General features: G+C 39.1%; 1 protein-coding gene across 1 annotated transcript; it reads left to right on the top strand.

Moving 5' to 3' along the window:
• Window positions 1-3,337: 3,337 nt before the first annotated feature.
• Window positions 3,338-118,790, top strand: LOC112445816 (proto-oncogene DBL-like). Its single transcript, XM_059884534.1, is given in 32 exon segments — window positions 3,338-3,749; window positions 4,339-4,433; window positions 4,610-4,771; window positions 41,637-41,862; window positions 46,599-46,713; window positions 48,878-48,968; window positions 62,101-62,220; window positions 63,058-63,174; window positions 64,621-64,770; window positions 65,561-65,694; window positions 66,006-66,120; window positions 69,087-69,206; window positions 71,485-71,676; window positions 72,968-73,159; window positions 77,384-77,554; window positions 78,888-78,942; window positions 79,043-79,090; window positions 82,135-82,172; window positions 84,210-84,298; window positions 85,618-85,699; window positions 86,805-86,920; window positions 87,034-87,103; window positions 89,143-89,235; window positions 100,016-100,108; window positions 100,820-100,945; window positions 101,632-101,853; window positions 108,410-108,502; window positions 111,437-111,515; window positions 112,064-112,130; window positions 115,622-115,734; window positions 117,297-117,406; window positions 118,758-118,790. Coding segments are annotated over 32 exon segments (3,939 nt in total).
• Window positions 118,791-135,140: the final 16,350 nt, after the last annotated feature.

Below are 135,140 nucleotides of genomic sequence, written 5' to 3' on the forward strand. Positions count from 1 at the left end.
TACAGTGTATATGATTTGACTTATATACATCATGAAATGATGACCACAATGAGTTTAGTGAATATTCATCTCATATAGATACAAAATTTAAAAACAGAGAAAAATATTTTTCCTGTGATGAGAACTGTTAGAATTTACTCTTTTAACAACTTTTTATGCAACATATAGCAGTGTACTACCTATGTTTTCTGTAGGAGGTCAGGTCTTACATTAAGTCTTTAGTCCCATTTTGAGTTTATTTTTGATATTGGTGTGAGAAAGTGGTCCAGGTTTCCCAGCACCATTTACTGAAGTGAAGTGAAGTGAAAGTTGCTCAGTCATGTCCGACTCTTTGCAAGCCCATGGACTATACAGTCCATGGGATTCTCCAGGCTAGACTACTGGTGCAGGTAGCCTTTTTCCTTCTCCAGGGGATCTTCCTAACCCAGGGATCGAACCCAGGTCTCCTGCATTGTAGGCAGATTGTTTCCCAGATGAGCCACAAGGGAAGCCCACCATTTACTGAAGAGGCTCTTTTCTCCATTGTATATTTTGCCTCCCTGTGTCATAGATTAATTGCCTATATAAGTATGGATTCACTTCTGGGCTCTATTCTGTTCCATTGATCTATGTGTCTGTTTTTGCATTAGTACCATAGTGTTTGATTACTATTGCTTTGTAGCATAATGTGAAATCAGGGCATCTATTCCTTTTATAATTAGAAAGTTCTTTTTCATGTAATTTTCTAATACCCTTCAGAACCTAAATTTATTTTTTGTTTCCTTCTTTATTTAGAAAATGTGTTACAAAAAAAAATTGCCCATTGTGAAAATTTAATATAATTACCTATGAAGCAAAAAGTGATAGCTCCCCGTAATTAGTTGATTCCTAATTTTACCCTCCGGAGATAACTGCTGTTAGCAATTTGTATCCTTCCTAACCACTTTCTAAGCATAAACATAGGTATAGTGTTTAAGAAGTGGGATCAAACTATAAATATCTTTTTGCATCTTTCTTCACTTGACAGTTACAGCAAGGCATCTTTCCATATGTGGATCAATCTCATACTTTTTTTGTTATGCTAAGTAAAGCCTTCTCCACCCTATGATTATAAAAAATATCCTCCTATATAGTCATTTTTAGTAGTTTTAGAAACTGCTATTTTTATTTATCTTTAACTTAGTTATTAAAATAAAGTTGTTGTAAAAGAACAACTGTCGGTGTCAGTGTAATTCTTATGTCATCTTGTCCACAGTGTAGAGGGGGACGTCTCCACACATTTCAAGAGAGGGGCTGGAAAACATTGTGCCTGTTAACTTGACACATTTAGATAGAACTTAAACTGCCTAGAGGAAGAGGGTGTGTGTGTGTGTGTGGTGTGCTGTGTGTGTGTGTGTGTGTGGTGTGTGAATGTGTGTATATTGCCTTCCTTCGAACTCTGCCTTGTATTTGGCTGCACGCATTCTCAAGAGGTTGTAGATCAGTGATTTCCATAAGCCTTTTAAAAGATGGACCAGGAATAATTGGGCCTATGTAATATCAGACCACTCTCTTGCCAGAACATTTTGAGAAGAATAAGGATTCACAAGAAAAGAAATGGCAGTTGCCAATTCCCATAAAGACTTGTAGCGCTGAAGCAAACTCGTGGTGAATTCCAATGGCACTAACTCAGTTTCAGACTTGCAATTTTTATGCTGACATCCCCAGGCCTCTCCCCAGTGGCCACAGCTTTCTGAGGCAGCAACCGCCCCCACCCCCGCCCACCCGCCACCCCCCACCCCCACCACGGCTCTGCGGAGTCCGGTAGTTCATCGACCCCATCTCCGGGGCTTTGGACAAGGAAAGAGGTCGACTCCTTTCCTTCCCACTTTCTTGCTTCTTTAAGGGGTCGCCTCCTCTTGCCTTCCGGTTTTCTTCTGGGTTCCGGAGCCCTCTAGGACACGCCAAGATTCCAAAGCCAGAGAGGGATGGCAGCCCAGGTATCTCTACAGGGCGCTTCCTGAGACCCCAGCGTTTGAGAATCAGGGACTCAGGACTTAGCACCCCCCAAGGGGGCGGGATGTGTGGGTGTGGGTGTTTGCGTTGGGGGTGGGGGGGAGGGCACAGACCCGTTCAGACCCTCCAGGGCTATACCACACTCTTGGCTCCGGCAAGGGTAGGCAATCTTGCAGGGCCACGAGCAAGCTTTCTCATTGAGCCACTCCCGCGCGTGGCGAATCTGTCTTGGCCAGGGCTAGCCGGATGGGATGCTAGAGTTTCAAGAGTTACCCTGGGAGTGCAAGGCCGGGCCGTCTCCTCCCACCACTTGTGCTCGCCCCGGCCGCCTCCCCTCCCCGACAATGGGCGTCTCTGCAGGGGTTCTCCCTTTGGGCTACCGGAGTCCCTCCTCCACATCCCGCCCCCCATCCTTCGGGAAGCTAAAAGGGGGCGTGTGTGCGTTCCCGGGGAGGAGTCGCCCTCTGCGGCCACGGCCAGAAAGCGCCCCGCTGGAGCCCCAAAGTCCGAGCAAGTTCCCGGCCTCCGGGCGCGCCGCGCTCTCAGCCTCTGGCGCCCACGTCCCCACGAGAGGGCTCGGGGTCGTCGGGCTGTGGTGGCGTCGGCAACGAGCCGGCGGGCAGCTGAAACGCCCCCGCCGGAGCCCGGACCAGCGGGGCCGGACGCACGGTGGAGGTCGGCGGCGGCGGTGGCGGGCCGGGCCAGCTGTCCCAGTCGAGCTCCCCGCTGAGGATGGCGGCAGCGGCGGGATCCCGGTACCACCTGGGCACGGCCCCCCGGGCACGCGCTGGGGATACCGGAGCCCCGGACCCTGGCGCCGAGTGGCAGTACCTGGGGAAACTGCCCCGGAACCGGGACGGCGGCGTGTTAGTGCATGCTACCCAGGACATCCCTCTGCAGGTGGACATGTCCATGGGCTCTGCGGCGCGTGCGGATTTCAGATAAGTACAGCAAGAGCTACTTCAGCCTGCTGCAAGCAGCTTCCGTCCGCAAGTAAGTTCCCCCCTAGCGCCCGCGCCCCCCGCCCGGCTCGCGCGCCCCTCTCCTCGCGCGCTCCAGCCCGGCCGCCGGGCTGCCGGGCGCACTTTGTCCTTCCTCCACTGGCGCCCGATCGCTCGCCCTCCCCTGCCGCCCGCGCCCTTGGCTTGGCCCGCCGTTTTTCCTCCGGCCCGGGGCTGCGCTGCCGCGGGACCGTGAGAAGGTCCGGGTGGTGCGAGGACGTCTCCGGGGCGGGCGAGGAGCGGAGAAGGGACCTGAACCAGCCCGCCGCGGGGAGGTGGGGCTGCGCGGTATCTTCCAACTCCGCATCCCGCCGACCAGATGCTCCCCGCCCCCCGCCTCCCCGAAAGTGCATTTCCTTTGTATGAATGCTGGAAAAGCGGGGCTGGGGTTGATCTCACGTTTGGGGAAAGCAAATCCAAAAAAAAAAAAAAAAAAAAACCTCGGATTCGGAGACCTTTGCACCCGCGCTGGGAGGGGCGTTGTAGAGAAAGCGTGCGCCGGGTGCCTTGGCTTTCTCACTCGGACTAGTGCGTCCTTACAGCTGGTCCACGAGTTTCCTGGTCTCCCCGGGGTCCTCACTATAAAGGCAGAAGTTTTCGTCTGCCACTTCCGCGTGTGGGTGAGGGATGAGAGCGGCGATTGGGGGACGTGGACGCGGTCACTTGGCGGCCGTGGTGCACACACCGATGCACACGCGTTATTACCCCCGCCAGAGGGCCCTGCGATGGGGAGGGTGCAGCTCTGCTATCTTACGTTCAGCCAGGGCTTTTCAGGCAAGTTTTGAGGTACTGCAATTCAACGATGTGTCTTCCTCGCAGCCCGTGGTGCTTTTGCCTTAGCAGGTGCTCCAGCCCTGGCCCAGGAAGTTTTGGCATTCCCCAGAAATAGACTTGGAGACAATTTTCTGAAAAATCAGATAGCCGCCACACATGGTTCAGAATACTCTGCCTCCTTCTTCTAGGCCAACCCCTGTAGTTAGACTGCAGTAAGCCCAAAGGGCAGCAGCTTATTCTCTTTCAGAAGCCCTCCACGTTTGATTTTTGGGGGTGGGCACTATTGGTTTCCGAGTCTTTCCAGGTGGCACTAGTGGTAAACGAACCTGCCTGTCATTGCAAGAGGTGTGAGAAACGCAGGTTCCATCCCTGGGTCTGGAAGATCCTTGGAGGAGGGCATGGCAAACCCACTTCAGTATTCTTGCCCGGAGAATCCCTATGGACAGAGGAACCTGGCGGGCTGCAGCCCTTGGGGTCGCACAGAGTCCGGCGTGATTGAAGCAACTTAGCATACATACGTACTATGGGTTTCCAGGTGTGATCAAGCAGTAAGGGGAGTGTCGGTAATGGGGCACGTGCTCCTTTTCAGGTGTTGAGCGTCTGAAATGGCTTGAAATGCTTACACCAGACCCTCACTGGAACCTGGGCAGCTCAGGAAAGTGTGGGGAGTCCTTTGTGTCTTGTGTTTGCCTCTTGCATCTTCCTGAGAGTGAAAAAAAATCTCCATAGGAAGAAATGTTATGCTTTCTTAACAAACATCAAATTAGCTGTGCTATGAACTCGAAGTTGACATTTCATACTCCAAGTGATTTCTCTGTTTCTATAGTTGGGTGCGGTGTTTCATCCTCCTTACTCTGTAGGCTCTAGCAATGTTTGGCAGGCTTCTGTCGCCTCAGCATTATAAGTCACAGCACCTGAATGACACCGGTTTGCTGTGCTGTGTTTTTACCACGGCAAACGGTGCTGTTTTGCCTTTCAGCATTTTTAGTAGCTGGCTGGACCAACAGAACATCCTGGGAGTGGTCTGTAGCTAGCTTGGCTGTTAAGACATACACCCTAGGATGATAGTTTATGTGTGGAAAGGATTTCATCTATTTAAAAATTATTCATCCATTTAAAACATATATTTACAAGGCTTTTCATCGCAGGACAGAACTTTTCCAAAGAGATCATTTCAAGGATGATCATTTAAGCCTGCTCGCTACCAGATGTGCCAAGGTGTAATACAACAAATTCCACCTGTTTGTGCAGGATCCGTTGTGGGGTAGCCAAGAAAAGGCTCTGCTGACTCGACAGAGGAAGTAAGGGAAGACTTGTCAGGGAGAGGGTGAAGAAGGGATCTGCAACTTTTAAGGATGCAGCCAAATGTCCCAGGTGGATCGGAGACTGAGCACGGAATGTGGTGGGGGAAAGGTAGGGAGAGGTCATCTAGGCAAAGGGAGGAAATAAGATGTAGGCAAGGAGGAATAAGATGTGGCCAAAAGAGTAGAAAGGGGCACAGCATCGTAGGTTGGGGGAGTCTTTTTTGTAATGAGGGGAGTGGAAAGTGTGGGAAAACACAGGAGATCAATTGAGGAGTAGCAGAGGCTGGATCAGGCATGTTAAAGGGGCCTTACTTTGTAGGGCAGTGGGGAGCCGTCAGAGCATTGTGAATAGAGGAATAGAGCAAGGCTGCTGCATAGGGTTGTACGGGCGCACAGGGCGCACAGTAGTGGGGCTGTATTAGTGTGTGGTAGAGCTTCTTACTTTTTGCAAATATGACTCTGGAGGTTGTAGGGAGGACCCAGTGTGTGGCATATGGAGCAGAGGAGGAAGTACAAAAATAGGGCTGCCAGTTAGAGGGCAGTTGAACAAGCTGGGCGAGAGTGGACGAAGGCATGGACTGAGTCAGTTCAGGGAATGGGGAGAAGGAGAGAAGCTCTAGTTCAGTTTAGTCAGTCGCTCAGTCGTGTCTGACTCTTTGCGACCCCAATGAATCGCAGCAGACCAGGCCTCCCTGTCCCATCACCAACTCCCGGAGTTCACTCAAACTCATGTCCATCGAGTTGGTGATGCCATCCAGCATCTTATCCTCTGTCGTCCCTTCTCCTCCTGCCCCCAATCCCTCCCCAGCATCAGAGTCTTTTCCAATGAGTCAACTCTTTGCATGAGGTGGCCAAAGTACTTGGAGTTTCAGCTTTAACATCATTCCTTCCCAAAGAACAACCCCAGGGTGGATCTCCTTTAGAATGGACTGGTTGGATTCTCCTTGCAGTCCAAAGGGACTCTCAAGAGTCTTCCTCCACACCACAGTTCAAAAGTATCATTCTTCGGCGCTCAGCTTTCCTCACAGTCCAACTCTCACATCCATACATGACCACAGGAAAAACCATAGCCTTGACTAGAAGGACCTTTGATGGCAAAGTAATGTCTCTACTTTTAATATGCTCTCTAGGTTGGTTCATAACTTTCTTCCAGGAGCAAGCATCTTTTAAATTTTCATGCTGCAGTCACATCTGCAGTGATTTTGGAGCCCCAAAAATAAAGTCTGCCACTGTTTACCCATCTATTTCCCATGAAGTGATGGGAACCAGATGCCATGATCTTCGTTTTCTGAATGTTGAGCTTTTAAGCCAACTTTTTCACTCTCCTCTTCACTTTCATCAAGAGGCTTTGAGTTCCTCTTCACTTTCCTGCCAGAAGGGTGGTGTCATCTGCATATCTGAGGTTATTGATATTTCTCCCAGCAATCTTGATTCCAGCTTGTGCTTCTCCCAGCCCAGCATTTCTCATGATGTACTCTGCATATAAGTTAAATAAGCAGGGTGACAATATACAGCTTGACCATACTCCTTTTTGGGAATTGAAAGAGTAGAATTGATTTTGACTTGGTGGCTAGTTGTGAGGTTTGAGGAACAGTGCAGGAGATTAGGTCGTCTGCAGGTTTCTCATTAAACGTGATGAGGCAGGGAGAGAGAAAAGACCAGGAATGGAGGAGGGAGAGGAAATTTGGGGTTCAGTTTTGGATATGTGGTTTCTTCATTCAGGGCAGAGTGAACCCATAGGTCTAGAGCTGGGAAGAAGTGAAATTCATTTCTTATAGTCATCCGTGGCACCCATCAAACAATTCCTGGCATGCAAGTTCTTTCCTTAAATGACTTCTTTGGGTTATCTTCATCACTCAGAAAATCTAGCCTAGATGGAGCCCATACTTAGTATAAAATTACCTTTTGAACTTGCCCTTGAATAGAGGTGTCTTCCCCCCTCACACTTTCCTTACCCGATGACGGAGAAAAAAAAGAAAAAAAAGAAAGAAATGTTTTTCGTTCCTTGTAGTCCAAAAGAAGGCAAACTGTCTCTGTAACAGAGAAGTAGTTGTGAAACTTGTTCACTGCAAATTTGATTTTGTCAGAGTTTAGCTGTGTAAATCACAACAACAAAAAAGATCTGTAAATCACAACAAAAGTTAATTATTTAAATATACGTTGCAATATGGTATAAAATGGATTCCAAATGATAATGGGTTACTTACTGCTACTGCTACTGCTAAGTCAATTCAGTCGTGTCCGACTCTGTGCGACCCCATAGGCGGCAGCCCCCCAGGTCCCCCCTGTCCCCGGATTCTTCAGGCAAGAACACTGGAGTGGGTTGCCATTTCCTTCTCCAATGCATGAAAGTGAAAAGTGAAAGTGAAGTCACTCAGTCGTATCCGACTCCTTAGTGACCCGCATGGACTGCAGCCTCCAAGGCTGCCTCCGCCCCATGGGATTTTCCAAGGGCAAAGAGTCAACTCGGAGGTGGGGAGCCATTGCCTTCTCCAGGGTCCACTTACTGGGTAACACTAATTTTCTCAGTGATTCCACATAAATGATTTTCTGGGTAACTGAATGTTTCAGCACTTTTAGAGGCTTGATTTGTTATCCCTCTTTCGCAATCTAACCATTTTAGATGGAAAGCTTTTCAAAAAGATTATTTACCTTCCTGACTCCTGAACCTGGAAATAATTGCATCTTTTCCCTGATGTTTCAAGATTATCCTTATAATGCATTAGTTATTTTAATTTGTTCTATATAGTGTTGCCTCAAGGGCTCCTAAACCGTGATGGTGGTCTGTTTGGTCCTCATATTAAATGTGGCCACAGATTGTTCTGCCTCTTAATTTGCAATGCCTGGTTTTCTAATCTTTCCATATATCCCCTCTCTGTTAGCTGCCGTTTCTTTTTCCTTCTTTTGTTTTTTTTTTTTGAGGCGTAGTTGCCTTACAATGTTTGTGTTAGTTTTCTGCGCTACCAACAAAGTGCATCAGCTATATGGTATAGCTATATCCCCTCCCTCTTGTGCCTTCCTCCCACCCTCATAAGCTGCCATTTCTTGCTGCTGTTATTTTAACTGTTCTACCAGCCAGCAGTTACTGCCTGATCCCTCTAATCTCCCCTCCTTCATTGCCATTCTGTGTGTTATGAAGCTAAGAAAACGAGAGAACCACACCTGTTAGTGTTTGTTTGCAAAATATGAGTAAATAGACTATGAGTACGGTTTGTGGGGATTCTGCTTCTATTAATAGTAATGTATATGAAACTTTGTATGATCTCTTCAGGTTGCATAAAAGCTTTTTTTTTTTAAGATTGAAGTATACTTGACTTATCCAATATTACTGTTAGTTTGATAGTACAACATAGTGATTCAGTATTTTTATAAATTATTCTGCAAATTAAAGTTATTACAAAATATTGGTTGTGTTCCCCCGTACTGTACTTCTTTTATACCTAGTACTTTGCACCTCTCAATCCCCTTCCCCATCTTGCTCCTCCTCTCTTCCCACTCCCCCTGGTAACCACTAGTTACCCTAGTATCTATATCTGTGGTGTCTATTTCTTGTTCCTAAAGCTGTTTGTTTTTTCCCTAGTTCTTAGTTGTGTCCTGAGGGTTGAGGCTGTTAAATCAGTTATGACTGAAAACCTGTGTTCTCTTACAATTTGAACTATTACAATTTGTGAAATTGTAAGTTTACTTTCTTATAAAGGAAAACAGATAAACATATTAAAATCCATCAGAAAATTGAGATTCATTTTATTCATTGCATTCTTGGGCATGCCTGCAAATGCTTGGCACTAGGAGGCATTTCAGTCTTAGGAGTTGCTCCCAAGGATTGAAAGCAAAAGTCCCTCTATGGTATCTTCTCAACCAAGCACTCTCTGAAGGCTCAATAAAAAACCTGCTCCTCACCTGCTCCAGCACAGAAGCAGAGGTCGGCCCCCTAAGAGAGATACCTCCTTTCTGATCCAGGTCTTATTCCGAACCCAGCAAGAGGGCCGTCCTCTCATTTCTTTTTCACCCAAAGCCCACCCTCAACTGTGTATGTATGGCGAATGTAAGGCTTTGACTGGCTTCTTGTTCATTTCAGCACTGGCAGGTGACAGTGAACAAAGACCTAAGAGAGGGTAGGATGTCACCAGAGGGGTCTGAGGGAGTGTTCTAGGCAGAAGGGACAATAAGTATAAAAGCCTTGAGATGGAAAAATACTGACAAATTCAAGGAATGGGAAGAGAACCAGTGTGGCAGAAGTTACGTGTGTGCGTGTGTGTGAGAGAGAGAGACAGAGACAGAGACAGACAGAGATGAAGCCAGAGAAGTAACAGGTCTGAATCATAAAGGGCATGGTAAGGACCTTGGCTTTTACTCTGAGTCACATGAGGAGCCATAGGCAGGTTCTGAGCAAAGGAGAGACAAACTTACCTCACATCCAGAACAAGTTCACCAATTTGGAGGCTGCAAAGATTGATGATGGTGGGTTGAACCAGAGAGGGTAATGATGGAAGTGGTGAGCGTCTGGGTATATTTTGAAAGTAGACCCAAAATTATTTGCTCATGGTTTGGATGTGGGCCCTGAGAGCAAGGCTGCATCAAGGATGACTTGAAAATTGGGCCTGAGCAAGCGGATGGAAGGAATTGTCATCGATGGAGATGCCTGCAGGTGGAGCAGGGTGTGGCGAAATCATGAGGATTAGAAGTTTGCTTTGAGGGGGAATTCCCTGGTGGTCCAGTGGTTAGGACTCAATGCTTTCACTGCTATAGGTCCAGGTTCAATCCCATGAGCCATGTGGCACAGCCCAAAAAAGAGTTTGGTTTAGGACCTAATAATTTTGAGGTGTCTATTCAGTGTCCGTGCAGAGTTGTTGAGTTGGCAAATGGATATAGAAATCTGGTCTTCAGGGAAGGGATCTGGCTTGGGGATATCAACTTGGGAGTCATCAGCCTCGTAGGTGGTATTTAAAGCCTGGATGAATGAGTCTAGAGATCAGTGAGAAGGGACAGTTGTTTGTTTCCCTCAATAAAGACTTGGGGATAACCTTTTCCCCAGATCTTATTTAATAGAGCACAAGTGGAAGCCATGCTCCAAAGAGTCAAATCATTTCTGTGGTTTGTTGTTCAAATGTTTGCACTGTCTGATTTGCTCACAGGTCATTTGACTCACGTTCCTTTGCTCAGAATCTGGAACCAGAATAATCTATTCTGGAGGTAAAGAAGTCTGAAGGCAAAAGGAGAAGGGGGCGACAGAGGATGAGATGGTTAGATAGTATTACCAACTCAATGGACATGAATTTGAGCAAACTTTGGTAGACAGTGGAGGACAGAGGAGCCTGGCATGCTACAGTCCATGGGATCGCAACTCTACAGTTCTAAGAGTCAGACATGACTTAGTGACTTGACAACAACAAAGAAGAGGTCTAGGAGAGCTCTCCAAAGAGAAACTACAATTTCAGTGCTGCTGCTGCTGCTACTAACTCACTTCGGTCGTGTCTGACTCTGTGCGACCCCATAGACGGCAGCCCACCAGGCTCCCTGTCCTGGGATTCTCCAGGCAAGAACACTGGATTGGGTTGCCATTTCCTTCTCCAATGCCATGAAAGTGAAAGTGAAAGTGAAGTCGCTCAGTCGTGTCTGACTCTTAGCGACCCCATGGGCTGCAGCCTACCAGGCTCCTCTGTCCATGGGATTTTCCAGGCAAGAGTACTGGAGTGGGGTGCCATCGCCTTAATATTTATGGGCATAAGAAATCTTCAGTTTAGTCATTCGTGACTTAAATTCCTGAGGCAGATGAATTCCTTCCCATATTATTCTTTCTTCAGCAGAAATACCAAGGGAGCCACTATTGCTTTCCAATTGAGAAGACCTTTATCAGTTACTTCCTATCATTTCAATTCATGGTATAATTTTTTAAAAAACAATCATATGTTAATGGAAGGGGCTTCCTGTTAGCTCAGATGGTAAAGTATCCACGTGCAATGCAGGAGACCTGGGTTCAATCCCTGGTTTGGGAAGATCCCGTGGAGTAGGGCATGGCAACTCACTCCAGTATTCTGCCTGGAGAATCCCATGGACAGAGGAGCCTGGCAGGCTACAGTCTATCGGGCTGAAAGGAGTCGAACACGAATTGAGGGACTAAGCACATGTACATGCACGTGTTAATGAAAAAATAAAAAGCTCATGGCATATTAGAAAGAAGGAACAGTTTATACTTACAATAAAGTTTGGGGCTTTATAAAATAGTTGAATTAGCAAATATAGTGACATTTTAATATGCTGAAATGTACTTCGAAAAGTAATTATCTCCTTTCTGACTTTCAAATATTTACCAGTGATATTGCTGCCTTTGCCAGGAAGAAGTTAAGTTGTCTGGTTCACCCCGCAGATACTGGGAAACCAGACTTATTAACAGCACTTATAATTTACATTTGTGTATTCATCTCTGGAAAATTATGAGCCAGCAACTTAATGGAGATTTGTCTGCTCCGTTTTCAGATAATTTTGCATTAATCTGAAAAGGGAAGGTGGAAAAAGTTTTGTCAGCAAGAGGCAGATGGGAAAAATAGGATCCCTTCTAGTTTTTTTTTTAAACAGCGTTAAGAAGATAGTGCTAAGTCGTGTCCAACTCTTGTGATCCCATGAACTGTAGCCTGCCAGGCTCCTCTGTCCATGGGATTCTCCAGGCAAGAATACTTGAGTGGGTTGCCATTTCCTGCTCCGGGAGAACTTACCGACCCAGGAATTGAAACCCAGGTCTCCCTCATTGCAGGCAGATGCTTTACCAACTGAACTATGTGAAGAAGCCCACATGCCATACAATTAACCCACTGAAAGTATACATTTCAGTAGGTTTTAGTATAGTCACAGTCGTGCATTCATTACCACAAGTTTAGAACATTCCCATCACCCCCAAAAGAAACCTTCATGCCCATTAGCCATGACCCTCATTTCTCCCTCGGCCCTTCCCACCAGCCCCTGGCAGCCACTCATATCCTTTCTATCTTTAAAGATGTGCCTATTCTGGACATTTCAGATAAATAGAATATATGATCTTTTGTGTCTGGCTTCTTTCACTTAACATAATGTTCTCAAGTTTCATCCGTATTGTAGCATGTGCCAGTATTCATTCTTCTGTCTGACTGCATATTTTAATTATCGGTTCTTCAGTTGATGGACATTTGAATTATTTCCATCTTTATCTGTTATGAATAATGTTACTATGAATATTTTTATACAAGTTCTGTGTGGACATGTTTTCACTTCTCTTGAGTATATATGGAGGAGTGGATTTGCTAGGTCATAGAGTCACTGTTGAGTTTTATCATTGAGGAACTCCCTGACTTCCAAAGCAGCTGTAACATTTCATTCGTATCATCATTGGTAGGAGGGTTCCATTTTCTCCACATCTTCTGAGGACTTGTTTGATTCCAGCCATTCTAGTGGGTGTGAAGTGGTTTCACATTGTGGGTTTTGATTTGCATTTCCCGAATGGCTAGTGAAACTGAGGACATTTTCATGTGTTTATTGGCCACTTGTATGCTGTATCTTTTTTGGATAAATGTGCAGATTCTCGGCCCATTTTTAAATTGGGCTATTTCTCTTTTTACTGTTTAGTTGTAAGAGTTCTTTATGTAGTCTGGATTCAAAGGATCCTTATAAAATATTAATTTGCCAAATATTTCTCCTGTTCTGTGAATTATCTTTCATTTAATTGATGGTTTCATTTGAAGCACAAGCCTTTTTAACTTAGGAGTCAAATTTACCTATTTCTCTCTTTTTTTTGAGTTTCTGTTTTCAATTCTCTTTTAAAATTGAGATATAATCGACATATTAGTTTCAGGTATATGATATAATGATTCAGTAGTTGTATATTTGGAAATGATTACCTAAATAAGCCTAATTAACGTCTATCACCACACTTTGATTTGCTCTGTTAGCAACTTTCAAGTGTGCAGTAAAATGTTTTTAACTATAGTCACTCTGCTGTACATTACACCCCCATGACTTATTTATTTCATAACTTACAATTTGTACCTTTTTACTTCCTTCACCCACGTCTCCCACCCACATTCCATCTCCCACCTCTGGCAACCATCAGTCTGTTCGCTTTGGTTTTTTTTTTTAAGATTCCACATATAAGTGGAATCATTATATGATATTTGTCTTTCTCTGTCTAACTTACTTCACTTAGCATAATACCCTCAAATCCATCTATGTTGTCTCAAATGGCAAGATTTCCTTCTTTTCTATGGCTGAATAATATTCCATTGTACATATATACCATAGCTTCTTTATCTGTTTATCCATTGATGGACACTTAGGTTTTTCTGTCTTGGCTATTTGTAAATAATGTTGCAATGAACATGAGGGTGCATATATCTTTTTGAGTTGTTGTTTTCATTTTCTTTGGATAAATATCCAGAATTTATCCAGAAATAAAAAATCCAGAATTGCTGGATCATATGGCAATTTCATTTTTAATTAATTTTAAAAATTTTTGGTTGCACTGGATCTTCATTGCTGCGAGAGGGCTTTCTCTGTTTGTAGAGAGTGGGGGTTACTCTGTAGTTGTGGTGTACGGGCTTAGTTGCTCCTCAGCATGTGGAATCTTCCTCTACCAGGGATCAAACCTATATACCCTACATTGGCACATGGATTCCTATCCACTGTACCACCAGGGAAATCTTCATTTTTAATTTTTTGAGGAACATCCATCCTGTTTTCCATAGTGACTGCACCAGTTTACATTAACACAAGGGTTCCTTTTTCTCCTCATCCTCTCCAACATTTGTTATTTCTTCTCTTTTTGATAATAGCTATTCTTACAAAGTGTGAGGTTATATCTCACTGTGGTTTTGATTTACATTTTCCTTGTGCCTAGTGATGTTAAACATCTTTTCTTGTGTGTACCTGTTGGCTTGTTTTTTTCTCTTGTTTTTTGTGCTTTGGGTGTCATATATAGTATTACCTAATCATTGTGCTGTGTTACTTGCTCAGTTGTGTCTGACTCTTTGCGACCCAGGCTCCTCTGTCTATGGGATTCTTCAGGGAAGAATACTGGAGTCGGTTGCCAGGGGATCTTCCCAACCCAGAGATTGAATCCAGGTCTCCTGCATTGTAGGCAGATTCTTTACCGTCTGAACACCCGGGAAGCCCCACCTAATCCTAGATCACAAAGAACTCCACTTATATTTTCATCTGAGTTTTATAGTTCTAGGTCTTACATTTTGGTCTTTGATAGATTTTTTTAGTTGATTTTTGTATACGATGTGAGCTATGGGGTTCAATTTCATCCTTTTAACCATGTGGCCTATACACAGGTGTTCCTAGCACCATTTATTGAAAAAAACATTATTTCCCCGCTAAAATGTCTTGGTACCTTGGTTTAAAATGAGTTGACCATAGATGTAAGGGTTTATTTCTGGACAATTCCATTCCACTGATCTATCTGTAAGTCTGTCATTATACTTGTATCATACTGTCTTGATTATTGTAACTGTGTACTCAATTTTGAAATCAGAAACTGTGAGTTTTCCCACTTTGTTCTTTTTCAAGATTGTTTTGGCTATCTTGGGACACTGGCATTTCCATATTAATTTTAAGATTAGCTTGTCATTTTCTGCATAAAAAAACTAGCTAGAATTTTAGTAGGGATTGCATTGACTCTATAGATCAATTTAGGGAATGTCTGAATCTCATTTTTGTGTTGTGCAAATTGAGGTTTCCCCCAATGTAGTGCATTCATACTTAAGATATTTGATAATTATGTACTCTAATGCTTTTCTGGCCTATCAGTGCTCACATTAGATGGTTATTCATGTGTAGATTTTCAAGAATTTAGTTAGAGTTATGATATATTAATATGATTATTAATATGATATATTAATTCATTCTTATTATGGTAATTCTAGAGATCTTGCTAACAGTTTAAGGAGCAAAAAAAGAAAAAAAACATAAATATCCACAGGAGTTCTCCTGAAGAAAAAAAAAATCACAATGAAAACAAAAGCAACAACAAAATATAATCACAAACTCAGTTGCCTTAGTGTTTGTGATTCAGCATTTGATGTGTGCGTTTGTGTGTGACTGGAGTGGGTTAACATAGGGAAATGAGAAGCATGTGTTTTTATACCATATTGACCAGGAATCTGCAAAAGACCTTCTCATGCTGGACAATACCATTTGTCCATCAAATGTATAATCCACTTCCCTTGGCAGCAGATATCTTTTAGGAAAATAGATTGCAGTGGCTGGACAGTTAAGCTTGTGCCAACTCTGCCATGGATTTGCTGATGCTTTAAGCAGGAAAAACATTTACTTATCATATTTTTACATATAGTTCTCTTTATGGTAAGATTCAGTCCCTCTCAAAAATTTACCTATATGTATTGGGTTCCCAAGTAATGAATTGACTAGGCCTTGATCCTTAGGCAGGTTCCCCAGACAATCACAGCTCCAGCTGTTGTACTAGGAAAATGAGCAGTCTCTGTTGTCAAAGTGGGCTTCCTTGGGTGGCTCTGTGGTGAAGAATCTGCCTGCCAATGCAGGAGACATGGGTTCGATCCCCAATCTGGGAAGATCCCACATACCATGGAACAACGAAGCCTGAGTACCATAACTATTGAGCCTGTGCTCTAGAGCCTGGGAGCCTCAACTACTCAGCCCGTGTGCCACAACTGTTGAAGTTGGCACACCCTGGAGCCCCATGCTCTGAAACAAGAGAAGCCATTGCAATGAGAAGCCTGGGCACTGTAACTAGAGAGTAACCCCTGCTTACCACAGCTAGACAAAAAGCCTACCCAGCAATGAAGACACAGCAAAAATAAATAAATAAAATTATAAGAATAAGAATTATAAATTATAATTATATAATATCATGATTCACAATTTTTAAAAATATTTTAAAAATGAAAGTTATTATAGAATACGGACTCTATTCCTGTGTTGTACGATATATCCTTGTTGCTTATCTTATCCATAATAGTTTGTTCCTCTTGATCCCCTAAGCCTATATTGCCCCTCCCCCTTTCTTTCTCCCCACTGGTAACCATTAGTTGGTTCTCTGTATCTGTGGGTCTGTTTCTTTTATTATATTCACTAGTTTGTCTATTTTTAGATTCTACCTATAAGCAATACCATACAGTATGGTACTGACACAAAAAAAGACACATAGATCAATGGAACAGAATTCAGAGCCCAGAAATAAGCTCATGCACCTATGATCAATGAATCTACAACAAAGGAGACAATAATATACAATGGAGAAAAGACAATCTCTTCAATAAGTGGTGCTAAGAAACTGGACAGCTACCTATAAAAGAATGAAATCAGAATATTCTCTAACACTATAGACAAAAATAAACTCAAAATGGATTAAAGACCTAAATGTAAGAGGAAAACCATAAGACTCCTAGAGGAAAACGTAGGCAGAACACTCTTTGACATAAATCATAGCAATATTTTTTTGGATGTCTCCTAAAGTAAAGGAAATAAAAGTAAAAATAAACAAACGGGACCTAATTAAACTTAAAAGCTTTTGCACAGCAAATCAAGAAGGCAACCTACAGAATAGGGGAAAACATTTGCAAATCATATAACCAATAAGGGGTTAATATCCAAAATATATTGAGTTGGTCAAAAGGTTCATTTGAGTTTTTCCATAGCATCTTATGGAAAACCCAAATGAACCTTTTGGCCAACCTAATGTAAATAGCTCATACAACTCAACATCAAAAAAAAGAACAACCCAACAATCCCATTACTGGGCATATACCCTGAGGAAGCCATAATTGAGAAAGACGCATGTACCCAATGTTCATTGTTCCACTGTTTACAATAGCTAGGACATGGAAGCAACTTAGATGTCTATCAAGAGATGAATAGATAAAGAAGTTGTGGTATATATGCACAAGGGAATATTACTCAGCTATAAAAAGGAATGCATTTGAGTCTGTTCTAATGAGGTGGATGAGCCTAGAGCCTATTATACAGAGTGAAGTAAGTCAGAAAGAGAAAGACAAATATCATATATTAATGCATATATATGGAATCTAGAAGGATGGTGCTGATGAGCCTGTCTGCAGGGCAGCAATGGAGATGCAGACATAGAGAACAGACTTGTGGACACAGTGGGGGTGGAGGGGGTGGAACGAATTGAGAGAGTAACTTTGAAACATATACTTTACCATGTGCAAAATTAGATAGCCAGTGGAAATTTGCTGTATGACTCAGGGAACTCAAACTGGGGCTCTGTAACAACCTGGAGGAGTGGGGTGGGGAGGGAGATGGGAGGGAGGTTCAAGAGGGAGGGGACATATGTATACCTATGACTGATTCATGTTAATGTATAGCAGAAACCAACACAATATTGTAAAGCAGTTATCCTCCAGTTAAAAATAAATAATAAAAAAAGTGAACAACCTGATTAAAGAGTGGGCAGAAGACTTGAATAGACATTTTTAAAAGAGGATGTGCAGATGGACGACAGGAACATAAACAGATGCTCAACATTGCTAATCATCAGAGAAATTCAAATCAAAACAACAATGAGGTATCACGTCACTCCTGTCGAAGTGGCTATTGTCAAAAAGACCATGAATAACAAATGTTAGTGAGGATGTGGGGTACTGAGGAAAACGGTATGGAGGTTTCTTGAAAAACTAAAAAAAAAAAAAAAAGAATTACCATATGACCTAGCAATTCAACCCCTGGGTGTATATCCAAAGGAAACAAAAATACTAATTAGAAAATATACATGCACCCTCAGTGTTCATAGCAGCATTATTTACAATAGCCAAGACATGGAAGCAACCTAAGTGTCAACAGATGAATGGATAAAGAATATGTGATACACACACACAGACATACACACACTGGAGTATTACTCAGTCATAAAAAAGAATGAAATTTTGCTATTTGCAGCAAAGTGGATGGACCTGAAGGGTATTATGCTAAGTGAAATAAGAGAAAGAAATTGTCTTTGGTTTTTAAGTTATTTATAAGCAGTCAGTTTGGATGTGTGGACATTTTTTGTGGATGTAGATACATAAATTCAACATGAGTAGATCACCTCCTGTGTGCTAGGTACTGTTGGGGTATTTCAGTGAACAAAACACAAAAATCCCTGCCCACAAAGAGCTTATTTCTAAATAAATGATGAGAAAAACAAGAATCCATGTATGGGTCTTCCCTGGTAGTCCAGTGGCTAAGACTCTGTGCTCTCAATGCAAGGGCGTGGGTTTGATCCCTAGTCAGGGAACTAGATCCCTCTTGCTGCAACTAAAAAAGATCTCACATGCCGCAACCAAGACCTTGTTCAGCCAAATAAATAAGTAAATAGTTGTTTTTTTTTAGAAGAGCTAACTTAAAAAAAATAGAATCCATGTATATCTGAGCATTTTACCAAATTGTAATCGTCCCCCTTATGTTGAACTGTGACTTGAGTTTGAATGGGTTTACTTAGAAGTGATTTCATTATAAAATGTGTGATACACACAGGAGTACAGGAAATATAAGATATATAAAATCCTGTTGTTATTTTTTTTCCTTTCATAGAAGACAGGCTTCTACACATTCAAGGCAGTGGGTTCTCTGTTCATCAACCTTCACTTGTACTCCTGTGCCACTGTTAGTGAAGTTGAAGAATTAGCTGCTCAATATGCAGCCTGAAGACAAGAAAAACCATAGGAAGTTAGTCTTTGATGACACTGAAAAGTAATGTGTGTATTTGCAGGACTTCTTTGTGTTTGTACGTGCCAGCCTGATCATGTGATTAGTCACAGCGCAAAAAGCAGCCGCCCCTGGTTTTCTTTGCCATTTTGTACTTGTCAGTTTCCAAAAAAGGGTCAATTTTACTTCCTTCCTTTTACACTTTCCAAGGACCATTGACAGATGTTGTGTGTTTTTTTTTGCATGCCTTATAAGCTAAAATAAGTAATCGTAATTGGATTTACCATTGCAGATGCCTATGTATTTCAAAATTAGATTTTCTGAACCTAAGAAGAGATGAATAGCCATGGAATAGGAGATCTGGCACTTAGTCATATGCCTACATGGATATTGTGAGTTTTGACATTAGTGGGTTGTCTTGTCTTATTTTATAGCTTGTGCTTTAAATAGCTGCTTTCGAAAGGCCTGATGTTATAATACAAATTTTAAAAAGAGGCTAATTTAATATTTACCTGTTACTAAGCCACTGTGTTTAGAATTATCTAGTGGTGGCAGTGACTGTGGTGGTTGGGGACTGTGATTTGATTTTAAGCTCATGTTCTAACCTGTCCCTGATCATTTGCACTGTGGGTACTTGAATGAATATGATTTAGATGAATAAAGTGATGGCCCTTTGATTTACATGCTTTTTTTCCCCCAAAATTTCTCTTGCTAAGAAATAATCTGGAACATTAAAATTGTGTGATGAAGAGGTTTTTAAAATTTTTTTTAAATTTAAATTTATTTATTTTAATTAGAGGCTAATTATTACAATATTATATTGGTTTTGCCATACATCAATATGAATCTGCCACGAGTGTACATGTGTTCCCAATCCTGAACCCCCTCCCACTTCCCTCCCCATACCATCCCTCTGGGTCATCCCAGTGCACCAGCCCCGAGCATCCTGTATCCTGCATCGAACCTGGACTGGCGATTGGTTTCTTATATGATATTATACATGTTTCAGTGCCATTCTCCCAAATCATCCCCCCCCCCCCCACAGAGTGCAAACTAGGACAACTATGGAGAACAGTGTGGAGATTCCTTAAAAACTGGAAATAGAACTGCCATACGACCCAGCAATCCCACTGCTGGGCATACACACCAAGGAAACCAGAACTGAAAGAGACACGTGTACCCCAATGTTCATCGCAGCACTGTTTATAATAGCCAGGACATGGAAACAACCTAGATGTCCATCAGCAGATGAATGGATAAGAAAGCTATGGTACATATACACAATGGAGTATTACTTAGCCATTAAAAGGAATACATTTGAATCAGTTCTAATGAGTGGATGAAACTGGAGCCGATTATACAGAGTGAAGTAAGCCAGAAAGAAAAACACCAATACAGTATACTAACGCATATGTATGGAATTTAGAAAGATGGTAACGATAACCCTGTATGTGAGATAGCAAAAGAGACACAGATGTATAGAAGAGGTTTTTTTAAACCTGTGCTTTCCAAAGTACTCATGGAAGCTAATTCTTAAAGACATTTATTTTCATGACAGGTAATGTATAGTTTTGAAGATGATGTAGAATTGTATAAAACATATATGAAAAATGTATATAATATATATACCCATGGCCAATTTAAAGAGCCCTTTACTAGAGTTCTGACATTTAGCAAAGATCTTGTCAATTTTTATGGAGTGTAAATTTTAAAAGGCACATGATCAAGTCACAAAAGAGCTTTCACAGTGGAGAAGAGTAAATAAAGGCTCTACGCTGCAGTTTTTAACATTTTCTTATCAGTGTAAGCCTCTTCATATTGCCTATCGACTTTACAAGTGATTTGGTTTTTTTTTAAATTGGAGTATAATTGCTTTACAATGTTGTGTTAGTTTCTGCTATACAACAAAGTGAATAAGATACACACACACACACACACACACACACACACATTCTCCTCGCTCTTGAGCCTCCCTCCCGACAAGTTATTTGAAAGATGCTAGAATGACCTTTCAAAATCAGCCATTTTAATTGCATACTTATTATTTCCAGTTCTGTGGACTAGACGCATGTGCAGAAACATGTAAATATTGGTGTTGACAAAAAGTTACAGAAATGAATGGCTCCCCTTCATTTATCTTATCCATGACAGGATGAGGGAGCTTGCCACCACTTACTCTCCTCCTTGGAAGCAGGTCAGAGACCATCGACCTTGGTATAATGTTGAGTCATGACTGCAAACTGAACATGCTGAAAATGAACGCCAGGAGGTATTCAGCATAGGTTAGGCCACAAAACGTTTTTTTTTCCTCTCCCATTTTTCAGACACGATCTATTTCATCAGTTTAGTACTCCATGTCATTTCTCTGTGTGCTCACGGCTGTCCTGGGCTCCACGCTATTGTAACACTTAGTACTCTGAGCTGTCACTGCATTCTCGCAGATGACGAGGGCCCGAGGCAGGGCCAGTGGAGTCACTGATTTTGTGTGTCCCCCATCGCTGCACAGGGCCTGGCAACAGATGGGAGTCTAACAAAAGTTTGTTGAAGAGAAATACACAGATGATGAGAGTGGCTGGTGCCTAAATGAAGAAGGCACTTAAGTGGTTTTGCAATGTGGATTCCTCATTATATCCCCGTTTTCTCCTTCCAGCCTCTCATTTCTTCCTTCCCTTTCCTGGCTTCCCTTAAGAAATCCACTTTGTGTTACTAGGGGTTGGTATAACCCAACGATCTGTACTTTTCTGGGTGTGATAGCTTAGGAGTGAATATGATTTGAACTTAATGCCTTTTTACAGAGTGTCAAATTCAGAACCAGACAGACCCATCTCCTGACCCTAAATGTGGTCCTAAGTGAATTGCTTGAGGAAATTGGGATCCCAAAGATTATAGGTGGGGAATTTTGAAGTGTGTCTATTTCCATTGGAGCATCAGAGAAGCCCAACTAAAAGAATTGTGGACTAATTGACATGACAGCTGTGGACTGAGCAAGACTTCTTTTTGAAAGGACTGTCTTATCTTGTTTTTGACATTGGAGGAATTAAGGTGATTGGCAATGAGAACATGTGCAATTCCTTAAAGTTTATTGACTTAAATAATTTTGCCTATGTTACATATAATTTAAAAAGCCCCTATACTTTATGCTAAAATAAAATTTTTGTTTAAGCATTGGGGTATAAAAGATTATCTTACTGTCTTGAAATTTGTATTTCACACTTTACAAATGTTTTGGAAGATCTTTTCAAATGTTTATTGACCATTCCTCTTTCGTTTTCTGTGAAATGCTTGTTCCTGTTATTTTGTTTCCATTTTTCTGTCATGTTGTTTGTCTCTTTTTAAAATTGACTTACAATCTTTTATATATCCTTGATATTATTTGTCACATATGTATTGAAGTGTCTGCTTGTAATTGTCTTGTCATCACTTTCGTTTGTGATGTCTTTGATGAAAGAAATTTTACCTTTAGTATAGCCTAAAATATCAGTCTTTTCCTTTAAGCTCTGTGCTTCTTGTATCCTGTTTAGAAACCTCTATCCTACCCATAGATTATTACACATTTTCTCTGATCTGATTCCCAATGCTGAAGGCTTTGACTCTCCATCAATGCATGACCATTAAAACCAGGTTTTAAGTCACCTGTGGTTTAGCAGCTGCCCTGGGGCAACTACTATTCTCTGTTAGATTCTCTCAGGATATTTTGCCCTCATATATGGTTTTGGCCTTTGAAGATTTCCTTGTCTTTCCTGCCAACTGAGCAGAAAAATAAATTAGGAATAATTCTACTTTTGTTTTTTCCACTATGTTTTTATGTTTTGTAGCAAGAAAGATTTTTTTAGGATTTTTTAGTCCCCCATGAGACCCAATAAGGGAAAACTCCTCCCTGTTTTTCAAACTCGAAAGTTCCAATTTTTAATATTCAAAGATGATACCATCTCAGAGTTTTCCTTGTATACAAAACCCTAGATATGGATAAGGAACCGTGACCTACTCCCCTATTTGCAGATGAACTGAAAGATGGAAGTGGTATTCTGGGCCAGGAACAGCTGTGGCTATTTGGGGAGGGGTGGGAATGAAGCTCTTTTGCAGAACCATAATGCTAACCTAGTTATTATCTACCACTGCCTTGAATGCTCACTTGTACAGTAAAACTTTTAAATTGTAATCTTATTTTTTTCCTCTGTAACAATGGCCAGCATGTATTGAGTAATTACCATATATTGACACTACTCCAAGACTTTGCATATTAACAACTTTTACTTATTACAATAACACAATGAAATGTTACCTGTCATTTTTCTCCATTTTACCATAAAGGAAATTGAGACACTGAGAGTATAAGCAGCTTGTCCTTGGTGATACAGCTTGTAAGTGGTAGAGCTGGAATTGGAATATAACAGTCTGCCTTTGAAGCATGCACTCAAAAGTACTGTGCTATATTAACTCTATAAGAATATTTGTGTGTATGAAAGTATCAGAATTTTATATTTCTTATCACCCAAGATAATCATGAAATATAAGCACTGTGTGAACTACTGATTGTGTGAGTCCATTGTGGTTTAACCTTTATGCACAACCTTAACTTTTGTAAAAAAAATCCCCTTTATTGTTATTATTATTTTGCTTAGTTGCTTAGTGGTGTCTGACCTCTCTGCGATCCCGTGGACTATAGCCCTCCAGTCTCTTCTGTCCATGAATTCTCCAGGCAAGAATACTAGAGTGGATTGCCACTTGCTTCTCCAGGGGATCTTCCCCACCCAGGGATCAAACCCAGGTCTCCTGCATTGCAGGCGGATTCTTTACCATCTGAGCCACCAGGGAGGCCCCACAGCCTTCATCTTTTTTCCTTAACACACGTTTTCAAAGTTGAACCCACTTTCTATTTGTTTTTTCCATGTTCAAATTCCTTTGGAAGGAGAGGTAGAAAACAGGCATCCTTTACTCAGATGATTCAAATGAACATTTTTCTTACAAACAATGATTCTTTCCTTGATTTATTATTTTTTAACAACTTTATTACAATACACTTAACATACCATGGCTTCCCTGGTGGCTCAGCTGTAAAGAATCTGCATGCAATGTGGGAGACCTGGGTTTGATCCCTGATTTGGGAAGATCCCCTGGAGAAGGGAACGGCTACCCACTCCAGTAATCTGGCCTGGAGAATTCCATGGACTTTATAGTCCATGGGGTTGCAAAGAACACGACTAAGTGACTTTCACGTTCACTGACATACCATACATGTAATGTACCCATTTAAAGTGTTAAATTCAATGTTTTTAGCACATTCAGATTTGTGTCACCATCACTGAAACAATGCTGGGGCACTTCATTATAGAAGAAACCCTATACCCTTTGGCTAGGATCCTCCAGTTTCTCCATTCCCCAGCCCTAAGCAACCACTTTAAGAAACCAGGATTTCAAATCCTGAAGATGATGCTGTTGAAAGTGCTGCACTCAATTGCCCAGCAAATTGAAAACTCAGCAGTGGCCACAGGAAAAGGTCAGTTTTCATTTCAATCCCAAAGACAGGCAATGCCAAAGAATGCTCAAACTACTGCACAATTGCACTCATCTCACACGCTAGTAAAATAATGCTTAAAATTCTCCAAGTCAGGGCTTTCAGCAATACGTGAACGGTGAATCCAGATGTTCAAGCTGGTTTAGAAAAGGCAGAGGAACTAGAGATGAAATTGCCACATTGCTGGATCATCAAAAAAGCAAGAGAGTTCCAGAAAAACATCTACTTCTGCTTTATTGACTAGGCCCAAAGCCTTTGACTGTGTGGATCACAATAAACTGTGGAAAAATTCTGAAGAGATGGAATACCACACCACTTGACCTGCCTCTTGAGAAATCTGTATGCAGGTCAGGAAGCAACAGTTAGAACTGGGACATGGAACATCAGACGGTTCCAAATAGGAAAAGGAGTTCATCAAGGCTGTATATGGTCACCCTGCTTATTTAACTTAAATTGCAGAGTACATCATGAGAAACCACTGGGCTGGAGGGAAGCACAAGGTTGGAATCAGGATTGCCTAGAGAAATATCAGTAACCTCAGATATGCAGATGACACCACCCTTATGGCAGAAAGTGAAGAACTAAGAGAAAGAGGAGAGTGAAAAAGTTGCGTTAAAGCTCAACATCAGAAAACTAAGATCGTGGCATCTGTCCCCAATCAATTTCATAGATGGGGAATAGTGGGGAAACAGTGGAAACAGTGTCAGACTTTATCTTTTGGCCTCCAAAATCACTGTAGATGGTGATTGCAGCCCATGAAATTTAAAGACAACTTGCTCCTTGGAAGGAAAGTTATGACCAACCTAGACAGCATATTCGGGAGAAGGGCAATGGCAACCCACTCCAGTGTTCTTGCCTGGAGAGTCCCAGGCACGGGGGAGCCTGGTGGGCTGCCCTCTATTGGTGTTGCACAGAGTCAGATGTTGACTGAAGTGATTAGCACAGCAGCAGCAGCAGCAGACAGCATATTGTAAAGCAGAGACATTCTTTGTCAACAAAGGTTCCGTCTAGTCAAGGCTATGTTTTTCCAGTGGTCATGTATGGATGTGAGAGTTGACTATAAAGAAAGCTGAGCACTGAGGAATGTATGCTTTTGGAGAAGACTCTTGAAGAGTCCCTTGGACTGCAAGAGATCCAACCAGTCCACCCTAAAGGAGATCAGTCCTGCGTGTTCATTGGAGGGACTGATGTTGAAGCTGAAACTCCAATTTTTGGCCACCTTGATGCGAAGAGCTGACTCATTTGAGAAGACCCGTGGTGCTGGGAAAGGTTGAGGGCAGGAGATAAGAAAGGGGACGGACAGAGGGGATGAGATGGTTGGATGGCATAACAACTAACAAATGACATGGGTTTGGGTGAACTCTGGGTGGTTCTGATGGACAGGGAGGCCCTGGGGCTGTGCTGCCAGTTCATGGGGGTCACAAAGAGTCGGACACGACCGAGCCATCTGAACAGAACTGAACTGAAGCAAGCACTAGTCTACTTACTATTCTCTCTCTCAATGCCTATTCAGGATATTTCATAAATGAGAATCTTTAGAATTTGTTGGCTTTCTTTCACTTAGCAAAATGTTTCAAATCCATTCATGTTGCTAGCATGTATCAGTCCTTTACTACTTTATTGTTGAATAATATTCCATTCCACATGGATTATATCACATTTGTTTACCCATCTTCAGTTGATAGACATTTCTGTTTCTACTTTTGGTTTTATGAATAATGCTATTGAGATTTCTGTACATGTTTTGTGTAGATGTTTTCATTTCCTTCAGGTATATACTTAGGAGTAAAGTTGCTAGGTCATATGGTTTAACTTTTTGAGAAATTGCTCAACTGTTTTGCACAGGGGCTCAACCATTTTACATTCTCTTGAACACTATTAGGGTTTCTAATTTGTCCACATACTTGCTAACTTGGCTTCCCGGTAGCTCAGCTGGTAAAAAATCTCCTGCAGTGCAGGAGACCCTGGTTCGATCCTGGGTCAGGAAGATCCACTGGAGAAGGGATTGGCTACCCACTCCAGTGTTCTTGGGCTTCCTGGTGGCTGAGCTGGAAAGAATCCGCCCTGCAATGTGGGAGACCTGGTTCGATCCCTGGGTTGGGAAGATCCCCTGGAGAAGGGAACAGCTACCCACTCCAGTATTCTGGCCTGGAGAATTCCATGGACTGTATAGTCCATGGGGTTGCAAAGAGTCAGACACTACTGAGTGACTTTTACTTGCTAATACTTGTTATTGTCCATCTTTTTTCATTATTGCCATTCCTGTGGGAGTGAAGTGTTATCTGATTGTAGTCTTGATATGTATTTCCATAATGAATAAATGATGTTGAGCATCTTTGCATGTGCTTATTGGTCAGTTTTATACCTTCTTTGGAGATGTGTCTATTCAAATCCACTTTGCCCACTTTTAATTGTATTTGCCTTTTTATTATTGATTACTAAATGTTCTTTATGGTTAGCTTTCTGAGATTTTGGTTTTTGTTCTGGAGGCTGTGAGATTGTAGTTCTTGCCTCTTCTGTCTGCCCGCTCGTGGGTAAGGATAAGAGGCTTGTGCAAGCTTCCTGATGGGAGGGACTGGCTGTGGGGAAAACTGGGTCTTGCTTTGGTGGGCAGGGCCAGGCTCAGTAAATCTTCAGCCCAGGTTTCTACTAATGGGTGGGGCTGTGCTCCCTCCTGTTAGTTGTTTGGCCTGAGGCAACCCAGTCCTGAGTCTATAGGCCTCTTTGTTGTTTTTTCAGTCACTAAGTTGTATCCAACTCTTTGAGACCCCATGGACTTGTAGAATTCCAGGCTTCCCTGTCCTTCACTATCTCTTGGAGTTTTGCTCAAATTCATGTCCATTGAGTCATTGATGCATCCAACCATCTCATCCTCTGTCACTCCTCTCTCCTCCTGCCCTCAATCTTTCCCAGCATCAGTGTCTTTTCCAATGAGTCGGCTCTTCTTATAAGGTGACCAAAGTATTAGGGCTTTAGCTTCAGCATCAGCATCAGTCCTTCCAGTGAATATTCAGGGTTGATTTCCTTTACGATTGACTGGTTTGATCTCCTTGCTGTCCAAGGGACTCTGAAGAGTCTTCTTCAGCACCACAATTCAAAAGCATCAATTCTTCATCACTCAGCCTTCTTTATGGTTCAACTCTCACATCCATACGTGGCTACTGGAAAACCAAAGCTTTGACTAGACAGACCTTTGTCAGCAAAGTGATATCTCTGCTTTTAATGTGCTGTCTAGGTTTGTCATAGCTTTTCTTACAAAGGACAAGCATCTTTAATTTCATGGCTGCAGTCATTTTGGAGCCCAAGAAAATAAAATCTGTCGCTGCTTCCACTTTTTCTCTATTTGCCGTGAAGTGATGGACCAGATGCCTTGGTCTTAGTTTTTTGAATGTTGAATTTTAAGCCAGCTTTTTCACTCTCCTCTTTCACATTCATCAATAGGCTCTTTAGTTCTCTTTGCTTTCTGTTATTAGGGTGGTTTCATATGCAAATCTGAGGTTGTTGATATTTCTCCTGGCAATTTTGATTCCAGCTTGTGACTCTTCCAGCACGGCATTTCACATAACTCTGCATCGACGTTAAACAATATACAGCCTTGATGTACTCCTTCCCCAATTTTGAACCAGTCAATTGTTCCCTGTCCAGTTCTAACTGTTGCTTCTTGACCTGCATACAGATTTCTCAGGAGGCAGGTAAGTTGGCCTGGTATTCCCATCTCTTTAAGAATTTTCACAGTTTGTTGTGATCCACACAGTCAAAGGCTTTAGTGTAATCAGTGAAGCAGATGTTTTTCTGGAATTCCCTTGCTTTTTATATGATCCAACGGATGTTGGCAGTTTGATCTCTGGTTCCTTTGCCTTTTCTAAATCTAGCTTGAACATCTGAAACTCCTCAGTTCACATAGTGTTGAAGCCTAGCTTGAAGGATTTTGAGCATTACCTAGCTAGCATGTGAAATGAGTACAGTTGTACAGTAATTTGAACATTCTTTGGCATTCCCCTTCTTTGGGATTGGAAGGAAAACTGATCTTTTCCCAGTCCTGTGGCCATTGCTGAGTTTTCCAAATTTGCTGGCATATTGAGTTCAGCACTTTAACAGCATCATCTTTTAGGATTTTAAGTAGCTCAGCTAGAATATACTATAATAATATACTATACTCTTGTTGAACTTGCTTATTAATACTAAAATGCTTTATTGTTTTTGTGTCTGTGTATGTTAATTTCTTATTATTTTCTACATTCAAGTCATTTGCAAATAGAGATAGTTTTACTTCTTCCTTTGGGGAAATGACTGTGTGTTGGGTATCACCAAGACCACTCCAGGTTTAATCACTTTCTAGGCAGAATCACAGGACTCAAGCTTATTTTGTGCTCATAGCTGGTGTTTATTACAACAAACAGATACAAAGCAAATCAGCAAGAGGCAAGGCACACAATATAAAGTCTGGAGAAAACCAGGCACAAGCTTTCAAGGGTCTCTTCCAAGTGGAGTCACAAAGAATGTGCTTAAATAGTTCCTCCAGCAACAAGTTGTGACACATATGAAATGTTGCCCATCAGGGACTCTTCAGAGGCTCCTTGCAGGGTTGGTAGTGGTGGGTAGTCACATAGGCACTCTATCACTAGCAGGTACCAACATTTCCTTTGCTCCCTAAAGGAAAGCAGGTGTTTAGCATAATCCGCATTGTTTACTTCCTGAATCAAAGTTCCCAGATGCCAGCCAAAGGCTTACTTTGCAATTCTGCCTTTTCTAAGGATAAGCAGTGGAGGCCTGCTATGTTAACTCTTTCTGTACTGGCTTTCTAATGCTACAGGGATTCTTTTTTTTTTCCCAGAAAGTTTTAAAAAATTATTTTGAAAATTTGATACAATTTTTCTATTTACACCTATTACAAAATACTGGATATATTCTCCATGCTGTACAGTACATCCTTGAGCCTATCCTACAACCAATAGTTTGTACCTCCAACTTCCCCACCCCTGTATTGCCTCTCTCCCCAATAGCCACTAGTTTCTTCTCAAGGTATGTATTTCTGCTTTTTTTTTGTTTTAGACACTAGTTCATTGTATTTTTAAATTTTTATTTTTTCTTGTATTTTCTAGATTCCACATATAAGTAATATCATATAGCATATGTCTTTGTCTGACTTATTTCACTTAGCATTACCCTCCAAGTCTATCCATGTTGCTGCAAATGGCAAAAATCTCATTTTTTTAATGGATGATTAATATTTCATTTATTTCATTATATATATATATATATATATATATCATATATATATGCTGCTAAGTCACTTCAGTTGTGTCTGACTCTGTGCAACCCCATAGATGGCAGCCCACCAGGCTCCCCCATCCCTGGGATTCTCCAGGCAACAACACTGGAGTGGGTTGCCATTTCCTTCTCCAGTGCTTGAAAGTGAAAAGTGAAAGTGAAGTCAGTCAGTCATGTCCCACTCTTCGCGACCCATAGACTGCAGCCTACCAGGCTCCTCCATCCATGGGATTTTCCAGGCAAGAACACCGGAGTGGGTTGCCGTTGCCTTCTCCGATATATATACACACATACAAATCACATCTTCTTTATCCATTCATCTGTTGATGGACATTTAGGTTGCTTCCATACCTTGGCAATTGTAAATAAGGCTGCTGTGATCTTTGGGGCTTCCAAGGTGGCACTAGTGGTAAAGAACCCACCTGCCAATGCAGGAAACATAAGAGACTTGGGTTCGATCCCTGGATCGGGAAGATCCCCTGGAGGAGGAAATGGCAACCCACTCCAGTATTCTTCCTGGAGAATTCCGTGGCCAGAGGAGCCTGGTGGACTATGGTCTGTAGGGTCACAAAGAATCAGGCACAACCGAAGTGACTTAACACATACACATGAACATTGGGGGTACATGTATGTTTTCTAATTAGTGTTTTAGTTTCTTTTGGATATACACCTTGGAGTGGAATTGCTGGGTCACCATGGTAGTCCTTTTTTTTTACATTTTCATTTTTTGAGAAACCTCCATACAGTTTTTCCACAGTGGCTGCACCAATTTACCTTCTTACCAATAGTGCTTGAGGGTTCCCATTTTTCCACATCCTCACCAACATTTGTTATTGGTTGTTCTTTTGATTATGGCCATTTTGACAGGTGTAGGTGGTATCTCACTGTGGTTTTGTTTGCATTTTACAGGATTCCGTTTTGAAACGATGAAAATGTTCTGGAGTTAAATTGAGGTGATGACACAATGGGGGAAAGTGAGCGTGGGATGAACTGAGAGAGTAGCACTGACATATATACACTACCATGTGTAAAGTAGATAGCTAGTGGGAAGCTGCTATACAGCACAGGGAGCTCAGCTTGGTGCTCTGTGATGACATAGAGGGGTGGGATGGGGGGTGCTAGGAGGGAGGCTCAAGAGGGAAGTGATATATGTATACTTATAAGTGATTCATGTTGTTGTACAGCAGAAACCAACACAGCATTGTTAAAGCAATTATTCTCCAATTAAAAAAAATAAAAATAGCAGTGACGGTTTCAACATTTTTTAAATATACTAAAATATACCGAATTTGTACACTTTAAAAGGATGAATTTTTGGTATGTGATTTATAGTTCAATAAATATAAATAAATATATAATTAAAAAGTGATTCTTTTCAGGCTCATAGGGAATATTGACCACAATTACCACCTTAACACATTTAAAAGAGTATAAATCAAATAATGGCTGTTCTTAGACCACAGTGGAATTAAACTAGAAACCAATGTCAGAAAGATAACTGGAAAATTCTAAAATACATGGATATTAAGAAAATACCTCTAAATAACACATGGTCAATGAAGAAATCTCAAAGCAATTTAGAAAAATATTTTGAATTAAATGAAAATGAAAACACAACTTATCAAAAAAGGAAAAATAGAATGGATTAAATAAAAAGTGGTTACAGCCAGGGAATGGAATATTATTCAGTGCTAAAAGAAATTAGCTAGCAAGCCATTGAAAAGACTTAGAGGAACCTAAAATGCATATTGCTAAGTGAAAGAAACCAATCTGAAAGGGCTACATACTGTATGATTCCAACAATAAGACATTCTGGAAAAGGCAAAACTATGTAGACAATTTAAAAAACCCACTGATTGCCCACGGGTTGTGTGTGGGAGAGATGAATAGGGTGGACACAGAGGAATTTTAGGGCAGTTGAAAATACTCTGCATGACACCATAATGATGGATACATGTCATTATACTTTTGTCTAAACTTATAGAATTTACATCACCAAAAGTGAATCCTAATGTAAACTATGGACTTTGGGTGACAATGATGTGTCAGTGAAGGTTCATGAGTTGTAACAAATGTACTTTTCTGATGAGTGATGTTGATTTAGGGGGCTATGCATATGTAGGGGCAGAGCGTATATAGGAGATTGCTGTACTTACCCTTCAATTATGCTGTTAACCTTAAAACTGCTCTTAAAAAGTGAACATGATCATTACCCCAAAAAGTGAAAAATATACCAAAAAAATTTTATGGCCCAGAAGAAAAGCCCTGTTACATTGAAGTTAGTTTTTTTATTTATTTTTTTGTTAATTATATAGATGACATCATACTGGATAAACAGTTTTTGTTAAAAATTGCAGTATAATTGATTTACAATGTTCTGTTGGTTTCTGGTGTAAGGCAAAGTGATTCAGATATACAAATATGTACATACTTTTTTTCATATTCTTTTCTATTTAGTTATCACAAGATATGAAATGTAGTTCCCTGTACTATACAGTGGGTCCTTGTTTTTGTATTTTTTTATAGATTCTTTTTAAAAAATTGATTAATTTTTGATTTATTTTTTGGCTGTACTTCGTTTTCATTACTGTGCGTGAGCTTTCTCTAATTTCATCCAGTGGGGGCTGTTCTCTAGTTGGCCGTATGCAGGCTTCTCATTGTGGTGGCTTCACTGGTCGCAGAGCACGGTCTCTAGGTGCATGGGCTCAGCAGTCACGGTGAACAGGCTTGTTGCCCTGCAGCCTGTGTGATCTTCTCGGACCAAGTCCAAGTCATATCTCCTGCATTGGCAGGCAGATTCTTAACCACTGGACCACCAGGGAAGCCTCCTCTTGTTTTTTAAAATCTATTTTATATGTAGTAGTTTGTGTCCAAACTCCCAATCCAGCCCTCCCCCATCCCCCTTGGCAACCACAAGTCTGTTCCTGTTTTATAAATAAGTTCATTTGTATCTTTTTTTTTTTTAGATTACACATATAAGTGACAACATATGATACTTGTCTTTCTCTGGCAAACCTCACTCAGTATGATAATCTCTAGGTCCATCCATGTCGCTGCAAATGGCATGATTTCATTCTTTTTTTGTGGCTGAGTAATATTCCATTGTGTGTGTATTTATATATGTGTGTGTATATATAAATATATATATATATATATATATATAATATATATATATAAATACATATATAATACACACACTACATATATACACACACATATATAAATATATATATATATATCTCTATATCTCCTGCAACATCACAGCCTGCATATGACATTACACACCCTGTGTGCATGCATGCTAAGTCACTTCAGTCATGTCTGACTCTGTGTGACCCTATGGACTGTAGCCCACCAGACTCCTCTGTCCATGGGATTCTCCAGGCAGAAATACTGGAATGGGTTGCCATGCCTTCCTCCAGGGGATCTTCCCAATCCAGGGATTGAACCTGCATCTCTTTTGTCTCCTGGATTTGCAGGCAGGTTCTTTACCTCTAACGCCACCTGGGAAGCCCATCTTGGACTATATGACATCTAAAATGACAATTGTGAAATCTAATGATGTATATATGTCTATACCAGCTACAAAGAGTTTTGGAATTAATTTTTAAAATTTTATTTCTTCATTTTATTATTTATTTATTTTTGGCTGTGCTGGGTCTTTGTTGCTTTGCATGGGCTTTTTCTAGGTGGGGTGAGGGGGTCTATTCTCTTTAGTTGCCATGCACGGGCTTCTCATTGTGGTGGCTTCTCTTGTGGAACACGGCCTCTAGAGCGCAGGCTCAATAGTTGTGGTGCACTTGCCTCACAGCATGTGGAATCTTCCGGAGATCAAAGCCATGTCCCTTCCATCAGCAGGTGGATTCTTATCCACTGCGCCACCAGGGAAGTCTGGGAATTAATTTTTTTAATTTCCTGTTTTTCCTTTTACGACTTTAATTAATTTGTTCTAAGGTGCTTAAGATTGGGTTTGGGGTAGAAGAATGAAAAAGAGTCAAATGTGAGATTTCAAAATGTTAACTTTTGAAAAAAAATGGGCATCTTAGTACTCAGGCCAAGTTTTCTTTGGAGTTTATACTACAGGAGAGCGGGCCTTGGACTTCCCTTTCCCTTTTCCTTCCTGCACGTTTTGTTGCACACACGCTTATCAACAACCTGAGTCTTGGGGCATCTTGAGGTTATACCCAGACTTGGTAGTTGACTCGAGACTCTGCCAGTTTCTCCAGCCCCACCACTGTGTTGTAGGTGTTGCCTGCTTGGAAAATACCTTTGTGCTACGGCAGAGATCCTGGATCAGAGGCATTCCAGAAGCTTGCTCTCCACTGGAGGCTTGGAAAAGTTCTCCACTTTTTGTTTCCAGTCTTGCTGTCTGGCTTTAGTTAGATTATCCCATTCTCTGAACTCAACCCATATCAAGACATATACAGTCCATGATGCCTTCACCTACTCCTGTGTTGGTGCCTCATTTCTATGTCATTTTTTATTCCCCTGTCTGTGTATTTGAATCCCACCCAGTTTTCCAAGCTCAGCTCAGATGTCACCTCATCTATGAAATCCTCGTTTTTCTTTTTTTTTCTTCCTTTTTCTTAATCTCTCAATTTCAATGCAATAATTTCTCCCTTCCTTTACTCTATATTGTGTATTTCTATTATAGCACATACTGTACTACATATTATGGCCAGTTGTTTAGATGTTGTATCTTCTGTTAATTTTTAAGCTTGTGGTGAGACACTCTTTCATATTCCAGTGGGCCACAGCACCTAGCAGGAGGAACAAATAAAAACCCAGTAGATGTTTGGTGAGTTGAATAAAATAGATTGGAGAATGTTGTGAGCAGAGGGGTTTAGCAAGAATCTTGGTTTTCCTTCGTTAGTGCAGGATTATGTGAGTCTTTTATACTGTACCTTTATGGCAGAAATGGACTTCCCTGGCTCAGAGGTTAAAGCATCTGCCTACAATGCTGGAGACCCAGGTCCGATCCCTGGGTCGGGAAGATCCCCTAGAGAAGGAAATGGCAACCCACTCCAGTACTCTTGCCTGGAGAATCCCATGGACGGAGAAGCCTGGTAGGCTACAGTCTGTGGAGTCACAGAGAGTCGGACACGACTGAGTGACTTCACTTTCACTTTATGAAACAACAAAGTACTGCATAGTTTGTTCTACTGTAGTCTAATGGGAATTCATTTTGTGATGGTTTCAGAATTACCCTTTTATTTGTTCCACCTTTTAAAGCATAACACTTGTCAAGACAGCACTTGAATTTGTTGCATGTCAGAGTCATTACATTTACAGATGGTACAGTATATCTGATGTTCATATTGAAAGGAAAGAATTACACACATAGACTCCCATCTGCCTTGCAACAGGATTTAGGACTCAAAACAAAACCAAGTTTTATTTGAGTCGTGAAACCAGCAATAGTGAACCTTCAAAAAGAATTTCAGTCTGTAAGAATAATGGCATTTCTGGCAAAAGATTGTGTTATAAACATTCCTGATATGGTTTGGGATGAAACTCTTCCTGGAAGAAAATGTGAGGTTAATAAACCATATCTAGTTAGTAATTTGCATTAGAGCTGATTGTATTCTTCTGCCTGTCTGAAGGTTAGGGAACCAAATGGATGACACTGTGAAAACTTCTTCTGAATCTTCTACTAGGGTCTGAACAGTGCCTGTGCCTAGCAATTGTTCTGTGTGAATTTCTTAAATAAATAAGTGATGAATGGGAGCCTCTCGGAGCCTGTTACTTCATCTGTAAGGTGATGGTTTTAATATCCATCTTGGAGGACTGTTGTAAGATCAGAGAAAATGCATACAAAGTACTTTATGCATACTTCGCAAGTACTGTGTATTAGTCCCTCAGTCGTGTTAGGCGCTTTGCGATCCTATTGACTGTAACCTGTCAGGCTTCCTCTGTCCATGTGGTTCCTGGTGTCTCAGATGATAAAGAATCTGCCTGTCAAGCAGGAGATGTGGGTTTGATCCCTGGATTGGGAAGATCCTCTGGAGAAGGAAATAGCAAGCCATTCCATTATTCTTGCCTGGGAAATCCCATGAAACCTAGCAAGTACTAGGTGCTCAGTAAGTAGCTACTTCTAATCATTCACAGCACTTTTTCCCTCTATTTTCATATTGGTGGTGGCAAAGAGATTATAACTTTCTGGTTGACATTTCCTTTATTTCCTTTTCTATTTTAATTTGTTTCCCATTTTAAAACATTTTTTATTGAAGTATATTTGCTTTACAATGTTGTGTTACTTTCTGCTATACAGCAAAGTGAATCAGCTCTCAGTCAGTTAGTTCAGTTGCTCAGTCATGTCCAACTCTTTGTGACCCCATGGACTGCAGCACTCCAGGCTTCCCTGTCCATCACCAACTCCCAGAGGTTGCTCAAACTTATGTCCATTGAGTTGGTGATGCCATCCAACCATCTCATCTTCTGTCGTCCCCTTCTCCTCCAGCCTTCAATCTTTCCCAGCATCAGGGTCTTTTCAAATGAGTTGGTTCTTCGCATCAGGTGGCCAAAGTATTGGAGTTTCAGCTTCAGTATCAGTCCTTCCAATGAATATTCATGACTGATTTCCTTTAGGATTCACTGGTTTGATCTACTTGCAGTCCAAGGTACTCTCAAGAGTCTTCTCCAGCACCACAATTCAAAAGCATCAATTCTTTGGCACTCAGCTTTCTTTATAGTCCAACTCTCACATCCATACATGACTACTAGACATATATGCCCTCTCTTTTGGATCTTATTTTTCAGAAAAGATGAAAGCAGAGGTATCTGCTGTTTTAAGCAGTTAATATTTGCCCTGGTTCTCTGGTGCTTGGACAGAATGGCATATTATGCAGCATGGTTCAGAACTCATATTCTTCTATGGGATAGGAACAGAACCCCCAGGGAAGGGATAAATGTACATGAGAGGATGTCACCAGGAAGTAAAGCTCAATGGCTGGAATTATTGCTGTTATACACCAGAATCTGGAGTAAAAACGCTTTCTATCAAATGAGAATGCTTGTAGATATCAAATAAACCATCATTTTTCCTGTAAGAGTCAATAATAAACTCAGTAGAATTTAAATGCCTTGGAATGGTGGCACACATTCAGTTCATGGAGGCATAGACTCTTGGAGAAGTATGACACGAAAGATCATTTACTCAAATCCACCTATATGCTCCACTGTTCTCTCTAGTCTCCTTTCTACAGAGTTGCTTGGCCCTTGTTTCAATGCTCTTAGTGATGGGAAAGGGCTTCTCTAGCTACCATGGCAGTCGTTTCGTCTATGGAGTGTTCTGACTTTTAAAACAAGTGCTTTACATGGAGTCGGTGTAGCTCTCTGTTGCTTTCTGTTTGTCTTCTCTTTTACTCTGAAGGGAAAAAACTAACCAACTAACCAATCAACCAACCAACTATCCAACCAACCAACGAAAGAAATACCTGAACGAATAGGTTTGGGAAACACTGCACACATAGCCCATACCCAAGGAGGAGTTGCATGCAGTGTGTTTGTGTTTCCTGGGGGATGTTGCAGTATGCTTAAACCCCAGTAGTTCACAACATTTTTTAATTGTAAATCTTTACTGTTACCCAGAACATCTGTCCACAGTTTAGAATAGAATCTGGCACTTAGTAAGTGCTCAAGAAATATTTGTTTTTAAAAAATAAATGGATGCAAAAGAAATCTTTAAAAACTATAAAGGGCACCCTGTATTAAGGTGACAAGTTTTTTTTTTTTTTTTTTTTAATGCAAGTGACACCACCAAAATGAATCAACTAATTGGATGGGTTTACCTTCCTCCTCTGCAAACCATCCTAAATATATTATTTATTTCCACACCTTTTAGGGCTTCTAAAATTCTTCATATTTGAATTCTGAGCTTGTATTCTCATTTGCACAACTACCTTTTATATTATAAAAGAAATATTAGAGATTGAGTTTGCACTTGATAGCCAAGGCAATAAAAGCTTGCTCCTGTTGCTTCCTGATCAAATGTGTGGAATGAACGAGATGACAAGCACTCTCTTTGTCTTGTCTTCAATTTGTCCTTGATTGTGTTTGACTTTGCAATTACATGGTTCTTCAGCAGAGCTTTTCAAGGAAGACTGTTCCACGAGGGTGTTTTTGAGGGTGTTTGTCAAATTACCTATTGAGTTAAAGTTAAGTGAAGTCGCTCAGTCGTGTCCAACTCTTTGAGACCCCATGGACTATAGCCTATCAGGCTCCTCCATCCATGGAATTTTCCAGGCAAGAGTACTGGAGTGGGTTGCCATTTCCTTCTCTAGGGGATCTTCCCGACCCAGGGATTGAACCCAGGTCTCCTGCATTGCAGGCAGATGCTTTACTGTCTGAGCCACCAGGGAAGCCTGTTGAGTTAGTGCCCTTTTAAAAAAAGTTTTTTATTGGAGTGTAGTTGCTTTGCAGTGTTGTATTGGTTTCTACTATACAGCAAAGTGAATCAGCTATAAGTAAATATACATCCCCTCTTTTTTAGATTTCCTTCCCACTTAGGTCACTACAGAGCATTGAGTAGAGTTCCCTGAGCTATACAGTAGGTTCTCATTAGTTATCTTTTTTATACATGTGCTGCTATGCTAAGTAGCTTCGGTTGTGTCTGACTCTTTGCGACCCCATGGACTGTAGCCCTCCAGACTCCTCTGTCCATGGGATTCTCCAGGCTCCTCTGTCCATGGGATTCTCCAGGCAAGAATACTGGAGTGGGTTGCCATGCCCTCCTCCAGGATTTTATACATAGTAGTGTATATATCGGAGAAGGCAATGGCACCCCACTCCAGTACTCTTGCCTGGAAAATCCCACAGATGGAGGAGCCTGGTGGGCTATAGTCTATGGGGTCGAGAAGAGTCAGACACGACTGAGTGACTTCACTTTCACTTTTCACTTTCATGCATTGGAGAAGGAAATGGCAACCCGCTCCAGTATTCTTGCCTAGAGAATCCCAGGGACAGGGGAGCCTGGTGGGCTGCCGTCTATGGGGTTGCTCAGAGTCGGACACGACTGAAGCGACTTAGCAGCAGCAGCAGCAGTGTATATATGTCAATCCCAATCTCCCAGGTTATCCTGTTAGTGCCTTTTTGTTTTGTTTTCCCAACCAGTCCTTTTGGGGTTTCATAACTAGTCCAAAGTAAGGAGAATGCACGCCTTTCATTTTTGAGCAATTGAATTTTCCACATGGGGCAGCTCTGCAAGTTTTATATCAAATATAAATCTGGTCAACAAGGAACACGCTGTAATGTGGATCTGATCCAGCTTTAGTGACCTAGGCTTTTTATTTCTCATGCTCTGGAGTAAGAGTTTAAAGGGTCATCAAGAAGAACATCCTAAACCATCTGTTCTCATTTTTACATTTCTGAGGGAAATCTGTGTGGAAATTCAAGAGGTTAGATGCAAAGTTGGGTTTAACTCAGTGTCGGCTTTCTCTGAACTCTATTTCTTTGTTCTTACCAATAAGCCCACCGTGTCTTTTGTGGCTGCTCAGTGATAACCTCGTGGCTTCTCTTTCGTTTTCCTGCTATCTCCTCTCCCTTCACCCTGTTTTCAACCGAGAATGTGATCATTCCCTAAAATGTTGGGGTTGGCTAAAAAGTTTCTTTGGGTTTTTCTGTAAGATGCCATGGAAAAACCCAAACGAACTTTTTGACCAGCCCAATAGTACCATCTTCTCTTTTAACCATTTTTTTTTATTGAGGTGTAGTTGATTTATAATACAAGTTTCAGGTGAAAAATATAGTGATTCACAAATTTTAAAGGGTATACTGGGTATACTGCATTTAAAGTTATTATAAAATATTGGCTGCATTTCCTGTGCTAATTATTTATTATATACATACTGGTTTTTACCTCTTAATCCCCTCCCCCTCTGTTGCCCCTCCCTCTTCCTCCTCCCCACTGGTAACAACTAGTTTGTTCTCTATCCCTGTGAGTCTGTTTCTTTTAACTATTATTTTGTCCTTTTGTGTTAGTGTTGAAATGTGATTTTGTCGGCACAGTTGTGGAAGACATTTTATGATAGAAACATCAGGGTGTTTTCCTTCTGTCTATGGATTTTACCTGTTGTTGAATCTCAGGATGTCTGGGGCCTTGGAGTACTTGTTGTATTGCCTGTGGTGGGTAATGAGTGAGGGGTGGAGGTAACTTGCCCCAGACTCTAGAGCTGCTCAGTGCCCGAGCCAGCATCAGGTCCAATCCTCCCACTCCCAGCCCTCAGCCTTTTATTTTATGCCCTGATGCCTCTCTTACTACATGAATGGATTTTTTAAAAATGTAGAGTAAATAGACATAGTTTCTGTAACTATGCAACAGCCTGAATGATATGGGAGGAATCAGGTTGTAGATATTAGTGTTTCCAGATCTGCCACCTGACATCAAATTTATCCATTTATCTTGATAGTTATTTCTACTGATCAGAGCAGGGAGGAAATTGGGTCTTATTATGTAGGAATATTTTAATGCCTAATCAGTTCAGTTCAGTTCAGTCTCTCAGTCGTGTCCGACTCTTTGCAACCCCATGAATTGCTGCACGCCAGGCCTCCCTGTCCATTACCAACTCCCGGAGTTCACTCCAACTCACGTCCATCGAGTCGGTGGTGCCATCCAGCCACCTCATCCTTTGTCGTCCCCTTCTCCTCCTGTCCCCAATCCCTCCCAGCATTTGAGTCTTTTCCAATGAGTCAGTTCTCATCTAAATGATAGAACATTGCCACTTGTGCAGGCCTCTGAGAGCAGAGAAAGTTCTAGTCCTCTTGCACTATCTCCCATCTCATCCTTCATTGGAAGGACTGATGTTGAAGCTGAAGCTCCAATACTTTGGCCACCTGATGTGAAGAACTGACTCCTTGGAAAAGACCCTGATGCTGGGAAAGATTGAAGGCAGGAGGAGAAGGGGACAACAGAGGATGAGATGGTTGGATGGCATCACCGACTAGATGGACATGAGTTTGAGCAAGCTCTGGGAGTTGGTGATGGACAGGAAAGCCTGGCGTGCTGCAGTCCATGGGGTCACAAAGATTCAGACATGACTGAGCAACTGAACTGATCTTATGAAAATAAATTGGTCAATGCATTTCTTTATGTTTCAAATTTTGTATGTGTGTGTATGGCTCTGTAACAGAGCCCCTGTTCCATTTTCTAGTGTGGGTCATTTGAGAACTTGTGTGTGCGATGCCCTTGAGCAGGATGGGCCTGGATACAAGCCCTCCATATGCTATGATCTGAAGAGCACCAAGAAGGGGAATGTGTCATCAGCCTGACACCATCAGAGACCAGGTCTTTAAAGGCCCTCTGTATCAGTGAGCAAGGGGGAAAACATGGTTTCTCTGAGAAATGTGGAACCACAGGCATTAAAACCAACGATCCAGAATAGCTGAGTTTGATGGCCCGTTTTCTTTGAAAAAGTTATCCTGGCTCATGGACCAGAGGCAGGTAGTAGACTTTGATCTGGGGCCCCTGTGTAGTTCACTAGAATTGAACATTACAAATTAGCACTTAAGATCTGGGACAACTAAAATATATTGAAGATCACATGGATGTGTCCCACCTCTAATGGTCAAAGATGAGTTAATAGGCTGCTGTTCAAGAAACATTGACTCTTATGCCAGTTATTTTGCATTTGGTTCGCACAGCACCCTGTGAGGTATATATTATTATGGCCAGTTTACAGGTAAGGAAACTTGAGACTCTAAGAGGCTAAGTAACTTGTACATGTTTTTATAGCCAGTATATGCAGCAGGCTGGGGTTGGAATTCAGGTCTCTTGGACTCAAAAGCTGTATGTTTAACCACTGCTTTATACTCGATCTCTGACACTTTTCCTGACCTTTAAGATGGGAAAATAATAGCTTTCTCCAGGGTTTTTCAAGGATCCAATGAGATAAAGGACCCAAAAAATGCTTTGTAATCACTCATAAAGCTTTGCAGAGAGAAGGGTACTATCAGAAGAGGAAGACACTATGCTACAATGTCTCTTCATGACTCTCTACCCTTTAGATAAATCCGGATGTACTAAAGTTTGGACTTTTGCCCCTGGCTTTTTGGTCACTGAGAGTAGTTTATGTCCCAGGCTAGATTCTGAGAATGAGGATAACTGGTCTTATTTATACAATGACACTGTCCAGAGTGTGATTTCCTTCTTAGGTGGATGAGAGGAGTAAAGATAAGGTCGGCCTTGCACCTGCGGAGGCAGATCTTCGGAACCCCCAGAGTTCTTTTCTGCATGCTAAGAAATACCCTGTGCGTTTCTGGCTGTTCTTTAATGTGACTATTGTTTCTCTCCCTTTCTCATTCTCAATAGAAGACGAAGTGCTTCTCTGTGTAAAGGACGTCAGCCACTTCTTAATGCAAGACATTGCCTTCCTGTCTGGTAAGCAGACATTTTCATATATTAAGATCAGACAAATGTTTGAATCCATTAGCAAAGTTAATTTGGTCCTTCTTATAGGTGGCTATATAATTTTTATATTTCAGTAAACTACATGTAGTTGCTAAAAAATTGGACATTTAGAGAATAACTAGAGGTTTTAAATATGTTTAGATATGTGATTAAAACCAGGCTTACCAGCCTTGTACACTGGACATTCGGAAACATCTTTAGCAATCCATGATGAGTGAAAGTGGGATCCATCTCCTAGGTGGGAGCAGGCTGAGTGAGAGGGCAGCCACAGACTTCTCTGAGGTTTTCGCTGCCACCATAGCTCTGATGACTTAAATGTTCATTAAAAATGCTGTGAGTCACCCTAATTAAGCAGTGTACACACTATAAAAATTTGACTTTTCAAAAATGTATATGCATTTGTATATTATTTCTAAAATTTGTGAATAATGTATTATGAAATACATCTAACATAAAATTTACCTTCTCAACTATTTTTAAGTGTATAGTTCATTGGTGTTAAATACATTCACATTGTTATATAGCCATCCATCCACCATCCATTTCTAGAACTCTTCTTGTCTTGTAAAACTGAAACTCTCTGCTGCCGCTGCTGCTGCTAAGTTGCTTCAGTCCCGACTCTGTGCGACCCCGTAGACAGCAGCCCACCAGGCTCCCCCGTCCCTGGGGTTCTCCAGGCAAGAACACTGGATTGGGTTGCCATTTCCTTCTCCAATGCGTGAAAGTGAAAAGTGAAAGTGAAGTCGCTCAGTCGTGTCTGACTCTTTGCGACCCCATGGACTGCAGCCTACAAGGCTCCTCTGCCCATGGGATTTTCCAGGCAAGAGTACTGGAGTGGGTTGCCATTGCCTTCTCCATGAACTGGTTAAAAAATAACCCCTCATTCCCTCCTCCCTATAACACCTAGCAATTACCATTATATTGATACTTTCTGTATCTTCATATTTGACTATTTTTGGTGACTCATATGAGTGGACTCATGCTATATTTGTCTTTTTGTGACTAGCTTTTTTTATTTCGCATAATGTCCTCCAGGTCTTTCTATGTTGTAGCATATATCAGAATTTCCTTCCTTTTTTAAGGCTGAAGAATATGCCATTGTATGATGAGTTAATTTGTTTACCCATTCATCCATTGGTGGACATTTGGGTTGCTTGCACCTTTTGGCTCTTGTGAATAAAGCTGCTCAATAGCATTACATATTTTTAGAGATACAGCAATAGGAAACCATCCCTCTTGTTTTAATCTGGCCAGATATCTGGGGGAAACTTTGCTTAAAGACAAGCAAATTCCTTTCAGGTGTTAGAGTAACTTGAACTATGCCATTAAACATTATAGTTATTGTATTAAATGGATAAGAACAGTTTACAAGTATATGTGTTGTTTGTATGAAAATCCTTCTTAGGTGTTGAGAGTACAAGAGACAATCTTATTCCTTTTAAGTAGTTAAGTTATTTCTCCTAAAGTGATACCTACATGCTTGGTTTACCAAATGAGCATTTACTTTATAGATGATCCTAATTGGACACTTCAATCTGGCTTCTGCTTTAATGATTAGAATTAGCAGTAATTGTGAATTAGTGGTGACTTAATGAGGTTTTATGTTTTTATTTTATAAGTGGTATAAATGTGCGATAGGCTTTCACTATTGAGATTAAGGGATGTTACTACTGAGATTAAGGGATTTTACTGAAGCTCCTCAGTGTTTTTAAAATTATGTTCAAATAGAAACACCCTTGGGACCTGTTTCCCGATCTAGATCACTCTCCATAATTTCCTTTCTTATCTGATCTTTGTAGTTTTCAAAATACGTCTTGCCTATCATTTCTTTTGAAGAAAGGGTTCCCAATGTTAAAAATAACAAAAACCTTCCTATTTAGAATATCAATATCTCCTTTCTTTTCTCACATGTTTACTACCTAGTACATACAGCACTTGTGCTTCCCTGATGGGTCAGTGGTAAAGAACCTGCCTGCCAATGAAGGAGATGTGGGTTCGATCCCTGATCTGGGAAGACCCCCTGGAGGAGGAAATGGCAACCCACTCCAGTGTTCTTGCCCGGGAAGTCCCACGGACAGAGGAGCCTGGTGGGCTGTGGTCTATGGGGTCGCAAAGACTCAGACATGACTTAGCGACTAAACAACAACAGCAACACTCGTGGGTACTCAGTGGTGATAACAGTTTATTGATTAGTTGATGAGAATCTACCCTTATAAGAACCAACATTCTCTCCTTTGATAGGTATGACAGTGAAAGTGAAAGTGAAGTGGATCAGTCGTGTCTGACTCTTTTCAACCCCATAGACTGTAGCCTACCAGGCTCCTCTGTCCATGGGATTTTCCAGGCAATAGTACTGGAGTGGATTGCCATTTCCTTCTCCAGGGGATCTTTGCCTAAATACTGCCCGGCAAGTCTAACTTATATATATGTTGCATTATATGTTATATATTACTTATATTCCTAATTCTACACCATACCCTATCTATAGAGGCCCCTTGTTTCATGCTTGGCTAAATCTCTTGGTTCAGAGTTGTACAGTTTCTACTTTGAGTTCCTTTAAAATTCTTGGGTGGATGCCATCATTTTCCATGATTATCTTTCTTCATCTTGCTCTTTACGTCTAGAATGTTATAAAGATTTATCATCATTTGATTTATTATTTTGGTCTAGTTTGATTCATTACTTTGGCCTAGTCTGATTAAAAAAGTATTATGGGAATGGGGACCCTCCCTTAAGTTTCTGTTGAGAAAGATTAAGGCAAGGAATGAATTTGACCTTTTCCCAAGTGCTCTAGTGGAGAGTGTGTGTTCTGCTTTTGTTGGATAGAGTATTCTAGAAACATTACTTAAGTCACTGTCGTGAAATTGTTGTTCAGGTGTACTGTTTCCTAGTGAATTTCCCAGCTACTTCTTCTATCAGTAATGCAGAGGAGTGGTGAAATTTCTAACTAAAATTGTGAATTTGTTTATTTCTCCTTGGAGCTCTATCCATTTTGTTTCTTTTTTTAAAATATAAATTTATTTTAATTGGAGGCTAATTACTTTACAATATTGTATTTGTTTTGCCATACATCAACATGAATCCGCCACGGGTGTACATGTGTTCCCCATCCTGAACCCCCCTCCCACCTCCCTCCCCATACCATCCATCTTTCTTGTATTTTGAAGCTCTGTTATCAGATACATAAGCACTTAGGAATGTTATGTCCTCTTAATGAATTTACCACCGTTTGATTATCAAATGATCTCCTAATTTTGACAAATCTATTTGGTCTGATATTAGACAGTCTCCTTTGAACTAATTAGCATGATATATCTTTTTTCATCTTTTTCCTTTTAATGCATTGTGCCTTTATATTTAAAGTCTGTTTCTCGTAGACAGTATATAGTTGGGTCTTGATTGTTTTATTCAATTAGACTATCTCTAACTTTTAATTGAAGTGTCAAAATCATTTACACTTCACATTTACAATCACATTATAATGTGATTATGCATATGGCTTGGTTTAAATCTATCATTTTACTATTTGTTTTCTATTTGTCCTGTTCTTTGTTTTTTCCTTCCATTTTTGCTTTCTTTTGGAATTAGTTGTTTTATCATTCTACTTTATCTCCTTTGCCTTTGTCATAGTTTTATTGCATATTGAATTTTTTTATATCTTATATCTCTATTCACTTAAATTCAGCCAAATAAGAATTACAACAAAATCTCTCAGAAATTTTCTTTTAGCAAGCCAGATTCAAAGGCCACCCTGCAACTTGCCGCCTAAAATAATCCTTCAACTTCCATTTAACACTAAATATGTATTGAGCACCTACTCTGTGCCCAGGTGTTAGGCTGACTATAGAGTGGGACCTTAGGCACATGGAATTTTCACCCCTGCACTTAAGTGGCTTTCATTCTCAATCCTCCAGGCTGTGTAGAGGACTGTAGAGTGGGATGAACACTGAATTTTATACTTTGTGGTCTTTCTTTCTTTGCATTAGTAAGATTCCTATACCATTGTCGCTATTATTCCTTATGTTGTTTCTTCCACCAATCTATTAGAACATTACTTATTACCTGTAGTTTGTATACTATATTCTTCCATGTTCACCATGACTCTAAGTGGTCAATTTTTTCAAGGTTTCCACTTGTTATCAAGCTGTCAGTGACTCACTTTGAATTTAAACTCATAGTATTGGTATAGAAACATTTATTTCCCAATACCCATGGTTGTCCAATATGAGGGAACAGTGATATTTTCAACTATGTTTATTACACACATTCCGTGACATTTTTTGCTCATTTTGCTCTTATTCCTTCCTCCTTCCCCTCTTCCTTTCTTTCTTCTGTCTTTCCCCCCTCTCTCTTTTTCTTTCTTTCTTCTTTTCAATTTCAAAACCACCCTGTTGCATTTTTAAAAGATGTTTTGGCCATGCCACATGGCACATGGGATATTAGTTCCCCGACCAGAGATTGAACTCTCACCCTCTGCGTCGGAAACGTGGAGTCTTAATCATTGGCCCCCGGGTAAGTGCCCCACCCTGCCACTTTTTGCACTTAAGCAGGAGCATGGTGCCATTTTGGTTTCTGTGGAGGTCATCATCCTTATAAAAGTTGCATTGGCCCCAACCTGTCTTCTTTATCACCTCTCTCAAATCTAAAATCTTCTTTTTTACATTGTTATGACATAAATGTTAATGTGGTTTTTTATACTGTTTTAGGTGGCCGGGGAAAGGATGATGCTTGGATCATTACGTTTCCAGAAAATTGTAATTTCAAATGCATACCAGAAGAAGTTATAGCAAAAGTACTGACTTACTTGACATCTGTTGCAAGGTACAGCATTTCATTACACTGTTTTCTTCAATTTGGTTTCTTTTTTGGATACCTATTTGAATGTAATAACAAGAAAATGATGTTTTAGTGTGGCTATTATTATTGTAAATGATTTGTAAGACTCACTTTCAAATAGATAAGAAATAACTTAGAAGCTGAAGCTGACTCAACTTAAATTGCTATAAAAATTATACTGAGGATCTATGAAAACAAAATTGGGGGCCAAGAAGTATTTGTCCCCATGCAGAAGAACATAGGTTGAAACTGATGATCATACTTTAAAGTCTAAAAGAAACTGTCACTAGCTAATAGCTAGACAGATATTCTTCATTTCTTCCAAGGATAAAATAAGAAGACAAAGTTAAATAGACTCAAAAGTGATATTGAAATGGATTAGGAGTAACTTCTTGATATTAGAAATCATTTGAGATGAGAATGCTTTAAGGGGAAAGTTTCCAAAGCTCCCTTAAAGATTTTATTTAGTTTGCAAACAAGTTTTCTAAAGGAAATGTTTTCTGTTATTAATCCTGAAAACTAAGAAGGCATTAATCTAAAATGGTAATATTATGAAGAGTCTCATGAACAAAGTGGAGAAGGAAATGGCAACCCACTCTAGTACTCTTGCCTGGAAAATCCCATGGACAGAGGAGCCTGGTAGGATACAGTCCATGGGGTCGCAAAGAGTCGGACACGACTGAGTGACGTTACTTCACTCACTTCATACTTTATCATTGGAGAAGGAAATGGCAACCCGCTCCAGTATTCTTGCCTGGAGAATCCCATGGACAGAGGAGCCTGGCGGGCCATGGTCCACGCGGTCACAGAGAGTTGGACACGACTGATGTGACTAAGCATGCATGAACAAAAATCAAATCTCAGAAAACAAAATTTACACTGTACCTCTTAAAGCTTGAAAGTGGTCGCTTTAGGGCAAATAAAAGTTTTATTATCCATTACACTGCCTTCCCTCAAGGAACAGGTAAGAGATGTAACAGTGTTTTTCTGAATGAATTAATGGATCATTGACTTATGATGGATTGCCGTGAAGTTAAATCTGATGTCATGAAGGAGAGCTGTCTACAATGTTGACCCATGCCCCAAATCACAGTATTCCAAATCCATTTTAGTGGCATTTGCCTGTTTAAAAGATTGACGTAAGTGGCAAAAAGAAATTTTAAAATGTAGTAGAATATCAATATATCAATCATATCAATAACTTCAGATATGCAGATGACACCACCCTTATGGCAGAAAGTGAAGAGGAACTAAAAAGCCTCTTGATGAAAGTGAAAGAGGAGAGTGAAAAAGTTGGCTTAAAGCTCAACATTCAGAAAACGAAGATCATGGCATCTGGTCCCATCACTTCATGGGAAATAGATGGGGAAACAGTGGAAACAGTGTCAGACTTTATTTTTCTGGGCTTCAAAATCACTGCAGATGGTGATTGCAGCCATGAAATTAAAAGACACTTACTCCTTGGAAGGAAAGGTATGGCCAACCTAGATAGCATATTAAAAAGCAGAGATATTACTTTGCCAACAAAGGTCCTTCTAGTCAGGGCTATGGTTTTTCCAGTGGTTATGTATAGATGTGAGAGTTGGACTGTGAAGAAAGCTGAGCGCCATATAATTGATGCTTTTGAACTGTGTTGGAGAAGATTCTTGAGAGTCCCTTGGACTGCAAGGAGATCCAACCAGTCCATCCTAAAGGAGATCAATCCTGGGTGTTCTTTGGAAGGACTGATGCTAAAGCTGAAACTCTAATACTTTGGCCACCTCATGTGAAGAGTTGACTCATTGGAAAAGATTCTGATGCTGGGAGGGATTGAGGGCAGGAGAAGAAGGGGATGACCGAGGATGAGATGGCTGGATGGCATCACCGACTTGATGGACATGAGTTTGAGTGAACTCCAGGAATTGGTGATGGACAGGGAGGCCTGGCATGCTCTAATTCATGGGGTCGCAAAGAATCGGACATGGCTGAGTGACTGAACTGAACTGGTCTGATGGAATTAAATTGATTTTCCATTGTAGCACACTGTGATAGCTTTCCAAATCTGTCTTCGGGCCAGATATCACATGTAAATGTAAATCAGAAGTAAGGACATATTTAGCAAAGTTGGATTACTATTAAGAAAAACATATTACTTCCTCTTATCTTCTAGGCAAAATGGATCTGACTCCCGATTTACCATTATTCTTGATCGAAGATTGGATACCTGGTCTTCTCTCAAAATGTCTCTCCAAAAAATCTCAGTAAGTACCAATTTATTCTATAATAACTTCTTATTTTTGTTTTGCATTTTACTTTCTGTTTGTGAGGGTACAGATTATTTTTATTCTGATGGAGGCTAAAAAAATAGATGGAACAGAGAGGTGGGAAACTAGAGAGAAGAATTGGTAAAGGAGATTGAGCTGAACAACTCTACTCAATAGAAAACCTTATAGGAAAGAATGAGTAGTTAATGGTTCAAGTTGAGTGAGAAGAGATTCATAGTCTCCTATGCCTTTCAAAGGAAGGCAGTTTTTTATGGGAACTTTTTATAAAACAGCAATAGCCTTGTTGTATACACATTGTATATTGAAAAGTATAAAGAAGGAGGTTTAAAACAATAGTTAATAATCTAACCATCCAGAAATAAGCATTTTTTAACATTTTGGTGCGTATCTTTCTAGATTTTTCTTTCCCCTGGGATAGAGAGGGTAGGGAGTCACCTGCAAAATGACATATCTCCCTGATAAGAGTCTAGTCCCTAGCTCCCCAAGACCCAGAGAGTCTCTAAAGGAGAAGTATGAGAGATGTGGTCTTGCCCACAGCTGAGATGATCTTTTTACATTATTAGGCTCATCTGGATATTGTCTGATAGTTCTTTCATAGAAAAGAGGGAGGTGAGGAACCCATAGGCTGTTCCTGAGCTGGTAAGAGTGGGGCTGTCTGTGGAAGTGCCATGTGGTCAACTTGCTCTATCAGACCAGAGAAGCTGGGAATCAATCCATGTTTTTCTTTGAGAGTTCAGTATCATCAACCAATGAAATTCTTCCTTCATCTCACAACCGACACGGAGGCCACACCCACCAGAGGCAGTTGGTTTAGTTGTGAAAGCAAGACAGAAATCTAAGTTGTTGGACTTCTGAACCAGTGTTCTTTTTTGTTCTACTAACTTGCTGACGAGTATAAGAAATACACTGACACTCACACGGTATCATGAATGAGATCATTATTGTTTTCATACCCATTATGAATTATTCCTCATCTTGGGCAAGTCAGTATGGTAGTTTTTCTGTTTATTTCTTAAAACAGAGGTGTTTAATCATAAGCAATGGAGAGAAGAATTAATACCAGATTCATGAAAATCACCAAAATAGTAAAACGTCGACTTTAATATAATATATTTTTGCTTTTTCAAACACTTTCACATTTATTAAGTAATGTTGATTCTCTTTGTTTCCTGATTAAGTCCTGTGGGTGGATGTCTTTATAAATTGTCCTATAGATGAGGGAATTATATTGATATGCGATATGCATTTTGGAAAGGTTATGTGATGAATCCAAGGTCAGATAGCTACGTAACCAAAAGAGTGGGAGCAAGAATTGAATTTTCATGAATTCCAGTTGGTGACCTTTCCACTTGCTGCTTCCTATCATTTTCCAAAGGACTTGTGGATAGACAAATACATTAATAATTTTTTTTAGAAAAAGGTAAAATTCCTTTGGAGAGAATACATCTGCCCTCTATGTACTGAAGACTCCTATCAGTGGGGCTGAATGATACTTATCCAGGTATTTATCATGCCCTGGCCTTTAGTATCAGTCCTTAGGCTTGTTGAACAAACTTTAGTTCATGATAAGAATCAAATATTTAACACTAAATATAGCACTTGTTATAATAAGGCATTTTTAAAATCCCCCAGCCCAGCTTTTTTTTTTTTTCTTTTTGGCCAAAACTACCAGTTTGATGAAATTAATTTTCATTGAGTGACTGGTTGGCATATGGCATCAGTTTTGGAATTGGGTCTTGATACTGCTTCGCTCGTGGCTCAGATGGTAAAGAATCTGCCTGCAATGCTGGAGACCTGGGTTCAATCCCTGGGTTGGGAGGATCCCCTGGAGAAGGGAACGGCTACCCACTCCAGTATTCTTGCCTGGAGAATCCCCATGGACAGAGGAGCCTAGAGGGCTACAGTGCATAAGGTCACAAAGAGTCGGCCACGACTGAGTGACTAAGTACAGTACAGCACAGCACTACTGATTTGGGGTCAATAAAGGAATAATGACTTGTTTCTTGGGAGGTGAAGCTCCCCTTTCTGTTTCCTAGGGATGCTGTCTCAGTGGGGAATTGAGAAGTCTGCCCAGCAAAGAGCTCTGCATCCAAGGTCCCTTTATTTGCATAATTGCCAGGCAGGAGTGGGGGTGCAGGTGATGAGGACATCTGACTGGCTATAGATTAGTTTCAGCATTGTTTTATTTAAATATTTTAAATGTTTCTGCTTATGGTATAGTTTCTATACCCATACTCAAAAGCACATCAATTATATCTCAACCATTAATAGCCCATTGGACACTGTTTGCAATAGAGGTAAATATCGAATACAAGCTAATTTCAAGAGTAAAAGTTGACATTCAGAAAGACTTTCTGGTGAAAACAGCCATTGTATAAATAGATCTAATTGTCTTCATATATTATTTTAAACTAGTGTCTGTGAAGTAATTATATAATTTGATTTGAAGACCTTAATTTCTAGATTTTTAAAGAAACTATGCAGTTAGGCTATACTTCATAATGATAGGAGACTATATATATATATATATATATTTTTTTTTTTTTTAGTTACACGTTTTGGGGAAATGTTCCTTCGGGAAAGAATCCTACCCGTCTCAGAAAGTTTGCATGTTCTGTTCTTTTTAGATTATCATCAGGACAAAATCCCACAAACTATTAACCTTTCCCAGGCTTAAACCCAGAATAGAATTTAATAATAATAATAAAAAACAGAATTGAATTTCAAGTTACATAGCGGGGTAGGGCAAGAATAAAGATATCAGTTAATACTACCTTCACAAAGATTCTTAGCATTCCACCTTAAAAATCAAATTGCGCAGAGAAAGCCAGCCCCATCTAGCCCCTAGGAGGAGAGTTTTTTTTTTTTTTCTTCCTCCACTCTTAGGAAAAGCCTGATCTTCCTGAGAAGTCCAGCACCAGCTAATCCATGAGGTTCAATCAGGCTAAGTAATTGGGGGAATGTGTGGACTCTGAATTACAATGAGCAGTAGGAAGGGATCTGTCAGCTGACTAATCAGAGACAGTGGGTTTTTTTTTTTTGCAGCGCTGCCAGGGTGGTAATGGAAGCAGCCACAGTAGCTTTGTTTGATAGAGATTTTTGGCTGCCGCTTTTAAATACTACCTAAGACGCAGCTCATATTTCATCAATGTTGCATTGACAATTGGAAAAGAAGCCTGTTATTGTGTATAGGCGAGATGGCAGAAGCAACTCCCCCGAGAGGCAAGATGAGGTTCAGAAGGAATGCGGTAAGGGCTCTGCCTGCAGTCCTGGAAAGCCTGTTCCCAAGTTGAAGTGCAGGAATGCTGCAGCATGGTGCTATAGCACAAACTGCTGAATGGGGCTTTTCAGGACGGAGGGCGAAAATGGAGACTTGGATTTACGTGGATTTTATTGATGTGATTACTGTGATATGGACATAGGGCACTGTGATCTTAACAGTGATCACATAAATGTGATCAAATTTATGAGGAAGCATCCTTCGTCATGGTATTTATTTAAGAGTGTATGAACAATATTGACTCACTTGGCAGAGTAGCTTAAAGTCACTAGTTATCAATTAAATAATATTGAACAAAAGGATTCATCCTTCTTTTTACCATGGACAAGTAGATTATGGTATCATGGACAGATCTGCAGATGACTTTATCAGTGTTTAAAAAGGCTACGTGTTACTGGATAAGTGAAAAAATGTTAAGTGTGATGATTTGAATTCTTTCTGATTTCAGTTTTTCCTCAAATTAAAAAAAAATATTTCCCCAAATTCAAATGTTAAAGATGCAGAATTGTAGCCCGTTGACTACCTTTTTTTAAAGGAAAAAAAGAGTGACTCACTGTTATTTATAAGCTAGAATTTAGAAATCTCTTCTTTCAGATACATTTTCAATTTTTCCCATCATTGGTTCACTTATATACCAAATTCCCAGCAAATTTCAGAAGGGCTATTTAGATGTCGTTTGGAGAAATGTGAAATAACACTAGCTAATTTAATAATTAACTGGTCATCAGTCCAGTTTTCGGTGCTGCTCTTTTTCTTTCAAAACTTAAGATAATGTTATTGATGCTATGATTTAAAAGCTTGTTTAAATAATCAAGACAACACACACAAAAAATGTGAGAGTGACAATCAGTCATAGAACAGAATGACATTTGGAATCAAAAGTAAGATCAGGGAAATAAACCAGTAGGAATTTTATTCTTGTTGAATGTCAGTGAACATCCATGGGTGAGTAACTGGTTTATTTTCTAATAAAGCTCTTAGCACAAGATAGTATTTTTAAAATTACAGTTTAGGATATGAATCTTTTTATTTTGAAAAAATTGTATCTCCAGCTCTACACATGATTTTGTATTATGGGAATAATAACTTCAGATTTTTAAACAGAGAGTTTATGGTGCACAAGAGATACCTGTGTGCACCTCACACAATACAATATTGGGTGCAACTGACATTAGTACTTTTGTTATGAAAAGTAATTGACTTAAGTGTTAAGAAGATTCCTAATTCCTTTATATGCATAGATGTTTTCTCAGTTCTGAACTTCGTTTCCTATATATGCATGCATACATGCTCAGTCACTTTAGTCCTGTCCGACTGTTTGTGACCCCATGGATTGTAGCCTGCCAGGCTCCTCTGTCCATGGGGTTCTCTAGGCAGGAATACTGGAGTGAGTTACCATATCCTCTCTAGGGGATCTTCCCGACCCAGGGATTGAAGCTTCATCTCATATGTCTCCTGCATTGTCACACAGGCTCTTTACCACTAGTGCCACCTGGGAAGCCCTTTCTGTTTATACACATACCTTAATATACACAAAAATTAATGCAACACACAAGTACTTAATGAGTAGGTATATCTAGTATTGTGCTACAGACAATATGGGTTACACAGGTAAACATGGAATGGCTACAGAGCTGAAAGAGCTGTCAATCTAGTAGAGAAGGCGGAACATGTTCATAAATAACTATTAAATAACTATTATGAAAGAACTTCTAGCTGGTGGGGAAGGCCTCGCAAAGGAGATGACATTTGTTTCGACCTTAAGGAATAGCATGCTGCTGCTGCTGCTGTTGCTAAGTCGCTTCAGTTGTGTCCCACTCTGTGCGACCCCATAGACGGCAGCCCACCAGGCTCCCCCGTCCCTGGGATTCTCCAGGCAAGAATACTGGAGTGGGTTGCCATTTCCTTCTCCAGTGCATGAAAGTGAAAAGTGAAAGTGAAGTCGCTCAGTTGTGTCCGACTCTTAGCGACCCCATGGACTGCAGCCTACCAGCCTCCTCCGTCCATGGGATTTTCCAGGCAAGAATACTGGAGTGGGGTGCCATGGCCTTCTCCAAGGCATAGCATATGTGTCTGTTATCTTTCTTGGTGTCTTTCCTCTCTTTTTCTCTCAAATTAATTACTTGAAGTTGTTCGTAGGAACAGCTAGCTTGAAATGAAATTGATTGGATTAAGTCTAAAGCCTAGAACTATAGTGGAAGACAGATTTGTTCTGCTTGCATGGATACAACTTGACCAGAGTGAAAATTTGCAACTCAGCTGGTGACTCCATGGTTTGACTTGGAAGAATCTCTGGTGTTGGGCTGATTCTGGAGGCTACGATAGGTGGCACCTGGGAGGATGGTAAAGTGGCCTTAGAGACCACAGATAGGCTTCAGCTGGCTACTTGATGGCAATTGCAATGACTGTGAACAAGTGAGGGAGGTTGTTGAGAATGGATATGGGACAAGAAGGGTGAGCCACAAGGAAAGAGCATTGCTGGGGAGTATCCTACGCCTGAGGTCACTTGGCAAGGGATTTGGTGATCCGTGGAGTAACTCTTCCTTTCTGTACCCTTTCAGTGTGGGAAGAATGAGTACAGAAGTAGCTCACAGCATTGGAAACTCTTCTCTATAGCTTGAGGTCATAAGATTTTTCTCAGCATATTCTAAAGTGATAGTTCCCACCTTACTGAGGTCAATCACATGCTAGCAACTCAGTATTAATACTCTGTAATGATATGAAATTGTAATGGTTTTGTTCAGTAGGCTCCGTGATGCTAAATTGTTTCAAACATTTGTTTTGACTGTTAGTTTTTGTCCCATTTTGTAGGTGTCAAGGTCAAGTTATTCCTAAAGGTAAGGCAGCCAGTCTGAGCATGCAGTCAGAGTGTGCGTTGTGAAGGACGTGTCTGAAAAGGGTTAAGTGTCCTGAAAAGAGCTTGGCTTTAGGATTCAGATTGGCCTGTGTCCTCCTGCTCCTTAGCAGGTAGCTGTAGCAAGTAGTTAGTGTACCATGCTGTGCTTCAGTTTGCCCATCTGTGGAAAGGCCATAACACCTACTTCACTGCAATGTTACAAAGGCTACATAGGATAATATACATAACAAGCCTGGAGCATATGTCCTAGGCTTTCAGTAAAGGGTTCCTTTCTTATTGTGACCCCATTTCTTTGCCCTAAAGATGCTCTAGGAGTATAAATTGTTTTTATAGTAAAATAATCAAACTTTTATGTGGTATCAGCCACTTGTAAAAGTTTTTGAAGAAGTAGCTAGGATAACTGAAAAGGGGGCAGAGAGTGTGTGAATTGCCTGTTTTAGATTCTGCATAAAATAACATTAAACAAGGTTAGTTTCCAGGCTTCAGCAGTGAAATGTATCAAGTGATGCCTTCGGTCCTTGTTATTGCTGTGCTAACTGTCGTGAGGCCATATAGTCGGGTGATCTGAAGGCAGGCATGAGGAGAAGGGATTCAGTGTCTTCTCTGGGAGGAGAAGAGGAGAGAAAGCGAATTATCTGCCCCTGAATTTGAAGAACCAGTAGGAGCTGCTTGCCAGGGCTGGGGTGGGGCTGGGCTCAGAGATGGAGAAATGGCTCTGAGCCCTGTGAAGATGGGCAACATGTTCATTTTTACCAAGGCGCCTTTAAGCAGTCACATGTTGGAACTACAAAAAAGAAAAAAAAATCTCCTTCAACCAGTGCCTAAAACCAATGTCGTTTCCTCTCTCATGCTGCATGCTTTTTTTTCTGTAAAGAAAAAAGCAATCAAAGAAAACAAGGCTGACCCTTGCTCACATCCTTTTGCTTTTTTGACAAGCTCTCGAAACGATTTATAGTTTTAAAATCTAGGGTTTATTTGGGCGAAAATAGAAACTGTGCCTTTTCATGTTTATATAACCAACCAGATTAGAGGTCTGTAAGGCAGCATGCTAGAGAATGTAGAACATCATTTCCCCAAACCGAATGGGAAAGCTCAAAGGTCTGGAGCTGTATTTGCTGTAAGCTAGAATTTCTTGAAGAATTACTTAGCATCACAAAAACTTAGCATATTAGTTCCCAGTTGCTACTGTAACTAACTACAAACTCAGTAGCTCAAAATAACCCAAATGTATTACAGTTCTGGAGGTCAGAAGTCCAACTGAGTCTCACTGGGCTAAGACCAAGATATCAACCGGGCTTCTGAGGCTTTAGAGGATAATCAATTTTCTTGACATTCTAGTTTCTAGAAGCTGCCCACATTTCTTAGCTCATGGCCCTGTATCACTCTGACCTCTGCTTCTGTTGTTATATCTTCTCTGATTCTCGTCCCTCCCTCTGTTTAATAACTCTACTTGTGATTGCATTGTTCCCACCCAATAATCCAGGATTATTTCCCCATCAGAAGGTGAGGTGAGGTGTTAGTCGCTCAGTCATGTCCAACTCTTTGCGACTCCATGGACTGTAGCCCTCCAGGCTCCTCTGTCCATGGAGTTCTCCAGGCAGGAATACTGGAGTGGGTTGCCATGCCCTTCTCCAGGGGATCTTCCCAACACAGGGATCAAAACTGGGTCTCCTGCATTGCAGGTAGTTTCTTTACCACTTGAACTACCAGGGAAGCTCTGAAGATTCTTAACTTGATCACATTTACAGAGTCCCTTTTGCCTTGTAACATATTCACAGGTTCCAGGGATTAGGATGTAGACATCTTTGGGGAACCTTTATTCTGCCTACTACACTCAATTCCTCCAGTTGTGAAATGAGGGTAAAAACAGAATCTACTGCAGATAAAATACTTAGCATAATGTCAGAGTAATGTTCACAATGAGGAAAATTCTCATAGTAGTCACTCAATAAAAAGCAACACTCCAACCCATGGCCATCAAGCCAATCTCCTGTTCCTACCATAAGGTTTTGAGAGGCCCTGAAGACATAAAAATGTATGTACATGTGTGTATATATATATATATGTGTGTGTGTGTGTGTGTGTATGTTTGCTGGAGAGAAGCTATGAAAAGTCATTCATATGAAGTTGTGGATTTACTGCAATTAGTTTGGCAGTCACATATTTAAATCTGGGATAAGTGAGTGGGACTGGGATTAAAAAGTCAAGTGTATCTGATTCATACGTGGGATCTAATGGACATGAGGGATAGAAACAGTATACTTGGTGTGAACTGTATAATTTAGTTTTCTAAAAAATGTAACTCTGACAAATCAAATGAATTGTTTGAGTGCCACCCAGTTGTTTAGTAGTTTTGCCTACTAAATAATAGCTGTTGCCTACAAGTTATTTGTTCCTTCAAATGGCTTAGATTTGAGAGTAGCTATCAGTTTAATGGATCCGTGTATTCAAGGAAGATTTGCATGGTGGCTCAATAAAATTATCCTATAATGAACAACATTGCAAATGTGATTATACAGGCAATAAATGAAGTGTTCATCCTTGATAGTGCTTTTTCTTTAGAAATGCAAATTTGGTAGGCTTTTTGTGATAAGCAAATCACTGAACATTTTGAAGGAATTAAGGGAGGAGAAGGTATGATAAAATAATCAGGAAGTTTTACTTAAGAATGATCTGATTAGAATGTAGAAATATTTTTAGAAGCATTTTATTCAGCTTTGAATGTTTATAACTATTTTATCAAATAGACAGAATAACTGATTTAATAAAACAACCAACATGAAACCTCTGACTTAGGAGCAGCTGAACACCCCCAAACCCTGCCTGAACTCTCTTTCCCATGGATTCTGTGGACAGTGATTCTGCGTCTCTCTCTTTTCTGCTTTGTCCCCTATTGTGTCATCAGAGGCCTGACTACTGGGACAGCCTTGTTCTCCTAGGAGTGGCAGGGTAGAGACCAGGGCCTGACCTCGGGCAGAGAGTCACCACATGGTTTTCTCTATTCCTGTAGTATCCTCCCCTACCCCCACCCCCAGTTTTGGATGGGGGCGAGTATACCAGGCTTTAAGTTGGTCATCCCTGGGGTCGGTCGCACATCTAGAGATTTCTAATGCAATACCAGAAAATATGACATTAAGGAAAGTCAGAAAAAGACAATGAAGCCATATCAACCTAGAGTCCATGAAAGAATAAAAATAAGAGTACTTTAAGCGCTTTAAGTGTTGGCAAAAGTAGGATGCTTTCCATTTCATTTATTTATTTTTCATTGCACTGGGTCTTTATTGCTGCTTGGGCTACTCTCTAGTTGCAGTGAGTGAGGCCTACTCTTCACTGACGTGTGTGGGCTTCTCATTGCAGGGGCGTGTCTTGTTGCAGAGCACAGGTTCTAGGTGCTTCACAGCCGAGCACAGGCATGGGCTTCAGTAGTTGCAACACATGAGTTCAGTAGTTGTGCCTCCCGGGTTCTAGAGCAAAGGCTCAACAGTTGTGGCACACGACATGTGGGATCTTCCTGGACCAGGGATTGAATCCGTGTCTCCTGCATTGGCAGACAGATTCTTCACCACTGAGCCACTAGGATAGCCCCTTGATTCCATTTAAAAGTGAAAAAATAAGCTGAGTCAAGGCAGTTAAGTATAATACTAATACTGGTAATTTGCCCATGTGAAGAAGGAAAGACTTAACTCCTAAAATGAATTCTATTTCAGGGTAGAAGTAGAATTAGTGCTCTCAGTCTAGAAATAGGTCCAGAGTTCTCACAAGTCCCTGTCTGAGTTTCCCTTAAGCAAGCCTTTATCCATAGCCTGAAAAACCTTTTGTCTAAGTCTACTTGTGCATAAGTCCAAGAACCCTAAGTAAATTAAAAAAAAAAAAAAAACTATCTTATTAGTTTTTTCTAGGGTTGACAAAGTAGCTTTATATTTATTATTTCTTTTAATTTTTATAACAACTATGGGAGATATTATACCATTCTTAGCATAAACTAAAGTATACATTTGTACATAATAGACAGTGAAGAACAGGGAAGCCTGGTGTGCTGCAGTCCATGAGGTCACAAAGGGTTAGACATGACTTAGCAACTGAAAAACAACATAATAGACAGTAGGATATACAGTATCATTGGGACTCTCTGTTTCTGTTTCCAGTTCTCTATACTTGTTTGCTTTGTTCTTTGAAATAAGCTTCCTCTGGCTGTAGGGGTCATGGCTAACCAGTGGCCCTGGAACTGCACCCTCTAAGTTTCCTTCCCTTAGTGCTAGTTCAAAAAATGCTAGTGTGAGACTTGGATTCTGCTTACATCAAATTTTCATCCCATGACAAATCATTGTGTGTTAGGAGGGCAAGGTCATGTAGAAAGATAACAGTTCTCATTAGGAACCAATATTAAGATTAATAAGAGACTGTCTTAGTCTTTATGGGCTGCTATAACAGAATACCATAGACTGTGTGACTTATAAACAACAGAATTTACTTCTCACAGTTCTAGAGTCTGAAGTCCAAGGTCAGGTTGCTGGCAAATTCTGTATCTGGTGAGAGCTCATAGATGGCCTGCTTCCTTCCTGCTTCATAGATGGCCATCTTTTCTGTGTCCTCACATGGCTGAAGGAGTGAAGGAGCTCTCTGGGGTCTCTTTCTTAAGGGCACTAATCCCATTCATGAGGGCTCCATCCTCATGACCTCGTCATCTCCTGAACACTCCACCACCAAATACCTTCACATTGTGGCTTAAGTTTCAACATAGGAATTTGGTGGGGAGAGGATGTAGAATCTCATGGGAGGGGAGGGTAGTGCAGACATGGCCCCCTTGGGGAGTGATCAGTTGGATAGACATCCCAATTTGTGTCTGTTTGTAATCATTGTTTAATTTACTGATTTAAGCTTGTGCTCCTTTCTTTTCCCTATTTGTGTCACATTCAGTTCTCTTTCCCTCACTTTAGTTGTCATTGCTACTTGTTTATGGTTTTATCACCATCTCGAATTAAATTTTAAAAATTTCCACTTTTGAATGTCATTTCAGAGTCTAGGTCTTATCCCTCTATGAAAGTTATTCTTTTTTTAAAAATAGACTGTATTGTTTAGTGCAGATTTAGGTTCACAGTAGAAAGTACAGACTTTCCATATATACCTGCCCCCACAGTATCTTATTAATTTTTCTTTTATAGTTTTTCTCAATTATTAGTATTTCAGCATTCCTGAAAGATGACTGTATTTAAAGCATTTTGAGCATATTTTGCTTTATTATGCTTCACTCTGCTCTTTTGAGGCTGATGACTCCCAATTCTAGAAGAAGTCTAGGCTTCTTTCCCTCCTTCCTTGTACATCCATTTGTCTGATGGACATCATCTGGTTGTCCTGCTGACCCTTCCAACCCAATAGGTCCAGGAATAAGAATCAGTATCTTATCCCCCTCCTGAAAGCCTGCTTCTCTTGTGTTCCCATGTCAATGAGGGTTGTACCATTCACCCAGTTAATTACTCAAGCCAGAAATCTGGAAATTGACTGTCATAGTCATTCTTTTCTCATCAGACATATCCAGTTATCATACTTTGCACATTATACCTCCTAAATTCTACCCTTATCCCTGTTGTTGTTGCTGTAGTTCAGAAACTCATCATCTCTTGCTTAGATGACTGTTCCAGCATGCAAACTCATCTGTTTGCTTCCATTCTTGTGCATATCCAGTCCATTCCCAAAGCCAAAGTGATCCTCCTAAAATGCAAATCTAATTATGTCGCTCTGCTACTTAAAAACCCTTAAGAGTCTCCCCTTGCATCCAGGAAAAGACCCAAGATCTTTCCTGGTCTGGATCCTGCTCATCTTTCTAGCACCATCTCCCATGACTACATCTCTCCACCCTCCGGCAGCATCTTCCTCTAGCTTTCCTGACTGGGACCTCTTGATGTAATACAGTCTTGGGTACCAATTCAGACTTCACCAGTTGAGCCAAGTTATACTTAAACTCTCTGAGCCTCACTTTCTTTATTTGTAAAAGTGGATTGCCTAACTACTTCACAGGATTGTTATGAAGAGGAACTGTGATGATGTTAGCAAAATACTTGGCATACAGTAAGCATTTGAATGTGGTACTTTATTACTTATATCAGGCCATATTATTCCAGCCCTTGTGAATTTTGCATAGGGTCCTCCTTGTCTTTTGCACTCTTTCATTTAACAGTTACTTCTTGACCACCTACTATATGCCAGTATTCTAAGAAGTTGGAAAACATGGATACACCAGAAAAACAGTCTGATCCACTTTATTCCTCTTTAGGCAAGTCCTTTTTGACATTCCTAGGTCTAGGATGCTCTGTGCTACACCTTCCTGTTGTATATTATTCTAATTCCCTTGTTTCATTTATCAACTTATCATGCTATAGAGTAAATGACGCTAATGGACTCTAGACTATCATTTTCTTACAAGCTGGGTAGGGACTGTATGTTATTAATTGGTGTACACTGAATGCTAACAGTGCCTGATAATCATTCACTTAAATATGTGGAGGAAACATGTAGAAGATATTTGGTGAATGTCTCTTGGATGAAATAAAAATACAAGTCCACAAAATAGTTTTCTTCCATTGTTTACTGCAGGTATTCACTATTTCAGCTCCCTTTAGGCTTTTAGGGCTATCCTAGAAATCTGCCTCCTGATTCTGTTTTGCAAGGATTAAAAACAATTTGAGTACAAAAACAATCATGTTTAAAATGAAGCTTAAGAGTGTAATTCAGTGTGAGAAAATTCCAGGCCACAAGCACTGCAAGGATCTGACCTGATGACCTTACATTCATTTCATTTCTATTTTCGTGTTTTAAGATGTTATCAGCATCCATTTTTTAAATTTTATCTTTTCAGTGGATTTTATGACTTTAGAATTTGTTTTCTTTGATTATATATTTTTTGCCGTGTGCTCACTCGAGTGCATGTTTTGACAATTTTTTCTTTTTTTCCTGTGCTGTTTTTTTCCCTATAGTCTTCATTCCCTGGGAACTTGCACTTGGTTTTGGTCCTTCGTCCCACCAGTTTTCTCCAACGAACTTTCACAGACATTGGATTTCGATTTAGTCAGGAAGATTTCATGCTCAAATTACCGGTAAGAATATATTATTTAAGTGTTTTGACCCTTTCTCATGAAGAATTTGTATCATGTTGTTGTTATTTTACATGTGGTCACAAGTGCATGTAAAAGAAAAAAAATTTAGATTTTGTCTTCCAAAAATGTAAATTCAAAATGCCTTAAAGTCTTCTGCTCCTACTGTTAAAGTAAAGGAAAAGATTAGTCAATTTGTAACAAAGCAGTTCGTTTTGAAAAAAGATGTAAATCCCATATGTTATATATGTGTGTGTGTGTATATATATATATGTGTATGTATTTGTGTGTGTGTATAAAATCAGGACATTTTATTTTTAGAGAATAAAATGAATGTGTGTTTTATGTATTTGACCTCCCATGAACTTACATCCTGAGCAGTTCAGAGTAGCTTTTTTTTTTTTTTTCCAGAAGATATTTTTATACACTTTTAGTGTAGGAAATAAGAGTGCTCATAAATTTTGCTACTTTTGCAAAGATCAGTCCCTCATGATAAATTATAATTTACTATAGAAAGCCCTTCCTTTGTCATGGGCTTAACATTCTTTCAGAGGGTTGACCACAGACAGTGCAAAATTTTTAGGTCAGAGAGAATCAGGTGTTTGGGTTTCTATGGAGATTACTTTCATTTTACAGAGAATGTTTTGTAAATGAAAACTATTATTCCTTGAGGGAAGGTAGTGTATCCATGTGTGTGGGGATGTACAGGAGAGAGTTGTTAGAACCATTTATAAAAGATAAATTTCTGCTAAACGAATGCTGAAGTTCATTGTACAGTTGGCTGTGTGGAGGAGTGCCATGGAGGGCAGTTAACGGTATCTTTCTCGCTTATTTGTATAGGTTGTTATGCTGAGCTCAGTTAGTGATTTGCTGACATACATTGATGACAAGCAGTTAACCACTGAGTTAGGCGGCACCTTGCAGTACAGCCACAGTGAATGGATCACCTTCAGAAATGTATGTTTCTTTTGCCCTTACTGTAGAGCCTGTAGTTCATTTTTGAAATCTAGTTCTAGAATTTTTTTTTTTTCTTCCTTGGGAAAAACAGATTTCTGGGGTTCCTATTTTTCAAAAACATATAATTCAACGTCTTGATTTTCTTGCTTAGGAAATATCTAGAAATGATGAAGAGTCACTGAGGATGGCATTTAAATGAGAGGCCTAGGGAATAAGGAGACCTTACTCTGCCCACCCTCTCCTGTGGCCGTGTAGTAACTTGAAGAAACCAAGGGTTTGGGTTCAAATCCTAGCACTGCTGATTTTTATCAGTATAACTTTGTGCAAGTTGTAAAAGCTCTCTCAGCCTCAGTTTTTCCAACTATACAGTGGGAAGAATAAGACTTGACCTCATTGGGTTATTGAGAAGATTAAATAAGATTACAGATGTACCATGTTTGACACTGTGCCTGGCCTATGGCTTGCCCTCAGAAAATGAGAGTCATCTTATTAATCTCATCAGTCTAGTGATTCTGCTGGGGGCAGTTAAATTTGTAGCAAAAATGCCTTCTGTTCTAGAAATGTATGGATAAGCAAGGGCTCTGTGCCTCACTAGAGTGAATTTGTCATATAAGAGTCTTCTAATTCCAGAGGGATGGGAACCCTTCTGAAGGAAATAATGATATTTACTTAAATCAGGATTTTATTTTCCTCATCTTTATTTTCATTCAGCAGTCCTGTTCATTCATATGAAAGTGAGTCGTCAAAATAAGCAGTGGCTTGCCTTTAATAACCTAGAAAGCTAAAAATAAAAGAGCAGATGCCTTGAGTTACATGGTAAACAGAGGGTTTATATAGTCTCTAAATGTTGTCCTTTCTCTAAGTCACTGATTTTGGAAACAAAATGAACAACCAAACGTTACTTGACATTTTAGGGCAGCAGAGCCTTTGGGGTCATAACTTCAAATCTTCTCCAGAACTTGAAATGAATTATTGTGACTAATGTTCCTCTGTCATCTTAGTCCATCAAATGCTAACACTTGTTCATAAATGATGATAAAGTGGCTTTGATGTTCTCATATCTCTTCAGAAGTAGTTATTATTAAAACAGTTGTGCAATTCCAAAATTAAATAGAATAAGGAACACACAATGTTTTGCCAGATAATAAAACAAATTACTCAGTACGTGGCATATTTAAGAAACGGTTTTCATCATTGTTTGAGAAATAAGTACAGATGTTTAGATATTCAAGAAGTCTCTTCACCTCACTAAGTTTCTTAGGGGCTTAGATGCAAAGTTAGGGTTCATTGTCAAGGCCAATGCTAACTTTCCTTGCAGAGGAGAGGTCATAGTATATGTCTTGGCTGTCATATCTAAATGAAAGTTAATATAGTTGCTGGTCTAGGTTTTGATATGCTGGCCAAGTTACCACAGAATTAAGAGAATCATGCCCGGGCTCTTTGCAGGCTATAGAAAATTTTGCCCTCACAGTGAAAGATACGGCTCAGATGTTACAGTCCTTTGGAACTGAACTGGCTGAGACAGAACTACCAGGTGACATTCCTGCAATGGAAGAAATTCTTGCAATTCGTGCTGAAAGGTACCACCTGTTAAAGGTATGTCTGATAGGGGAGACAAACCAAAATTTTCCATGGTCTTTCTTTTGATAGAGAGGTGTTGAGTGTGTCTTATTTCACACAGATTGCTGGGTAGGGAGACAAAAAGAGATGTTTATATGGTGTAAAGCACAATATTAAAAAAAGAGTACGAGAGGAGGATGTCCTGGATATGTTGAATTTAAGTGGCCCTTTTTTTGAAATGGTGCCCCTCCTCCTTCCCTATCCCCATCCATAACCACTAGTTCTCTGTTTCTTTTTTCACTAGTTTGTTTTACTTTTTAGATTCCACATATAAGTGACATCATATGGTATTTGTCTTTCTCTGTCTGACTTATTTCACTTAGCATAATACCCTCCCAGTCCATCCATGTCGTTGCAAATGGCAAGATTCTATTCTTTAATGGCCGAGTAGTTTTCCATTGTATATATATATATGTATGTATACCATATCTTCTTTATCCAGTCATCTGTTGTTGGATGCTTAGGTTGCTTCCATATTAAATTAGAACTTTCTACCAGTGAGAGGAAGCTACAAACTGAGCCTTGGGGTACTTGTGCCTATAAAATTGGGGACTGTAAATCTGTCTCAATAGGCAGAGGCTTCTTGGAGATCCTTGCAGCTTTTGGATTCCATGGTACTGAGGTAGTTCTTGACTTTTCAGTGATGAAAGCAAAGGCTGTGCTAGAACTATGCTATTCTGCATCTGTTGCTGTATGCTGCCTTCTACCCAGCTCATTCAGAATAGGTGCCCGGCAGGCTGACACTTCCTATTTTGCCTTTGTACAGAAGGATATCACAGCTGTAACCAAAGAAGGAAAATTTCTGCTAACAAATCTGGAAGTGCCTGATGCTGAGGGTGCTGTGAGTTCAAGACTTGAAAATGATCAGCCGACTAGTGGTGACTGGCAAACTATTAATAAGTAAGTAGTATTCTTTGGGGTTTAGAGTTACTTATCTTATACTTTTGATAGGGAATTATATATTTTTGTGGCTACCTGTTAACCTGCAAAAGTATTCCTGGACCTCTGGCATTCAAGCTGAGAACTCCTCCCCGTGTTGACCCACAGATATTAGTTTGCTCATAGGGGAGATTCTGTGGACACTGATAGTCTCTACCTGGACCAAATGTCATGGGCTGTGACTTTGCCTATAATTCTTAACATCCAAAGCAGGGTTATCTACCTACCTGCAATACAAATCATTGGTTTAATGATGATTTTGCTTTGTTAAGATTGCTGACTCAAGTACATGATATGGAAATAGCTTTTGATGGATTTTGGGAAAAACACCAGCTAAAAATGGAGCAGTATTTGCAACTCTGGAAGTTTGAGCAGGATTTTCAAGAGGTCAGTTAAAACTTTTCTTGGGTACAGTTTCTTTTGTTATGCTGGAGGTTCTTACTCCTTGATCATCAGAAACACAGTCTCACAAGATGCAGGATGCCCATGTATACCCCCAGAGAGGTGAAAAGGAGGCAAGTGTGAGTGTGCTTTGACTTAGAATGAAGAAAACAGCTACGAAAATGCCAACACTTATACTTCTCTGGCTCAGGCTCATTTCTTATGGGAAAGCACTTAAGGAGCTAACGTAGATGACAGGGGTAAAGTTGCTGTCTGCGTTGATGTTTGATATTCAAATGTATTTTAGATGTAAAATACTTTCAGACTATGGGAAATCTACCAAGGGAATAATACTAACTTCCTTCATGATTTTTAAACTACCATCTACCTATACTGACGATATTTAATATGATCTAACAAAACATTTTTTTCTGATTCAGCGACTTATTTCTATAAAAAAGCCTGATGGATGAGATTAAATTGTGTTTAATTATACATTATTTAAAAGGTTATAAGTATATTCTAGTTCTGTCCTTCTGGAAAATCCATCCTATATGGTCAAGAGACATAGCTTCATTTTCCTTTCCCTTTATAGTCGGCCTCCATGCTTCTACCAGTCTCTGTCATAGTATTTTCCCAGGGATCCAAGGAAAAGTCACTTCTCTCTCTTACATGTGGTCAGCCTGTTTCTGCCCATGAATGGCTGACTTGCCTAGTATTCCATTTGTTCTAGCCAAATCAGTTGGGGGAGGGGACCCAGGGCTCAGTTATTACCAGCCTTTTCCCTCTGGTGATTCAGATTTTGAAGTGTCAGGCTCTCGGTAAAACTTTTCTTAAAGAAAGAATAGGTATAGAACAGTCTTTTGGACTCTGTGGGAGAGGGTGAGGGTGGGATGATATGGGAGAATGGCATTGAAACATGTATAATATCATATGTGAAACGAATCATCAGTCCAGGTTTGATGCATGATACAGGATGCTCGGGGCTGGTGCACTGGGATGACCCAGAGGGATGGTATGGGGAGGGAGGTGGGAGTGGGGGTCAGGATGGAGAACACACGTACACCCGTGGTGGATTAATGTTGATGTATGGCAAAACCAATACAATATTGTAAAGGAATTAGCCTCCAATTAAAATAAATAAATTTATATTTAAAAAAATGAAAGAATAGGTCAGATTACTCTTGGGCCTTCCAGATATTAATGTCTGTCCCTCCTCTCCAACCAAACACATGTAGCAACATTACTTTTCCTGAACAAACCCATTGTGCCTCTACTTATATGTTAATTTGCCTCCAGGTTGCATTGTCATCCTGTGGTTATAGTCTGTTCTGTGAAGTCATTGTTGCCTCTGATCACTATTATTGTTTGTCATGAGTCCGAATCTCACTGACGCAATCTGTCTCTCATAGTGACATAGGCTCTGATAGGTTCATAGCAGATAGGTTCTGAATATTTAGGCATTTAACTAAATAAAAGCATATGTGGGAATTTAAACTTGTAAGAAAAAAACTTGAATATTCTCAAACTTGAGATCCTCTTGAACACACAAAATAGGAATATTTTCTTGCATAATCACAGTACAGTGGCCATATTTTTTACATTTATGAATAATGTAATACTTTTCTATTATCTGCAATCAGCATTCCAATTTTCTCAATTGACTCAATCATGTCCTTTATATCATTTTCCTGCCTCAGCACAGGATCCAGTCTAGAGGGTCAGGTATTGCATTAAGTTGTCATGTGTCTTTAGTCTCCTTTAATCTCTAATGTTTTTGTAGCCTTTCTTTGTCTTTTATGACACTGACATTTTGGAAAAATACAGTCGTTTTTAAAATAAAATGTTCACCATTTTGAGTATGTCTGACATTGTCTCATGATTGGATTAACCTGCATATGACCAGCAAGAATACTGCATATGTGATGTGTCCTTTGGAGGGTTTTGGTCACCCTTTCAGGGTGCTGTTGAATTTCTCCATGCTACAGTTACTTCCCCCCACCACCCCTGCCTGCCCTTGCAACTGGTCGGAAATATTGGGTTGGCCAAAGGTTCATTCAGGTTTTCCTGGAAGATGTTATGGAAAAACCCGAATGAACTTTTCGGCCAACCCAATATGTAGGGAAAAAATGTAAGGCCATGCAATTATCTTGCTCCTCATCAAAAATTCATCAGTGTATCATCAGTTGATGATTCTTGCTCCAACCAATCTTTACTATGATAGTTGTGAAATGCTGATTTTTTGTGTAGATATGTCATGAGGTTGTAGCTGTTTTAGGCCCACCAATAGGAACAAGAGCACAAGTCATTTTGAAGATGCTAGAAAAATGTCTGTCAAAAATGCCCTTTAGTACAATATTTATCTACTTATTGGGCTTAGGACTTCATAGCTTTTAATTCATTATGTTCTTGACTGTTCTGTTGTTTGCACCTGGCTGTTGTGTCCTTGTGACATGTCCAGATATTTTTATCAGTTCTTTACTTTCTGGCATAAAGAGATGTTCCAAGCTTATCGTATTCCTGTTCTGTCTCAGCCCTGGAATCAGCCAATTTCCTATGAAGCCCCAATTTCTTTTTCTGGAAAATGATTTTCAAAACCAAGGTCTGGGTATTAGATGTGCTCATTGCTACTGAAGGGTCTTTGTTTCTAGAGCCACTCACCATACAGCTAGGGAATATATGTGCATGTATATGCACGTATGTATACCTCTATACATGTCCACATACAAATGCCTTCACATGTACATTGTGGTCTTTTATAAATCATGAGTGCACACTGATGTCTAGCAGGTTAAATTTTAACAGATTATATTGATTTCTGTGAATAAGATATCTGAAAACATTTTCCGTATGTGTGATTTTTCCATGTTGAGGTTCTTAATTAATAGCATTTACTACAAAGCTTGATTATTAGGTGAAAAGGCTTAATAATTTGCGTGCTTTGAAGACTTTTTCTCCTCCCCTACTTTTAGCTCGTGAGTGAAGCTGAACTTATACTAAATCAACAAGCGGAGTTGGCAGATGTAACAGGGACTATAGCTCAAGTGAAACAAAAAATTAAAAAGTTGGAAAACTTGGATGAAAATTCTCAGGTAAGATTATATTTTAGATATGCAGTGTCTCTAAAGAGTATAATAGTTACATTTTGATGTCTTTTGGTAGTATAAACCCTTATGACTAGTCTCTTGTAACAACAGTCTGTATGATGGGCTCAACAATATTTGTCTATTCTGTTCAGTGTGGGCCTGAGATGAACTTGCAGACATCTCATATAGTTGTAACTGTTTCAGGCCCATCCATAGGAACAAGAGCATACATCATTTTGAAGAAGCTAGAAAAATGTCTATCAAGAATGCTGTTTGGTATTTGGAAACGATGGAAACCTTAAAAATATAATTCCTTAAATAACCATCATTTGATATATGCAACTGAATCAGACACAGATTCATATAGATAGGTCTATTTAGCCTTACCAGCTGTGTGGCCTTGGGTAAACTAAGTTTTCTAAACCTCTGTGTCCTTATCTATAAATTGGGGATGTGATGACCTACTTTGCAGAGTGATTATTAGGAATTATGTGGATGCTGTGGATAAAACACTTAGCACAGTACCTGGGATATATGGACATAAAGCATAAATACTCACAAGAGCCAGCTGTCATTTATTCTGCTGGTCTTAAAGCTTGAACTCAAGGCTTTACACTCAACGCATTCTAGCTTTGCTCTCCTGTCTTGTATGTGAGAGCGAGGCTGTTGTTTTTAAGGTGAGAAAGTGAAAGTAGCTCAGTCATGTCTGACTCTCTGCGACCCCATGGACTATACAGTCCATGGAATTCTCCAGGCCAGAATACTGGAGTGGGTAGCCTTTCCCTTCTCCAGGGGACCTTCCCAACCCAGGGATCAAACCCAGGTCTCCTGCATGACAGGCAGATTCTTTACCAGCTGAGCCACCAGGTAAGCCCTTTTAAGGTGTATTCTCAACAAATAAGTGGATTTCTCGGTAGCATAAGCATCTAAAAACAAAATTGAGAGGCAGTGGTTGTGGTGCTCAGTTCTGGAATTTTACTTGTAGATCTTTGTGATCATGGGGCAAGTTCCAGATCTCTTTGGTTTGGAAAAAAAGAGAAGGCAAACTGGCTTCAGAGCTTTGAATTTTTTGTCTGTTTTTGTTTTGTTTGTTTTCATTTTGTTGTGTTTTGAATATTTTTTAGTTTTAATTGTGGTAAGACACTCAAAATATAATTCACCATCTTAACCATTTTGAAGTGTATGGTTCAACAGTATTGAGGATATCTGCATTATTGTGTAACACATCTCCAGATCTTTTTCATCTTGCAAAACAATGTGAATACACTCAACACTGCTTAACTGTACACTTCAAAATGGATAAGATGGTAAATTTTATGTTTCAGTCACAACACAGGGTTGAGACAGTCAGTAGTTAGAATGGAGACTAAGCTTTGAGTTCCTTTTTGACAGGGAAACCCTGTGGCGGTCTCTTCAAATCTGTCAAGTCCTCAAAAAAGTGAAGTGAAGTGAAGTTGTTCAGTCGTGTCTGACTCTTTGTGACCCTGTGGACTGTAGCCTACCAGGCTCCATCCATGGGATTTTCCAGGCAAGAATACTGGAGTGGGTTGCCATTTCCTTCTCCAGGGGATCTTCCCGACCCAGGGATTGAACCCGGGTCTCCCGCATTGCAGGCAGATGCTTTACTGTCTGAGCCGTCAAGTCCTCAAGTAGATGGCAACTAGATCTAACAGGATTTCCATGGCTGAGGTGATATGAAATCCCTTAGCTTTCACTTGGCTGGTTTGCATCTCATTGATTATATTTTGTTCTGTTCTAAATCTGTACCTCCCAGGAGGAGCAAATCTCATCCACCTTCTGGGTGGGCTGGTTAATTTTCTGTTTCTGTGACCAGAAGTGCATGAGCTTCCGATAACACCGCTGCCATAGCTAATGACATTAGGCTTTTCAGGTGGCACTAGTGGTAAATGACCTGCCTGCTGATGCAGGAGACATAAGAGATGCAGGGTCAATCCCTGGGTCGAGAAGATCCCCTGGAGGAGGGCATGGCAACTCACTCCAGTATTCTTGCCTGGAGAATCCCATGGATAGAGGAGCATGGTGGGCTACAGTCCATGGGCTTGCAAAGAGTCAGACACAACTGAAGCAACTTAGCATGCACATGCACGTATAGCTAATGACTATAACTGGAAGCTTTTTTGCAGCTGGCAGAAGTATGACATCAAACCGTACACTTGGCAATATCTCCCTCTGGCTCAACCAATTTCCTTTTTAATTACATTTTCTCCCCCTCTATTCAGATAGAGATCTCGCAGTTATTATTTTCCTTCTTTCTTAAAATCAGGACCTGTTAGCAAAGGCCCGGTTCGTAATAATACATGGACATAGGCTCGCAGCAAGTCATCATTATGCCCTGGATTTGATCTGTCAGAGGTGCAATGAACTACGTTACCTTTCTGATATTTTGGTAAATGAAATCAGAACCAAACGGATACAGCTCAACAGGACCTTTAAAATGCATAAACTCCTACAGCAGGTAACGTCACAGGACATGGTGCATTTCTGAAAGATAAATTATATATTTTTTTCTACCCGAGTCCTTCTCAGAGGCTATAGGGCCAGGGTTTGGCATAGCTTTGAAATTAGATTTGTAAGAAGTCTGAATAACTGAGTTTGATTATGCCTATTTCATTCGTCCACTTTGCAGTATTCACGGCCGGTCCAAGATTAAGGACCATAAGGATTTTGGCCCCTGTTCTGAATATGAGCATGGTGGTAGTGATGGCTTCCTCTGTTTTAGGTTCATCTCTGAAGCCTCTGCTCTGGTGATAGTTTGCAGTTAGAACACTTTGAAAAACCATGGGGGCCATTTTGCTCAAGTCTGACTCTTATTCCACATTTCATAGTTACAGCAATGTAACTGTGAGCAACAGTGATTAGAAACTGTTCTAACAACAAACAGTGATTAGAAACTGTTCCTCCATGGAATAAGAGTCTGACCCCTTTGATGATTAGGCAGTGAAGAGAAGTTTTGATCATGGCAGTGGAATGTAAAATAGGGGTATCACATATAGGCATTGGATCTGAACATGAGCATTCTAATCTGTACATCTTCTGTGGCGAGGAAACTTTTTCTTTGTGCTAGGCGATCATCATGCATTTTTATTACACTTGAGATTTTGCAAAGAATTTCATATTTCAGTTATTGATTTTTGGGAAAGAATGTGCAGCTGGTGTTGAGAGAATGGTCAGAATGAATTCCTTGTTATGAAATGAGTGCAGGGCTTCCCAGCCTTGGCCGTGCCTCTGAAGTACCTGTGGAGATACAGAGAAGAGATTTCTGGTTGCCAAGGGGGAGGTTCGTCAGGGAGGGATGGAATAGGAGATTGGGGTGAGCAGATGCAAACTATTACATACAGGATGGATAAACAACAAAGTTCTACTCTATACCACAGGGAACTATATTCAATATCCTGTGATAAACCGTAATGGAAAAGGATATGAAAAAGAATATATATGTATATATATAACTGAATCACTTGAATCACTTTGCTATGCAGCAGAAATTAGTACAACATTGTAAATCAGCTATATTTCAAAAAAAAAAAAAGAAAGAAAGAAAGAAAGAAATACCTGTGGAGCCTGGCTTACAGCCCAGAGCTACTGAATTAGAATTTCTGGGAGTAGAGATTTTTTTTTTCTTTTTAACAGCTCTGAAAACAACTCTGATTCATAGCAGCCAGGGCTGATAAACACTCTCCTAAGGGACAAACAGATTTCTCATTTATTCATTCATGGTTTGTGTGTGTGTGGGATTTGCTTACCAGGCTCTCCAGTGCTGTGATGAAGGAGAGTGCCTTCTGGCTAATCAAGAAATAGACAAGTTTCAGTCTAAAGAAGATGCACAGAAGGCCCTCCAAGACATTGAAAATTTTCTTGAAATGGCTCTACCCTTTATAAATTATGATCCTGAAACCCTACAGTATGAATTTGGTATAATTTTATCTCCTGAACTCAAGGTAAGAGACTTGGGGGGGCATGGAAACAAATTTTTAAAAGCTATGATTGTGTTAGTGTTGATAAGAGTTTTACTGCTTCACAGGCAACTTTACATCACGTTGCAATTACAGAGTTCTCTTAACGATCGGGGTTATATCAGAGCCACTGTTACGTGTCAAAGAATCCTAATATTTATATTTGCCTTATAATGAGTAATTTCCTACCTGGAATGTTAGGTCCATGAATCAAAGTAAATCAGAAGTGCTCAAACAGGAGATAGCAAGAGTGAACATTGACATTTTAGTAATCAGTTAACTAAAATGGACTGGAATGGGCGAATTTAATTCAGATGACTATTATATCTACTACTGTGGGCAAGGATCCCTTGGAAGAAATAGAGTAGCCTTCGTGGTCAATGAAAGAGTCCAAAGTGCAGTACTTGGGTGCACTCTCAAAAATGACAGAATGATCTCAGTTCATTTCCAAGGCAAACCATTCAACATCACAGTAATCCAAGTCTATGCCCCAACCACTGATGCTGTAGAAGATGAAATTGATCAGATCTATGAAGACCTACAAGACCTTCCAGAACTAACATGATATGAAAGATGTCCTTATCATCATAGGGGATTGGAATGCAAAAGTAGGAAGTCAAGAGATACCTGGAGTAACAGGCAAGATTGGCCTTGGAATACAAAATGAAGCAGGGCAAAGGCTAACAGAGTTTACCAAGAGAACACACTGGTCATAGCAAACAACCTCTTCCAATAACACAAGAGAGGACTCTACACAAGGACATTACCATATGGTCAACACTGAAATCAGATTGATTACATTCTTTGCAGCTGAAGATGGAGAAGCTCTGTACAGTCAGCAAAAACAAGACCAGGTGCTGACTGTGGCTCAGATCATGAACTCCTTATTGCAAAATTCAGACTTCAATTGAAGAAAGTAGGGGAAACCACTAGACCATTCAGGTATGATCTAAATCAAATCTCTTACTATTATACAGTAGAAGTGAGAAATAGATTCAAGGGATTAGATTTGATAAATAGAGCACCTGAAGAACTATGGACAGAGGTTCATGACATTGTACAGGAGGTGGGGTTCAAAACCATCCCCAAGAAGAAGAAATGCAGAAAGGCAAAATGGTTGTCTGAGGAGGCCTTACAGATAGCTGAGAAAAGAAGAGAAGTAAAAGGCAAGGGAGAAAAGGAAAGATATATCCATCTGAATGCAGAGTTACAGAGATTAGAAGGAGAAATAAGAAAGCCTACCTAAGTGATCAATGTAAAGAGAGGAAAACAAGAGAATGGGAAAGACTAGAGATCTCTTCAAGAAAATTAGAGACTCCAAGGGAACATTTCATGCAAAGATGGGCACAATAAAGGGCAGAAATGGTATGGACCGAACAGAAGCAGAATATATTAAGAAGAGGTAGCAAGAATACACAGAAGAACTGTACAGAAAAGATCTTCATGACCCAGATAACCACCATGGTATGGTCACTCATCTAGAGCCAGACATCCTGGAATGTGAAGTCAAATGGGCCTTAGGAAGCATCACTATGAACAAAGCTAGTGGAGGTGATGGAATTCCAGTTCAGCTATTTCAAATCCTAAGATGCTGTGAAAGTGCTGCACTCAATATGCCAGCAAATTTGGAAAACTCAGCAGTGGCCATGGGACTGGAAAAGGTCAGTTTTCATTCCAATCCCAAAGAAATACAATGCCAAAGAATGTTCAAACTATTGCACAATCTCACTCATCTCACACACTAGCAAAGTAATGTTCAAAATTCTCCAAGCTGGGCTTCAACAGTACATAAACTGAGAATTTCCAAATGTTCAAGCTGGATTTAGAAAAGGCAGAGGAACCAGAGATCAAATTGCCAACATCATTGGATCATAGCAAAAGCAAGAGAATTCCAGAAAAACATCTACTTCTGCTTCATTGACTGTGCTAAAGCCTTTCACTCTGTGGATCACAACAAACTGGAAAATTCTTAGAGATGGGAATACCAGGCCATCTTACCTGACTCCTGAGAAATCTGTATGCAGGTCAAGAGGCAACAGTTAGAACCAGACATGGAACAATGGCCTGGTTCCAAATTGGGAAAGGAGTACATCAAGGCTATATATTGTCATCTTGCTTATTTAACTTATATGCAGAGTACATCATGCGAAATACTGGACTGGATGAAGCATAAGCTGGAATCAGATTGCAGACAGAAATATCAATAACCTCAGATACGCAGATGACACCACCCTTATGGCAGAAAGCGAAGAACTAAAGAGCCTCTTGATGAAAGTTAAAGAGGAGAGTGAAAAAGCTGGCTTCAAACTCAACATTCCAAAAATGAAGATCATGGCATCCTGTCCCATCACTTCGTGGCAAATGTATGGGGAAACAATGGAAACAGTAACAGACTATTTTCTTGCGCTTCAGAATCACTGCAGATGGTGACTGCAGCCATGAAATTAAAAGACGCTTGCTCCTTAGGAGAAAAGTTATGACAAACCTAGACAGCATATTAAAAAGCAGAGACAATCCTTTACCCTCAAAGAACTGTCTTGGCAAAGCTATGGTTTTTCCAGTAGTGATGTATGGATATGAGAGTTGGACCATAAAGAAAGTTGAGCACTGCAGAATTGATGCTTTTGAACTGTGGTGTTGGAGAAGACTCTTGAGAATCCCTTGGACTGCAAGGAGATCAAGCCAGTCAATCCTAAATGAAATCAGTCCTGAATATTCATTGGAAGGATTGATACTGAAGCTGAGGCTCCAATACTTCAGCCACATAATGCGAAGAGCTGACTCATTGGAAAAGACCCTGATGCTGGGAAAGATTGAAGACAAAGGAGAAGGAGATGACAGAGAATGAGATGGTTGGATGGCATCACCGATTCAATGGACATGAGTTTGAGCAAGCTCCAGGAGTTGGTGATGGACAGAGAAGCCTAGCATGCTGTAGTCCATGAGGTTGCAAAGAGGCAGACACGACTGGGCGACTGAACCAAACTCAACTGAATTTCCTTTTTGAGCTTTGAATGATTTTTAATTAAAAACATTTTTTTTTTTGGCTGAATGGCATGTGACATCTTAGTTCTTCCACTGGGGGTTGAACCTATGTAGCCTGCAGTGGGAGTGCAGAATCTTAACCACTGGATCACCAGGGAAGTCCCATGACTGCATCACTTTTAAACTCTTTTCACTTACTAGCAGCTTTCACATATATTTTCTTGTGCATCCTTCGAGAAATGTCCAAAACTGTCATAGGATATTGGGCCCATATCAAGAACAGTCTACGCCTATCATCTTTCCTTCCTGCTGCAGTGACCACCAGAAGATGCTCTGTAGACACAGATCCAGCTTTCCCACTCAGTTTGAGGATAAAGTGATAAAGGAAGGATATGGGTCTACCTGGGAATGGGGAGCAGTAGAAGCTCGTGTTGGCAGGGTAGAGAGCTTAGGGTAGTTCAGCACCACCCCCTTGCAGCTGCCATCAAGCTCTCTCTCCACAGTATAGATAAGAGCATCTTGTGATGTTATTTGCTGCTAAAGTGTCTCATTGACTCCAAAGTTTAGAATAGTATTTAAATCCATGTTTAGCTTCAGATCTTAGGGGCATGCCGCAGAAGATCAGAAACATAGCCTTGGCGATAACCAAGTGAGTCTAGAAGCAACGAAGCCTAACTCTTGCTGCCTCAAATCATATAGGAGGGCCAGAAGGGTACATTATCCATCAGTGACTCTGAGGAGCCTTTTACTGAGTTAGACAAAAAGTTCATTCCAGTTTTTCCATACCATCTTACAGAAAAACCCAAACGAACTTTTTGACCAACCCAGTATAACATGGTGAACTGTAGAATGTCCTGCAGGCTAAAACATAACAAACTACTGTGACAGCGCTTAACTTGGTAGCTTTCTTGTGCTCAACACACCCTCTTTTCTAGCTGTTATCCCCTTTCAGCCAATGAAGGGTAAATCACCTATTCAGTGACTGACTTATTTGATGATTGCTTGATAAATTTCTTCTTCAAGTTGTTTTGGTCGAGACCTTCTGGTTTTGTAACCATGTGAAATAATGCCTTAATCTGTTCCCCATTACTTTCCTAAATTTCTTCTAGTTGTATATTAAAGTCTAAATTAATTTTGTATCTGTCTGAGACTGAGAAATGTAATAGGATTTGTTATGACCCCCATTTCAGAAAATATTTCATAGATTTCTTGTGTAACCTGCAGGTTCAAATGCAGACCATCCAACTCAAGCTTGAAAACATCCGAAGTATATTTGAGAACCAACAGGCTGGTTTCAGAAACCTGACAGATAAACATGTGAGGCCGATTCCGTTTGTAGTATCTGCTTCTGACAATTTGGTCAGATCTGGAGCACCATTTTTTCACCTACACAAGGTAGAGTATCTTAGATTCCCCTTTTCTCTCTCTTTTCTTCTTGCTGTTGTTTACTTTGTTACTTTTAATGTAAATACTGAACTCATTCTTCAATCCTGAGAAATAGGAATTGTTTTTTTTAAGCATCCTTGGTCATGTGCAGATTGTATTGCAGAAGGCAGGAGTCATGATAGAGATTATTGTACAATAATTAAACATAGTAGTAATATAGTACAGTACAGGATGATGAAAATCTGGGCCTGAATTTCCCAATTTTGCAGTGAATATGAATCTTATACTAGCATCAAACTCACAATTCACCCTTTTCTTCAGCAGGTGCAAGGAAGCATATGAAAATAGTATATACATACATGCGTTTACCACTTATAGGGATAAACTATTATTTGGTTCTTATAGGCTTCTAATAAGTGAATGGCTTAGATAATCAAATAGATTGACTTTTCTAAAGACGTACAGGTAAATCAAATAATTTTGCTAGTAATTAACTGTTAGAGAGTTCATTTACTTGTTTTAATCTTTGTAGACGATTTTAAACATGTAATATTTATTTCTATTTTCTAAGTTCTGTGGGATAAAATAATGATGCTCTCTGTGGTATTGAGCTACTCTGGAAATAAGATGACTATTGCCCCAAGGTTTTCCTTGAGCTGCCTCTGGAGCCCCTTAGGGGAAAGTAGTTTGGTCTTTGGGGCCCTAAGTTAGTTAAGTTTGTGAAGGTGGGCCTAAATTCCATCTCTTTGATCTGAGAGAATCAGAGACTTCATTAATATATGGGAACTGCTTTGAAAATCAGAGAAAGCCTGAGCCAGGCATAATGAATATAAAAGTCCAGCTCAGCTCCAGCAAGAGATCATATTAAAACCAAGTGATGAAAGCAGGTAACTAAGCTAAGATGATAAAAGTCATGTAGTTAATGGTTATTAAATATAAAAATATACTCACAAATAAAACTATAAGCATTGCCATAAATGAATAATACTAAGAAGATACTAGGAAAAAAGAATAAGAAGAACAAAAACCAATAGGGGATCAAAAACCAACAGCTATGAGAATAAAAATAGAATAGGTTGATATTCCTAAGCAGAAGACAGAACTCAGTTGCATTTCTGGCTCCATTCCTGGGGTGTGTGACCAGGGACAGTTCACTTAACCTGTTTTGTTGATTTTGCCTTGTTTTGTTTGTCTATAAATTAGGAATAATAATGCCTATTGATTTCAAAGTGAAATACCTACTGAAGGCAAAGTTAAAAAATTGTAGAATACTTAAAATACTCAATAACCAGACTATTCCTTCCCTCTTATGAAGGCCTCTTGCTTTATGGTTCTCTAAAAGCTCAACTCCTCTGAACAGTTGAAGAACAGAGCTCTGAAAAGACTGCCCAAGATCCGTTCAAGGCCTTAGTCACTAAAAGTACATTTTGTTTGTGTTGTTTCATTTTTTTTCTTTCTGATATTCTTATTTAATGGCATTACACTTTCTTTCTGCAGTGGGAGTTGGATATTCTTTCTTTCAAGCATGTAAACTTTTTTCAAAAGGTACCCATCTTTATTACTTTTCATCAGTACATTTTCTGAGTTTGTGTACATGTGAAAAATCAGTTTGGCACCTAAAACCAGCAACAGTTCCTTCTCACATTCTACTTAAGGTTAACTTTCTCATTTTTTTCATCATAAGCATCCATTAGCTTTCATAATAAGCAATCCACTTATATTGGAAAATAACTATATAAAAAGTGGATTATTCTCTTTTATCAGATGACCACTCGTAAGACAAAAACAAAGAAAACAATTGGCTTTTAACTTAAATTTGTTAAAATAAATTTGCTTTCATTTTAGAGACTGTGTCACCCACAGTAAGCCTATTTGTTGGGAGTAGCTTGAATTGCCTAAGGTATTTATGAGGAAGATGGCAGCTTACTGAATAAATGACATGGATGGATAAATGATTATATCAGTTATCTATCATGGTTCCTAAATTAAATCAGAGCATCATTTATGCTACAAACACGGTTCATTTTACCTACTTGGTCTGTGAGTAATGGAAATTATAACAATCAGGTCCAAATAATTCTTCAAAACTTTTAATTGCTAAGTCAAATATATAAGATTTGGTTAAAAAAAAAATATGAGATTTGGTCAAATCAACACGGAAGTGTTAATTTTTTTTTAATAAAATAAGTCAACCATACTAAACCAAAAAAAAAAAAGTCAAACTGTTTTTTTTGTTGTTTTTGTTTATCTTTATTAATTTGCATCAAATAGAATCTTTTGTCTGGCACCTAGAAAGATGTAATAAATATTTTGCTGAATTAATATTTCATATAGAGGGAAGTTATGAAAGAACATTGTGTGTGAGAGATAAAATGGTTTGAGCTCCTAAACCTGTAGCTCTAGTCTCGATCTTTCTCCTAAACTTCAGAGTCTGTATTTACAATTTGCCTCCTTGAATTTCCTATTGGCAGCTCAGTCTCAGCATACCCCAAAAGGATGCCATTTTTTCTGCTCCTCTTTCTCACTCATCCCCACCTCTAATCAGTCCAAAATTCCACTTCTTCGAATCCGCCCTGCTAGCCCTCACTGCCACTTTCCTAATCCAAGCTAACACCCATCCATTGCCTTGACAACTATAGCAGTCTCCCTGTTTCCCACTTTCCCTTCTTAAATGCCCCTAGTTGTCTTGCCCTTTGGACTTTACACCTAGTGTTCTCTTCTCTTGCTTAAGGTAAGTTCTTCCTTCCTGCCTCTCCTCCTCTCCTGCACCCCAGTTTGGTCAGGTGTTATACTATGGGATATCAAGCCCCTCTTCATATCTTCCTAGCTTTAGTATAATTGCCTGTTTTCTGTTTCTTTTGCTAGAATGTAAGCTCAGTTCTGGAGAAGGCAATGGCAACCCACTCCAGTACTCTTGCCTGGAAAATCCCATGGACGGAGGAGCCTGGTAGGCTGCAGTCCATGCGGTCATGAAGAGTTGGACACAACTGAGCGACTTCACTTTCACTTTTCACTTTCATGCATTGGAGAAGGAAATGGCAACCCACTCCAGTGTTCTTGCCTGGAGAATCCCAGGGACGGTGGAGCCTGGTGGGCTGCCATCTGTGGGGTCGCACAGAGTTGGACATGACTGAAGCGACTTAGCAGCAGCAGCAGCATAGTCACATTATTAAAAGAATGAAGACATCTATTGGGTTGGCCAAAAAGTTCAGGTCAGATTTTTCTGTAACGTCTTACAGAAACACCTGAACAAACTTTTTGACCAACCCAATACCTTGCTTTTCAAAAAGATATACTTCTCATAAATTTTGTATGCACTCCTTTTTCATCTCTTAATGTATTTGCAAAGAATTAATTAGTAAAAGCTAGTTTGTAAAGCTCCCTAAGTTTGCTTTATAAGTAACTTTGGATCTCTGGATATCAAGTTTCTTTAAAGTGATGGACATCAATATTTATTGAGAAACTAATTTTATATGGTAATTGCCACTAAGTCTAATTTATATTTATCCATTTACATATATATTATATAAAGGTAAAAATTCCTGTATAGAATATATTTTAAGTAAATGGAGAGAAGGATAAAGTTTAGAGAACTCATTAACGGCAGAGTCTTTCCCTGAGTGGGCCTTGCAGTGGCTCCCAGTAGAGGCAGAAAGGACAAGAAATCTGTTCCTTTCATGGTGAGAAGTGATGCACACAGCCCTTCTGGGCAGGGTTCTTTTCAGCAGCCCTGAGACTTAGGAACTTGAATGGCCTAGTCTTTGACTGGACCATGCCCTGGACTCTGGAGGAGCATGTGGACTCCTTGCTTGGTAATACAAGGGCTCACCCTTTGTAAATGAAACAGAAAGATTGAACAGAACAAAAAGAAAGATTACACAGGAAGAACAGAAAGATGGAAGCTTGGAATTTTGATGAAGTTGGGTTTTTTTTTTTTAATTTGGTTTTGTTTTAGCATTTTAATGTGCTTCAGTAATGTTGTTTTATATAGAGTGCTTAGAAACATGAATTCTGACAGTAGATTATACAGATTTGTGTACCACTTCTGCTTCTTGGACATCTTATGCTTAACCTATATAATGGGAAAGTAGTACTTATCTTCAAGGGTCAATTTGAGAGGTAAAAAGCAAATGCACATATAGGGCTTAGAATAGTGTCCAGCATATAGTAAGTGCCAAATAAATGTCAGATGCTCTAATTATTAGTTAAATTGAGATTTTATCCTGAAACTCTTTTTGATTCAGTTAATCAGTGAGCTACAATTTGATTAAATGCTTATATATTAGAATGATAACTAAATCTGCAAATAGTCATAGGTACTAACACCTAACTTCATGCTTGCTCAGCAATCCAGTGAGTGTTCAATGAATGAGAGAATGGGTGAATACATGGCAAAATCATGCTCTATGAGAAGTTGAAATCATATAAATAAGTCTAACCAATCATCTGTTATATATAGTGTGATTTTAAAATACTAATATAAACATGTTGGCACATTAATCTCTCTTTTTAATACACATGCACATATTTTTATGAAAGTATTGATTTTAATTTTTGTTTGAAATTCTTCTCTTATATTTCTCTATCAGGGAAGAAGACTTGGAGACAAAATCAGAGCAACACAAAAGTAAATATCATTAATTAATTCAAAATTGGCTTTATTGCTGTAGTTGCAGAAGCAGGATGGGGCTAAAACCGTATTTTTCATTCACTGAACCAATATTGTGCATTTGAAAGCCCATTATATCTAGAAGAAAAAGGTGCTGCTGTGTTATGTCTAATTACAGTACTGGCCTAGCCCCAGTTGTATGAGCAGTTTCTCAAGTCTTGACTCCAGTTCAGAATAAATGCTGTAGAACATCTCATATAAGTTCTAGTTTCTCTTTCCTGCCTGCACCTCAATTCAGCTGAATAAGTGCTGCACCTTTTTACAAAATGAAATTCCTTTCATAAGTGATTCCAGTCCTGCAAGTAGAAAGCATGGACAAAGGACAGGTTCTAATGGACTCCCTGCTAGGCTAAAAAAACACACCTATTCTTTTCTTGGTAGATTCAAGTTTCCTTCTGAGTTATTCATGACAATCTGGTATCTGCAGAGAGTAGTCGCCTCATAACTGCAGCATCTTACGTTTTCTTTGTATGTTCTTGATGGTAAATAAGGCCAAGAATGTATCTCCCAGAGGCAGGATAGCATGTGATACAGATTGTGTGGCTAGAATGCCTGACTTCAGCCCACCTCCATCACTTACTGGCTGCATAACCTTGGGCAAATTCTCTGGAAGTCAGTTTCCTTATCTATAAAATGGAGGTAATAAGAGAACACCCTCATTATGGAGTTAGTATAACTAAGATAAAATAATCTAGTCTTTATGAAGTACTTTGAGTATTGTGTGGTGCATGGTAATGCTCTAAGTGTTTTATGTAGTTGTTAGCAGGCTAGCAAATGACCCATACTGACACACCATGTCGATTATCATGTTCTACAGCCACAGTTTCTGGTTTCAAGAAGGAAACAGGCTGAATGCCAAATTCCTTAGTCTGCTGTGTCTTTTGGTTCTGGTTTCAAGTCATGCCTGCCTTAATAGCTATGTGGATTTATTCATTTGCATATCCCCAGGGTAAAAATAGAAGGCTGTGATTCTGTACATTTCATTGGTGAGATACCTAGCTAGTCATTCCAGTTCCCAAATGCACATATACTTCCAAGTCAAGTCAATTTGCACAATCCTTAGGCATTTAAAATTTGATGGTTCAAAACTTTTCAGCCTTGTATTACAGAACCCTCTTAGGAGTGGATGGCACATACCTATCTGAGAAGTACAGTATGCAGTATTTTCAGTCTTAATTATAGTAGTTAAAATGATAACACTTGGTACATGGAGCATACAGAAATTAAAGTACACTTTTAAAGAGGGAATATGAGGGACTTCCCTGGTGGTCCAGTGGTTAAGACTGTGCTTCCAGTGCAGGGAGTGTGGGTTTGATCCTGGTTGGGGATCTAGGATCCCACATGCCTCGCAGCACCACCCCCCCCAAAAAAAAAAAAAAAACAAAGCTTAAGACAGAAGCAATATTGTAACAAATTCAGAAAAGACCTTAAAAAATGGTACACACACACACACACACACAAATCCAAAAAAAGAGGGAATGTAATAATGGTGGCTGACCATGGGTTTGGCAGTTTTATCACTTACTAGGTGACCTTGGCCCTTTGTGAAAGCTCTCTGAAACTCGGTTTTCCCTTTCCTGGACAGTCAACTTTTTTTTTCCCTTTGGGTCCAGATCTTAGTTCCCCAACCAGGAATGGAACCCATGCCCCCTGCAATGGAAGTGCAGAGTCTTAACTGCTGACCCATCAGGGAAGTCCCAGGACAATCAACTTTTTAGGAATTAACCTCATTTCCCTGAAGTGCTACAGAGATGAAACATTACTTAATGTATAAAGTAAATTGTAATGAATATCTTAAATCTGTCCTCTTAGGCAACTAAAATAATTTTAACTAGTATATATCAAAGTTATTTCTGAGAAAAATCATAATCATAGTGTTACTTTTTAGTTTATATAGTTAGAATGTAGAAAGAAGAAAACTTAATTTGGGCTACATTTCCATGAAGAAGAACTATACCTACATAGATGCTAATTTCACTTTTCTTTTCATTTCAGACTGAAGCAGTGTATGATTGTCAGGAGAAGAGAAGTTCTGCTCAGTCCTCCAATTTGGACAATGACAATAGCTTGGATATTTTAAAGAAGTATCTTTTATTTATTAACATACACCCATATACATATCTACCAGTAGGAGGCTCTGATTCAGTGTTCAAAGCAAATGTACTTAGAATTTTGAGTTCCTAGAATATGGTTCTGCTGGGTTTGATCAAATGTGCACTAGAGAAGGTGTCAGAAGTCCTGGCCAACCTATGCTCTGTTTATGTGACTTGAAAATTAACTAGATCTTTTCAGATTCATAGTCTCCTCTTTTATGAAAGAGGTGAGAGTGAATGGGTCAATGTTTCAAAAACTACAGAAGATTATGTAGATATACAATATGATTTTATAGGTACTAATAAAAATCGTTTCATTCACTTTCATATCATTATGTTAACATTCCACACATATGAAGTCACCTTTTAAAATTTTATATCACAGAGTTTTGAGTAAGTAACCAGTAGTTTGGAGCAAGTAACAAATAATTTGAAACAGAGTTATATGCAAAGATTGTTAAATGTTAGTTAAATTTATAAAAGTGTAAAAATTAAATTAAAAAGAGGCCAAGGATAAAAGTTAAATTAGGGACTTCCCTGGTGGTTCAGAAGTTAAGATTCTAAGCTTCCACTGCAGCAGGTATGGCTTCAATCCCTAGTCAGGGAATGAAGATCCTGCCTGCTGTGTGGTGCTGCCAAAACACAAAAAACAAAGAAAAAGAAGTTACATTAAATGGATAACATTGGGGAGTGAGGAAATAAATTTTAAATACAATGTCAATTGGAAATCACATTGGAAGGAAAATGTATTTTATTTTATTTTAAAGAGATAGTAAACAAAGTTACTACAGAAAGTTAAGTATGATCTATATTTGGGAAAACCAGTATTATAAATTCATATCATGTCTTGGAAAACTTCAAAACATTACTGAGGAAAAAGGGAAAATTGTGTCTAAAATGCTTATATGATTTTTTTCTGAGAGAGAGAGAGGGAGAACAATAGCACAGAAATTGTGCTGTCCAAGAAAGTATTTTAGGAATAGATTTGTGAGTTTTTAGTAAATGATTCTTAAGCTTAGTGAGTTGGAAATAAAATTAGTTTTGTTTTTTTTCCTCATTTAAAAATGACTCCTGAGCCCCACTCCTCTTTTTTTTTTTTTTTTTAAATACATTTTAAAGAGTCTTGTGGGTAGTACTTATTCTACAAACCATAGAATTAATTTTTTATTTTGATGATAAAACCAAACCATGGGTAGTTCCTCTGCACTGCTAATTTTCATCTTAGACAATTTATCATGATAATAAATGAAATGTTACAATACAATTCTAAAGCCATAAAATAACTGACAAATACGGTCCTTTCATTTTAGCCACGTCCTAAATGAGCTGATACAGACGGAGAGGGCATATGTTAGGGAACTGTTTACTGTTTGTTGGTAAGTGACTCATATTGTATTTTCCTGTCTTTTTTTAAAAATTAATTTATTTATTTTAATTGGAGGCTAATTACTTCACAATATTGTAGTGGTTTTTGCCATACATTGACATGAATCAGCCATGGGTGTACATGTATTCCCCATCCTGAACCCCACTCCCACCTCCCTTCCCATCCCATCCCTCTGGGTCATCCCCAATGCACCAGCCCTGAGCACCCTGTCTCATGCATTGAACCTGGACTGGTGATCTGTTTCACACATGATAATATACATGCTTCAATGCCATTCCCTCAAATCATCCCACCCTCGCCTTCTCCCACAGAGTCCAAAAGACTGTTCTTTACATCTGTGTCTCTTTTGCTGCCTTGCATATAGTGTCATCGTTACCATCTTTCTAAATTCCATATATATGCGTTAACATACTGTATTGGTGTTTTTCTTTCTGACTTACTTCACTGTGTATAATAGGCTCCAACTTCATCTACCTCATTAGAACTGATTCACATGCATTCTTTTTCTGGAATTCATTAGGAAGTGCAAACTTAGCTTTTTGTCTCCTTCCTTGATTGTTAAATGTGTGCATTCAGGTTCTCCCTCTGTAGTGAGGATTGTGGCTTCAGAATTCATTACAGAAGAGATAAGCTGTTCTGTTAGGAATACAGTGGATTGTTATAATTATTCCCAGGGTGCTATTTAGAGATCATAAGATAAAGCCCTAAGTATGGAGAAAAGCATTCACTTGTTACAAATGTCATATTAGTAATATTAATTTGGTCTGGCAAAACTCAAACACTTATTCCATGTTTAAGGAGAAGTTAATGACCTGTAATATCATCTTTCATACCTGGTTTGTATTTTCTTTCATTTTAGCTACACTAAAGGCCAAAAAGTTGTCCCTTTCTTCTACCCACTGAGTAGAAAACCTGAACTTCCTTGTCCTGCTATTGAAAATAATAATAATAGTGGATAACTTGGGGGAACTAGAAGATATGAATAATAAAATTACAAACAACTTTACCCTCTAATCCCATATACATTCTGCTGTACTTGTATCTTTGGTGGCCCAATCGAATGATGATGTGACTATTTTTTAAATGAATAAATATATTTATTTTGGGTAGGGCTATAGAGCGGAGATGGATAATCCAGAGATGTTTGTTCTTATGCCACCTCTCCTGAGAAGTAAAAGGGATGTTCTCTTTGGAAACATGGCAGAAATATATGAATTCCATAACAAGTATGTAATTGCTGAATTGAATTTTCTTTTTTTGTGATTATTATTTAAATGGTTGTTGACCAATATAGCATATTTCACATAAAATCATATTTTTTTCTTTGAAATTTTTACAGCATTTTCATGAGCAGTCTGGAAAATTGTGTTGATGCTCCAGAAAGAGTGGGATCTTGTTTCCTGGAAAGGGTTAGTTCAATGATTATTTCAAAATATATAAATATATAGGCCACCAACATAGCATGTCATTTTCTAGATTTGGAGACAAGGTAGGCATCATTTTTTATATCCTTTTATTTTTGCAGGCGACACATCACTCCAGCAAGTATTTAATGCTAAATCAAGTTTTGTTACAGGAATGGTGTATTGGAGCATACAAATGGCTATTGTATTCTGTGGCATCAAATGCTACAGTGGCTCAGCTTGTGACCTCTGACCCCTGGGTGATCCCAGGAGTCCAGGGACCATCCTGACTATGAAGATGCAAGAGTTGGAATCATCTTGGCACACCATTCTTGGCTTGGTTAATTTCTAGCCTGAGAGATGCCCTGATAGTCCCCTCTAATGTATGTGAAGTCTTCAAATCAAATATTTGGCTTTCAGACACCAAGGCATCTATCACAGGAACTTTGCAAAACAGGGAGCTGTGTGTTCTTGTTGTTCTACAATATCTTTCAAGGAGGCTCATGTCTCTGTGTCCCACGGGTGTGCTTAGTATAATTGACTTCCCAGGCTCTATAATCACACTCTCCTCCATTAGAGTTTTCTCTCACAATATTCTCTGCTTATCTAGCTCCTCCACTTCCTGAAAGATCACTTTTGTTTTGACTTGAGAGTCAGTTTGATAGAGGTGATCACTGAAAGTGTCCAAGGAGATATCTTATCTCAGGAAGTGTTTATGGAGTGAGAAGATAGTAAGGATAAGGCAGAACCTTTCTCAATATATCCTAACATTTAAAGGCATTTAAATCATGGTCACCTTATGAGAAGAGCTGACTTATTTGAAAAGACCCTGATGCTGGGAAAGATTGAAGGCAGGAGGAGAAGGGGACGACAGAGGATGAGATGGTTGGATGGCATCACCAACTCAATGGACATGAGTCTGAGTAAACTCCAGGAGTTGGTGATGGACAGGGAGGCCTGGTGTGCTGCAGTTAATGGGGCTGCAAAGAGTTGGACACGACTGAGCGACTGAACTGAACTGAACTGAACTGAAACCATGGCCAGATTCTTCCCTAATTCTTCCCTAATTCCCTAAGCAACAGCAGCTCCTCTTGCCTTTGAACTTATATGGTACTTAATGTCTGTGCTACTCATTGGGAATTTTACATGTACTACGCATGTTTACACATGAATTTCATGAATTCTTTCTCCAACTAGATGGAAAACTGATTGAGGCAGGGTCCATATCCTATATATTTTTCTATCTCTAGTAAGGTCAGCAGAGTTCTTGGAAACCAGTAGTTTAATAAATGCCTATTGATCTGTTCATTCATTCAGCAGTCATCAACTATTAAGTACCTAGTTTGAGCCAAGCACTGAACTAGACAATGTGGAATATCAAGACTATTCACATAGGAAAAGAGGGATTCCACTGTGTCCAGTGTCAGTTGTGCTGTATTAATGTAGTACAAAGGGTCTTATAGGAGCCAAGAAGAAGTGCATCTGATATTGATTGGAGGTATAAATGATGGCTGTATAGAAGAGATGACTCATGAGATGAGTGTTAATGACTGAGTAGGAGGTAGCCCATTAGATGAGGGTCAAATGAACAGGGAGAGAGAAGAGGGTGAGCAGATACTGCACAGGGTTCTGGTACAATGATGATGGTCCAATGGGGACCCAAGGACCTTGGGAGTTACTATTAAGTTCATTCATTAGGGAACGGAGTAACTGAGAGCAAAGAAAGAGTGTATCTCTTGGTACCTGGTTAGCTCATAGTAATCAAAAAAGTAGTCTGTTTTCATAGTTCATTCAGAGAAAGCTTTTTTCCCTCTAACTCTCAAACTTGATAAGTGGAAGTTATGAAATTGCTTGCATAATTATGTGTCCCTCTCCCCGGTTTGCTGGGCATGCTGGTCTTGGAATATAAAGAAGGCTTCTAACCTGGCCCTTTAAGCCACATTCCCTGTGATGCTTGACCACACTCACTCTTGCTCAGCCTTTCTTGATAAGAAAAGGACATATTCACAAATCGCTAATACATTTGCATTTTCTTTTTATCACAGAAAGATGATTTTCAAATGTATGCGAAGTATTGTCAGAATAAGCCCAGGTCAGAGGCAATTTGGAAGAAGTATTCAGAATGCGCCTTTTTCCAGGTATAGTAATTGTTCAAGTATTGGATAAAGTCTCTGTGGAAGACACTGGGATATTTCTTATTTATAAATTCATTTTCTGCTTTCAGTAAGTTATATATATGTGTGTGTGTGTGTGTGTGTGTGTGTGTGTGTGTGTGTGTGTTAGTCGCTCAGTCATGTCTGACTCTGTGCAACGTTATAGAGTATAGCCCAGCAGACTCCTCTGTCCATGGGATTCTCCAGGCAAGAATACTGGAGTGGGTAGCCATTCCCTTCTCCAGGGGATCTTCCTGACCAAGGGATCAATCCTGGATCTCCTGTATTGCAGGCAGGTTCTTTACCATCTGAGGAAGCCTTTTATATATATATTTAAAGGTGCTGTTTGACCTTCCCCAAAATATACATATATGTATACCAACATATTTGCCACTCCCTAGAGGCAACTACTTTCTGCTTTTTTAGCTATCTCTTTCATTATTTACCTCCATATCTCCAAATATCATACTTATATTGCTGCTTCCCACGAAAGAAGATGAGAATTTAGCTTTCTTTCATTGTTCTTGCCTCCCTGCAGAATTTCTGTTGTCTTCACATTGGTTATGGCCTAATAATATTCCATAGTATGGATATTCCACATTTTATTTACCCATTCATCACCTGATAGACATTTGAGTTGTCTCTACCTTTTGTGTGGGCTTCCCTTGTGGCTCAGCTGGTAAAGAAGCCACGTGCAATGCAGGAGACCTGGGTTCATTCCCTGGGTTGGGGAGATCCCTTGGAGAAGGGAAAGGCTACCCACTCCAGTATTCTGGCCTGGAGAATTCCATGGACTGTATAGTCCATGGGGTCACAAAGAGTCAGACACGACTGAGTGACTTTCACTTCACTTCACCTTTTGTGTACAAGCTTTTGTGTGAACATTATTTTCTTTTCTCTTTTCCATTAACCTGGGTATGAAACTGCTAAGTCAATTCTGTTTAACTTTTTGAAGAACCATTAGATTGTTTTCCAAAGTTGCTGCACCATTTTATATTCCTACAAGCAGTGTATGAGGGACCTAATTGCCCCACATCCCCGCCAACAATTGTTTGTATCTAATTACTTCTTAAACAAGCATTTATTTTTATTTCTTTATGTTCTTATATTTGTATTTTTTATTTTTTTAATATAAATTTATTTATTTTAATTGGAGGCTAATTACTTTACAATATTGCAGTGGTTTTGCCGTACACTGACATGAATCTGCCACGGGTGTACATGTGTTCCCTATCCTGAAACCCCCTCCCACCTCCTTCCCCATCCCATCTCTCTGGGTCATCCCAGTGCACCAGCCCCAAACACCCTATATCATGCACTGAAACTGGACTGGCAATCTATTTCACATATGATAATATACATGTTTCAATGCCATTCTCCCAAATCATCCCACCCTCGCCCTCTCCCACAGAGTTCAAAAGACTGTTCTATACATCTGTGTCTCTTTTGCTATCTCACATACAGGGTTATCGTTACCATCTTTCTAAATTCCATATATATGCGTTAGTATACTGTATTGGTGTTTTTCTTTCTGGCTTACTTCAGTCTGTTTAATAGGCTCTAGTTTCATCCACCTCATTAGAACTGATTCAAATGCATTCTTTTTAATGGCTGAGTAATACTCCATTGTGTATATGTAGCACAGCTTTCTTATCCATTCATCTGCTGATGGACATCTAGGTTGCTTCCATGTCCTGGCTATTATAAACAGTGCTGCGATGAACACTGGGGTACACGTGTCTCTTTCCATTCTGGTTTCCTCAGTGTGTATGCCCAGCAGTGGGATTGCTGGGTCGTATGGCAGTTCTATTTCCAGTTTTTTAAGGAATCTCCACACTGTTCTCCATAGTGGCTGTACTAGTTTGCATTCCCACCAACAGTGTAAGGGGGTTCCCTTTTCTCCACACCCTCTCCAGCATTTATTGCTTGTAGACTTTTGGATAGCAGCCATTCTGACTGGCATGAAATGGTACCTCATTGTGGTTTTGATTTGCATTTCTCTGATAATGAGTGATGTTGAGCATCTTTTCATGTGTTTGTTAGCCATCTGTATGTCTTCTTTGGAGAAATGTCTGTTTAGTTCTTTGGCCCATTTTTTGATTGGGTCGTTTATTTTTCTGGAATTGAGCTGCAGGAGTTGCTTGTATATTTTTGAAATTAATTCTTGTCCATTGCTTTGTTTCCTATTATTTTCTCCCATTCTGAAGGCTGTCTTTTCACCTTGCTTATAGTTTCCTTTGTTGTGCAGAAGCTTTTAATTTTAATTAGGCCTCATTTGTTTAGTTTTACTTTTATTTCCAATATTCTGGGAAGTGGGTCCTAGAGGATCGTGCTGTGGTTTATGTCGGAGAGTGTTTTGCCTATGTTTTCCTCTAGGAGTTTTATAGTTTCTGGTCTAATGTTTAGACCTTTTATCCATTTTGAGTTTATTTTTGTGTATGGTGTTAGAACGTGTTCTAGTTTCATCCTTTTATAAGTGGCTCTCCAGGTTTCCCAACACCAGTTGTTAGAGAGATTGTCTTTTCTCCATTGTATATTCTTGCCTCACTTGTCAAAGATAAGGTGTCCATAGGTGCGTGGATTTATCTCTGGGCTTTCTACTTTGTTCTATCGATGTATATTTCTGTCTTTGTGCCAGTACCATACTGTCTTGATGACTGTGGCTCTGTAGTAGAGCCTAAAGTCAGGCAGGTTGATTCCTCCAGGTCCATTCTTCTTTCTCAAGATTGCTTTGGCTATTCGAGATTTTTTGCATTTCCATACAAATTATGAAATTATTTGTTCTAGCTCTGTGAAAAATACCGTTAGTAGCTTGATAGGGATTGCATTGAATCTATGGATTGCTTTGGGTTGTATACTCATTTTCACTATATTGATTCTTCGAATCCATGAACATGGGATATTTCTCCATCTATTAGTGTCCTCTTTGACTTCTTTCACCAGTGTTTTATATATAGGTATTTTGTTTCTTTAGGTAGATATATTCCAAAGTATTTTATTCTTTTTGTTGCAATGGTGAATGGAATTGTTTCCTTAATTTCTCTTTCTGTTTTCTCATTATTAGTGTATAGGAATGCAAGGGATTTCTGTGTGTCAATTTTTTATTCTGCAACTTGACTATATTCATTGATTAGCTCTAGTAATTTTCTGGTGGAGGCTTTAGGGTTTTCTGTGTAGAGGATCATGTCATCTGCAAACAGTGAGAGTTTTACTTCTTCTTTTCCAATCTGGATTCCTTTTATTTCTTTTTCTGCTCTGATTGCTGTGGCCAAAACTTCCAAAACCATGTTGAATAGTAGCGGTGAGAGTGGGCACCTTTGTCTTGTTCCTGACTTTAGGGGAAATGCTTTCAGTTTTTCGCCATTGAGGATGTTTGCTGTGGGTTTGTCATATATAGCTTTTATTATGCTGAGGTATGTTCCTTCTATTCCTGCTTTCTGGAGGGTTTTTATGATAAATGGATGTTGAATTTTGTCAAAGGCTTTCTCTGCATCTATTGAGATAATCATATGGTTTTTATCTTTCAGTTTGTTAATGTGGTGTATTACATTGATTGATTTGTGGATATTGAAGAATCCTTGCATCCCTGGGATCAAGCCCACTTGGTCATGATGTATGATCTTTTTAATATGTTGTTGGATTCTGTTTGCTAGAATTTTGTTAAGGATTTTTGCATTTATGTTCACCAGTGATATTGGCCTATACTTTTCTTATTTTATGGCATCTTTGTCAGATTTTGGTATTAGGGTGATGGTGGCCTCATAGAATGAGTTTGGAAGTTTACCTTCCTCTGAAATTTTCTGGAAGAGTTTGAGTAGGATAGGTGTTAGCCCTTCTCTAAATTTTTGGTCGAATTCAGCTGTGAAGCCGTCTGGTCCTAGGCTTTTGTTTGCTGGAAGATTTCTGATTACAGTTTCACTTTCCGTGCTTGTGATGGGTCTGTTAAGATTTTCTATTTCTTCCTGGTTCAGTTTTGGAAAGTTGTACTTTTCTAAGAATTTGTCCATTTCTTCCAGGTTGTCCATTTTATTGGCATATAGTTGCTGATAGTAGTCTTGTATGATCCTTTGTATTTCTATGTTGTCTGTTGTGATCTCTCCATTTTCATTTCTAATTTTGTTGATTTGATTCTTCTTCTTTTGTTTCTTTATGAGTCTTGCTAATGGTTTCTCAATTTTATTTATCTTCTCAAAGAACCAGCTTTTGGCTTTGTTGATTTTTGCTATGGTCTCTTTTGTTTCTTTTGCATTTATTTCTGCCCTAATTTTTAAGATTTCTTTCCTTCTACTAACCCTGGGGTTCTTCATTTCTTCCTTTTCTAGTTGCTTAGTGTAGAGTTAAGTTATTTATTTGACTTTTCTCTTGTTTCTTGAGGTAAGCCTGTATTGCTATGAATCTTCCCCTTAGCACTGCTTTTACAGTGTCCCACAGGTTTTGGGTTGTTGTGTTTTCATTTTCACTCATTTCTATGCATATTTTGATTTCTTTTTTGATTTCTTCTGTGATTTGTTGGTTATTCAGCCGCGTGTTGTTTACCCTCCATAGGTTGGAATTTTTAAGTTTTTCTCCTGTAATTGAGATCTAATCTTACTGCATTGTGGTCAGAAAAGATACTTGGAATGATTTCTGTTTTTTTTTTTTTAATTTACCAAGGCTAGATTTATGGCCTAGGATGTGATCTATCCTGGAGAAGTTTCCATGTGCAGTTGACAAAAAGGTGAAATTCATTGTTTTGGGGTGAAATGTCCTATAGATATCAATTAGGTCTAACTGGTCTATTGTATCATTTAAAGTTTGTGTTTCCTTGTTAATTTTCTGTTTAGTTGATCTATCCATAGGTGTGAGTGGGGTATTAAAGTCTCCCACTATTATTGTGTTATTGTTAATTTCCCTTTTCATACTTGTTAGCATTTGCCTTACATATTGTAGTGTTCCTATTTTGGGTGCATATATTTTTATAATTGTTCTATCTTCTTCTTAGATTGATCCTTTGATCACTATGTAGCATCTTTCTTTGTCTCTTTTCACAGCCTTTTTTTTTAAAGTCTATTTTATCTGATATGATTATTGCTACTCCTGCTTTCTTTTGGTCTCTATTTGCATGGAATATCTTTTTCTAGCCCTTCACTTTCAGTCTGTATGTGTCCTTTGCTTTGAGGTGGGTCTCTTGTAGACAACAGATATAGGGGTCTTGTTTTTTTATCCATTCAGCCAGTCTTTGTCATTTGGTTGGGGTATTCAACCAATTTACATAAGGTAATTATTGATAAGTATGATCCCATTGCCATGGGTTCGAGTTTATACACCCTTTCTGTGTTTCCTGTCTAGTGAAGATCCTTTAGCATTTGTTGGAGAGCTGGTTTGGTGGTGCTGAATTCTCTCAGCTTTTGCTTGTCTGTAAAACTTTTGATTTCTCCTTCATATTTGAATAAGATCCTTGCTGGGTACAGTAATCTGGGTTGTAGGTTTTTCTCTTTCATCACTTTAAGTATGTCCTACCATTCCCTTCTGACCTGAAGAGTTTCTATTGAAAGATCAGCTGTTATCCTTATGGGAATCCCCTTGTGTGTTATTTGTTGTTTTTCCTTGCTGCTTTTAATATTTGTTCTTTTGTGTTTGATCTTTGTTAATTTGATTAATATGTGTCTTGGGGTGTTTTGCCTTGCATTTATCCTGTTTGGGACTCTCAGGGTTTCTTGGACTTGGGTAACTGTTTCCGTCCCCATTGTTTGGGACTCTCAGGGTTTCTTGGACCTGGGTGACTATTTCCTTCCCCATTTTAGGGAAGTTTTCAACTATTATCTCCTCAAGTATTTTCTCATGGTCTTTCTTTTTGTCTTCTTCTGGGACTCCTATGATTCGAATGTTGGGGGCATTTAACATTATCCCAGAGGTCTCTGAGGTTGTCCTCATTTCTTTTAATTCTTTTTCTTTTTCCCTCTCTGCTTCATTTATTTCTACCATTCTATCTTCTGCCTCACTAATTCTATCTTCTGCCTCCATTATTCTACTGTTGGTTCCATCCAGAGTGTTTTTGACCTCATTTATTGCATTATTCATTATATATTGACTCTTTTTTATTTCTTCTAGGTCCTTGTTAAACATTTCTTGCATCTTCTCAGTCCTTGTCTCCAGGCTATTCCTCTGTAACTCCATTTTGTTTTCAAGATTTTGGATCATTTTCACTATCATTATTCAGAATTCTTTATCAGGTAGATTCCCTATCTGTTCCTCTTTCGTTTGGTTTGATGGGCATTTATCCTGTTCCTTTGCCTGCTGTGTATTTCTCTGCCTTTTCCTGTTGTTTATATTGCTGAGTTTGGGGTGGCCTTTCTGTATTCTGGCAGTTTGTAGAGTTCTCTTTATTGTGGAGTTTTCTCCCTGTGGGTGGGTTGTACTGGTGGCTTGTCAAGGTTTCCTGGTTAGGGGAGCTTGTGTCGGTGTTCTGGTGGGTGGAGCTGGATTTCTTCTCTCTGGAGTGCAATGAAGTGTCCAGTAATGAGTTATGAGATGTCTGGTTTTGGAGTAACTTTGGGCAGCCTGTATATTGAAGCTCAGGGCTGTGTTCCTGTGTTGCTGGAGAATGTGCATGGTATGTCTTGCTCTGGAACTTGTTGGCCCTTGGGTGGTGCTTGGTTTTAGTGTAGGTATGGAGGTGGTTTGATGAGCTCCCTGTCAATTAATGTTCCCTGGAGTCAGAGTTCTCTGGTGTTCTCAGGATTTGGACTTAAGCCTCCTGCTTCTGGTTTTCAGTCTTTTCCTTACAGTTAGCCTCAAGAGTTCTCCATCTTTACAACACTGGATAATAAAACATCTAGGTTAATAATGAAAAGTTTCTCCACAATGAGGGACACCCGGAGAGGTACACAGTTACATGGAAAAGAGAAGAGGAAAGAGGGAGATAGAGGTGAGCAGGAGTAGAAGAGGGGGAATCAAAAGGGGAGGAGAGCAAGCTAGCCAGTAATCACTTCTCTATGTGCTCTGCACAGTCTGGACCACTCAGAGATGTTCACGGAGTTACAGAGAGAAGAGAAGAGGGAGGAAGGAGACAGAGGTGGCCAGGAGGATAAAAGGGGGAATCAAAAGGAGGGAGACAGATCTAGCCAGTAATCAGTTCCCTAAGTGTTCTCCACAGCCCGGAACACACAAAGAGATTCACAGAGTTGGATAGAGAAGAGAAAGGGGGAGGGAGGAATTAGAGGCGACCTGGTTGAGAAAAAAGGAGAGTTAAAAGGGGGAAGAGCAATCAAGCCAGTAATCTCACTCCAAGTAAAAATGAAGTAATGAAGATTGAGTTCTTAAAGGTACAAATTGATAACAAATACCAAAAAGGAAAGATTAAAAATTCTAGAGTGGAGGTTAGATTCTCAAAAATACAATATTTAAAAAAAAAACAAATTCACAAACATTATAAAATATATATATGAAGTTTGCTTCCCTGGTTGCACAGACTGTAAAGCATCTGCCTGCAGTGCAGGTGACCGGGTTTGATCCCTTGGGTGGGGAAGATCCCCTGGAGAAGGAAATGGCAACCCGCTCCAGTACTCTTGTCTGAAAAATTCCATGGACTGAGGTCCTGGTAGGCTACAGTCCATGGGGTCCGCAAAAAGTCGGACACGGACTGAGTGACTTCACTTCACTTTGCTTTAAAAATAGGGTCCTTTTTTTTTACAAAGTAATAGTAGGTTATAAAAATGAAAATAAAGGATTAATAGAGGATGTAAAAGTAAAAAAAAATTAATTTAAAATGATAATAAAAAATATATCTAGGACTTTCTCTGGTGTTGTTGTGGACAGTGTGGGGTCAGTTCATTTCTGATAGTTCCCTGATCTGGCTTATACTCTCAAGATCTATAGATCCCTCCCTATGCAGTCATTGCTAACTACAGGGTTTTAATCTATTGCACTTGTCATTTCCCAAAAGCTGTTCCCTCTGTTGATTTTAGCTTTTTCTGTTTGCTGGTCTTTTCAGTGTCTCATTTCCACCCTGACACAAGTGGGCAGTGGTGGTCCCTTTTTTAGGCTCACTTATTCAGTCTTGATGTGGGGAGGGAGGAAACACTGGCAAACAAATATTTACTGGAGTGTTGTGGGGAGTGCTCACAGTGTTCAAGCAGACACTGGGTTTTGCCCCCACTCACAGATGTGTGTGCTTTCCCAGTCTACACTTCTCAGGCTTAGGTTGCTCTGCTGGAAACTGTCTGATGTGGGCCCTGGGTTGCCATGCACTTCCCCCGTCTAAGCCACTCAGGTTCAGGTTCTTGGGTACTCTACAAAGGTGTAGACTTGGTTGGGCCTGCGTTTTGTGCCCTTCCCAGGTCCGAGCAGCTCAGGTGACCAGGTGCTTGCCCAGCGCAGTCCACCCCCAGTTGGAGGTGCCATCTTATTGCCTCCCCTGTCCCTCCACTCAGTTTTCTGGGTGTACAATGGGCGTGCCTTCTCAGGTGTGCCGGTGTCTCTCTCTGGAGAGCTGATCTCTGGCTGCGACCCTCCTGGTGGGATGTCAATCTCCAGATCCCAGAAGTCTTGGTTAGCAACGAAGCTGCTTGCAGTTTGGTAGAGGATGCTCTCCCAGGCTGCGATTGCACGCTTCCAGCTCTGGCTGGCTGCCCTCTCCTGCCTGCTGTCTCCGGTGGGGGATGGGCCGGTCCAAGCTGGCTAGCTGTGCTCAGTCCTTTGTTGCTTGTAGTGGCCTGGCAGTGTCTTAGGTTAGGGCTTTTCGTGGGATAGCTATCCCACAGTCTGGGTTGCTATCTCAAATTAGTTTCCTCAGATTGCCCTTGGGGCATTTAGGCCTGGTCCTCTATCCTAAGCAGTGCAGCCCGTGCCTCCCTGTCCAGGCCCCGCTTGCCCTAGTGGCAGATTGCGAGCGTCTGGGCTGCTTCTCTGTTGGGAGTTGCTGTTAGCCACGTAATCTGTGGGTTTTGATTATTTATTATTTACTTTTCCCTTCCCCAGTTATGTTGCCCTCTGAGATCCCAAGACTCGCAATAGACCTGCCGGTGAGAGTGTTTCCTGGTGTTTGAAACTTCTTTCTTTTTTAAGATTCCCTTCCTGGGACGGATTCTCCGTCCTAACTCTTTTGTCTCTCTTTCTATCTTTTATATTTTGTCCCTACCTCCTTTCGAAGACAATGGGCTGCCTTTCTGGGTGCCTAATGTCCTTTGCCAACAAAGGTTCGTCTAGTCAAGGCTATGGTTTTTCCTGGATGTGAGAGTTGGACTGTGAAGAAGGCTGAGCGCCGAAGAATTGATGCTTTTGAACTGTGGTGTTGGAGAAGACTCTCGAGAGTCCCTTGGACTGCAAGGAGATCCAACCAGTCCATTCTAAAGGAGATCAGCCCTGGGATTTCTTTGGAAGGAATGATGCTAAAGCTGAAATTCCAGTACTTTGGCCACCTCATGCGAAGAGTTGACTCATTGGAAAAGACTCTGATGCTGGGAGGGATTGGGGGCAAGAGGAGAAGGGGACGACAGAGGATGAGGTGGCTGGATGGCGTCACTGACTCGATGGACATGAGTCTGAGTGAACTCCGGGAGTTGGTGATGGACAGGGAGGCCTGGCGTGCTGTGATTCATGGGTTGCAAAGAGTCAGACATGACTGAGCGACTGATCTGATCTGATCTGATCTGAATGTCCTCTGCCAGCATTCAGAAGTTGTTTTGTGGAATTTGCTCAGCGTTCAAATGTTTTGTTGATGAATTTGTGTTCGAGAAACTGGTCTATCTGTCCTATTCCTCTGCCATCTTAGGACCACCCCTTAAACAAGCATTTAAAATTACTTCTTATACAACCATCTTTTTCTTAAACCCCACCTTCATCTCCAACTTTCAGAGGAGGAAGGCATTCTTGGAGGAGGGGGAAAGGTGTTCTTGAACATAAATTGAGTTATTCCTTGGGGTTGCCCTTTGCCAGTTTCCAAATTTTGTAGATGTTTTCCCTTCTCTCAGCTTGTAACTTTAGGTTTTGCCTTGTAAAAATGTTTCCATCGTGTTAGTTGTATTTCATGAGTGAGAAGAGCCAAATACATGTATCAGTTCACCATTTTTAACCATAAATTGATAATTGAATTAGATGTATTGAATTTTACCCATATATAGAGGAGGGTCCTGGATCTTACATAGGTATATCCTCTCCCATTCCCTTTGTGTTCTGCACTTCCTATATGCACATTTCATCCCAAATAGCTTCATTTTGCCCTAAATATGGACTCTACAATGTTCCCAGGACCCAGAGTCATGACTCCTATATTTATAGTGGCAGCAAGCCAGTAATCAGATGAAATATAGCACTAGTTGATAAAGGCTATATTTTTCTTGTGACATTTAGGAAACTCTTCTCATACCCAGTCTGATTTATATTCAGTGCAACCTATTTCTTTTCTGGGTCTTGTCATGTGGAACTGAGCCTTTTGTTAATTTTCTTGGATACTCTGAAGAACTTTCTGGTCATGTTAACCTAGGATCATTCATTGCTTTCTGACTTTTTAAGCATTCCACATGATTGTGAATTTATACATAATTTTTTTTTGTCTTTGAAATTTGGGGATTTTCTCTCTCTCCAATCCTTGAAATAATGTTCACTGTAGTTTTCCAGATATACTGCCTCTTAAAATTTCCATACCATATAGGACAGCGATCTTTCTGGTAAATTTTCCTTGAGATGTAAGAAACATCCATGCATTGGGTCTAATCAGTGAACATTTGGCATTTTCATAGGCAAATGTCTTAATTTAAACTTATTAATAATTCTATTTTAATGACAGGAATGTCAAAGAAAATTGAAACACAGACTTGGTCTGGATTCCTATTTACTGAAACCAGTGCAACGTATCACTAAATACCAGTTACTGTTGAAGGTAATTACATGAAGCATTTCTTTCTTTACTTACTTTTTTGGGTCAGATGTAGCAAAGCCATTAAAAAGGAAGTACTAGAAATAGGTAGGCTCCCTGACTGGGAGGGCTAGATATAGCAGTAGAATCTATGCTTTTAGCTGTTTCTGTCCATACAAGTTACAGTGATACATGGACAAGATTGACTGCAGAAGGTTTACTGTTGTTAAGTGGAACTAAACAAATACTTCTTACAGTTTTGAGACTGTATTTCCTATGAGCCTTCTCAGTGAAAAATAAAGATAGAATATCCCTCAGTAATGTGAAAGGATTCCTAAAATGTCATGTTAGGTAAAATACAACATTGTTTTAAAATGTCTTTTCACAATGTTCTATGGTGTACGCATGGTGAATAAAATTAATTGTCCTACATGGAGGACCAAAAAGATGTGTAATTGTTTTTAAAAACGAATCTCTAGTGTGTCCTAATAGCTATTGTTTGCCAGTATTTGAATTTCTTTACTTTCTACTGTTTAGTCACTATTCCATTTCTTCCCCAGTTTTGAACATTGTTATTAATATGTATTATGTGACAAATAGCATGTAAAGAAATTACTCATAAAGTGCCATTATCTTTGGATTCCTCTTGAAGCATGTTAGCGAAAAATATATTCATTTTCTCCAGCTATTAATATCTGCCTAATATTAAGTTTAACTCTTGACTTCTAATTACAGGAGCTATTAAAATATAGCAAAGACTGTGTCGGATCTGTAGAATTAAAGGAGGCACTTGACACAATGCTGGATTTACTGAAGTCAGTTAATGACTTAATGCATCAGACTGCAATAAATGGCTATATCGTAAGTAGATCTTCATGATTGTTGCAGTTTTACAGGGTAAGCATGTTAACATCTCTTTCTTCCTCTCCTGGAACAACTGAGAAATAAGACGTGAGAGGCAGACAAACGAAGGATCTAAATGTCAGCATTATTACTTATGATGCTAAGTGGAAAATTGGCTTCAGATCAGCAGCCAGATGGATTTACGACATTCCCCTTGTACCTAACAAGGCCTACCCCCAAGTGCAGACCTTGGGAGATCCCACGTGATGGGATATTTGGGTCTATTCTAAGGAGACATATGGTCTCAGAAGTGCTCTTTGCCCAGGTCCAAGATAGAGAGATGGAAGAAAGAGATCAAATCTTTAGGAGTTAGCTCCACCCCGTGGGAAAACTTGGACTGGAAGAGCTCACTCGCCAATCAGGACTGAGGAAGCCATGGGGAGAGTTGGCCCAGCTGAAATACCTCCACATTGGAGACATGAAGCCAGGGAAAAGAAGGTTTCTTCTATCTCCCAGTCCCACAGTCATTTTGTAACTGGCTGACACATGGCATGTTTTCATGTGAAAAGTTATGATGAATGAAACTTTTAAAACTATAAATTATGCTTCAGGGTTTTAGTAGCTTAAACTAAACACTGTAATGATGCTGTCAGATCTGAATGCCCTTCTGCCCTGTACTAATGAGCTGAGGTTTTCTGTTCCAGGGAAACTTAAATGAGCTGGGCAAGATGATAATGCAGGGTGCGTTCAGTGTTTGGATTGGACACAAGAAAGGTACTACAAAGATGAAGGATTTTGCTAGATTCAAACCAATGCAGCGGCACCTTTTCCTGTATGAAAAAGCCGTCGTATTTTGTAAAAGGCGTGTTGAAAGTGGAGAAGGTGGTGATCGATACCCATCATACAGTTTTAAGCACTGTTTGAAAGTAAGACCTTTTGAATTGTATAATGTAATAGTTTCTCGTGTATGCATATATTGTATTCAAATTTGTGTACTTTTTCAGTTCAGATGACTGGGTTTTATACTTTACTCACACACATTTGTATATTTTTTTCTAAACAAAATCTTTTGTTTTAAACTGAAGTATAATTGGCCTATAACATTGTATTTGTTTCAGGTATATAGTGTAATGAGTCAATATTTGTACATATTGTGAAATGATCGCCACAAATAACATCCATCACCACACAGTTAAAAACATTTTTTTTCTTGTGATAACTTTTAAGATCTACTCTCTTAGCAAGTTTCAAATATGAAGTACAGTATTATTAATCATGGTCACCATAGTTACCATGCTATACATTTCATCCCTGGGGTTTATTTATTTTACAACTGGAAGTTTGTACCCTTTGACCCCCTTCTCTACTCATTTCTCAAGCTCTCACCCATGAAACCTTAAGTAGGAGTCATATAGAGATGTCAGGTGAAGCAGAACTTGTCTGCCTGAAGTGAGAACCAGAAAGGGCAGAATGTAACCTTCTCTTCCTCTCTCACTTCAGTCCCAGGCATTCCTCAAGGGGGCGCCCTAGTGTCCTGCCTGGTGCAGGAAGAGACCCAGGCTCCCCCATTTGCCCTGTCTTACCAATGACACCAGGTGGAGTTCTTGGTCTTGGTAGCAAGGACTTTTTATCACACAGGAGAGTCAAAGAGGAAAGAGTTTTTTCCTTTTTTTTTTCAATGTAATTAAAAAATGGATCACTTTTTTTGTTGTTGTTTTTCTTGGCCTCGCCACTCAGCTTAGTTCCCCAACTAGGGATTGATTCTGTGGCCCCCTTGCACTGGAAGCACAGAGTCTTAACCACTGGACTACCAGATCACTTTTATGTCTAGCATATTCCCATCATATTCCTTCTCCATCCCCTCTCTTCCTGGGTGTTCCAAAGCCACCTATTGCTGAATCTTGCCCACACCTGTCCTGTCTGATCCTTAGAAATTGCTTTCTTCTCTCCCATAACCCAAACCACCATTCTGTCCTACAGTTAGTTTGGTATTCAAATGAGAGCAGTATTGTGTGAGGAAGTTATTGGCAATTCAGTGCCATTCCCAGCTGGTTTTGACATTTGAGAAGAGGAACTTCCAATCCACAGGAGTCTGTAATTGGCAAATTTGATTTTTTTCACACCTAATTAATTTTATCTTTCAAGTTCTACATTGTAAAAGCAGTATAGCATTTGTTAAAGAAAATTTGGGGACTTCCATGATGGTGCAGTGGTTAAGACTCTGAGCTCCCACCGGGAGGGGCAGAGGTTTGATCCCTGGTCAAGGAAGATACTACATGTTGTGCAGTGTGACCAAAAAAAAGAAAAGAAAAGAAAATTTGGAAAATGGAGAAAATTGTTACCCTCAACTTCCCAGCCACTATCATTTTGGCTATTTCTCATGAGCCTGTTGTTTCTTGGTTGTTAGCAAGTTGAGAATTGATGAGATATCCAGCAGTGGTAATAAAGGGGATGGGCCATATGTCCTGAGCAGGCACGAGGGCTTTGTGTCAGCAGGCCCCCTGAGAAGCAGACCCTGCTTTTGATTCTTCCCAGATGCCAACAACTGTATACTGTTCCTGACAGAATTCCTAACCACAGTTAGGTCTCTGATCTTTTCCTATGGTCTACTTTCCCTGCTGAACCCACAGCTATGGCTCTTCAAAACTCTCACTGTTTTCATAACAAATGTCCTGTTGCTCTTTTGATATTAGCCACCCATCTCCAAGCCCCTAAAATCTCCAAGGGTCTTTTATGTCTCTAATAAACTTTGGTTGAAAATCAAGAGTTTGTAATCGACATCAAACAGGGTTCAGGTTTCCTGCTCTCTGTATATCTGTTCCCCGGGAAGGTACTTTATCTTCATAGACTAGTTGGACCCAAATCCATTTGATTCACTTTTTATTTGTAGAGTGACCTAGTTACTACTAATGGACTATTTCTGGCTTGTACTGATTTTTCTTTTTTTACTTTTCTCTCTCTCTCTTTTTTACTTTTAATTTATCACAAATTGGACACACTAACAGAGTAGTTTAGTATTTCTAAAGTATATCAGAGTGAGGATGGATTGGTATGTGGTAACCAGTTCATGAGAATGCAAACAGTGGTTACCATGGACACAGAGGGTGGGATAGATGCAAGAAACATTTCCATGGCAGGTAAACAGGAAGGCTTGTTGACTTACTAGATGCAGAAAATAAATAATAACTGACATTGGAAGGAAAAAAATCAGCCTGTTTTTTCTTTGATTCCACAGTAACACCTAGTGTCCTTAATAAAAGACATTAGTCACTGATGCCTGCAAGGATTGAGACCAGCATTATTAGGAAAATGGTGATGTTGCTCACAGAGAAAGATCGAAATTAAGCTATTTCTTATAAGCCTCACTATGCTTTCTTCCTCTTGCTTACATGAAATTCTGGAATTAAATAATTGCTGGTAGGACTAGTCGGTGTGTTACATAAGAGTTTGGATTCCTGGTTTCAGAATCTTCCCCTTGGTAGAGAGGATCAACGTGGAAGCACTTTCAAGGAACTGTTGCCTTGACTTCATCATATCAAGCTGGAATTTCATGGCCTGACAGCTGTATGATGACTGCGTGCTATATTTTAAGTTGACAGCTCCTGTGCAAAGGAAAGGCCCTAAAGTACACACACACAGTCAGTCAAATGGAGACATTCGAGTTCTTCAGATTCCTTAGTTCATGCGTTTATTATTTTCATCTATGTTTTTAAGTGTAACAAATATATGCGTCATGCTATTTTGCTAGGAGCTGTTTAAATGTTATCAGTGTTAATTCATTTAATCTACATAGCAACTTTATATGAAGTAGGAATTATTATAAACCCCATTTGAGGATAGGCAAGCCAAGTTCCAGAGAGGTGAATATTTCATCCAAGGGCATAGAGTCACACCCAGGCAGATGGCCTCGAACTCCATGATCATAACACCTGCACCATGCTGGCAGGTCTTGTTCTTGCTTGTTTATTTCATTCCTTCATTCCTTTTTATCTCTATCCTCTGCACTTCATCTCCTCTCTACCCCTGTAGCAACCATTCTAATTTATTTGATGTACATCCTTCAGTTTGTGTGTTCTTTTTAAATACATACTAATGTTCTGTGCCCATTTAGTTTTTTTTAATATAAATTTATTTATTTTAATTGGAGGCTAGTTACTTTACAATATTGTATTGGTTTTGCCATACATCAACATGAATCCACAGCAGGTGTACACGTGTTCCCCATCCTGAACCCCCCTCCCACATCCCTCCCCATATCATCCCTCTGGGTCACCCCAGTGCACCAGCCCCGAGCATCCTGTATCATGTATCGAACCTGGACTGGCGATTCGTTTCACATATGATATTATACATGTTTCAATGCCATTCTCCCAAATCATCCCACCCTTGCCCTCTCCCACAGAGTCCAAAAGACTGTTCTATACATCTGTGTCTCTTTTGCTGTCTCGCATACAGGGTTATTGTTACTATCTTTCTAAATTCCATATATATGCATTAGTATACTGTATTGGTGTTTTTCTTTCTGGCTTACTTCACTCTGTATAGTAGGCTCCAGTTTCATCCACCTCATTAGAACTGATTCAAATGTATTCTTTTTAATGGCTGAGTAATACTCCATTGTGTATATGTAGCACAGCTTTCTTATCCATTCGTCTGCTGACGGACATCTAGGTTGCTTCCATGTCCTGGCTATTATAAACAGTGCTGCAATGAACATTGGGGTACACTTGTCTCTTTCAATTCTGGTTTCCTCAGTGTGTATGCCCAGCAGTGGGATTGCTGGGTCATATGGCAGTTCTATTTCCAGCTTTTTAAGGAATCTCCACACTGTTCTCCATAGTGGCTGTACTAGTTTGCATTCCCACCAACAGTGTAAGAGAGTTCCCTTTTCTCCACACCCTCTCCAGCATTTATTGCCAATTTTTATAAATTGTATTCTGATATAATCCTCATTTTCTTTCTTTTTTGATCCCAGAAACTGTTTTCAAGATACAGTTATGTTACTGTTTTATACCCAATACCTTGCTTGTAATTGCCTCACGGCAGTTCAGCCTTGCTGCATTTTTTGTTTTGTTAATATGAAGATAAATTTTTAAATAATACTAACTCAAGAGGTAACTATTATGTATCCCAGATACATAAATATAAGTCTTAAAATTTGTAGTTATTGGTTATAATCCCAGAGTTCTTGACCCACTGGGAGACTTTTTAACAAGGTAGTTGACATCATTGTACTGCCCTGAAGACAGAAAATTAGTTTAAAAGTCGGGGCCCTGAGTACTTGATGCAGCAAGATGTCTTCAGATAAAATGCTTTGTAGTAAAGAAAATAAATTCACAGCTGTCAGAAATCATCAATGAAAATGTGAAGGATGAGGCAGAGATCACAGTTACGGTATAACTATAGAATCAGCTTTGTTCTTTTGTTTTATATATATATTATTTATTACATAGTATATCATATGACTGATAGAACTTTAACTCTGCCTCTATTCTTAAAAATCTTTCAATAAAATCTTTATATTTTATTATTTGAGAAAATATGTACAATCCATGAATTGCAAATAGATTGTATTACAGTGGATCATTTGTAGTGAATTGCTTAGAGCTAAGAAGGCAATGGCACCCCACTCTAGCACTCTTGCCTGGAAAATCCCATGGACGGAGGAGCCTGGTAGGCTGCAGTCCATGGGGTCGCGAAGAGTCGGATACGACTGAGTGACTTCTCTTTCACTTTTTACTTTCATGCGTTGGAGAAGGAAATGGCAACCTACTCCAGTATTCTTGCCTGAAGAAGCCCAGGGACGGGGGAGCCTGGTGGGCTGCCGCCTATGGGGTCACACAGAGTCGGACACGACTGAAGTGACTTAGCAGCAGCAGCAGCAAGAACAATATTGGAGAAGGAAATGTCAGCCCATTCCAGTATTCTTGCCTGGGAAATGCCATGGACAGAGGAGCCTGGCATGCTACAGTCCATAGGGTCGCAAAAGAGTTGGGCACAACTTATCTACTAAACAACAAGAGCAAGAACAATATAGTTTGATAGAGATAATTGTTAGATTTCCAGAGTAACTCAAAAGATTTATTTAATCTATAATGCTGTGCTTTATGTAGGCAGTGAAAAAATAGCAAAACTGTTGCTATTCAAATAAGGAGAAGCTGAGAAAGCAAACTCATACTTTAAAAAAACTCATCGTATTATCTAAGCCTTTAATGCATGCTATATAATCCTTCTATCAACTCTATGAAATAGGTACTCTTCCTATTTTATAGTCAACACAAGTTCAGAATGATTAAGCAACTTGCACCAAGACACTTAGCTAGCTCATGGGCTTTCCATCTTACCATGCTGTTAGGACAAAACCATGTATTGAAACAAAATCAGTTTAAATAGAGCTTGAATATGAGATTATTATTTATCTTAAAATCTGATGTTTGAACAAAAGTAGTTTAGTTAGAGTGGTTGAGTAGGAATATAAAGATGATTTTTGATCATTCTGAAAGTAACTTCTGAGTACATTCAGGGTAGATATCACAGGCTTTTTCATTTCTAAGTATAATCCCTTTTCTTTTTCTTGGTATGGGGATCTCACTAAGCACTACTCTTAATGCTTATCAGCTCTAATTAGGATCATTTGGGACACATGTAAATGGAACAGAGTGTGAGATATTCCTTTAGATAATTAGGCAAGAATTGAAAGAAAAGAAGGCAGAAGGAGACTAAAAGAGAATGTGTACAAGGGAGTGAAATTGCTCAAAATGGAATTAACCAAGCTACTAGCAGCACAGGATAAAAGAAAATGGAAAAGTTTGTGCTTTGCACAATCATGTGAAAGAGAAGAAAAACTATGGTAAGGAAGGATTATTGCATGTCAAAGTTTCCCTGGCTACAAGAAGACATCACTCTCCCGTGACAGATTATTTATTTTCCAGAGAGGCTGAGAGATTGGTGGAAATAGAGGGGATTTTTGTGTAGCTAATTGGTTCCTGCCTGACCTGTAAATTGGATGTCTATAACATGTAGGATTTCTATAGACATAAGTAATAATTTATGAGATTAACTTATCTGGCCTATGATTATTAAAAATAAACCATTTAAATTAGTTTTGGATGACCTTGTTCACTGATATTTAACTACTTTTACTTCTGTGTTTGACACAATTCGTTTTTATAGTGTACTGTTAATTTATAACAGAATTCAATCTTAGGTGGACTACTTGGATGTTCAAATTTATAACAATTTGTTTCAGTCACTGGAATGGAACGTGTAGTCTGTACTATAAGTGCATAGTTCAGTGAAACCATATAAATATTCAGGTCTGTGATTGAATTCATCATTTCATATTTTTTGAATGTAAAAGTATATTTTGCACAAATGAGAAATTCTGTTTCATTTAGAATATGATGGGTATGACGGGAATAGATTTAATGTAACTTCATTTTCAGAATAAAATGCTCATAAAAATCATGACATATATTGTAGATGGATGAACTTGGAATCACTGAATATGTAAAAGGAGATAACCGCAAGTTTGAAATCTGGAATGCTGGAAAGGAAGAAGTTTATATTGTCCAGGTTGGTCATTTAAGAATTGTTCTAGAAACTCTACCTGCCTTAAGATACAAAAGTCTGAATTTGCAAACAAAAATAATTTTGGTTACATTACAGAAATTCTCAGTCCTTTCCTATAGGTCACCTAAATATTATTGATAATTATTCTTGTGATACAGTTAAACATGTTATCAGTTAGCAAATTTTTCTTTGATTCTTTTATTAAATATAGTTGGTATACAATTTATATGTTATAGGTATACAATATAGTGATTCATAATTTTAAAGATTATTTTCCATTTATATTATTATAAAATATTGGATATAGTCCCCAAGTGATTCAATAAATCCTTGTAGTTTATTTATACTTAATAGTTTATAGCTCTTAATTCCCTACCCCACATTGCCCCTCTACACTTCCGTCTCCCAGCTGGTAACCACTAGTTTTGTTCTCTGTATCTGTTGAATCTGCTTCTTTTTTGTTATATTCACTAGTTTTTTATTTTTGGATTCCCACATACAAGTGATATCATACACATGATATCATATTTGTCTTTCTCTGACTTATTTCACTTGATATAATAACCCTCCAAGTCCATCCTATTGTTGAAAATGGCAAAATTTCATTCCTCTTTATGATGAGTAGTATTCCATTGTGTGTGTGTGTGTGTATATATATATATACTGCCTTTTAAATCCATTGATCTGTTGATGCACACTTAGGTTACTTCTGTTGGCAAAAGTTTTTTTAACTTGAGATGTGTCTGTTTGATGCTTTCTATGGCTTTTAAGTTTTCACTGCTACATCAGGAGACTTATGAATAAGAACTGAAGCCAAGAGCTTGGCTGGTGCTTTTCTGTCCCCATCAAATTTCTAGAGTTACAGATTGAATACAGTGCTGAATTCCTCTTGTGCTCAGCATTCAGAGAGGACCTGATTATGAGACAAGGTGAATATGATGGTTCAGATGAGGTCGTTGTTTCTAAAGAATGTGGTTAAAGCTCTGGCCACACATGCTATAATGTTCAACCTGTATCAGGGAAGAGGAGAGAAATTAGAACATTTTAAGAGCCATTTCAAAAGTATTTGTATCATGACTTGTTATCTGTTTGACAATGCTTGATGTTTTTATTTGTTTTAACTCTGTCTTCATTCAGTTCAGTTCAGTCACTCAGTCGTGTCTGACTCTTTGCGACCCCATGAATCGCAGCACGCCAGGCTCTCTGTCCATCACCAACTCCAGAGTTACTCAAACTCATGTCCATCGAGTCGGTGATGCATCCAGCCATGTCATCCTCTGTCGTCCCTTCTCCTCCTGCCCCCAATCCCTCCCAGCATCAGAGTCTTTTCCAATGAGTCAGCTCTTCGCATGAGGTGGCCAAAGTATTGGAGTTTCAGCTTTAGCATCAGTCCTTCAAAGAACACCCAGGACTGATCTCCTTAAGGATGGACATGGTTGGATCTCCTTGCAGTCCAAGGAACTCTCAAGAGTCTTCTCCAACACCACAGTTCAAAAGCATCAATTCTTTGGTGCTCAGCTTTCTTAAACAGTCCAACTCTCACATCCATACATGACCACTGGAAAAAACATAGCCTTGACTAGACGGACCTTTGTTGGCAAAATAATGTCTCTGCTTTTGAATATGCTATCTAGATTGGTCATAACTTTCCTTCCAAAGAGTAAGTGTCTTTTAATTTCATGGCTGCAATCACCATCTGCAGTGATTTTGGAGCCCCCCAAAAATAAAGTCTGACACTGTTTCCACTGGTTCCCCATCTATTTCCCATGAAGTGATGGGACCAAATGCCATGATCTTCGTTTTCTGAATGTTGAGCTTTAAGCCAACTTTTTCACTCTCTTCTTTCACTTTCATCTAGAGGCTTTTTAGTTCCTCTTCACTTTCTGCCATAAGGGTGGTGTTATCTGCATATCTGAGGTTATTGATATTTCTCCCGACAATCTTGATTCCAGCTGGTGCTTCTTCCAGCCCAGTGTTTCTCATGATGTACTCTGCATATAAGTCAAATAAGCAGGGTGACAATATACAGATAATTCATAAAAATATATGCTCTTGGCTTGATTTAGATGTAAGATTTTTCTTATGTATTAACAAACTTATCTTGTAAGTAATGGGAGGATATTTAAGGAGGGGAAGATAACTATGCAAGCAATTGTTTTTTAAAATTTTTTGGCTGCACTACGGTGTGGTATGTTGAATCTTGGTTTCTGAACCAGAGATCAAACCCAGGCCCTTAGCAGTGAAAGCACTGAGTCCTAACCCAGTAGTCCACCAGGGAATCTGTGCAATAGATTGTCTTTTCAGAAACAATAGAGCTTGTTTTGGTTTTTACTAAAATTAAACATGAAAAATTTATATATTTTAATTTTTTTATTTATTTTTATTTTTTTAATTTTATTTTAAATTTTTAAACTTTACATAAATTGTATTAGTTTTGCCAAATATATTTTAAAAACCCTGCTACACAGAAAAGAATAAGTGAGATTTATATTTCACATTTCTCTAAGCATTGGGCTTCCCTAATGGCTCAGCTGGTAAAGAATCCACCTGCAATGTGGGAAACCTGGGTTCGATCGCTGGGTTGGGAAGATCCCCTGGAGAATGGAATGGCTATCCACTCCAGTATTCTTGCCTGGAGAATTCCATGGATTGTATAGTCCATGGGGTTGTAAGATTCAGACATGGCTGAGTAACTTTCACTTTTCACTAAGCATTACTATTGAAGGGCAGTTTCAAATTAGTCTTGACTATTATTTCATCTAATCTGATGGCTGTTTATTTTGCTTCTTGGAAGTTTAAGAATCAAAATGTTAGGGTAAGAATATGATAGTTCAGAATATAGATTATGTTTAATATAATAATGACCTTTGTTTTACTATAAAGCATCCTTTTAAAAAGGAAACATGTCTTCTCCTCCCTCATTTTTTAAATCTTTAGGCTTCAAATATAGATATGAAGATGATGTGGTTAAAAGAAATCAGAACTATTTTGTTGAAGCAACAGGAACTTTTGACAGGTAAATTCAAGCATGTATTCTCTAGAATGGGAAGTATAAGAACAATTCAGTGTCTCAGATTTGTGATAATTTTTTACAAGGAATGGGCTGATATTTACTTTCTACTATTACAATTAAACTTGTTAGTAGGAGATCAAGATTCAGGGAGCTGTTTGAATTATTTCAGAAAATGAATTTTGCAGTAGAAGATGAGCTCTAATGCCTGGGAAGCAGTTTTTGCAGTGATAAAGCAATCTGAATGTGTTAATTCTAAGTCCTTCCCATGAGGCAGCTCTGTGTGGGAACTCAGTAATCAGTGCCTAGTAATGTTGGCCTAAGAGGGGTGCTAGTTATAAACTTGAATGTCTTGAATAAATACAGCATGGTTTGATCCTTTTCTATATTCCGAATTCAGACTGGCCTTCCCTCTGGCTGTTTTAAGTCTGTGAAGGTGAACTAGAATGGGATTGAGGTCTGTGTGTATGCACATGTGAAGGTTATTGGTCCTCAAGGAAGTAAGAAGCATGGCTTCCAAATGATGCTTATATAAGCTTTGTTTTATTTCACAGTTAAGAACCGAGAACAGCATAATCAGTTAACAGAGCAGAATCATTTTTCTTCTCAGCAGAATGACGAGTAAGTGATTCTTCTTTAAGAAATATCACTCTTCCAATCTTCTGTTTTCTGTGTGTAACATGAAACAATGTAATTAAACTATCAGACAAAAGATACCTTTTAGCAATATCTCATCAAATTCTATAAACACATCATTTTCTGGGTTCTATCCTTGGGCATGGAGCCTGATAGTCCTTAATAGTTATCCCACTGTTTCTCTGATGTTAAAGAAAATAATAGTTTGGGCCTAATTTTTTAAATAAAATTATAAATGCTTTGTTCTCCTGGGGGGAGTTACATGTAGGGCTGGTAGCAAAAGCAGTTAAGCTCATGGCTTTCTCTTTAAAAATTTTCTGGACACCTTCAATCTGATTGGAGAAAGAGGATATAAGAATGATGATGTACTGGCAGCTGATACTGGCCCATAGCTTTGTGGTCCCTTGACAGAGACCACATGCTGGTGACTTGGCCTCTCTATGTAGTTAGAGAAGAGGTATGGCTCCTGGGTGGCAGGGGCAGGGAGGAGGGATTATGCCTGGACACAGTCACAAAGTCTTTGAGGAAGGTAGCAGTTCTAAATGATAGCTATGCTGCTGGTTTAGAGATTTGGCCTTGTATTCTGCCTCTAGGAATCCTAGAAGTTGGAGTTTCCATAGAACATTTGCATATATGCCGAAAGAATCCCCACACTTATTTCAAAGCCTTGGCACAGATATTCACCATGCAGCATCTGCATGATGTAGGGATCATTGAAAGACTTATTAAAAATACTTTTTCAATGGTACAGATGAACTTATTTACAAAGTGGAAATAGAGTTAGAGATGTAGAAAACATCTTGTGTTTACGCGGGGGGGAAAGAAAGGAAGGATAAAATTGGGAGATTGGGAATTGACATATACACATTACTATATATAAATAGGTAACTAACAAGACTTACTGTATAGCACAGGTCAATAGTAAGTAATGACCTATATGGGAAAAGAGTCTAAAAAAGAGTGAATATTGTATATATATGTCTGATTCACTATGCTGTACAGCAAGAAAGTAACACAACATTGTAAATCAACTATACTTCAGTAAGAAAATTTTTTAAAATGCTCTTTTTCTCTTTGTTGCACATCATCTTTCACAGGTAGCTAAGATCAGGTGATAAGTATGTTGATTTATCTGAGGCTTTAGGAGAACCATTTTTTAAAATTTATTTATTTTAATTGGAGGCTAATTACCCTACAATATTGTAGTGGTTTTTGCCATACATTGACATGAATCAGCCATGGGTATACATGTGTTCCCCATCCTGAACCCCCCTCCTACCTCCCTCCCCATCCCATCCCTCTGGGCCATCCCAGTGTACCAGCCCTGAGCACCCTGTCTCATGCATCGAACCTGGACCAGAGATCTGTTTCACATATGATGATATACATGTTTCAGTGCTATTCTCTCAGATCATCCCACCCTCGCCTTCTCCCACAGAGTCCAGAAGACTGTTCTATACATCTGTGTCTCTTTTGCTGTCTCACATATAGAGTTATCATTACCATCTTTCTATCCATATATATGCATTAGTATACTGTATTTATGTTTTTCCTTCTGGCTTACTTCACTCTATATAATAGGCTCCAGTTTCATCCACCTCATTAGAACTGATTCAAATGTATTATTCTTTTTAATGGCTGAGTAATATTCCATTGTGTATATGTAGCACAGCTTTCTTATCCATTCGTCTGCTGATGGACATCTAGGTTGCTTCCATGTCCTGGCTATTATAAACAGTGCTGCGATGAACATTGGGGTACATGTGTCTCTTTCCATTCTGGTTTCCTCGGTGTGTATGCTCAGCAGTGGGATTGCTGGGTCATATGGCAGTTCTAATTCCAGTTTTTTAAGGAATCTCCACACTGTTCTCCATAGTGGCCGTACTGGTTTGCATTCCACCAACAGTGTAAGAGGGTTCCCTTTCTCCACACCTCTTCCAGCATTTATTGTTTGTAAGACTTTTGGATAGCAGCCATTCTGACTGGCATGAGATGGTACCTCATTGTGGTTTTGATTTGCATTTAAGAGAACCATTTTTAAAAATCACAGTGGAAGTCTTTATTTTCCAGGGTTTACAGTACTCAATATTTTGTCATATATTCTAGAAGTCTTTACATTTCAGACAGTATTGACTCTATAGTAGCTGATTCACCTCAACAGTATTTAATCAGATTAAGGTTTTTAATCATCATTCATATATACCTTATATATGTATAAGTATATATATGTACATATATATAAGTATATATACATATAATGTATGTATGTATATATATATATATCTAATTCATTGAAGTTAAAAGTTCATAGAACAATAGTGATTTTTTGTTGTTCTTTATATTTTTCCAACTTATGGAGTATGGTTGACAATTAAAATTGTATACATTTAAAGAGTACCAATTTGATGATTTGATATTGTGTGATTGCATGCATGCTCAGTTGTGTCCAACTCTTTGCAACCCCATGGACTATAGCCCACCAGGCTTCTCTGTACATTGAATTCTCTAGGCAAGAATACTGGAGTGGGTTGCCATTTCCTCCTTCAGGGCATCTTCCCAGCCCACAGATTAAACCTGTGTCTCCTGGGTCTTCCCTTTGGCATGTGGATTCTTTTCCACTAGTGCCACCTGGGAAGGCCTATGATTTTTTTATTAATATGTGTGTGTGTGTGTATATATATATATATGTATATATGTATGTGTGTGTATATATATATATATAGTGAAATAATCACCACAGTCAAACTGATTAACATATCCATCACCTACATAGTTATCCTTTCCTGTGTCTGTAGTGAGAACATTTAGGATATACCTCCTAGCAAATTTTGGGTATACAATATAATATACAACAGGAATTTTATATAATATTACCTGCCTTGGGTTCAGAAGGGAATCATTTTTTTCCATGCTGGCTTTGATCCTAGGATATAAGCTTCTGTATATTATGAGCTATTATCACACAGACTTAAATACAGGGGAAAAATCAGCTCTGCTTATGGATTCTTAGATTATATTCTTTTTTTTTTACAATTCATTTATTTTTGACTCTGCTGGGTCTTTGTTGTGCTGCAGGCTTTTCTCTAGTTGCAGTGATCAAGGGCTACTCTCTAGTTGCGGTGCACAGGTTTCTCATTGTGGTGGCTTCTCTTGTGGAGTACGCGCTCTAGGGCATGCAGACTTCAGTAGTTGCAGCACATGGGCTCAGTAGTTGGGGCTCCCAGGCTGTAAAGCACAACAAGTTCAGTAGTTGTGGTGCCACAGGCTTAGTTGGTCTGAGGCATGTGGGATCTTCCCAGACCAGAGATCAAACCCAAGTCTCCGGCATTGGCAGATGGATTCTTTTACCACCGAGCCACTAGGGAAGCCCCTAGATTATGTTCTTAACACATGGTATCAATGGAGAAATACCATTTTAAATTTCTTATTACTCTTAGACTGTAAGAAAGCTCACTTTTACATATTTACTATTTCAGAGGGCAACACAGAGGTTTTATAGGCGCTGAGGAACCTGAGTTGGGACATATCAGCACTATGGTGGAGGTCGGTGAGTCCATCACATCAGTTCAAGCAGAAGCAAATACAGTATGTATAATGGTTATCTAAAGGGAGGATTCATGGTTGTGCAAATTGTTTTCTCTCATTGTTATTTGAGAAATCTTTCCATCTATTCACTTTATACTGAAGAAAATAGAAGTTAACCCATTTTAGAAAGCTCCTCTGTCTTGTATATATATGCAAGTTCTCTGGTGGGCACTGCGAGTGGTCTGTGTAATGGTCTGTGGACTGGTGTGGTCCGTGGATAGTAGCATCAGCATCACGTGGGAACTTGTCAGGAAGGCAGGTACTTTGGCTCCATCCTGGACCTTCTGAATCAGAAACTCGAGGAGTGAGACCCAGCCAGCTGTGATGTCACAAATTCTCCATGTGATTCTTTCTGGCACCTGCTTAAGTTTGGAAAGCCCCTTCTACACAGGATACAGAGGTGAATAGAACACATATACTGCATCAAGGGAGGCACTTGTGACTCAGTATAGGGTGTAATGAATTAGAAAAGAGTTATTTACAACTGGAATATTTCTTTTCTTTTACACATTTGGTCATTTAAAGGGATTTAAAACAATTTGTTTACTTCAACAAACATAACAGCCTGATTGCCAGGAATCTTACAGTACATTCTGGGCATATAGTCTAACTTGAGATACCACTCAGCTGCTATGCCCAATAAAGCTAGGACTGTAGAAAGATAATGCAACAAGCAATGAAATCCAACTTGATAGTGTGATAACAGGGAAGTAAAGGTGCTTCAGAGGCATTCAAGAGGGTCACATTAACAACTCCGGGATCAACAGAATAGACTTCTCTGAAGAAATGGCTAATGGAGTACCTGATTTCTCAGTGCTTAAACCTGATGGTCCTCAATCTGGAAGACTTCTCTACTAGCTGAGGAGAAACAGGAACAACAGCCTTGCTCAGCTTCAGCTCCATTTACAGGTCACTTCCCTCAGGTCCTTCTATACTGTGGCCCCCTGAACCGTCAGGAGAGAGACTAGTATCACTGCTTTCATTCTACAGAATGAGGAAACCAGGTCAGAGAAAGTTGACATGGGCTTGTTCAAGGTTACATTCACAGTTTAGTGTGGCCAAGATGACATTCTGTTACTTCTTCGCCCCATCCAAGTGCCTTCATTCATATCAGTTCAATGCATGCTATTAATTATTTTTATTAATTAAGCATCTCTTACAGGCAGGTTTCTTATGAGACACACAGTGTGTAACACATGGTCCTTGCATAATAAAAGAGATAAGTCCAAAATAACCATATTACCAGGTAGAATGTTAGAAGTGTTATTAAAGTGGGACCAGGAAGAATGCTATAGAAAGAATTTTTGAAAGAGATGACGTTTCTGTAATAAGGAGTATAATAACTTGCACGCAACCCCCAACATGAAACCATCCTAAAAGTTAAAGATGTGTAGATATTTCTGAAATATCAGAAATTCTAAACTAGTATAACCCAATTGGAGGTTTTTGTTACAAAAGATAGTATTCTTGGACCATTGAAGTGTTATAGCCTTGATTATTACAATTGGTTTTACTTCTCTCCTTGTGGTGTACCGGTAACTGCCATCCTGCATGATTTTCTTACAGTTTGGACTGAGATGTCATCACCTGCAAAAGTCTCTGATGAACCTGAGAAATGGTCCAGTAACTATTTCTACTCCTCTTATGATGGCCATGAAGAAGAAAGACCTCTAATGGTTTAGTAATGACATATTAAGATAAATAAATAAAAACTCTTCAAGCAGTTTTATTGATGAAATAGATTAGGCACACAGGGCAGTCTTTTGTCAGTGTCCTTGAGGTTATTAGAGGTGTTCCAAGGCCAAAGACTTGAAATAAGTCTTACCGTGAACATTCAGTAAGCACTTCTCTCTGTGAGAACTTGTTTGAGCCATACATTGAGCCCCTACTGAAGTTAATGAGATAGTCAATCATTCCAAGTCTTATATCATGACCAATTTTATCTTCAGTTTTATTTTTATTTTCAATCTGGGCATGTGCAATAAAATCAGAGCACAACAGGAAAGTTCAGGTATACTTAGAATAGATTCCAGATTAGATATAGGAAATAAATATGACACATTTAAGAACTATTTAATTTCATCTGGGGAATATATTTTAGTAGACTGTCAAAAAACATGCTAATGCTACGAATCTTAGCATATTCGAGCAAGGAAACACCCATAAAAATAAAGGCTGCTTTAGGGTAAAGTAAATGTTTTCTAGAAGAATTAGTTTTTGGTGTTATTAAGCTCCTAGTGGGTTATCCCAAGGAGTTAGGACTGTTTAGGATAAATCTCCAGTTTTCTGAAGTCACCAGTGTAGAGGGTAGGAATATTGCTTTTGTAGTGCACTGTTCCTTGGTGCTTTTCAGAGGAATACATTCAGTTGGGCAGTTCTGGTCTCAAAGCTCCATAGCATTGATGCTGGAATGCTTTCTTTAAAAAAGCAACAGAATATTTTTCCATCAATAATACAATGACCACAATTCATATTTGTATGGTCATTTACAGTTGACAAAATGATTTCACACTGAATATTCATAGTCTTAGTGAGAAAAAGGGCAGGGTTTACTCCCTCCAACTGACAGGAGGAGACCGAGGCCCAGAGCTGGTAAGAGATTTGTCCAGAGTTCGTTGTGTAGACCAGTAGTACTCAAACTTTTTTAGTGAATTTGCATTTTTCAAAAAAAGAAATGTAGTGAGAAGGGTAGCATGTGAAATATTTTTGCAACCAAAAAAAAATGAAGACATAAAGGACTTACCTGATGATCCAGGGGCTAGGACTTTGTGCTTCCACTGCAGTGGCACAGGTTTGATCCTTGGTTAGGGACTAAGGTCTCTCAAGCTGCATGGTGCAACCAAAAAAATTTTTTTTGCAAATCTATTTAACATCTGACTTCAGAAAAAACAGCTGGATTCTTGTACTGGCATTTGCATTCAGTCTGTTGTGCTATCACACATTTGGTGACCTCTTGAAAATGCCTTAGTAGACTTGTGAGAGGATGAGAATGAAAAAGGCAAATAATAGAACTTTGACTCTTGCAAGGCCCTGGGAACCCCCAACCTTGAGAATCACTGAAAAGAACTTTCATTTCCTGAAGTAACATTATCTGAGGACAGGAGGGGTCATTGTTCAGATGGGAGCAACAAGCCAGGGGAAGCTGGGTGGGGTTTCAATGTTTGCTGTAAATTATGCTCTATGAAGGGACGGTCAAGAACTGAGAAAGCTTTCACTAAGTATTTTTCCAGCTATCATGTCTGAACATAAAGCAAATATGCAAAATTAAAGAATGCTTTCATCTTAGGGGACGGGAATGGAGAAAACCCTAATAGCTCTTCTCCTTTCTCCCATGAATTCCCTGACTTGTGCTACTAAGGAAAATAGATACAAAGATAATACAGTGCATTCCACACCCCTCAATAAAATAACACCCAAAACTAAATAGCCAAAGCGAGTTGGAATGAGCTATCTTTTAGCCTCACTTTATCAAGTCAAAACCAAGAAATAATGGGTGCTGCTTCCCTTGGAGAAGCCCGAGTCGGAGATGGCTGTCCTGTTTTAATGAAGCTACTCTCTTGAATGGCGAGTAGCTCTTTCCTGCCTGCTTCTCAGCCATTTGATAAAAATACTGCTCAAAAGACGTTCAGCCCAAGTGATGCGGATAATATTTTCAGGTTAATTCTTTTGGATGTGCAAAGGCTCGATACCGCATAATTCTTTCTTTCCTTTTTTTAAACCTTTTAAATTGTATCTTATATATAATTGGAGGATAATTACAGTATTGTGAATGGTTTCTGCCATATATGACAACTTTCCTTTTATATTAAAAAAGCGTTTTTAATTATGGTACTCTTTTCTATAAAATCATATATCCAATGTCTAAGATACTGTGCTGGAAAAACTCACATCTCACAATACATTTGGACTCGATTATTATTTCTTCTCTGTCTACCTTGTAACCAAATGCAATCTGTGTGCCTTGGATTATTTAGCTTATTAATGAATTAAGTTAACATTCTAGCTGCAAAATGATTAAGGCCAAGTAAAGCACAGCATTATGGTTTAATATGCTTTTATTGGACTAAGCTTTTGCGCCCATGATTTTTACCTGTGCAAAATGATATGAAGCACAGAAATCCTTTTGGGGACATTTGTAAATCTTTGTTCAGGGCCACTGCCTTTTTTATGTGGCCAAGATAATTGTGTTTTATGAGAGTAATTTACAAGTAACAGTATTTAAATACTATTTTCATGCTTTTTTCTGGATTTATGTTTATTATTCATGTAACTTAAATTAATCGGCTCTGTTATTTTCTGTGTCGTTCACACTGTAATTCTCTTCTCACAAATAAAAATGAATTCTTCAGGTTAAATAAACACATGTTCTGCTGTTTTGTTTTGTTTTTTTTTGCTATCGCAACTGTTTCAATGTTTGTTCCTACAAAGCTGCTGCAGCTAACCACATTTGCCATCGAGGAAAGAGCAAAGTCTTTATGTCACAGAACATGCAGTTATGCAAGTAGTTTTGCATTCAATTTGTAATGTCATTTTTCAAAACAACCTTACAGTCTCCAGGCAAATATAAAGCCCTAGCAGATTGCAGGAAGAGAGGCCTCAGAAGACCTCCTGATTAGAAATGGAGATGTCATTCAGCTTCTCCATGAGGATGCTGAGGGTCGATGGTAGGTGCATTTTCCATGGCTATGTTAACCTTCCCCTGGGGCACACAGATCTCTAATCAGATGTTCTGCTTACTTGTATCTTTGTTATACAGTCTCAAGAAGCAGAAATATCACATTTCTTATCAGTGTTTCAATTTCATTGCTTCAGCCATGCCTATATAGCTCACTGAAAGGAATGTTAACCTTTGGTGAGTGAAGAAATGCTTTGAAAGAATGAAATGCTTTGAGTCTGCATGCTCTTTTGTGGTTTACCTTTGACTCAGATGTTTCACCTGATATACTGGGCTTTGTAACAGCTACAAATCACATTACATTAGGTCAAGTCATTCATTAATTCATCACATGTTTAAATGCCCACTGTGTGCCAGGGACCATGTTCACTATTCTACAGCATAGCTGCACTTTGCTTTATTAGTTCAAATACTGACTTTTTAGTCTTATCATTTTGTGCTCATTCATCGGACTTTATATAGCACTCATTGAAAAGATGCTTCTGCCAAATATACTGTTTAATTACAGAGAACCCAAAGCAAGAAGGAAATATTGTTTGGGAGAAGACTGAATGAACTTCCATAAAGCTTTTGGAAATTTTATATAAAATATTTTGCCTTCATTGTATCAATAACTTTAACTGAAATGCTACATTGACTGTGTACTCTGACCCTAAAGGTGGAAGAGTGTACACATGAGAGTGAATTAATGATGGATCAGTAATGTAATAGCCTCTTTTGTTAGTAATCTAAGTCCTATGTAGATTACTCAAAGGACTCAAGCATAGTGTCATGAAGGTCTTTGAATACATGCAATAGTTTTGTGAAAATTTGAGCTCAATGCATTGTATATGTCAATTTTATTACCTTCTACTACCATTATTGGCTACTAATTCACTTATTATTAGGTTGGTGAAAAATCTAAACAGAAGAAAAGAAGGTCTGATTCCAGGGAACAGTTTGCAGATTTTAATCGGTGACTATAGGTTTCGGAATGCAAAGGTACAGGTATAATATGAACTGGATTGTATGCTATTTGTTTAAAGCCTAAAAATGTTACAGCTCACCAAGTGTAATTGGCATAGGATAAGAACCTCTCTGCTCTTTGAAATAAGCTGCAAGTTGACTTATTAATAATTTTCTTTAATAGTTTAAATTAATGAATAGAGATGTTTTAAACATGTCGAACTTTTCCCTACAAAATTGATAGGTTTGAAAGGAAAGTTCATATATAGTGCTGCCTTGTAAGAGATCCTTCAGAACTAAATATTGATATATACTTTTAAGGATCCAGCCTTACTATCCAAGAATGCTTTACCAGTATGTTTTTACTCAGTTCTAAGAGCATATTCTTTCCTTATGGTAGTTTCTACTGCACTTGTGTATCATGAACACACATACACAAACACACTCTGTTTTGTGCCCGAGTTAATGTGTGAAGATATTATGAAGCAAGGAGAATGTTCCTTTCTATTAACCATTAGTTAATATTTAAAAACCATTGGTTAACAACCATTAGCACTTGAAATTTCTGTATACAAACCAATATTCTTATAACATTTTACCTGATACTCAGCTATTATACAAAGGCAGCACAAAAACCCAGACTTGTTTGTGAACAAGATTATTATTATATGTACATATTCTTTGCATTCCTAGTTTTGGACTTGTATTTGAATTCTAGGTGATATTATCTTGTGTTTAAATGAATCTAACAGGCCAGGAGTAACTAATTTGATTCCAAATTTCATTTATGGCGTGAAACAAACCTAAGTGTGATAGGATTCACTATAAATATTGGGTCACATGGGAATCCCCAAAATGGAATCTCTTCTTGTTTTTTGTTTGTTTTTGGTTCTCTCAATCTGGGCCACCTTTCAAAGGTTTTTTGATAATTATTGAATTGCTGAATTATATAGATAATTAGTAATCAGAAGAAGTTGCTAGACCAACAACCTGACCCAATTGGCATTTATTCAAAATCTATACCCAACAACTGTAGAATATACTATTATTTTAAGTATACATGGAACATTCACCAAGATAGATCATACATTAGATCATGAAAGAAATCTCAATAAATTTCAGAAGATCAGAATCATACAGTCTCAAAAGATATTATGCTAGAAATAGATAATCCTAAATATTTGGATATTAAATAATACACATGTAAACAACACATGGGACAAAGAGGAAATCACCACAGTAATTATGAATGAAAATGAAATGTGACATATCAAAATTCAGGGATACAGCTCAAGAGGGAGGGAAATGTAGGGAATTGTATAGGTTTAAGTACTTGTATTACACACTTAAAAAGTCAGTATAATTTGCCATATTAACATAATAAAGGGGGAAATTATGTAATCATTTCAGTAGATACAGAAAACCACTTGACAAAAGTCCATACACATTCATGATAACAACTCTGACTATGATAGGGATAAAGGGGAAAATGTGTGCTTGTAAAAAACCACAGTTAACCTCATACTTAATGCTAAAATATTGGAAGCTTTTCCCCTTAAGATTGGGAATAAGCCAAGGATATTCATTCTCACCATTTCTATTTAACCGTATACTGGGAGTGTTAGTCGGTGCCATAATTCAGCTAAAGAGATAAGAAACAAAAGAAAAGAGACAATGTTCTCATGTTTAGCAGATCTTGTTATGTCCAAAACCATTGGAAATCTATACACAAAATGACTCTACTAGAAGTAATAAGTGAATTCTATAAGGCAATGGTATACAAAACCATTATACAAAAGTAAATTGTAATTCTGTATCCTAGTAACAAAGAATTGAAAAAAGAAATAAAATACCATTAGTGATTATATAAAGCATAAAATAAACAGGAATAAATCTAACAAATGTCCAAGGCTTCTATATTCAGATGAACAGATAATTGCTGGGATATATTTAAGATGACCTACTGGAAGAGAGATATACCATGTTGGAAGATTGGAAATTTTATTGTTAAGAAATCCATTGTCCCCAAATTGACAGATAATTCAATCAAAATTTTAGCAAGCCCTTTTGAATAAAAAATAAGACAGGTTTATTATAAAATGGATGGCAAAAAAAAAAAAAAAAACCTAGAACAGAAGAATCTCAAAAATCTTGAGGATTTACATATCTGATTTCAAAACCTACTAAAAGGCTACAGTAGTGAATACAGTGGGTATTGGCTTGCTGCTGCTGCTGCTGTCACTTCAGTCGTGTCTAACTCTGTGTGACCCCATGGATGGCAGCCCACCAGGCTCCCCTGTCCCTGGGATTCTCCAGGCAAGAACACTGGAGTGGGTTGCCATTTCCTTCTCCAATGCATGAAAGTGAAAAGTGAAAGTGAAGTCACTCAGTCATGTCTGACTCCTAGCGACCCCATGGATTGCAGCCTACCAGGCTCCTCCATCCATGGGATTTTCCAGGCAAGAGTACTGGAGTGGGGTGCCATTGCTTCTCCAGTGGGTATTGGCTTACGTATTGAAAAATGGAATTGAGAAATAGACCCACATATATTAATATATAACTGGTTAATGGGCTTCCCACGTGATGCAGCGGTAAAGAATCTGCCTGCCAATGCAGGAAACAGAGGTTTGATCCCTGGGTTGGGAAGATCCCCTGGAGAAGGGTATGGCAACCCACTCCAGTATTCTTGCCTGGAAAATTCCATGGACAGAGGAGCCTGGCGGGCTCCAGTCCATGAGGTCACAAAAGAGTTGGACACAACTGAGTAACTGAGCACACATGCAGTGTTTAATCAAAGTGTCAGCTGAATGGGGGAAAGGAAGGTTGTTTTAGCAAATGGTGCAGGGTATCCACATGAAAAAATGAAGCTCCATCCCTACACCTCACTCCACACACAAAATTAATTTGAGTGGGCATCATAGACCTAAACATAAAAGCTAGAAACATAAAGCTTCTAAGCATTCATGCCTGTGAGCAGTTAACCATTTCTTTCTTGTATTATACAGGACAGATACAGTGCTAACCATAAAGGAACAGTATCAGACAAAGAAACATTGCACATGCTGAATTGAGCACTTTACCCTTTAAAAATGTGTATGTATTGAAATAAGGTAAAATCCGAGATAGTGACATTTTGCACACTTTCAAAAGCCAAATAGTTGTAATGAATCATATTTTCCCCCCAAATTAACTGATTCCATCTTACACATTAAAGACTTAAGTTCGAAAATAAATAAGACCATCTTTCTGCCAACTGCTTTGTGCTTATTTAAGTCAGTAATGAGAGACAGAGAGAAAAGAAACACATGAATTACTTAAAATACATGCTCAAAGAACTGTGTAAATTAACATATATAAATCATTTTTAACGAAGCATATTTTAAAAGCCAATAAAACTATGAAATAACAGTGCAGTGTATATACTAGAAAATAATGGCTTCTCTTGTACTCAGGTCTCCAAAATTCAAAATTGAAAACACCAAGTGCATTCATCTAACTTCCATATAATATTAGCATTTCTATTCAACATTAGGAACACTCAGTAGATTTTCCATAACTTTTATCATCATCATTTAAATATAGAGCCAGATGTCCTCAAACTTAATTCAGGACAAAGTTAATTACATTCAATTTTAGCTAACTGTAATGCAGGACATGTACAATTACATATTTGATTAGTTTTAATTTGAAATGATTCCATTACTGTAACTAATCACAGTAGATTTAGGGCATATTACCATTCTTTGAAAAGTACATGACAAAACAACTTAAATCTACTTCAAGCCTGTGCTTATTTTTCAGGCAATAAAGGGCTTACCATACATTTGTTGATGTACGTACACTTTATTTGGGGAAAAAATCACACTATTCTTTCCATTTGTATTTTCTACTTTCTACCATCAGTACACTTTTCACTATCCTTTTCTTTCTTGCAGTGTCATTGGGAGAGTTACATGTAATGGATTGGTATATCATCTGCATTTAAAGCATGCATTACTCTCTTAGTGTGACATGCTACTAGATAAGGTGACATGGTTCCATGTGTCCCTGTTCTCTAGCAAGTTCTGACTTTAGATGTTTTAAAAATATACATTTCTTTCAAGTAACATGTATTTATGACAGATCGAATTAACAAAAATTAATACTTATTGGTAGATTTTGGTTGAATGCTATAATATCATGTGGTCCTGATTGAGATCTATCCTCATATTACATTGCATAGGACAAAATAGTATAATGTGGCCTCCAAAAATAGATTGTATTATGTGTCAGTTAATGGATTAGGAAATGAAAATTGACCACATATGCAACTGTCAACAGCACTTAGGTTTCAAAATATATATTATTTTATTTGTATTCTGGCAAATGGACTGTAAAAGTATTTCTGTGAATTATGTGCTTAACATGTTTCATCTGTATGTACACAGCATAATTCATACAATATTTGTGAAATCTGGTTGTATGTGATGTGAATTGTATTTATTTTGCTTAAATGGCAACCCACTCCAGTGTTCTTGCCTGGAGAATCCCAGGAACGGGAAGCCTGGTGGGCTGCCGTCTATGGGTCGCACAGAGTCGGACACGACTGAAGCGACTTAGCAGCAGTAGCAGCAGCAGTGAAGTTACGCTGTTCGTAAAATAGATGCTTTTTATAAACCATTATGTAACAGAATAACAACTTTCATATTAAAATAAACATCCAAAAGACATCACCTTTGAAATTAGGATGGACCTTTTGAATCCTCACATTTAGTGTTAGAAGTCGTAGCACGGGCAACATTTTGGCCTTAAAAGTCACTGGAGTATTAACATCATTCTTCATTATTTTGTAGATGCTGCTCTGAGTAACAAGGAAACTAAGTTCCCCTTGAATTAAAGGAGAATGAATAGACTTTAAAAAATAAGGTTTCCTTTGGAGGGTGAACTAGATTATAGCTCTAGTTCAGTGTTAACAGATAAACAGTACAAGAGTCAGATGATCCTATGCTGCCAATGACATTCACAGAATTTCCTCGGGACTGAGGTGGACTTTGTCGTTCACAGTTTGTGTCAGTCTTGCAAGAAGCCATCTTCACACCCTCCATCCCCTCAGGTGAAAAGTGCAGTGTTATTTTGTTTCCAAGTAGGGTTTTTCATGGCATGTATTCAGATTTCCATCTGAAAACCACATTATCAATTATTCTGAACATTTACAGGCAAAAATTGGGGGGTAACTTTTCAGTAACAAAATAAAAATCCAAAGAGAGATGAGAGATAATCAGAGATTTTAAACCCCTTTGGTAATTGATAGTTTATTATTTAATTTCATTATCTTTGTGACTTTATTATACCAAAGGGATATGTTCTGAAGGACCTCTTTTGCACTTAGACTGGTATTTAGGGTTGTCAGAGCTGTCTTTGAAAGGCCCAAAGCTAAAAATCCTGCAGTTAGGATGTGGAAGTTTACATATTATGCATTGAAATTTAGAATACATCACAGCTTTAAGTTAAATATTAGTATTTGCACAAGAGGTGTTCTTGTAACAAAGCTCTGCTTTCCAGTGTCTTTACTTGCTTTTGAATTTTTTAGAAAAATCTATTCTAGTGCAGGGTTTCATAAGTTATATTGTATTTCTTTGTGTGCCTTTTCTTTAATAGTATATGTATATGTATGGATGTCCTTTTAAATATGTAAACGGTAAGATCACTTGTTTTAAAGCAGAGGCTCAGTTGTTGCATGCAATATTGAACTTAGGCTTGGAGTATTTTGTATTATGGGCCACTGAAGTCAGTGGTTTGAAATTGCTGCCTTTTGAATCATGGATCGTGAGTTTTACTATCAAGTTGGCATATTAGGTGCATGGTTTTTGATGACTGGTTTTACAAAAAATAACACAACTATATAATACACAAATTATTTATCTTTTAAAGTAGTTTTGTGTATTATGTCAAATCATAGTTTGTTTCAATGGTATCATTTGATGTAACCATTTATATGACAAACCAATTGTATTTTATTCAAAGGCACCTGTAAATTATAAATCTTCTAATGTCCAATTGCTAGAATTTGTGATGGCTGATTTATAACTAACTCATGAAACTGTCCATATGTTTGATATTTCACTTGATTAATGCTCCTGAAACAACAACAAAATATTAAAATACACTTACTTTGTTTGCTGATCCTGTGGCTAGAAGATAGAGTTAGGAGTGAAAACCTTCGAATAATGGTGCCCCTCTGCACAAAACATTTAATTTTCGTGGTATTAAATTAAGGATTTTAATCATTTAAGAAAATACTGAGTTCTATAGATTCAAACATACAGTATAGCCTTTTAATGTTTTAATCACTGGACAATGAATGCTATATTTGTACATGTATTTGTATATGTAACTGCACTGTATTGATTTTATTGGACTTATGTGTGTTACTATGAAACATAGCAGCAATTTCCCTTTAAGTCTTTGAATTTTAATTACATTATAAATATACTAAAAATGTTAATGTACTTGCATTAATTCCACATTAAAAATATCCAACCTTAAACTCGTATATTTTTTTCATTTAATATCATTGAAAAAGCTTTTCCTTTCTTTTTTTTTTAAATTGAAGTATAGTTGACTTACAATATTGTGTTAATTACTGCTGTACAACAAAGTAATTCAGTTATATACACACACACATATATATTTTTTTCCATTATGGTTTATCTTAAGATATTGAATACAGTTCTCTGTGCTATACAGCAGAACCTTGTTTATCCATTCTATATATAAAAGCTTACATCTGCTAACCCCAACCTTGCACTCAGTCCCTCCCCCAAGTCCCTCCCTGCTTGGCACCCCCAGTCTCTTCTCTAATCCATTATTCTGTTTCTGTTTCATAGATAGGTTCATTTGTGTCATATTTTAGATTCAACATACAAGTGATGTCACGTGGTATTTGTCTTTCTCTTTTTGACTTCACTTAGTGTGATAATCTCTAGTTGCGTCCATGTTGCTGCAAATAGCATTATTTCACTCTTTTTAATTGCTAAGTAATATTCCATTGCCTATATGTACCACATCTTCTTTATCCAGTCATCTGTCAATGGACATTTAGGTTGTTTCCACGTCTTGGCTGTTGTGAATAGTGCTGCTATGAACATAGAGGTGCATGTATGTTTTTGAATTATGGTTTTGTCCTGATATGTGCCCAGGAGTGGGATTGCTGGGTCATATGCTAACCGATTTTTAGTTTTCTGAGGAACCTCCATACTGCTTTTCACAGTGGCTGTGCCAACTTATGTTCCCACCTACAGTATAGGAGGGTTTCTTTTTCTCCACACCCTCCCCAGCATTTGTTATTTGTAGACTTTCTATGATTGCCCTTCTGACTGGTGGTACCTCATTGTAGTTTTGATTTGCATTTGTCTAATAATTAGTGATATTGAACATCTTTTTATGTGCCTGTTGGCCATCTATATTTCTTCTTTGGGGAAATGTCTATTTGGGTCTTCTGCCCATTTTTGAATTGAGTTTTTCTGGTTGTTGTTATTGTTGAGTTGTGTGAGCTGTTTGTATATGCTGGAAATTAAGCCCTTGTCTGTTGCATCGTTTGCAAATATTTTCTCCCATTCTATAGGTTGTCACCATTTTGTTTATGGTTTTCTTTGCTTCACAAAAGCTGATAAGTTTGATAGGTCCCATTTGTTTATTTATTTTTTAATTTCTATTGCCTGGAGGGAGTGACCTAAGAAAACATTGGTATGATTTGTCAGAGAATAGAAAACTCCTTTCCTTTCATTTATAGGTGATACACTAAAGACACCATAATTATTTTGAGTTACTTGCTTACCTTCACTTTTGTCATAACGTTGTAATAAATAAAGAAAATGAGCTCAATGATAGACAAAATACCATACAACAAAGAAAACCCAGAAACAGAGTCTTATATGTATGTTATTTGCTGTATTGATGGATGTAGCATTGCATGTGGGGAAATGAGAGACAGTTTAATACATAGTGCTAGGAAAGTTGTAAAAGCATGTTTACTTGTAGCCTTGCTTCTCTGAGAGAAACAGAGACATCTAACCAGACCTAGGGTAAAATATTTTGCTCAAAAAGTTTCTTTACCCAGATCTGTAGGATGGCAGTACATGAGGTTTCAGGGGTTAGATAGCCATAGTTGTGAGAGGGTATTTCCACACACTGAAAAAAATCTGCTTCCATTTGATGAAGACCAAGGAAAGCTGGAAAGCATCTAGATACCCACAGTTGTTTTATGAACTGTTGATTTTGCAAAGGGCTCTTAGCTGGGTTTGCTAGACTTAATCTTTTCCACAGCCCATTAGGGAGTTAGAACTTATGCATTAATATAGAAAGAGAATCAAAACCTATCACATTGGTTTGGTTGGGTTGTTTTAGTTGTTTTAATGACTATCCCATCACATATTCAGCTATTTCTTTTGGCCTTTAAATTTGTTTTTAGCTTTTTTGAGGAAGCACCAGCAGTGAACTGCTTAATCAAACATATAATTCATCTTCAAGAACTCCCTGAAAATTAAAATGTGTGTTCAAGTTTTTATTTATGCATTGGCTGAGGAATAAGTATTGGGCTGACCAGAAAGTTTGTTCAAATTTTTCTGTAAGAACTTAAGGAAAAACTTGAACAAACTTTATGGCCAACCCAATATTATTGTTGACATTTCCACAGTTACATATGAATCTCACAATATACAGTATGTAGTTGTTATAAAAGACTTCCCAACTTCTAGGCTATGGTATTCTCTTCAGAAGAGAGAAAATTTAAGAGTATATTTTTGAAAGTATAAGAGAGTATGAGAAATGCTCCACTTGAAGAGAAATTAGGTCAGTGATTTTGTTTGAGGTTTAGTCAGAAATCAATCCAGTTTCACTTAACAGACTTTCTCTGAGAAAAATGCTTGTTATTAGTAGGTATTAGAACACAGGAATGGTCTTCCCTTAGGAGCAGTAGACTCCAGAGTGCTCAGTGAATCAAGTCTCAAGCAATTAATTGTCAAAACAAGTCATTTTTATTACATTTCAGTACACTTACCCTTTGTTGATTTGGGATGATCAGTTTGTAGTTGGTCTTATGGGGTCTGCTCAAGGACAGCAAGCAAACCAACCAACCAATGTTACAGATAAAACTAAACCCTTAATATCATTCAAAAGGAAATTAATAGAAGTGACAATTGGATTTTTTTTTAAATTCTCTTTAGTTCAAAATGTATTTTCTATGTTAAAGCTCAAGACATAACTCAAGTCTAAAATTTTCCTTTAATAGAGTCACAGATGTAGAGAGCAAACTTAGGGTTACCAAGGGTGAAAGGGGGGAATGGGATAAACTGGGAGATAGAGATTGACATATATATACACTAATTATGTGTAAAATAAGTAACTAATAAGAACCTGCTGTATAGCACAGGGAACTCTACTCAATACTCTTTAATGGCCTATATGAGCTATATGGGAATAGAATCTTAAAAAGAGGATATATGCATATGTATAACTGATTCACTTTGCTTACTAACAACATTGTAAGGCAAGTATACTCCAGTAAAAATTAATTTAAAAATTTTAAAAGTTTTCCCTTGTACTTGATGAGAGGCTACCTTTTAATCGTTGATCACCTCATTTCACATATGTGAATTCACCATTAAATTCTGAAGTAAATGTATACAAAATAGGACTAATAATGTGTATTGAGAACAGCCCATGAAGCTGGACTTTGTGAAAAAGGTAAATGAAACTTTCCTTAAGCCCAAAGCAAATAAAATGTACACTGCTTCAAAGATACGTTTCGTCTAAGTATTCATGAGATAGACTCACTAACTCAGTTACTCCCAATATAACCAAACAAACAAAACTCAGGCTGGAGAATAAATTAAAACATCATAATAGAAAAGAGGAGCAGGGTAGAGTGAAAATCAGAAAGATCTGAAGCATGAAAAGAACGTGATGTGCTGAGAATTATCTTAGTGAATATTTTTTTTATCTCAGTTTGATAGTGAATGTGCTCTTTTACATGGCAAGCTACAAGAACAAATAAAATAAGTGAACTTTAACTTCTCAACCATAACAAAAATGACTTGGAAAAATCCTAGTGGATGTTTTGGAATCTAATATTAGAAGCTAAAGTGGTCTCTTTACTGACCTTGGGGAAGACAAAGCTACACTTATAGATTTAGAGCTAGTTTCAAAATACCTGAATTCAATGCAAAACAGCCATTTTACATATGAGAATTTGTAGCTTTAAAATCTGCTTGTGTTCCTCAAAATACCAAGTGTTGGAAAGGATGTGAAACAAGAACTCCTACATGATGTTACTGGCACATAAATTGGTACAACCCTTTGATGAACAGTTTGCTAATACCAAATAAAGTTGAAGTAAATGCTGTATAGCTTAGCAATTCCACTCTGAAGTATCTACCCCTGGGAAACACTGACACATTTGCTCAAGGAGCTCAAGACTATAACCACGGGCCTAAGGCTAATCTGTTTTACATTTCCTAGAAAGTAATGATACCGCCTCTCATAATCCTTGGAAGGACATGAATGTAGGCATTCTATTTATCTGTCTCTTTTTCTATGGCATATTCCCTGTGTTCAGGGTGAATTTCTCATTCTTACCCTAGATGACTGTGTTTTGCTTTGATGTGGTCAGTAATAGGTTGTTTTTCTGCCATTTCATTTATCCATTGGTTCATTAATTTAACAAGCATGCACTGAGTTTCTCGGGGCTTCCCAGGTAGCGCTAGTGGTCAAGAACCCGCCTGCCAATGCAGGAGACAAGAGATAGGACTTCGATCCCTACGTCAGGAAGATCCCCTGGAGGAGGGCATGGCAACCCACTTCAGTATTCTTGCCTGGAGAATCCCCATGGGCAGTCCATAGGGTTGTAGAGTTGGACATGACTGAAGTGACAATGTGCTGTTTCTCAGAGACCTAGTGTATTCTTAATTTGGCTACTTACTTTCGAGCTGAGTTTTAATATCGTGAAAATGCATGCTTATTTTTGTCATATATTCCAAGAGGAAAACAGATTTTTATATACAGATCTTCACTAAAGCATGTCATGTGTAAATCCTGGGACCCTTTTAGCTTTATGAGGTCAACACCTGAGCCACTACATGATTATTGATTTGCAGAAGCTATCTACGACAGCATGCTGGAAGCATCAGCAAGTTTTTATAGATTAGGATCTCATATTTAACATTGCGAAGAAGCAACGTTTTGAAAAGAAGTCCTTGGAATCAGGAATATCCCTGTGCCTATTTCCATCCTTCTCTAACCAAGAGGTAACTCTCTGGGACAGGGTAGGGATCAGGATGGGGGGAAAAAGAGGTCAGTCTCCTACCAGGGTGAAATGATCTGGCCAGGAGTTCAAAATATTACTTTCATTCTGTGACAGGTCCTCAGCTCTGTTCTAGAAGCAATTGCCTCTTTATCTATAACAAAGTTTCTGCCTGCTGTTTTTCCCTTCTGATAACCTTATCCCTACTAGAGGCTGAAATTAACTGGAAATCTCTAGGCAAGCCATAACCCCACAGACACAGTGGAAACAGTCTACCTTGAAAGTACTCTTTGAGAAAATGAGTAATCTGGATACTTGGCTTGGTTGGAAAGGACAGGGGTCCCAGGCCAAGTTTTTTGCCTGCTGTAACTTCAGCAGTCTCCATAGTTTCCAGAACATGATTTTTGTGGCTTTAACCATGAGATCCCCCACCCCCCACCCCCAGTTTTTATTTTGTATTAATCCACTGACCCTAACATTCTTTTTTTAATCCTGAGATTTCTAAATGGCATCAGCCTCAGATTCAAAAAGAGCCCTGAGTGCTTTGCTCAGACAGGCCTGTCAGCTGCTGAAGTCTGTTTCCCTTGTCACCCAGGACTGTATGGCATTGTTAGCACCCCAGCTTCGGCTGGCTTTTGAAGCCTTCCTTCAGCTTTCAAACAACAACTTCTGCAGTAGCCTGCTGTCTTGGCGTGCTGCCTATGTTTTACCCCACACGGTTGCAATCAATCGAGCTGAAATGTTTCCGGGATGACTGTGTGCCAGATGACAGTGATCAACTTGCTGTGGAAGTCAAATGTCACACCTGGTAGGCCCAGTTCTCTCAGCTTGGCTAAAAGCCAGACACCAGCACTGCAGGTTCACTCCACAGGTGCTACCCTGAGTCCAGGACTGCGGTTCCAGTTTGTTATTGGACGGCCACTTTGCCTTCCCTGCTGCCCGATGGTCTTGTTGATTTGGTCACTTGTTTGTCAATTAGAGCATCACTAATAAGAATTTCAGTCAGTGTTCAGTCCCAGGTTTGCTGAAAGGGTTTCCACCAATGCAGAATGCCCCCCGCTGCCCTAAAAACACAGACAAAGCTCTAATTGAAAGCACTTCCATGTGCTTTTCACATGTGGAAAGTACTTCCACATGTGAAGTGGAAGACCTGGGTCTGGCCTTATCTTGGCCTCAATTTCCTCATCTGTTAAATGGACAGAGTGATTTGGATGGTGTCTAAGGGCCCTTGCAGCTCCGACTTTCTTAGATTGGACTGTCAGCTTTCAGAAGTGGTTTAAGAATTATAATTAAGCAATTTTGTGAACTGGTCTGTCACAGTTCAGTAAAGTAAAGGAGAAAACCTTTCTCCCTTGGCAGAGAAAATTGGACATTTTGTTCCTGTCACCATTTAGCAACTAATATTCAAAAGAACCCAAAACAATCATACTTAAACAGCAACTTGAAATGACTGCACTACATTAACACACTTTTCTCCACTCAGCAAGAGTTCTATTTTAACCTGTCACTTCCAATATTGCAGCAGCATGTTTCAGCCCATTTAGACTAAGTAACTACAGCGATTTTGAAAGCATTAATCATTCTTATATGGCGACTGTAAATGCTCTAGGTAGAATCTAGCGAGGGCCTGGCTCCAAAGCTCTTAGGTGGGTTTAAAGGCCCCAAATGTTTACTGGCAGCAACATGCCTCAGGTGGCTCTTAAAGAATGCAGTCATTTTTGAACTCAGGGGATAAAAGACTGTGGCTCGAGACTGGTGGGCCCAGGAGCTCCTCCCTCTGCCACACGGAAGACCAATCACAGGAAGTGTAAGACCACGTCCCCATTGCTCTCTTTGTAAAGGGTGGTCTCCATGGCAACAAGGCCAGTGGCTCTCTTTCACTGATCGCAGAGCGCTGGGGCTACAGACCTTGCTTCCTTCAAATGTGAAGTAACGCGTTTCCATACATGAATCAGTGTCCTACTGAAACCTAAGGTGGATAATCACAGTGTCTCCTCTCTCCTTTAGCCAACAATAAGCCAAATTGATTTCTTTTGTTTGTTCATGAAACCTTAATGGTAGGCATTATTTTTATTTAAGTTTGGCCTCTTCTGATATTCAATACAAGAGTAATTCCTATTGTGGGATAAACATGGATTCAGATTTAGCTAACATTTACTGAGGAACTATTGTGTAGTTGCATAGTAGACAACAAGGCAATTCACATACATTATTTTAGTTAACTCACAAACTATATAAATGTGAACTTAAATGTAATAAACACTATTGGAGGTTGGCATACAGTAATCACTCCTTGAATATTTATTGACTAAAAGAATGGAAGAACGTGAACTCACTGACTATCACAAGGTCAACAAGGGCCCTTGGAGAGCATCCTGTCAAACTCTATCATTACATAATGCAGAAGTCAAGGCACAAAATGTAGAGTGACTAGGACTTCCCTGGTGGTCTAGTGGCTAAGACTCTGTGCTCCCGATGCAGGAGACATGGGTTTGATCCCTGGTCAGGGAGT

This window comes from Bos taurus, unplaced genomic scaffold, assembly GCF_002263795.3.
Source record: "Bos taurus isolate L1 Dominette 01449 registration number 42190680 breed Hereford unplaced genomic scaffold, ARS-UCD2.0 Super-Scaffold_1723_ScbfJmS_2085, whole genome shotgun sequence".
Lineage (NCBI taxonomy): Eukaryota > Metazoa > Chordata > Mammalia > Artiodactyla > Bovidae > Bos > Bos taurus.